Source organism: Diceros bicornis (assembly GCF_020826845.1).
Source record: "Diceros bicornis minor isolate mBicDic1 chromosome 6 unlocalized genomic scaffold, mDicBic1.mat.cur SUPER_6_unloc_1, whole genome shotgun sequence".
Classification (NCBI taxonomy): Eukaryota; Metazoa; Chordata; class Mammalia; order Perissodactyla; family Rhinocerotidae; genus Diceros; species Diceros bicornis.
The window spans coordinates 382,676-526,854 of NW_026690919.1; the positions used below are offsets into that span (position 1 = coordinate 382,676).

Sequence of the window (144,179 nt, forward strand, 5' to 3'; positions counted from 1 at the left end):
GGAGAACTGTCTATTCAAATTATTTACCCATTTCTAAAATTGGATTCTTCTCCTTTTGTTTTTTCTTTTTTGGAGTTTTGAGAGTTCGTTACATGTCTCAGCTGCATGTATCTTGTCAGTATGATTTGCGAATATCTTGTCCCATTCTGTGGAATAGGATTGTCTTTTAACCTTCTTGATGGAGTCCCTTGAAGCACAAACTTTTTTAATTTTGATGAAATCCAATTTATATATCGTTTCTTTTCTCGCTTGTGCTTCTGATGCTAAATCTAAGAACCTATTGTGTAACTCAAAGTCATGAAGATTTACTCACATGTTTTCTCCTGTCGGTTTTATAGCCTTAGTTTTACACTTAGATCTATGATCCATTTTGAGTTATTTTAGGGTGGTGTGAGGTAGGAGTCTCAATTTATTCTTTTGCATGTGGTGATTCAGTTGTCCGAGCACAATTTGTTACAAAGATGATTCTTTGCCCATTGAATTTTCTTGGCACCCTTGTTAGAAACCAATTCATCAGAAATGTGAGAATTTGTTACTGGACTCTCAGTTATATTCCATTTATCTATATGTCTGTATTTATGCTACTACTACACTATCTCGACTACTGTAGATTTTCAGTAGGTTACAAAATTGGGAAATATTAATACTCCAACTTTTTTATTTTTCAAAATTATTTTTGGCTATTTTGGATCCCTTGCATTTCCATGTGGACTTTAGCAACAGATTACAAAGTTCTGGGGGTGAAAAAAGGCATTTGAAATTTTGATCATGTTTAAATCAAATCTGTAGATCAATTTGAGGAATATTCCCATCTTAATAATGTTGTCTTCCAATACGTGAGCATAAGATGTCTTTCTATTTATGTAAATCTTCTTTAATTTTTTTCAATGACATCTTCACTTTACAAGTCTTACACTTCTTTTGTTAAATATATTCTTTGTAATGCTACTTCAAATGGAATTGTTTTCTTAATTTCATTTTCAGGTTGTTCAGTGCTAGTGTATGGAAATAGAACTGATTCTTGTAAACTGATCTTGTATTCTGTGAGCTTGTGAAACTCATTGATTAGCTCTAGCAGTTTTTTTGTGGATTCCTTAGGATTTTCTATATATAAGATCATGTCATCTGTGAATATACAGAATTGTTCTTCTTCCTTCTAACCTGGGTGCCTTTTATTTCCTTTACCTGCCTAACTGTCCTGGCTGCAAACTTGGGTACAAAGTTGAATAGAAGTGGTGAGAGCAGACATTCTCGTCTTGTTCCTGACTTTAGGGCAAAAGCCTTCTGTCTTTCACTGGTTTTTAATAATTGCTCTTTTTTGTGTTAAGGAAGTTCCCTTTTATTTCTAGTTTTCTCAGTAAGATGTTAGCTGCAAGTTTTTCCTAGAGAACCTTTATCAGGTTGAGAAATTTCTCTTCTGTTCCTAATTTGTTGAGGGTTTTTATCATGAAAGCACACTGAGTTTTATCCAATGCTTTTGCTATGTTCATTGAGGTGATCATTAGAAGTGTTTCCTTTATTCTATTAACATGGTGTGCTACACTGAGTAATTTTAATATGTTGGAAAAATCTTATAGTTCCGAGATAAATCCAACTAGGTCGTGCTTTATAATCCATTTTATATTTTGCTGGAATAAATCTGCTAGTATTTCATTGTGGATGTTGACAACTATATTTATAAATGTTATTGGCCTGTAATTTTCTTTACTCATCAAGTTCTTTCTCTTGTTTTTATATTAGGATGATGCTGGCCTCACAGCATGAATTGGAAAGTGTTCCCTCCTCTCCTACTTCTTGAAAGAGTTTGTGAGAAATTGATATCTTTTTTTTTTTTTTTAGTTTTTATTTTTTTAGAGCAGTTTTAGATTCACAGCAAAATTAAGAGGAAGGTACGGAGATTTCCCAAATACCCCTTGCCCCACATCTGTAGAGCCCTTCCCCCTTATCAATATTCCTCATGAGACGGTACATTTGTTATAATCAGTGAACCTGCATTGACACATCATAATCATCCAAAGCCCATAGTTTACATTGGGGTTCCCTCTTGGTGCTGTACATTTTATGGGTTTGGACAAATGTATAATGACATGTTTCTGTCGTTATAGTATAATACACAGTACTTTCACTGCCCTAAAAATCCTCTGTGCTCTGTTTATTCAATTCTCCACCTCTCAAGCCCTGGCAACCACTGATCTTTTTACTATCTCTGTAGTTTTCCCTTTTCCAGAATGTTATATATTTGGAACTTACAGTATATAGCCTTTTCAGATTGGCTTCTTTCACTTAGTAATATGCATTTAAGATCCATCCATGTCTTTTCATGGCTAGATGGCTCATTTCTTTTTAGTGCTGAATGATATTCCACCGTCTGGAGGGGCCAAAGTTTATTTATCCATTCACCTACTGAAGGACATCTTGGTTGTTTCCAAGTTTTGGCAATTATGAATAAAGCTGCTGTAAACCTACATGTGCAGGTTTTTTTGTGTGGACATAAGTTTTCAACTCTTTTGGGTAAATACCAAGAAATGCAATGGCTAGATCATATGGTAAGAGTATGGTTAGTTTTGTTAGAAACTGCCAAAATGTCTTCCAAAGTGGCTATGCCATTTTGAATTCCCACCACCAACAAATGAGTTCCTGTTGCTCCACATCCTCAGCAGCATTTGGTGCTGTCAGTGTTCCAGATTTTGGCCATTCTGATTGATATGTAGTGGTATCTCATTGTTGTTTTAATTTGCATTTCCCTGGTACATAGGATGTGGAATATCTGTTCATATGTTTATTTGCCATCTGTATATCTTCTTTGGTGAGATGTCTATTAAGATCTTTGGCTCATTTTTTTATTTGGTTGTCTTCTTATTGTTGAGTTTCAAGAGTTCTTTGCATACTTTGAATATCATTTCTTCATCAGATGTGTCTTTTTCAAATATTTTCTCCCAGCTTGTGGCTTGTCTTCTCATTCTCTTGACATTGTCTTTCACAGAGCAGAAGTTTTTAATTTTAGAAGTCTAGCTTATCAATTATTTATTTAATGGATCATGCCTTTGGCCACGTATCTAAAAAGTCATCACATTCCCAAAGTCATCTAGGTTGTCTCTTATGTTATCTTCTAGGATTTTTATGGTTTTGCATTTGACATTTAGATCTGTGATCCACTTTGAGTTATTTTTTGTGAAAGATATAATTTGTGTCTAGATTCGTTTTTTTTTTTTTTTTTGCATGTGGATATCCAGTTGTTCAAGCACCATTTACTGGAAAGTCTATTTACTCCATTGCATTGCCTTTGCTCCTTTGTCAGAGATCAGTTGACTATACTTATGTGGGTCTATTTTGGGGCTCTCGATTCTTTGAGAAATATAGATTCCATTGATCTATATTTGTCTATTCTTTTACTAATACCACACTGTCTTTGTTACTGTAGCTTTATGGTAAATCTTAAAGTTGGGTCTTGTCAGTTCCCTCTCTTTATTCTTCTCCTTCAGAAATGTGTTAGTTATCAGTTATTTTTTTAAATGTTCAGTAGAATCCTCTTATAGTGTAATTTGACCTAGACTTTTCTTGATTGGAAGATTTAAAATTACTAATTCAATCTCATTTCTTGTTAAGAATTTCCTCCTCTCATATTTTTTTTGTGTATTTTGTGAATGATTGATGTTAATTCTGTTTTAAACTTGTGGTAGAATTTGCCAATGAAGTCATTGTGTCTGTGATTTCCTTTGTGGGAAGTTTTTTGATTATGAATTCAGTCTCTTCAGTTGGTATTTATCTAGCTTATTATCTATCTCTTTGAGTCAGTTTCAGTATTTTTTGCTTTCTTTTAGAATTTATCAATCTCATCTAAGCTATTTAAATTTTGGTATAAATTTTTCATAGTATTCCCTTAGCATCTTTTTTTTTTTTAAATGTAAGATTAGTAGTGTTATTCCTTTCTTTATTTCCTATTTTAGTAATTTTGTACTTCTCTAATTTTTCTTGGTCAGCCTACTAAAGATTAGTTAATTTTGTTTATATTTGGAAAGAATAAACTTTTGATTTGGTTTATTTTCTGTGTTGTCTTTCTGTTTATTATTTTCTTCATTTTATTTCTATTCTTTATTAGGTCTTTCTTTCTCCTTGCTTTAAGTTTAATTTGCTCTTTTTTCCTAGAATCTCAAGGTGGAAATGTAATTTATTGATTTGAGATTAGTCTTTTTCAACATAGACATCTACAGTGCTAAATTTTCCTGTAAGCACAGTATCTGCATCCCATAAGTTTTGGTATGTTGTGTTTTCATTTTTATTCATCTCCAAGTATTTTCTAACACCTCTTGTGACTTCTTCTTTGACCCATTGATTACACATATTTGTGAATTTCTCATATTTGTTGTGTTGGGATTTCCTATCCTAATCTTCCTAATATGATTTAGGAATTCATCCTAGGATGATTTAGGAAATCATCCTAAATAGGGTGATTTCCTATATAAATTTATTTTGGTCAGAGAACAGACTTTGTGTCATTTAATCCCTTTAGATATATTGTTGTAAAGCCTAGAATATAGTTTATCTAAAGTATGTTCCATATTCACTTGAGAATAATGTGTATTCTGCTATTGTTGGTTGGAGTGTTCTGTAGATGTCTCTTAGGTCTAGTTGGTTTATAATGTTTTTCAAGTCTTCCTTCTTTCTTGATCTTCTGCCTAATTTTTCTACCCGTTATTGAAAATGAGATATTGAAGGCTCCATTATTAATGTTGAATTGTCTATTTTTCCTTTCAGTTTAGTCCGTTTCTGCTTCATGTCTTTTATTGCTATATTGTTAGGTGCATATATGTTTATAATTATTATATAGTCTCGGTGAATTGACTTTCTTCTTATAATAAAATGTCCTCTTTGTGTCTAGTAACAAGTCTTATGTTAAAGTCTAATTTTTCTGATGTTAACATAGCCACTCCAATTCTCTCTTGGTTTTCTTTTATATGGTATATTTTCCCATCATTTTAATTTCAATCTATTTGTGTCTTGATTATGAAGTGTGTCTCTTGTAGACAGCATATAGTTGGAACATTTAAAAAATTCATTTTGCCAATCTCTGCCTTTAGATAGGGTGTTTAATTTACTTACATTTAATGAATTTAAGGACTAGGTGGATTTATATTTGTCACTTTGCTATTTATTTTCTGTAAGTCTTATACTTTTTTTATTGCTCTATTCCTTTGTTCTTGTCTTCCTTTGTTTTAAACATAGATTTGCAGTGTACTATTTTAATCCCTTGTTTCTTTTACTATTTTTTGAGTTGTTTCTTAGTGGTTGCCCTGAGGATTGCAATTGAAGGAATTGATTTCAATTGCAGCTGAAGTCTGCTGTCAGTCTTGTTGAGCATCCCTTGAACATAATGTGTCATTTTTCTCTTGCTGCTTCAAGATTTTCTCTTTGTCAAGACCAATAAATTCTGGGAATCTAATGTACAGCATGGTGACTATAGTTAATACTGTATTTTATATTTGAAATTGATAACAGAGTAGATCTTAAGTATTCTCACCACTCACACATGCACACAAAAGGTAACTACATGAGGTGATGAATATGTTAATTAACTTGATTCTGGTAATGATTTCACAATCTACAGAATTTTATTATATTAAATTATCACATTGTACACTTTAAATATATAAAATTTATATTTGTTAAAAATACCTCAATAAAGCTGAAAAAATATTTTCTGTCTTCCACTTTTGTAAATGTTACTATGATGAAGTTGTGAATCTTTTTGAGTTGATTCTACTCAGGATTTGTTGAGCTCCTTCAATGTGTATGTTAATATTTTTGATCTAATTTGGGAAAATTTCAGCCATTGTCCCTTCACATGTTTTTTATGCCTCTTCATTTTCTCTTCTTATGCTAGTTCCATGATGCATATGTTGGTATACTTGATGTTGTTTTATAGGTCTCTGAGTTTCCATTAATTTTTCTTCATTCTATTTTATTTTTGCTCCTGAGACTGGATAATTTTTTATTAACTTGTCTTCAAGTTCTCTGTTTATTTCTTCAACCAACTCTAATGTATTGTTAAAACTTTTTAATGATTTTTAATTTCAGCTATTATACTTTTCAACTCACTCCATAGCTTCTATTTGGTTCTTCCTTATGGTTTCTATATATTTATTAATATTCTCTTTTTGGAGAGATATCATTGTAATGCTTTTCTTTAATTCTTTAGACATAGTTTCTCTCAGTTCCTTGGACATATTTATAACTGATTAAGGTCTTTTCCCACTTAATCTAAAATCTGGGCCCTCTCAGGAACACTTTCTGTTGGCTGCTTTTTTTCCTGTATGTGGCATACTTTCCTGTTTTTTGCATATCTCATAACTTTTTACCAAAAGTTTACCAGATCATATACTGTAATAATTCTGGTATCAGAGTTTTCTACCTGCTCTCCCACTAAGATTTGTTGCTGTTGCTGTTTTTGTTGGTGTTTATTTTTGTTTGTTGTTTTTCTTGTTACTGCTTTTTTGTTTACTGAATTTCTTCAACTACTTCTGTAGATTCTCTATTCCCTACAGCAACTGAATTCTTTGTCAGCATAGTTTTAAAGTTCCTGATTTAATTTTTAAACATTGCTTCCTAGGGGTCACACCTGGGTCAATATAATTTAGTAGTGAACCAGTGGTTGTCAGAAGTTTCCTTATATGCCATCCTGTATGTCTCGGGGCATCTATGTGAAAAAGCTGGCTTTCTGATGTCAGGTAGTTCATGAGACAGCCTTAGTTTTCAGTTCCTACTTTCACAGGGCCTCAAGGTCAGCGAGAGGTGGTGATTTCTCCTGTCTCCTTTCCAGGTCTTTCCTGGGCATGCACACAGTCTTGCAGACATGCACAGCCTTTTAGATAGCCAGGAATTTATGGGAGCATTTTAAATTTCCCTGTGTTCATCTAGTTCTCCAGAATTTCCTTCAACTTTCTCCCAAACTCTCAGTTTGCCTGAACTAAGCTCATATCCTTGGGCCACTGAGATATTGCCAGCAGTTTGCTATTGTTTTGGTAATGTCCTGGGCTTAGGTTCTCTGCCACCAGCACCCCCAGTTGATCTCTGAGTCAAATCCAATAGCCACCACACTGAAAACAAATTTCCCAGGGAGTTGAAAGTTCGTACAAAATACTGACTGTGTTCTGGGGATAGTGTTTTTAATGGAATTTCAAAATTAGTCAAATCTCTCCATTGTCTGCAAAGCTGCTGTCTTTTGGCTACCACACCAATGAGCTGGGGAGGAAGGGAAGATGGGAATAGCCCCAAGTTACAGTGTCACCAACCTTACTGTTCTACCAAAGCTCATAAAGTTCTCTTGCATACACCATTTTCAGCTCATTCCATTGCTGTAATTAATTGCCAGAATTCCAAAATGGCTTATTTTACTTGTTTTGCCAGTATTTTAATTATTTTAGAGGGAAATCAAGTTGACTGAGTCTTCACTCCGGAATTCCAGAAGCCAGTCTGTCTCAATGATATTTTGTGATTACCAATCTAGAGATTAGTAATCTAGATTACTAATCCATTAGGATTAAAAAAATTTAGTACTGTTTAAAACGTTGAGTATCATTTAAAACAATACTCAATATATTATAGGAAAACTGCTTAGAATTTAGTATTATATAAATTTTACTTTTACATTATGCTGTAATCTTCAAAGAAAAATTATTTCTTTATTTATTTGGGTGCAATATATTATTAATGAATGCATGATGAAATAGTGTGAAAGGATTCTAATATACACACATATTTTATTTCTCATACAACAGAATGTTGAATGAAATGATTAAAGCACACAATTTTATATAGCTGATTCTGATTATTCCTTTTTTTAAATGACATTTTTGAATTATTATGAAGTGAATTAGGATGGGAGCATCATGAGCAACCTCAACATTCTATGGAATTGCTCAGCCACCATGCTAAAAGCTTACACACCCAGAACTTACAGGACTTAATGAAAATCAGAGCAATTAAAACCACACTATTGATTAGGCTTAGCAGGAAAAAACTTCAAATTCTGTGGCTTGAACAGTGAAAGTCTTAGTGCACTAAATGCTTTACAGCTGGACCATCGTCCTACTCATTTTTCTCAGTGAAATGTTTGTTGTTTCCTACAAAATAAAAAACAGATGAAAAAAGTAGGTGATCTAAACTATGTGAATGATTAAGTTTGGAGCAAACCAAAAACTCACAGCCTTCTTCTGAGACATCCGTTCAACTAGCTCTATATAGATTTGAAAAGTTGTAGAAAATATCTGTGTATCTATTGACATGAAAACCTTTGAATCAAATAAGGCTGACACATTAGTGCTTTGCATATTTTTGGAATTTTTCCATCTTGGATTGAAATAGCCAACTTAGTTATGTTTTTCATACAATACCAGAATACCATAAGGGACTGTGTAGGGTAGTCCTGGGTTATAATCTGAATCCCGGAGCAGTTTCTTTGGTTTACTTAATATTCTCCTTTCTCTGAGCTGCCTTTTCAGTCTCAGTTATTTTACAGAACTTTGGTGTAAGTGATCCATTTGACGCTTAATTATGCATCGTCTTGGACTTACATTGAAAAGTTTTACTGCCATATAACTTCCCCCATGTTTCTGTACTATCTCTCCCAACTACATTGTGAGTAATTTGATGACAAAAAAATCTTACCCCTTAAAAAAATAGTTTTGGTGTAAACAATGTGTACAATGATGGATGATGATTAGTCTTTGGGTGGTGAACATGATGTTAACTACACAGAAATTGAAATATAATGAAGTACACCTGAAATTTATAAAATGTTATAAACTGATATTACCTCAATAAAAAAAATGTTCCCCACCAAAACAATAGTTTCATACTGGATAGCCTTACTTCCAATCAGTATTGCAGCATTTAGTAATTTGATTAGGTAAGACCTGTGCAAATTTCTAAGCAATATCATCCTCTTAAAAATAATAAAGTTAATCTGAGGTCCCTGAAGGCTGGGAGAAGAAGAGAATAAACTTAAAGGTAACACTAAAAAAGCTCAAAATGACTCTTTTACTTAAGAATCATGACTAAGAGCATTTTGGGGTTTTGGTAGAGGTGTGGGATCTTCTGTTTCAAAGACTTCAGCATTACTTTCCATATCACCTTTCAGTATGGAGTTGACTTTAAATAATGAAGATGTGTGTGAGTTCAAATGCTAACATTGAATTAGGAATTTTTGGTCTTCCCTAAACAGTGGCTTCATCTTTTTGTTCAGTAAAACTGATCACCTAAAATGAGTTTCTTTCAGATTATTTTGGGTTTTGTTTGGTTTTGTTTTAGGGTTTATTATTTCCCTGTAAGGAAAACTGTAGTTTACATTTCCCTCTGCTGGTTTAACAGTCATTAATGTGCAAAGCACAAGGCATGCCTCAAAACCATCAGTAACTTCACAATAAGAAGTCAGAAAGAGCAAAGGCCTTGCAGAAGAAGCACCAGGGAAAATAGGCTTAATAGCAACAAGATGGACATTTCTGGGCGAAACATATTTTAGGTCTCTCTTTTTATTTTTTTTTAATGAAAAACATAATTTGATTCATTCTCCTTTTTGTATGCATAAAATTTAGATGAATGTATAATTATGTTACTTAAGTCTCTTAGAAATTTAAGAATATGGTGAATAGAACTGGATTTTGAGTATGAGCTTCCTCAAGTCATTCTCTTGCATTGAGTCAGTTGCCTCAGGAAAATTTTAGCTCACGTGACTAAACATCATTTATTGACCTACTCTTTATGCATCTCAATAAATCCCAGCCGTAGAATGGTGAAATTTTAGAGTGGCAAGGACCTTTATCATAAATTGTTCAATTTCCACAGATAGTTTAATGGCACAGTCAGAGTAGTCTTGGCTACCACTTATCAAAGACCACTAAATGCTGGGTATTTTGCATACATTATTTCTTATACTAACCCCCAAAAGACACTCTCCCTATCTTACAAAGGAAGACATTGAGATGCAGAAAAGTTATTTGCCCAAGCAAAAACTGGTGGCAAGGATTCCATTCTAAGTTACTCTATTTCTAAATCTTTCTCATCTTCCCCAAAACCCCCACCATACCTCATTGCTTTCTCTTGAATTTAGATTCTACATTCTTACTTTCCTGCCCCAGTGTTTTTTCCCATTACACCACTGTCTCGGATAACCACAAAGTGATTTGGAAATATATTGCTTCATTGTTTATATTGTCTATTCTGAAATAATATTAATTATCTTTCCCTCCTTTAAAACAATTTTAAGCTGCTTGATTCTTTGAACTATCTTGCTTCTGTCTTTTACTACATCAATATAAAAGACTTTATCCAATATAGATAAAGACGTCATACAACTCAAGAATAAGAAGACAAACCAACATAAAAAGGGAAAATATTTAAACAAAACTTCACGTGAGAAGATATATAAATAGGAAATATGCACATGAAACAGTACTCAACATCATTATTTATCAGAAAAATTAAATATAAAAGCACAATGAGATGCCACTTTGTATCAACTATCACCATCTATAATGGATAGTATTAAAAAGACTGACAAGAGAGGGCATGGCACGGTGGCGTAGCGGTTAAGTTCACTGGCTCCACTTTGGTAGCCTGGGGTTCATAGGTTTGGATCCCGGGCACAGACCGACACACCATTTGTCAAGCCATGCTGTGGCAGCATCCAATATAAAGTAGAGGAAGATGGGCACAGATGTTAGCCCAGGACCAATGTTCCTCTGCAAAGAGGATTGGCAACGGATGTTAGCTCACAGCTAATTTTCCTCACCAAGAAAAAAGACAATAATACTAAGTGTTGGTGAGATTATAATAAGCAACTGGAATTCTCATTTATTTCTGGTAGGAATGTAAGTTACTACAACCTCTGGAAATCAGCTTGGAAGGTTCTCATAAAGTTAAAAGTACCCCTAAAATCTGATTCAGCAATTATTTTCCTAGGCCTTTATTCAATAGAAATAAAAAGTGTCCATACAAAGATTTGTATACAAATGTCTATAGAAGCTTTATTTATAAGAGCTAAAACTGGAAGCAGTGCAACGCCCACCAACAGTTGAATGGATAAACAAGTTGTGGTATATCCATACATTGGAATACTACTTAAAAAAATTTTCTTAAAGGCCTATTGATACAGGAACAACATAGATGCATTTCCAAATCATAATGATGATCAAAAGAAGTGAGACACAAAAGAGTAGACACCATATGATTCTATTTACATGAAACTCCAGGAAGGTCATTTCTAATCTATGGTGATAGACATTGCATCAATGGTTTCCTGAGGGCAAGATTGTGGAGTGGGGATTGACTGAGGAGGCACAGGGGAAATTTTTGAGGTGATGAAAATTTTGTCTATTTTCATTCTAATGGTGTTTACATAATATGCATATATTTGTCAAAATACATCAAATTCTATACATAAAATGAGTGCATTTTCCTGTATGTAAATTCTACCTCAATAAAATTGATTTTAAAATAAAAGAGAAAGATGGGATGGCAATATCTACATCACAATTATTGTGAGGATTTGAGGAGATGTCATCTGTGAAAGTACCTACCATATTGTGAACATTCAGTGACTAGTAGAAATTATTACTCTGTTCTTCATTCCTTTTCTTGTTATATTTTGAGTCCATTTCAAACTAATTAATGATTTAATCTTAACAAATCTCCAATCAATTCCAATGTATGGGGGTTTTCCCCACACCATCAAGCAATTCTCTAACACCAGCTGGAGTCCTACAATTCAACTCAGTATGACACTGTTTACCTTGATATAGTGTCAGATCCCACAGGTTAAGGGCTCAGTCCCACAAGACAACCTTTCCCTTCAGACACCAATCTCAAGCCCAGGTTGTCACCTGTACTTCTGAACAACTGGCTATAGATAGGAGGTTCCCACAAGCCCCTCCTTCCGTTTGATTAATTTTCTAGAGAAGCTCATAGATGTCAGAGAAACATTTGACTTATTAGATTACTGGTTTATTATAAAAGGATATACTCAGGAACAGGCAGATGGAAGAGATGCATAGGGCAAGGTATGGGGACATGATGTGGAGCTTCTATGCTCTATCTGGGCACAATTCTCCCCTAATCTCCACGGGTTCACCAGCCCAGAAGCTCTCTGAACCCATCCTTTTGAATTTTTATGGAGGCTTTATTACATAGCCATGATTAATTAAATCCTTGGCTATTGGTGATTGAACTCAATCTCCAGCCCCTCTCCCTGCTCTCTGGAGGTCATGGGTAGGACTGAAAGTTCCAACCCTCTAATGACATGGTTGGCTCCACCAGCAAGCAGCTCCCATCCTTTGGGGCTTTCCAAAAGTCACCTCATTAACATAACAAAAGACACTTTAATCACTCTCTTGGCAGAAAATTCCAAGGGTTTAAGAACTCTGTTCCAGGGACAGGGATGAAGACTACATATATATATATATATATATATATCTTACTATAAGTTACAATATCACAAAACTTGAGCAAGACTTTAGTTGCTTTCATGGGATATGATATAGTGTGATCCAATTCCAGTCAAATATGGAAGATTGGGCTTTTCATTCCAACCCACCACCCATTTCATAGCAAGATCTTCACCCAATTTTTGGGGGGCAAGGCATGCTAATATTGTAGGATGTTTAAAAGACTGGATAATCAGATGGAGCTCTGCAAATAATAATATCCACAAAATATATAATATACACATTGGAGGAAATAATACTTGAAGTAAATTGTTCAAGACATTGTTACTGACATGGTTGAAGCTTTAACTAATTTAAAAATAATTTGTTGGAATTAATTGTATATCCATGAAATTAGCATTCTTTTCTATGCACATGCTCTCTAACTTGATGGTTCCCTTACAGACTTTATTTGCAAAATGTTTTAAAGTTTATTAAACTTTTTGACAAATGTTATGTCTTGATATAATCATTCCTTTGCCAAATTTTGGATGACTGCCTCTCTCTCATTCTATTCATTTGTCTCTCTTAGCCTAGCTGACTGGAATTCTGTTTCTTCATAAGTCTTTTTCATGTTGTTTACTGTGACATTAACTGTAACAAAATAATATAAGCACAGACAAATTATAGCTTCAATCATGACATTGTTACCAAACCAGGTTCGTTTTGCCTGCCACACAATTATGCCAATCACTGAGATGACGAGTTTGCAAAGAGAAAGGGTTTAATCACAAGGCAGCTGAGCAAGGAGATGGGCGAACCAATCTCAAATCCACCTCCCCAAAAAATGGGGATTAGAGATACTTAAGGGATAAAGGGGTGGGGTGGCCTGAAGTAAGGGAATAGACGATTGGAGGAGAGGAGGAGTGAGGTAATTGCTGATCCGTGCAAGCACAGTCAAGCTTCTTGGCTTTTCATAGGACACATGTTCATAAAATGGCGGTGTTACCGTAATCTGAGGGTGGAGTTTTCAGTTCTTTGAAATCAAAGGGTCACCTATCTGCCATCCACACAGGCCCAGTTGATGAGTCGGGGTCTTACCCAGCCTGAATTGGATAAGAAGTCGACTTTCAGTTCCTGAAAAACTTAAGCACCACACTTGTTGCTCTGGTGACCTAAGCAGCAGAGATGTGTGTGTGTGTGTGTGTGTGTGTGTGTGTTTAAGTGTGTATATAAGGATTGGAAAACAAAATTGTAAGGTATTGTAATTAAGAATGACATACCTGTCTACATATAAAACCCAAAAGAATCTATAAACTCATAATTCATAAACCATTGGTATGCTTTTTAACAGAAAATCAGAAGAGAACAACAAGTGCAATGTTATACACCATATGCCATTAATGAAGGGTCACTAAAAGTAATGTTTTAAAAAAAATACAGAAGCAATATAGTACCTGGGAATAAATACAACAAAGATGTGCAGAACTTTTATGAAGAAAAGTATTCCAGCATAGTGTTGTTATAAGGAAAGAAACATTTACTCACGTAAAAGAATAAAATATCCAGAAACAGACTCATGGAATTATGGAAGTGTCATTCAAGACAGAATTAACTTTGCAGTCAGCAGGAGAAAGCATAGACTTCCATAAATAGTGTGGAAACAACTGGCCATCCTTGGGGAAAATAAAGTGAAATTGAATCCATCCCTTGCACCATGAACAAGAGTTAGGACAATAAAAGTGAAAGACAAAACACACTATTAGAAGATAATTTGGAATTCATATTTATGGCCTCAGGAGACAGAATGGTTTATTAAACAAGACGTAAAAACCATTGAGAAAAGATTGATATACTCAATTACAGTGAAATTAGTAACTTCTGTTCACTAAAAGACACCGGAAAAGGGGTAAATTAACGAGGCACAAAATAGGATCAAATATTTGCCACACATGTTACTGACATAGATTGGAATCCATAATTTATAAATTATTCCTACTAAAAGCAAGACAAGCCAATACAAAATGTGCATAAAATTTCAATATGAATTTAAAGAAGATGAGACAGGATTGTCCAATAAACATATGAAATTGTGTATAACTTATAGTCATGGAGAGGAAAATTAAAACCACAATGAGATACCATTTCAGATCCATCAAATTGGCAACAACTTACAATGTGTCACAATACTGAGAGTTAAAAAGGATGTGGAGCAGTAGAAATACTTGCACAGCATGGGTGGGAGTATAAATGAGAGCAACTGCTCTAGAACACAATGCAGCTTTATCTAGTAACCTTACAGACATGCACAAACTCTGATGCAGCAATTGCGCTTGAAGGTCTGGAACCCAGAGAAACTATTGCACAAAAGTGTGTGAGTGGACATGTACAATATTGTGGAAATATTGTTTGCAAAAACAAACACGTGGAAACAACAAAAATGTGCATCCAAAGAATGGGCATATAAATTGCTGTATATTAACATAACAAAATACTCCAAAGCAGTAAACATCAATGAAAGATAGCATGGAAGAATCTCAGGGATATGATGTTTAGTCAAAAGCAAGTTGCTAAAGAATGATTCCAACACAGTGATGCAGTGTGGCTCCAAGTACGTAAAATCTAAAAACATAATACACCAGATAATATATTATTTATGCTAAAAAATATATATGGTAAAAATATAAAGAAAAAGCAAGTAAGTTATAAATACAAATTTAGGCCAGTAGGCACATCTGCTGAGGGGGGGAAGAGAGGAGGTGGATGTGGAGGAGAATCATATGGTCTATTCCAAAGTTGATGTCAATGTTCTTCTTCTTCAGCTGAGTGGGGTGTACATTGGTGTTTATGGTATGTTTACTTTATGTTCTACATGTACTATATCTATATTACCTTGTGTCTATACAATACTTTTAAAATCAATTGAAATGAAAATGTAAAACTAACAGAAGAAAATATCCACAAAAACATTAATTTAGGAAGGGGTGAAACAGATAAAGCATGGCACCAAAGTTCAAAAAATAAAAGACAAGGTCAAATAAAACAAAATAAAGAGAACTTTTGTAATATGGAAAGGAAAATATCCCTTGCTAAATCAAATTAAAATTAAAAGATAAATTGAGTATAAGTATTTCAAACATATATAATAAAATCAATATTCTTAATGAATAAAATAGTTTATCAAACAATATGAATAAGATAGTCACTCCAATTTTTAAAAAGAGTGAAGGACGTGAATAGGCAATTCAAACAAAAAGAAATATACACAGTCAATAAAGTTAAGGAAAAATTACACGTTACTAGCAAGAAAGGGAAAGCAATTAAAATGTTTTTGTTGTCTATCAAGTTGCCAAGATTTTGTAAAGATTATTGTCAATGTTGATGAGTCATATACATTGCTCCATTCTTACAACTTTCCTAGAGGACAGCTGGCAATAAATATTAAACATTTTAAAATTGAATGCTCTTAGTCAATAATTCATTCTCTTGTGAATTTAACTTAAAGAAAAAAGGCAAATAGCTAAATAAATATTTGTCCTCTAGAATGTTCCAACATAGTGTGTGTGGTTACAAAAAAACTTGCTAAAATGTAAAGATTCCACAATGTTGGTGTCTTAAGTAATGCATAGAGACAGGAGAGAGATTTACAGCATTTTGAAAAGTGAATCCAAGCAAGTTACACAGCCTAAGGTAGAGTGATATTCCACTTTATAGGAAAATGTAAATATCCATGTATAGAAAGATTGAGAAGGAGAGAAATACAAGCAAAGAAAAAGAGAGAAATGGAGGGAGGGAAACAGAAACGAAGAGAGAAGGACAGAAAAGATGAAGAGAATGCTGGGAGGATTTGCAGCAGAATGTTATAGCAGGATCTCCAGGTCAAATTGACAAAATAATTGTCTCCTTTCCTTTTAAAAAATTTGTAATTTATAAATTTTTCACATTCATCTCACACGAAATTTTAACAAGGAATAGAACATAACAAAGCAACAATTAAGCCGGTGAGAACTGTTTTTGGTGGAGAGCAAAGAAACCCAACAGTTTTAGGAACAAAGCCCTCTCCGAAGGTGTGAAGTGTTCCAGCCCAGATTAGCACGGGGGGTAAGAGAGGCCTGAACTTGGCGTGAATTTTCAGCTGTTTCTCTTCCCTCTTATCCGTCTTTACAAAATAGAAGACGCAAGTGCGGAGTTCAGAGAAGTGACACAGCACGATGCGGATGCCAGCGGGGTCATTGTCCGCCTGCACAGGCTCAGGGGAAACTGCCCACACACTGAAGGCCATCTGCGAAGGATGCTGCCATTTAATACGGGTTCCAGCAACTCACCTGTCAACTTTGTGTCTCCAGCTGACCCACACAGCCGTGTGCCATGTCACACATTGGGCTGGAATGATCCCTTGGCAGCTGCGTTAAAGCCCAGGACATGAGAAAGTGGACACGCTGACAGAGACCAGGTGAGGTCCTGCTTCACCAGCACAGATGTGGGTTTCTTGTCAGCCGCAGTGGCTGGGAAAGATCCAGTCGCCCTGCTGGGCTCGAAGCCCGAGCCGGGTCCCACGGGCAGAGAACGGCCTCCCACTCAGCTGTCCGCGGTGTGCTGCAGGCTGCCCCAGCCCAGCTGGCCTCACCTGGGCACTGCCATCTGCAGACAGCGTATGTGTCCTTTGTGTCGAGGTCACTGCACACACCTGCAGAGAAGACATAGATCAGAAAGCCTGAAGCTCTCTCCTGCACTTCCCTGAGTGTTCTCATCCCTCTCTGATCTTCCAGCGTGTTCTTTAAGGTTCTTCTTTGTCTTTCTTATTTTTCCCAGTTATACCGAGTACGCTGCATCAGAGGAGAGCAGCAGAGAACGTGATTTCTACTCCTTGATCTGGCAATACTCGACTATGCCTCTGTGAAGCACTAGTTACTTTAAATCTGTAATTAACTTGTCAAATATCTTTTCTCCAAGAATCTCGCACAGGTTTTATAAGGATGGATGTGTAAGAGTTTGCAGTATAATTTAAAAGGAAGGCCACAAATCACTTTTTCTGTTTTCTCCAATTTCATTTCCTGTCTTCTCCTGTCCATCTATTTGGATATCCTTGGTTGATCCAGGGCCCTCTGGACCCCCCTCTCACCCCTCCCTCACTTGGCTAGCTGAAATGTGCTTGCTGACCTGTGATTCCTCCAGGGTCTGGAAATCTTGGCAGTTTCTGCAAAGTTAAGACAAGCTGCGTGTAAGGCAGCAGCAAACAGTCCCCAACACTGTAGGTCTTGGGTTAGAGCGGGCATGTTGGAAGCCTCAGAACTAGACAGAGCGGCTAAGGAAATGCAGGCACCCAGCTCCAGCAGGGAAGATTCAGGATCCTGGGATCTGCGTATCATGCAGAACTCCCACAGGACCCCAGGGAGAGGAGATGGGATGAAAAATTCTGCAAGTGGCACCTTCGACGTCAGTCTCTGCCCACAGTGAGTGATGGCTAGGCCCGCACTCCGTGATGCAGACACCTGGTTTTTAGGTGCCAGAATTAATACGTCAAGGAAAGAATAATGTAAACTTGGGAAATAAATATTTTTGGTCGCATACTCCTCATTATCCCCTTGTCCCTCCTAAGATGACCTTGGTTTTGTTACAGAATCTACTCCCCCCAATCCCACCCATCTCAGAGGAAGCTGGTTATTTAGGGATCCCATTCCCTTCTCAGACCTTGGTTTTGTTACAGTATCTACTCCCCCCAATCCCACCCATCTCAGAGGAAGCTGGTTATTTAGGGATCCCATTCCCTTCTCAGTGGCTGATGATGAGGAGGTGTTATGGGCTAAAGTGTGTCTCCCAAAATTCGTAGGTTGGCGTCTGAACTCCCAGTCTCTCAGAATGGGACTGTATTTGAAGATGGGGCCTTACAGAGATAACTAAGGTAAAATGAGGTCATTAGAGTGCACCCTAATCCCATAGGACTGGTGTCCCCACAAGAAGAGGAGATGAGGACACAGACGTGCACAGAGGGATGACATGTGAGGGCACAGGGAAAAGACAGCCGTCTACACAGCTGGAGAGAGGCCTCAGGAGAAGAGGAGATGAGGACACAGACAAGCACAGAGGGACGACATGTGAGGGCACAGGGAGAAGACAGCCGTCTACACACCAGGAGAGAGGCCTCAGGAGAACACCGACACCTGGATCCCGGACTCCCAGCCTCCGGACTGTGAGAGAATAAACGCTGGTTGTTCAGACTCGTGGTCTGTGGAGCTTTGTTACAGCAGCCCAGCCAACTAGTGGAGTGGCCATGGGACACGTGCTCTCTCTCCCCCTCTCGTGTGTGTAACAGACAAGGGCACAGGTGCCCCAGGTGCTGCTGGCAGCACCTCCAACAGGAGAAGAACCAGAGCGAGAACGACGCTGCCTGCTTGTCCCACGAGTTGGGAATTTCTTTCTGATTTAAGCATGTTTGGGTCATTGTTTCTGTTACCTGCAGCTGAAAACATCTTGTTAGTACTACTGCCATTAATAACACCATCACCACCACTACTACTACTATTACTACTAATACCACCACCACTACTACCATTACCATTACTACTGCTGCTGTTACCACCACCACCACTAACACTGCTGCTGCTGCTACTACTGTTACCACTACCACTACTACTACTGTTACTACTACCACCACCACTACTACCGTTATCATTACTAACTGCTACCGTTACTACCACCACCACTAACGCTGCTCCTGTTGCTACTACTACTATTACCATTGCCATTACTACTACTATTACTACTACCACCACCACTACTGCTGTTATCATTACTACTGCTGCCTTTACAACCACCACCACTAACACTGCTGCTGCTGCTACTACTACTATTACCATTGCCATTACTACTACTATTACTACTACCACTACCACCACTGCTGTTATCATTACTACTGCTGCCATTACTACCACCACCACTAACACTGCTGCTGCTGCTACTGCTTCTGTTACCACTACCACTACTACTACTGTTACTACTACCACCACCACTACTACCGTTATCATTACTAACTGCTGCCGTTACCATCACCACCACTAACACTGCTGCTGCTGCTACTACTACTATTACCATTGCCATTACTACTGCTATTACTACTACCACCACCACTACTGCTGTTATCATTACTACTGCTGCCTTTACGACCACCACCACTAACACTGCTGCTGCTGCTACTGCTTCTGTTACCACTACCACTAATACTATTACTACTACCACCTCCACTACTACCATAATTATTACTACTGCTGCCGTTACCATCACCACCACTAACACTGCTGTTGCTGCTACTACTACTGTTACCACTGCCACTACTACTACTATTACTACTACCACCACCACTACTACCGTTATCATTACTAACTGCTGCCATTACCACCACCACCACTAACACTGCTGCTGCTGCTACTGTTTCTGTTACCACTACCACTACTACTACTGTTACTACTACCACCACCACTACTACCGTTATCATTACTAACTGCTGCCGTTACTACCACCACCACTAACACTGCTGCTGCTGCTACTACTACTATTACCATTGCCATTACTACTACTATTACTACTACCACCACCACTACTACCATAATCATTACTACTGCTGCCTTTACTACCACCACCACTAACACTGCTGCTGCTGCTACTGCTTCTGTTACTACTACCACTACTACTATTACTACTACCACCACCACTACTATCATTATCATTACTACTGATGCCTTTACTACCACCACCACTAATACTGCTGCTGGTGCTACTACTACTGTTAACCACTACCACTACTACTACTATTACTCCTACCACCTCTACTACTACCATTACTGCTACTACTACCACTATAGCCACTATTATTATTACTGTTACTGCTATTACTACCACTACCACCACCACCTCTACTATTACTACTACCACCATCATCATCACTCCTACTACTATTATGGCTACTACTACTACTACTGGAGTCTCCCTATAAAGCACTTGCAGCATGGTGGGCACTATTCTAAGCACTCTATTAACTGATTTCACCCTCAAGTCGAGCGCAGGAGCTAGGCTTTATTATTCTCCCTTTTACAGAGGCCTGGAGGGGTTAAGTAACTGGCCAGGCTGATCCAGAAGAGCTGGGCTGGGCAGCCAGGAAGCTGTGGCCCTGTGTCCCTGCTGACAGCCACATCACGGGGCCACCTCCCTGGGACAGACAGTTCCTGAGAACCAGGACATCCCACTAGTTAGGGGTCAGGGAGCGAGCACAGGGGTCACTGTATGGAAGATGGGAGACAGACGGGAGCTGGACTTTGGAGGAAGGGCAAGCATAGGGAGGAGATTATGGATGCAATGCCTGCCAGGGGCATGTCCTGGGCAAAAGGGCGTGGGAAAGGAGAACTCACATCATGGGTCCTTGTCCTGCAGAGAGCAGAGGACTAGGGAGCTATAAAAGGTGATGGGGAGAGGCGGGCAGGGCCCTTGGGTGAGGACGTGCATAGCCCAGTGAATCATCGACACACAGCTGGTGGTCACACAGAAGGGAAGAAATGGGTGAGAGCACCCTGGTCGCTGAGATTTCCTGATAGATAGGTGCTGTTGTGAGCATTTTCCTGATCTTGAAAATGAACACAGTACAATTGAGTTGAGGACCGACCTGGAGCTCCTCTCTCTGAGCATAAACCATGTTTTCCCTGCTGCATAAGGAAAGGCATGATGACATTTAACTGCACTACTGAAAACACTTTAAGAGATACTTATCTTGTTTAAATAATTTAAAATCACTGGTCCGCATCAAGGAAAACAGACTCAAAACAAACTCTTTTCTCCTCCCCGCCCTGTGGGATCAGCCAGCAAACTGCCAGTGTTGTTACATTTAAGGCCAGAATGCTCCAGTGAAGTGTTGAGCTGTCTTTGTTCTTTGTTTTCATAGTATTTTCAATGTTGGAGGCTGTTAGCAAAAAGCTCCGCAACACCTCCCTGTTTGCCCTTGCCCTGGGACACCGAGGGCACTGGGTCTGGGAGCTGCCAGGCATGCAGGGACGCTGTGGTGGTTCTTTGCTGTCCCTGGAGGGCAGGATGGCTCCCGGGCCTCCAGCCACCCAAGACCAGACTAATTGCATTTAACCAGGATATTGCTGCTCTTACAAAGTGCCTTGGCCATGATTTTGTAAAATGGGCTGATGGCTCTGTCCCAGTTCCGTGTTATGCTGACACTCGGAAAGGCTGGATCTTCCATAGGTCACCCCAGAGGCTCTCTTTCGTGATGTTATTGCTTAGCACTTGAAAATTAACTTTTCTAAGGCCATTTAGTATGGTTATTTATGGGGAAGAATAAACATTGCATTTAAAAATAAATTTCAGAAAACTATAAAGTATGGCATATTTAATGGGGATGGGGCAATATGATACGATCACGCGGCTTCGTAAAACTTTAAATAAAATTAGCATGCATAACTTTTAGTACACCCACGTCAAAGTGTCTTAAAATTGCCAGGAGTAAACAAATACAACCTCAGCCCCTTTTAAAGCTGCACTAATGTTTGGATTCTTATCTCAGTTTATCAAATGCTTTTTATGAGCCTGGATTGATCTCAGGGATGATATGTCTTCAGAAAACAACATTCTTGTTTGATGTTTTCCATCTAGGGAAGCTAGAAGGTGAAATCTCTACCGTCTATTACTTCTGATGTTAATTAGCTGCTCTGTCTCCCTTATGGGCACTGTTTGCATGGCGTATCTTTTCCATCCTTTTACTTTCAATCTGTTTGTGTCTTTGAGTCTTAAGTGTTTAACAACCAGTGTTGTCCCATTTCATTCCTACACGTGCCAAGAAAAGCAGAAGGAACCCACAGCCACTTATCAGGCTCATTGGAGCAGCAGCGCGGCAGGGCCTCCCTGCCCGCGTGTCTCTGTGTGGTCCCGCTGCTCCAGGCACCTTACATCTGCTGAGCTGCCTTGCTAGAAAGTCAACCCTGTTTCTCGTGTTACTTTAATTCTATTTCTTGTATGAATATCATCGGTGGCGATGGCTGGTGTGGCAGAAAGAGGGAGAGAAAGGACAAACAAACGTTCTGTTGCCTGGGATTCAGATAATGGGCTCTTTCCATAAATCTTCACCTGGGCTTTTTGTTTGAACAGATTTTTGAGGTCTAATTATGTTACATAAAATTCACTTCTTTTAAGTGTACAATTCGAAGATTTTTATAAATGTACACAGTTGTACAACCATTACCACGATCCAATCCCCCCAAAAGATCTCTTGTACCTACTTAGAGTCAACCCCCATTTCCACCTAAAGCCCTGGGCCACCACCAGTCTACTTTATGTCTCTATAAAATTTTCCTTTTCTGGACATTTCATATAAATAGGATACGACACACTGTCTATTACATTCAGCTCCATTAACTTAGTACAAAGCTTTTAAGGTTCAACCATGTTGCAGTATGTTGTTTATTTGTTTTTATTACTGCACAGTATTCCATTGTATGGATATATCACCAATTGTTTACGCATTCACAAGTGGATGAACATGTCAGTTGTTTCCACGTTGTGGTTATTACGGATAAAGCCACTATGAGCATTTGTGTGCAAGTTTTCTGTGGACACATGTTTTTCTGTCTTTTGAGTAGTTAGCTTGGAGTTGAACCACTGGGTCAAAAGATAACTTTATATTTAACTTTTTAAGAAACTGTTTTCCAAGATGGCTAGACCATTATACATTCCAGCTGACAATGTAGAGGGATCCCATGTCTCACCAACGTTTGTTATTGTTGATCTTTTTGGTTATAGCCGTTCTAATGAATGTGAAGTGGTATCTCAATGTAGTTTTCATTAATATTTCCTTGGTGACTAATGATTTTGAACATCTTTTCATATCCTTTTTATTCTTTGATCTCTTTTGGTAAAATGTCTATTTATATCTTTGCCCATTTTTTAATGGGATAGTCAGTGTTCTCGTTGATTTGTTCTTTATATATTTTCAATACAATCCTTTGTAAAAAATAAGATTTGCAAATGTTTTTGCCTAGTCCATGGCTTTTTATTCCGTTAGTAGTGTCTTTTGAAGGACAAAAGTTTTGTTTTTTGATGAACTCCAGTTTATCGTTCTTTTTTCTTTTATCGACTGTGCATTTGGTGTTGTATCTAAGAAATATTTGCATAACCATTTCAAATTTTTCTCCTGTTTTCTTTTAAAATTTTTATGGCTTCAGCTGTTACATTGAGTTCAATGATACGTTCTGAGATAATTTTCAGGTGTGCTCTCAGTTCATCTTTTTCATGTGTTTATCCAATTGTCCCTGCACCACTTGTTGAAAAGTTTGCCATTTCAACAATTGAATTTTGTTGGCACCTTTGCTAAAAATCAATTGACTATAAACATTAGTGTTTATTTGTGGACTGCTAATTGTGTTCCATTGCTCTATATGGAGATCCTTATCCCAGTAACTCATTCTCTTGATTTACTGAAGCATTAGAGTAAGTTTTAAAAATGGGAAGTGAAATTCCTCCAAATTTCTTCCTTTTCAAAATAGTTTTGACTATTTTGGGTCTTTGCATTTTCATGTAAAGTTTAGGATCAGCTTGTGAATTGTTACAAAAATCCTGCTGGGATTTTTACAGGTATAGAATTGAATCTATGAATCAATTTGATAATAATTTTTGTCTAAGTATATTGATTTTTCCAATCTATGAACATGGAATATATCTCTATTTAATGAGATCTCTATTAATTTCAGCAATATTTTGTAGTTTCTAGTGTAAAAGTCTTCCACTTTTGGGTAAGTTTATTTCTACGTATTTTATTCTTTTTGATACTAATGTGAATAAAATTATTTTTTGAATTTCATTTTTGGCTTGTTCATCACTAGTATATAGAAATGCAATTGTTTCCTTCTCTTCCCCCTCCCCCTTCTCCTTCTTCCTCCCCTTCCCCCTCCTCCCTCTCCCTGCTCTTCCTATTCTTCCTCTCCTCCTTCCCCTCCTCCTCCTCCTCCTTCTTCTTCATGGTCTTATTGGTCAAATATATAAATAGTAAGACTGAGTATCTCTGGTAAGATCCTCGAGAGACAGCATTCAGCTTTTCACCATTAAATATGATGTTAACTGTGGGTTTTTCATAGATATGCTATATCACATTAAGAAAGTTTCCTCCTTTTCCTAGTTTGTTGAGGATTTAAACCATGAATGGGTGTTGGATTTTGTCAAGTGTTTTTTTCTGCATCTATTGAGATGATCATGTACTTTTTGACCTTTATTAATATGGCTTATTACATTAATTGAAATTTTGATGTTAAACCAAACTTGCAGTCTTAGGCTAAATTCCACTTGGTCATGGGGTACAACTCTTTTATATGTTGCTGGAGTCATTTTCCTAGTATTTTATTGAGGATTTTTGCATTTGTATTTATGAGAGATATTGGTCTGTAGTTTTCCTTTCTTGTGCTGTTTGTGTGTGGTTTTGGTATCAGGGTAATACTAGTGTCATAGAATGAGTTGGGAAATGTTCCTTCCTCCTCTACTTTCTGGAAGAGTTTTGTGAAGCGTTGGTATTATTTCTTTTTTAGATCACTAGTGAAATTCACCAGTGAAGCCATCTGTGCCCAAGCTTTTCTTTGTGGGTGAAAACATTTTTCATCATTAATTCATTTTCTTTATTCATCACAGACATATTCAGACTTCCCAGTTTTTTAATCACTTTTGGTAATTTGCCTCTTAGGAATTTGTTCATTTTATCTAAATATCTAAATATCTAAAAACCTATTGGCATAAAGTTGTTCGTAGTCAGTCCTTACCATTCTTTTGATTTCTGTTAGGTTGGTAGTGATGTTTCCTTTTTCATTCCTGATTTTGGTAATTTTTGTCTTCTCTATTTTTTTCTTGGTTAGTCTAGCTAAAGGTTTGTCAGTTTGGTGGTTGTCTTCATAGAACCCACTTTTGGCTTCATTGATTTTTCTCTGTTGTTTTTCTGTTTTCTATTTCACTGATGTATTCTCTAATTTTTATTGTTTTACACATTTTGCTTTCCTTGGGCTTACTTTACACTTCTTTTCTAGATTCTTACGGTAAAAACTTAGATGATTTAGTTGAGATCTCTTTCCAATGTACTGGTTTCAAGCTGTAGATTTCCATCCAGGCATTGCTTGAGCTGCATTTGTAAATGTTGTAATGTTGTATTTTTGTTTTCATTGAGTTCAAATTATTTTCTAATTTTCCTTGAAATTTCTTCTTTGAAGAAATGTTTAGATGTGTATTTCCTGAATTTCTTTCTGCTGCTGTTATCTAATTTGATTCCATGCAGTTGGAGAATATACTTTACATGATTTAGTTAATTTTGTTTTTATCAAGACGTGTTTTATAAGTTAATATGTGTTCTATCCTGAAGGTGAAGAGAGACAGTGTTGGAAAAAGGTCATTATGACATTGGAATATGTCATAATCCAAATATTTAATGAATATATGTATTGGATCAACAAATACACTGTGTGCTTTGCCGGGGTCCTGTCTAACCTCTGTGTTCTTCCTGTTCCTTGTCTGTTTGTCTGAGTGTGCTGGTTTGTTTTTCCATCTGCTTGTTATTCTTTTTTACCATTAAGATGATATATGTATGTGTGGATATATATTTTCTCCAAAAGTGAAACAGTTCACTGTTAACAGTTAATTGAGAAAGGCATCCTGCGAATTTGAGACTCAAAGTGAGTGCTTAGATTCACAAGTCTGGATAGTTCAATGGATGTAATACACTGTGAATGTATATACACACATCCATGAATACACATACACACACAAAAGGGAACTGCTGGAGCATTTGCTATTGGAAAAACATCAGTTAGACTGGCAGATTCTCTCTAGGAGGCCTGGTAACAGAAGAGGAAACAGTTACCAGGTAAACTCCACTCTAAACTGATCTAAGATCAGTATCCTTGAGGTCAGAATTATAGTGAGGGGCAGCCTAATATGTCGTCAGTTTCTACACTAAGTTTAACAGATGACTGTATGATGTAGCAATATTAAAGCCAATAATGCAAAATACAATATAGGGAAAAGTATGCACTATAATTCCTGAATTGAGAACGAAAATGCCCCATTAACATCAAGACTACTCCAAGCATCCTCTGAGATCTGAAAAGCATGAGTGACACAAAATGTGGTCAATAAAATATTTCAACAATATAAGCCCACGAGCAGAAATACTTGTCTGCTGTGTGAATAATAAAGTGATGGCCGGCTTCCACTTCCAGGTCTGTGGACGTTTGCTACACGGTGTTCCCGGGCGCACCAGGCACCCGGTATACCAATATATATACCAATAACACCAATAATACACCAATTAAAAAAATTTAATTGTGGCATTCAAATTGATTTTCACACCTTTTATTTTTTTTGGTCTATTTATTCTATCAGCTTGTGACAGAAATGTGTTAATATCTGCAACTATGCTTGTATATATTCCCCTTCTCCCTTTAGTGATGTCAGTTTTTTCTTATACATATTTAATGATATTATTCAGTGCACATAAGATGATGAGTTTTGTGTCTTCCTGTTTTCCTTATGAAATGTCCCCTCTTGAGTAGAGTAATATTTTTGTCATTGTCAGTCCACTCTCACATGTGGTAGGGCTATCCCAGCCACCTTTGGAAAACGTTTCCATGGTTCCTCTTTTACAGCCATATTGTTTGGTACATTTTTTTTTTGATACATACAATCCTTATCTTTTAATTGGCTCGTTCAGTTTTTCTTTTCTTTTTTTTTTTAATATTGGCAATTTTTTTTTTTTTTTTGGCGAGGAAGATCAGCCCTGAGCTAACATCCATGCCAATCCTCCTCTTTTTGCTGAGGAAGACTGGCCCTGAGCTAACATCTATTGCCAATCCTCCTCCTTTTTTTTTCTCCTTTTCTCCCCAGATCCAAACCCGGGCCGCCAGTAGTGGAGCTCGAGCACTTAACCGCTAAGCCACGGGGCCGGCCCCCAGTTTTCCATGTTTACTATTGTCACTGGTATAGTTGTATTTGTCTACCATCTTACTATTTGATTCTTTCTCGTCTGTTTTTGTTTCTTTGTTCCATCTTTCTTGTTTTATTTCAGATAAATCAATTATTTTCATCAATCAATTTTTCTCTTTTATTACTTTTTAGTTAATATTCTATTATTGTTATTTTAGCAGTTACCATAGAGATTATAACATGTATCCTTGAGCAACTAATATTTAAATTATCCCTTTTAATATTTCCCTGAAAATGCAAGAAGTTTCCAACAATTAACTCCATTTACTATACTAATGTTGTAATGTAAGATTTTACTTCTACATACCTTAGAAAACTCACGCCACATTATTATAGTTATTGGTTTAGACAGTTAATATTCTTTTACATTTACACTTTCTGTCATTCTTCATTCCTTCCTGAATATCTGTGCTAACCTCTAGGATCATTTTGGGTTTTTTTCCATGTTGAAGAACTTCCTTTACTATTTCTTTCTAAAGTAGTTCAATGGCAGAACATTTATCAGCTTTTGTTTAACTTGCAATGTCTTTATTTCACCTTATGTCCTTACAGCTTTAAGGAGGTATAATTTTGTTCAAGGTATTGCACATATTTAAAATGCTATTTGATACATGTACACACCCATGACTACATCATCCCAATCAAGATGCCATAGGTGCCATCACCCAAAGGGTTCCTCCTGTCCTAGGGCCCACTCCTCCAGCATCCCTGTTCTAGGCAATCATTGATCAGATTTCGGTTGCTGTAAAATTTTTTGCACTTTCTAGACTTTCATGTACATGGAGTATTAAAGTGTATACTCTTTCCTACTTTGGCTTCCTTTACTCCACATAACTTCACATTCATCCATCCAACGCACGTGTCAGTAGCTTGTCCCTTTACATGGCTGGGTAGGATTCCGTTTCATGAGCACAGCACAGTTTGTTTGTTCATCACCTGTTGATGAGCATTTAGAGAATTTCCAAGTTTTGGCTATTACAAATAAAAGGTGATTTGAGTATTTGTACCCCAAAATTTGTGTTCAAATATATTAATTCTAGGAGTAGAATGAGTGAGCCCTATGGTAGATGTATGTTTAATATTTTATGAATTTGCCAGACTGTTTTCCAAAATGGTTTTACATTCCCACCAGGAATGTATGAGTTCAAGTTGCTATCTATCCTTGCAACACTGGATATGTCAGCCATTTAAACATTAGGCATTCAAACAGACAAGTAGTGGTATCTCTTTGTGTTCTTAATCTGCTTTTTTTCTAATAACGAATGCTGCTGAGGATCATTCTACTTGCTCATTTGCCAGTTCTGCATCTTTTTGTTGTTACTGAAGTGTCCCTTAAAATCTTTGCCTGTATTTGCACTGGATTATTTGTTTTCTTACCTTTGCATTGTAAGTTACTTATGTATTCAGAACAAAACCCCTTTGTCAAATATTTGTTTTGCAAATATTTTCTCTTAGTCTGTGATATAATTATTAATGATGTCTTTTGAAGGGTAAAAGTTCATAATTTTGATTGTTTCATCTGTAATTTGTGTTTGTTTATGTCTGCTTTGGGAAAATTTTGCCAAACAGAAGCTCATTAATCTTTTCTCCTATGGTTTTTCTATAAACACTATTAGCCAACTTGACATTACTGATATTTATAGACGACCTCACCCAACAGCAACAAAATCCATTTTTCTCAGCTTGAAATATTCACTGAGAGAGATGATATTCTGGGCCATAAAGCTAACCCTAAAAATGGTGAAATAATAGAAAATATACAAAATATCTTCTCAGAGCTTAACAAAGTTAACTGGAAATAAAAAACAAAAACATATTTGGAAAATCCCTGAGTATATGGAAACTAAACAACACACTGCTAAATAACTCATGAGTCAAAAAAGAAGTCCCCCACTAAGTTGAGAATAATTTAGGGTAAATGAAAGCACAACATGTGAAAATTCACAGAATGTACCTAAAGCAGAGCTTAGAGAGAAACTTAAGAGTATTAAATGCTTGTGTTAGAAAATAAGAAACATCTAAAATCAGTAATATTATAAACATCTCTGTGCCCATAAATTAAACTACTTATATGAAAATTAAACATATTTCTATGTACAATGATGAACATTTAGAATTTGAATTTTAAAAGTACCACTTACAATATCACCAAAACAAATGGAATACTTAGATATAAATATAACAAAATAAGTGAAGCATCTGTATGCCAAAAACTACAAAACATTGATGAAAGAAAGAAAAAGAATCTAATTAAATGGAGAAAAATGCTATTTCATGGACTGGGAGACTCAGTACTTTAAGATGCTTATCCTCCCAATTCCCCCCAATTTGATCAGTGTAATTGCAATCAAATTCCAGCAAGTCTGTTCTTTAGATAACAAACTGAATCTAAAATTCACATAGAAAGACAGAGAAACTATAATAACCACAATAATTCTGGAAAACAAGCAAAGGAACAAAGTTGTAGGACTCCCTCGACCCAATTTCAAGACTTACTGTGTAGGTACAGTAATCAATACAGAGTGATATTGGTGCTGTGATAGGAAAATAGATCTATGGTACAAGAGAGAGTCCAGAAATAGACTCATGCATATACTGACAAGCAACTTTTGGCAGAGGTGCACAGGCACTTCAGTTGAATAAGACAGTCTTTTCAATTAATGGTGTTGGAATTCTTGGATATTCACATGCAAAAGTAAAAAGAACATCGATCCATACCTTGCCCCATATACAAACATTAATTCATAATGAATTATAAACCTAAATGTAAAGTGCAAAATTGTAAAACTTATAGAAGAAAACATCAAAGAAAATCTACGTGACCTTAATTTGGATGATGGGTTTATAGATACAATACCAAAAGTATGACCCACAAAATAAATATTTTTCTAAATTTGACTTCATTAAAGTTAAAACAAACTTTTACTTTGCAAAAGATTCTGTAAACATAATGAAAAGACAAGCAACAGACTTGGAGAAACTATTTGCAAATTACATATTTAGTAAGGGACTTGGATCCAGAACATACACACATACACACACACTCTCAACAATACATATTGCCAAAATTAATTTGTTTTTTTTTAAAGTGACAATACCAAATGTATGGATATAGTGCCACAAGAACTCTCATTCTTTGCTGTCAGGAATGCAAGAATAGTAAGACCACCTTGGATGACAATTGGGCTGTTTCTTATAATGATAAACATACACTTACCATATGGCCCAGAAATCCCTCTCTTAGATTTTTACCTAAATGAATGGAAAATGTATGTTCCTACAAAAAGCTATTTGTAAATGTTTTTATCAAATTTATTTGTAACACCTCAAATTGGCAACAGCCCAGTTGTCCTTCAACAGAGAATGGATAAACAAACCGTGGTCTCTTTACACAGTGGAACACAACTCACAGTAAAAAGAAGCGAGCAATTAACTCTCAAGGAACATGGATGAATTGAACTTGTTTTGGTTAAGTGAAAAAGCCAGACCCCAAAGGCTACATATTATATTTTTCCATTTTTATGACATCCTGAAAAAGGCAAAAATACAGGGATGGAAAAGCCATCACTGGTTTCCCAGGGTTTGGGAAGGGCTTGATTACAAACAAGCCACACAGGGAGATGCTTAGAGGGATGGAATTGGTCCGTATGGTACTGGATGATGGATCTTTGACTCTACGTATTTGTCAAATGCTATTGAAATGCCACAAGCCATAGAAAACCCAGAGTAAAATTTACTGCATTCAAAGTAAAAAAAAAAATCAATCAGGATTTGAGGGTATGCCAAATGCCAAGACAAAATGCGGATTGTGACAAATGAATCTAATTGTATCACAAACGATAACACAACTCAAAAATTTGGCTCCAGAGTCGGAAGAATCCAGTAGTAAATTCCACGAGGACAGCTTGAGGGGCAGTTAGGTCAGCCACTTGGTGGTGCCAGAGGATCTCACATGAAACGTTGCAAAAATTTTTACATGAAATTACCTATTACAGCAAAGATAGACTGGCCACTCTAATCATCAATATGGGTGAGGAAATTTTACTAAAATTGCAGAACATAATGCTGGAGCATGTCTTCTCATAAACCGTATGTTACTAGTGTAACTGAGAAAGTGGGAAATGCACCGGATCCTGAGGCTCAGGGTTCTTTCTTGGCTTTCACACAATTAAGCCATATAAGTTTCTACTATGTACTGGTCATTGTTTGATTTTCCTCAGAACTGATTGGAACTTTTACTTGTCAGAGATCTATGGCTTGGACAGTAGGAAAACATGATATATAAATAAATGTTATTAAGTTGGTTCCCAATGTAGAGAACAAATCTGTCTCCACATTGTTGCCAGCATTGTCATTAAAGAGCTCTTAATAAAACCTGTCACTTACTAGGACACCTCATCACCCTCCTTGGATAGAGATATCCAGTGGCGCTGTAGAGTTCAAACCATCCAAAATACCTGGAAATCTTAGGTTTCCTCGATGAAAACTGTTCGCACTCATGACCGTGAGTCCACACCCTCTGGCGTGAGAAACTCTCCCCAGGTGAAAGTGTCCGAGCTTTCACTGCTACGTAAGGTGCTATCTCCACAATTTTCAACTTCACCTCACTTCACACACACAGAGTAAATTACTTTGCAAGGTTCGTACATTAGCCTCAGTCTCATAGCCAGTGAGTACAAGCTGCCTTTTCTCCATATGCTCCAACGAAGCTTCTACTAGACCTAGAACCTGAAGATTTTGTCTTTTTGAAGGGATGAGAAGAAAAGAACAGGCCTTGGAACCATGTTGGAAGGGTTATTGCTTATGACCTCTAGCAGAGCAATTAAACTCCAGAGTAGAGACCTCTGGAGTTATGTCTCCCAGGCGAAAGGCCACAAGATTTTATCCTGAATCGCCTGGACCACCTTCCCATCAGGAAATTTTACAGCAAATGTTGCCGGGGATGTGCCAGAGCCGATGATTTTTGGGAGAAGACAACTTATCCCAAGAACTTCAGATGAAGAATAAAATTGTAAGAATTGGGTAGTTTCAAACCAAGACCCATTGACTATTTTCCAGATGGCCGGATCTGCATGGTTTTAGTCTCTATTTTTCTGGGAATTTTCCCTACCTTTTGCTTGTGTAAGGTTCTGTGTGTTAACAGACACTTATTCCCTCTCAACTACGATGCTTATAATGTTCCTGTCTGTAATATGCCTTTTCATCCCTAGTCCTTCTTGTTATAAGTTTAATTTCTGGTTTTAATATTCTCATAATTTACCTGATTCACACAATCAAAACAACTCTGAGATTTGTTCTTACTTCCTCTGGGTGTCATACAGACTCTCTTGGTAACAGTGCCTTCTAACACACCATTTGGTTTTCCCAGTAATTGTGCTCAATCAAGGGACATTTTAGATGTGACTTTAATGGTTGTTTCAAGAAATTCTTGTAAACCAATTCACCAAGGGAAACAATTTGCTCATCTGAGCAAAAGTCTCTCCATCAGGACAATATATTCCTAATCTGGGCAAAAAGTTCATTTGTCAGACAGCAGTGTTCATATGAAGACGCAGCCAAAACTCTTGTTTCGTTGTGCCACCTGTCCTAAATGATCAATTACCAACTACCCAATCCCAATCAATTTTCACCTTGAAAACATCACTTAAACCTGCACTTTCTTTCTGTTCTGACACAGTCAGCTAAGACTCTACCAAGTGATATTCCATCTTTTTTTCCTGCAATAAATCTAATAGACTTAACTTTGCTTGATCAACAAACTTTGGTCTTGCATGGAGTTGATAAACACTTAATCCTCGCAAAAACATTAATTCAGGCGATTTTAATGGCATGCATTGGATCTCCCTATATTTGTCTTTTTTCCGTTATTATCTTGGCTCTTCCAGGATCCCACCTTTATAGAGGATGAGCGATGCGAAGTCCTGAGTACTCTAACCATCCCTGGGGAGACATTAAGGCCTGAAGAGTCTCAAGAAGCTACAATATACATTTTTTGTTGTTTTCTTTTATTGTTAATTAGTTCTTATAGCATACATGTGTGTACATGTCTCATACATTCGTTGTGTGTTGTATGCAAAAACAGTATTTTTCTTTTTTCTGTCTTTCTGAAAAGTCTTCCCAGGAAGAAATATGTGTTGGTTGTGTGAGTGTGTGTGCATTGGCACATATGTGTGATGGGGGAGTGGTGGTGGTATTATCTTTATTTTGCTAGTGAAGGTTGTATAATTTGCTCAAGGTCACACAATAAGTTTAAGAACAAGAATTCATAGCTTTTGAAACATTTGGTAAAAATGGAAAAAACTTCAGAAAATTAACTCAAACTCATCTAAAACTCAAATGTCCATGGAAATGTATTAAATAGATTTTACTCATTAGATTTCATTCAAGAAATTCCAGTAGATCCCAAAATACTAAAATTATAAGGGCTAATCTGTTTTTTTGTCACTGAATATTTTAATGATATTATTGAGATATAACGCATACACCATACAAGTCAATACTTTTTAGTTCTTCTCAGTGTTGTGCAACCATAACCACAATATAATTTTGGAACATTTTTATTCTAAAAGAAACATTAGTAATCACTCTCTAATCCACTCCACATCCCTCCCCCCTGCCCTAGGCAGCCACTAATCTACTTTGTGTCTCTGTGGATTTGTCTGTTCTGGACATTTCACATACAGGTAATCTCACAATGTATGGTCTTTTTTTTGTATCTGGCTTCTCTCACTTATTGTAATGCTCTCAAGGTTCACCCTTGTAGTGTGTATCAGTACCTCATTTCTATTGATTGGACTGATTTTTTTTTTTTAATCTTTCAAAACTCTGCATTTTCCCTAAGCATGTCTCTAACTGAATTCATGAAACCTTTGAAATACTGTATAAGAAAAGTTTTGAGTTACTATTATCAGAAAGAGTAACACACAAGATTTGAAAAGAATCCATAAAGAAATCTCTTTGAAAAGCTCAACTGTTGGAAGTTAAAATGCCTTGCCTTAAAAGGAGAAATAAAATTAAGATGAAGAAACACTACTTTATATTACATTTCATGATGAGAAAAATAGAAGATGTTTATTAGGAAAATCAACTTCTGATCATGCATAATAGGGCATAAACTCTGGCCACAGAGCATTTTGAAGAGGTTACATGATAATATTCATTAAGTACCTATATGGGAACCAAATTTTATTTTAGGAAACAAATTAAAATATTCAAATCCATGCACGGCATGAGAATTACATCCTTATGGGGAAGGAAACAAACTTTCCAGAAAAGGACTGAGAGAAAAAGAAGAGAAAGTCAGAAGGAAGGAACTAAGTTGAGGCTGTGAGTTTTCTGGTTCTTCCTCCCGACCCTGCAATTCCAGTCTTTTCCTTGCCCTCTGAACAAATTAGAATGTATCAAATTCCCCTCCAAATGGGTTAATGCGTTTTCCACACCTCTTTCACTCAGTCTGGATATAGAAACAAAGCAGAGTGGAGAAAGTTCTGACACACACGGCAACGTGTTGGTTTAATCTTCGGATTCACTCTTGAATCTTGGACAAGTCACTGTAGTTCTCTGACCTTCCGAGTCCTCATTTATGAAATACAGCAAAAATTTAGAACTTCCCGGCTTGCGATAATGATGAATTCATATGGTAAATTCCTAGTCTGGGGCCTGGCTCGCTGTAGACCCACCATACGTGCCACTTGAAGTAGATCCCAGGGGCTCTTCTCTTTGAGACAAGGACGGTTTAAGAAGAGGAGATTTTTAAATAACTTACCTGCAATTTCTACAAGAAATTTTAAGCACATATGGTTTCCATCTCATTTAGATGAACCATAAATCGTAATTCAATCTCTCTCACTGGCATAGGGATGCTGCGGAAGCAGACTCCAGCCCTCTCCTGTAGCTTTTAATGGACTACTCTCCTTTGCCTCTTCACCTCCCTAAAACCAACTGTTTTAAGGCTTTTAAAAGCCCATAATTTAGGCAATTTCCTCACTCCCAGTTGTTGCAATGTGACGCTTTTGGGCATGTAGCTGAGAAGTCATTTTGAAAAAGAAGAATGGATGCTTTTCTTAATAAAAGCAGTGCTGTTCCTCAAAGGAGGGGCCTCCCCTGGAGCTCAGCGGACACCGCAGAGAAGGGGCCTCTCTCTTTACACCCATGTGGCTTTATGGAGAGGCTCCAGCTCTTGGGTTTGTCGGTGTTTGACAGGTAATGTCCCACTCTCAGTCTTTAGATGGAGTCCTGGTCATCATGCTGAAGGCCACAGTCCTGGATACAAATGGGTTTGAATTCACTATCCACACGTGAGTGTCCTTCCCCCGTGTCCTCACCAACACTTAGCACGGGCAGTCTTTTTAATGTGAGCTGTCTCATAGACACGTAGCAGCACCTCACTGTTGTTATAATGTACAATTCCTTAATGGCTAATGACATGGAGCATCTTTCATGTGTTTATTTTCCATCTATATATTTTCTTTGGTGACATGACTGTTAAAATCTTCTGCCTATTTTTGATTGGTAGTTAGTTTTCTTATTATCGTGTTTTGGGAGTCCTTATATATTTAAAGTATAAGACTTTTCTCAGATATGTGATTTGCAAATGTTTTCTCCCGGTTCGTGGCTTCCATGTTCAATGTCTCAATATTAGAGTCTTTTGACAGACATATATTCTTCTTCTTGATTTTGTCCAATTTATCCATTTCATTTCTTTTATGCATCAAGCTTTTGCTGTCAAATTTTAAATATCTTTGCCTAACTCAAGGTCACAAAGATTTTCTCCAATGATTTTTACTAGATTTTTATAGCTTTGTATTTCACATTGTCTATAATCTATTTTGAGTTTTCTTTTTTTTACATTGTGTGAGATATAGATTAAATTTAATTTTTGCATAGGATATCCCATTTTTCTGGCACCATTTGTTGACAGGCTATTTTTTTCCTCCCCTGAATTATCTTTGCATCTTTCTTAAAATCAATAGACCACAGATATGTGAGTCCATTTCTGGACTGCCTATTCTGTTTGTATAACCCTGTGTCAGCATCACACTGTTCTGTTTACTGTGTCTTATTGTAAGCTTTGAAATTAAGTAGTGTGAATCTTGCAATTTTGTTGTCCTTTAAAGTTGTTTGGGTAATTTATGTACTTTGTATTTCCAAATAAAGTTTAAAATAAAGTTTTCAGTTCTTACAAAAAAAAAGCCTCCTGGGATTTTGATTGAAATTTCATTGACTCCATAGATTAATTTGGGAAGAATTCAACAACATTGAGTCTTCAGCACCATGACCATAGTGTGACTTTCCATTTAATAATTCTTCTTTAATTTCTCTCAGCAATGTTTTATAATTTTAAATGTACAAGTCTTGCACATCTGTTCACAGATTTATCCCTAAGTGTTTTGCACTGATGATGCTATTATAAATTTTACCATACGTTCACTTCCAATTTCTGATTGTCAATTGCTAGCATTTGGGTTATACCTGATTTTTTATATATTTATCTTGTATCCTTCAACCTTTTTATACTCACTTACTTATTCTAATAACATTTCTGTGTTTTCATAGGATTTTCTACATAGGTAATCATCTTGTTTTCAAATAAAGTCAATTTTACTTTTTCATTTTCAGTCTGGATGACATGCATTTCTTTTCTTACCTTAATGTACTAGCTAGAACTTTCAGTGCAATGTTGAATAGAAGTGATGAGAGTGGAGGTCCTTGCCATTTTTCTGAGCCTGGGGAAAGTGTTCAGTCTTTCATCTTTAGGAATTATGTCAGCTGTATGTTTTATGTAGATGTTCTTTATCAAGTTGAGAACGTTCTCTTCTATACCTCGTTTGTTGACAGCGTTTATTAGAATGAATGTTAGATATTTTCAAATGCTTTCTCTGCATCTATTGAGATAATCATATGTATATATATATATTTTTATTACTAAGGTGATTTGCATTAATTGATGTTAAAATAACTTTGTATTCCTGGGCTAAACCTCACTTTATTATGATTACATTACTCTTTTTATGTATTTTTAAATTGTATTCAGATCTTTTGCATTATTTAGATGAAGAGTGTTGGTCTGCAAGTTCTTTTCTTGTACTGGTTTTGGTATCAGAGCAATCTTGGCCCTGTAGAATGAACTGGGGTGTATTGGCACCTCTTAAGTTTCTGGAAGAATCTGTGTAAAATTGGTATTGTTCCCTAAATGTTTGGTAGAATTCACCAGTGAAACCATCTGGGCCTGAAATTTTCTTTGTAGGAAGAATTTTAGTACAAATTTATTTTCTTTACTAGGTTATCTATTTCTTCCTGAGTGAGCTTTGGTAGTAGGACTCTTTCAGGGGTTTATTTTTTTAATTTCATTGAATTGCTGAGTGTATTGGCATAAAATTGGCTATAATAGTCTCTCATTATATATTTAATATCTGTGGGATCTGTAGTGCTTGCTCCTCTGTCACTCCCAATATTGGTAGGTTGTCTTCTCTCTCTTTTTTTTTCCTGATCAGCCTAGGAGGAGGCTTATCAATTTTATTGAACTTCTCAATGCATCAGCTTTTTGTTTCACTCATCTTTCTCTCTTTTTTCTGTTTTTCAGAATTTCACTGATTTCCACTCCGATCAATGGCATTTGCCTTGCTTCAGCTTACTTTCGTTTCATTTGCTCTTTGGTTTCTAGATTCCTAACCTGGAAGCTGAGGTCATTGATGGAGAGCTTTCTTTTATTCTAGTGTGGGCACTTACTGCTGTAACTGCCCCATCTGTCCATCACTGCATCTGGCTGGTTTGGACATGTCCTGCTGTCATTCTGTTACAAGCATCCCTTATTTCTTGCTTGATTCATTCTTTGACACATGGGTTATTTAGAAATATTAACTCCTTTTCAAATATTTGGGAATTTTTAACATACCTTTCTACTATGAATTTTCTGCTATTAATAACTCAGTTAATATATATTTTTTTCCCTCAGAGAGCAAATTTGTATGATTTGAATATTCTCAAACATATTGAGACTTATCTTTTGCCCAGAACATGGTCTATCTTGGTAAATGTTCCTTGTGCAAGTGGAAAGATGCCGCATTGTGCTGTTTTAGTGTGGAGTGTTTTCATTAGGCTAAGTGGGTTGATAATGTTGAGCAGGTCTTCTCTATCAGTGTTGATTTTCTGTCTATTGTTGTATCAATTAGAGATTGGTACATACATACTTCTATGTACTTCTTCACACACTGAAATCTCTGAGTCCACATGGATACTTATCATCATAATCCAGCACCCAGGGTTCATTCTTGCTTCCTCCTTTTCCATATTTCCATATTTGTAACTTCTCCTATGTGTAAATTTGTAATTTTTCTGATGTCTGCACTCCCTGATGTGTTCAGTCCCACTGTCACTTAACCTCGACCGCCGGGTGGACACCCTCCTCACCCCCTGGAGCCCCACATCCCCTGAGGGACCACTGCCCCACTCTCCCTTGCCACACTGGTCCAGGCAACAGCTTGGTGTGGAGGCCCATCTCCTACTGTGTGGTGGCACACACACCAGGCACCCAGTTCCTTGTATGTCCTCACCCACCTCAGGTCGGACCCTCCCATGGACCACCCCCATGCACTATGCTGTGGCTGGGACTTCAGAGTCCATGTGTTTCTTAGAAAGCCATATCTGTGAGAGAAAGGAGGAGGAAGAAGGAATGTGTAGTGGGAGAGGTTGCCATGTAGGCCTGGTAGAACCTCAGTGCACGCACAGAGAGCTCTGGAGCAGATATTTACCTGACAACCTTATCTCGGGTGAACCACTGTGCCTGCTCTCTACACCCTGGGGTGGCCAAGTCACTGGCCGTGGCTGCCTCAGGAAGAGTATTCCCTCACATCAGGCTGGCTCTGGAGCCAGAGAAGAGGTGGAGGGAGCTGCAGCCGAAGGCCTTGGCTCGCCTCCTTCCCTGCAGTTGGGCAGCAAGCCTTTCCTCAGGGGAGTCAGGTGGTGGTCTCCACAGCCCTGCATAGGCTGTCTCCTTGCCATCCTCAGCCTGCCTGTTCCCCAGCACTCTGTGCCAGGCCACCCCAGCTGGCCTGGACACCCTCCTCACACACTTGCCCTCTTTCACCCCAAACTAGCTGGCCCCTCCTGGGACCACTGTCCTCACCCCACTGTGATTCTGACACAGCATTGAGCCATCCCCACATGTGGACATATGGATGCCCTCCTCACCCTGCTGGGGTTCTATCCATCCAAGCCAAGCCCCTTCCATGGGGATGTTCACTCTCTGCACTTTGCTGCCCCCTCCCTACAGATACCCCCTCACCTGGCCTGGGCCCTGGCACCCCATGCTGGGCTGCCCCTTCCACTTGGCACCCCCTTCTTCGCACAGCAGGCTTACACTCCTCCCTAAGCCTCCATAGCTCCTTGCTCATAGCTGAAGATGCAGGGCCACCAGTGGCTCAGGCACTTCATGCTCCCAGGTCTACTCCCAATCTGGATGTCATTCAGAGAGCCCGGCGGCCCACTGGTCTCTTCCACCAAAAAGCAGATGGTGTACATTACCCAGAACAGCTGAACTGAGGACCAGCTCCAACACCGAGTGGCCGGCGACCACAGTGACAGAATCAGCTTCACACTCCATGGCCCCGGCGTGTCCGGGAGGTAATCACCTCCGCAGCCCAGAGGATGGCTTTGTTGTGAATTCTGAGATGTCCTGGGTAGCCTCAAGCTTAAGGACTAACGGCTGTCTTTATTTTGTAGTAGACTTGTTAGAATTTTTGTCAGCTGATAGAATTAAGGGCTGAGAAGCACTCTGCTCTGGGGAGAGGTCCAACCAGTGCCATCTGAGTTCGTCCCCGGGGGAGGGTCCTTGCTGGAACCAGGAGCAGAGGTGAGCACTGTCAGAGGGATCTTCTCTGAGGAAACTCATCTGGTCCGTGTTTCCTCACCATGTGTTGGACTTCTATAACTGGCCCTGGAGCTGGGAGGGGACAGGGAGCAGGGATGACCTGGGTGGTGGAGGAGAGGAGAAGAGAAGGTCTGGAAGTCCAGCCTCCCGAGGATGCCACCTGATGAAAGGGAAAGTGCAGAGAGGACCGAGTGCCATTTTCTGATTCCGTGTGTGTTGGTGATTAGCTAGACCTAAGCCTGCTCTCTGGTAACTGACATTCCCAGCCAGAGGGATGCGCACAGTGTGGCTGAAGGGTCACACATGTAGAGCACACAGCACTGCACCTGTGCATCAAGTTACTCTGAAGTATCCCAGTTGCCTATGTGAGCTTGTCACACTATGGGAAACGGGGTGCTGCCAGCTTGGCCTAGAGCCACCTAATACTAAGCAGTCTACTTTTTTTTTTTTTTGTGAGGAAGATCAGCCCTGAGCTAACATCCATGCTAATCCTCCTCCTTTTTTGCTGAGGAAGACCGGCTCTGAGCTAACATCTATTGCCAGTCCTCCTCCCTTTTCTCGCCAAAGCCCCAGTAGATAGCCGTATGTCCCAGTTGCACATCCTTCCAGTTGCTGCATGTGGGACGCGGCCTCAGCATGGCCGGAGAAGCGGCGTGTCGGTGCGCGCCCGGGATCCGAACCCGGGCCGCCAGTAGCGGAGCGCACGCACTCAACCGCCAAGCCACGGGGCCGGCCCCCAAGCACTCTACTTCTGATTGTGAAGGGCAATCCTGCAAAATTCCTAATCAGTTTACAGCTGATGTCTGATTTTAGAGAGCCTTTGGAGGATTCTATCTGTTTTTAACAGTCGTTTGAGCTGTCTCTGAGTTTCCACACCAATTTGGTCTGCTGCTCTTTACTTCTCAGAATTCCATCAACAAGAACACAGAGTAACTGTCTATAGAAATCTACGTTGATGGATATTGGGGAAGTGGATTAAAATTACCCAGACACAGAGGCGTGAAGGGCCCAGGACAGGTTATGGATGGAGATTTCAGTGGTCTGTACCGTTGAGGGGCCTGCATCTCTAACCCCGAGTCTGAACTGTATTGTGGATTCACTCTCTCTAAGTTCCTTTTAGGATTAATACGCCTTACTTCACTCTGATATGCCTTAGAAATTCCACTCAAGCCATCACACTCTTCTCCTTGGATTCCACTGGGGCCTGCTCGGCTTCAGCAGACATAGAACATGAAGGTCCTGTTTCCGTCGCCGTACACCAATGGTCACTCGATTCCCATTACATGCTCCTCGGTAACCCCCTAGTGACACCTCTCTAGAGACATGCAGTCTGACACAACTCTGTTTTGGTTAGAATCCAATCTCAGCTCTTCTTCCTACTCACTCCTGCCATCCCTTGACCTTCTTCAACAGCCCTCATGGCAACAGACCCCTTCTTGGTCCAGCTCCTGAGCACTATCTCCCATATGCTTTCTTTTGGGGAGCTCCTCACCGTGCTCTCACTATGAAAGGGAGCAGGGCCCCTCTTGGGAAAAGTCCGAGATTCCACCCAGGTAGTGAGGCAAGTGAAGATCTCTCAAATGAACACATTAGAAGACAGGGGTCAGGAGAAAACCTTGGGCATTATTGTGCATTAGAGAGAAGGTTGCTCCATGGTCTAATGGAATCTATGGTAGAAGAAAATATTTCATAAAAGAGTTTTTACTGTATTTGGAAAAGTTCATGCTTTAGCCAAATGAATCAGAAATGGCTTTTTTAAAATTTTTTGCCAAAAGTGTCCATATGTTTTCAGATGCATTAGCAAAGCAAAAGCACAGAAATATTAATTTGCTAAAAGTAGGGCAAAACCACATTCTTTCCCTGGAAAAACTCAAGAGTTGGGGAAAAGAATTGGACTTGTCATTTTGGATCACAGTGAGAAAAAATTGCCATCTGGACAAAAACTGGCTCGAGAATGGAACACGACCATCTCCTTTCTTCCAGCAGAGTTTACCTCTCAACAGGCTTTGCCCTCGCTGTGGAATGCTCTCTTCAGTCCTGTTGGTGGTGCCTTTATGATGACATGGGAAAATGCATAATAAACACGAGTTTGACACAAATAAAGCATGTTTTCAAATAGTTAGCTCAAGGCTGCAGTGTTTTTTAAGAGTTGGACGACTTTGTACTTTTAGAGTATATTTGAGTGGATCATTTCAAATGATCACATTATGATGCAAAGCTCTTTGTTAAGAGCCAAGAGCAAGCTTCTCACTGCAGAAACCAGAGCCTGAAGGGTCACTTGTGGCAGTAGGGGGACACCCTGCACACTACCTTCTTTAGGAAGGACTCCGAGAGAATACACACAATTTGATCCAGCCAAATGCTTGAGCTGGTTGATAGTGCTCTCCCGCTCCCCAAGTCAAGATTCTTTGGAAAAGTGCATTTGTAAATGTGTTTCTAAATTTAGCCACTCTTCTATATCCAGGCCAAGTTTTCATGGTGGAATCCAAAGCAAACCAGCAGTTGATGGAAAATCTGTATTGTATAAGTCCCCCAAACTGTTCAAATGGTCACGAGAAAGTACAAGGTGCTTATGCCTTGTGAAGATGCTGCATTCAGTAAGTGTTCAACATACACAAATGGCACATTTTATAAACCTTTACCACTTAGTCAGATCAAGGATAAGGATGGGCTCGCCTGGACCATTCTCCTTGCTGGGGTAACACCTTATATTCATAGAGTAAACACGTGCCAAGTGAAAAGCACAGGATCACTCATTCCACTCATGTGACTTGAATTCCTCCTATGCACCAGCTGCTGTCCCCAAAGCTGCAGGGCACACCGTGAAACAACAGAATGCCTTCTCTCAAGTAGCTCACATTCCACCGTTCCCCTAGGGGAATAACTGAAACAATTCTTGCAGAAGTACTTTATACTCAAAACGTTTTATCTGGGGACTTGAGGGATTCTGATACGGCCGACTTTGCTCATTGAAGATGAAGAGACTGAGACCCAGAGAGGTGAGCTCAACTCAAGCAAATTCCTCGAAGCCAGTGAAACAGTTATTGTCATTACAGTGCTTTATGGTTATAACTTTGAAATAGTTGCAGAGGATCTAGACAAAGCAGGCTCTCACACCACTTCTGATGGTGCAGTTGATGCAATTACACAGCACAGCACCTTGTGCTACCTAACAGAACTGAGCATCTGCGTTACTATTTGGTGATGCCATAGATCCCACTCTAAAGGATGTACTCTCCAATTGCAGCTTTCAACCTTTTTTTATTATGAGGCACAGTTAGAAATACATTTAATATCATAATCCAGGACACAGAGCTCCAATATAAAAGTTTCACAAAATGCTTTTGGCTCTTACTTTGTGCAATGCAATCTGATATTTTTCTTTTTTCTTCCCTTTATTGAATTTCATTTTTTTTAAAAGAATATTTTCATCATTGAGCACATTGATCTAATGATTTACTAACGGGTCAAACTTCAGTTTGAAAAGCACTACCTTTGGAGAATTCTCGTCCTTGTACCCAGGAGGCACTGCAAGAACGCGCGAAGCACCAGCGTCCATAAGAGCAGAAGTGGGAAAACCCCAAATGCCCGTCAACAGGTGAGCTAGTAAGAAAGGATAGTTCTAAAATGGAATATTGAATGTCAGTGAAAGTTTCTAAACTGCAGATTTACCTGTCATCGTAAATGATTCTCAAAAGCCAAATGTGTGAAAAACAGTTCTGGACAGAAATAGACAGCACAGCTCCATTTATTTGTTGGTCAAAACTAGGAAAGCTGAGGAGCAAATTCTTATGCAACAACATATGTACATATGCAACATCATTAAAAAAGAGGGAATGACGAATATAAAATTTAGGGTAACTTCTCCCCGGGTGGAGGAGTGTGGAGGAAAGTGGATGTATTTGGAAAGATGAACATTGAGAGTCCCATATGTATAGAAAATATTCTGTGTCTTAAGCTGTGTAGTGGGTATATGGATATTCTTATTTTTAAATAAATATATTTTAAACAGTATTTATAAATTTTATTATTTTAAATAAAATTCTAAATAATATTTTTTATTTTTACAATTGTACATATATGCATTTTTCATATGCAATATAATATAAAATAAAAATATCAAAATTATAAGTAATAAATGTCAGAGAGATAGTCAATATTTTAAATATAATGATTATTATATTAAATAATAGGGTTAGAATTAGGTACAGTGACAAACTATCCAAGAGAGAAGAATATAATCAAATTATCATATATCCACATAAGAGTCTTATAAATTGTGTTTTGAGTGAACATTAAGTGGTAAATTAAGTAAATTAAGTGGTAAATAAATTAAGTGGTAATGACATACTTTGCATAAAAAGTACATATACGGGGCCGACTTGGTGGCATTAAGTTCAAGCACTCCACATTGGCGGCCCGAGGTTCTCGGGTTTGGACCCCGGGTTCAAACCTAAATACCGCTCATCAAACCATGCTGTGGTGGCATCCCACATACAAAATAGAGGAAGACGGGCACCGATGTTAGCTCAGGGACAATCTTCCTCAAGCAAAAAGAGGAAGATTAGCAACAGACATTAGCTCAGGGCCAATCTTCCTCACCAAAAAAAAAAAAGTACATGTAGCTATATATGCAGTGTGATGTAATTCTGTGTGTATAATTTTATATTTATATAAAATATTTTTGGGAATTATACCAAATCTCAATTTATATTGTCCAAAATATTGTTGGTAATTATACCAATGTCATGACATGATGGTGATTTTTATTTTTTTCTATGGGTTTTCAAATTCTAAAATGAGCATAAGTTACTTTGTAAGTCAGAAATGGTCAATAAGTCATTTTAAATGAATCAAATTTAGAAGAATGGTCTTGCTCTCTGTGTTAGCTCAGGCTGCTACAGCAGACACCATAGACAGGGCAGCTTAAACAGCAGACGTGCATTGCTCACACTGCTGGAGGCTGGAATCTAAGGTCAAGGCACCTGCAGATTTGGTGTCTGGTGAGAGCTGCTTCCTAGTTTGCAGACGGCCATGTTTTTGCTATGTCCTCACATTCTCTTCTTATAAGGGCATTAATCCCCTCATGAGGCTCCACCCTCATGACTTTATCTAACCCTAATCACCTCCCAAAGGCCCCACCTCCAAATGTCATCATGTTGGGGATTACGACTTTAGCATATGAAATTGAGGGGAACACAAACATTCGGTTCAGAGCACTCTCTCTTCCCTAATCCCTCCACACAGTATTAATGAAATGTTAGAGAAACTTCTACTGTGCAGGATAATCTAGCAGGGTCTTTAATGAAGACACCCCATTAAATGAAGACAGGAAAGAACCTTGGTCAGTAGTAGTTCAGCCTCCATACTTGGTTATGTCAACTCCCTGGGATGAAAATAAAATAAAAATTCACCAAGTGGGAAAGTGGGAATACAGTTTTTGATCCCAGTGCAAAAAAGGGACAAAATGGAAAACTGTAGCACAGGCTAAGAGATCCACTGGACGTGTACTTGCCCACTCAGCTCTCATTTCTGAGAAGATGAAGATAACGAGCGGGGCAGGTGTAGACTTTCCTCAGGGAAGATCTGCCAAGTGAAACTGTAAAAATGAAGGTGGTCACACCGTGGAGGAACTTGTTACCGATGAGCTCCGTGAAGTGACTTCAGAGATGCTGAGTTCTCTGCATTGCTAATCAATCACTCCAGCTCTCACAGCACCAATCTCCAGATACCCACATTCTGTCTAACATTCATGTCACTCTTGAGAAAAAGACACAGAAAAATTATTAATGGAGATTTAAAGTGCAAAAATATTAAAAGATGTTATGACCAAAGTAAGTTATTTTCTAGGAATGGTCTCATGACTACGAGTCTTGCTTATTTTAATCCATCTGACCATCTCCATCTTTTAATTTGAATGTTTGGCCAATTCATTTGTATTATAATTATTAATTTAGCTTGGTGTAAGTCTACCTTCTTGGTATTGCTTTTCCATTAACCTCAGATCTTTTTTGTGTGTGTGAGGAGGATCATCCCTGAGCTAACATCCATGCCAATCCTCCTCTTTTTTTTGCTGAGAAAGACCAGTCCTGAGCTAATTGCCAATCCTCCTCCTTTATTTCCCTTTTTCTCCCCAAAGCCCCAGTAGATAGTTGTACGTCATAGTTACACATCCTTCTAGTTGCTGTATGTGGGACGCAGCCTCAGCATGGCCCGACAAGCAGTGCGTGGGTGCGCGCCTGGGTCTGAACCTGGGCCGCCAGTATCGGAGCACGCACTTAACCTCTAAGCCACGGGCCATCCCCAAGCTCAGATCTTTTTTATTTGATCTTCATTTCCTGCTTTCTTTTGGTTTAATTGAGTATTTATAAACATCCCATTTTATTTCCTCTACTGTATTTTTAACTAATTCTGCTTGAATTACTTCCTAGGCGTTGCTCTAGAACTACAGTGAGTATCTTAATTTGTCGCAGCCAATCTTGAGTTAATATTTCAAAATGTAGGTACAACATAAGATGTTTACCAGGGTTTCCATATATTTCAATAGCACATATGAAATAAACCCCACAATACAATGTTGCAGTTTTTTATCATAAAGTTAATTTACTTTTTAAAAATTAAAAAAAATATAAAAAATAATGTTTTCTACGTATGTCCACATTTACCAGTCCTGGAATTCTTTCTAAAGATCCAGGTTGCTACCTATGACAATTGCTCTTCAGCCTGAAGAACTATTTTTACCATTTTTTACAGTGCAAGTCTGCTGGCAACAAATGATCTCAGCTTACATTATTTGAGAATGTTTCATGTCTCTTTATTCTTGAGGATTAATTTCTTTGGTAATAGATTCTGTTAATCGGCTTTTTCTTCCCTTTCATTTTTGAAGACTGATTTCTCTAGTAGTGGATTCTAAGGTAACTGACTTTCTGCCTTTTCTTTCAACACATTCAAGAAGTCCTTACATCGTCACTCGTACTATTGGTGCTTTGTATGTAGGTGTTTTCTCCTCTGGCTGTTTTTAGGATATCTTTTTTATCTTTTATCTTTCACAGCTGGTGTTATGCACAGGTGTGGGGTTCTTTGTATATATCCCACTGGGTTTGCTGAGTGTCTTGCATGTATAGCTTGTTTTTCATCACATTTGTGAAAATTTTTCCCTTTTTCTTGGAATGACTTTCTGCTCCTTTCTCTCTCCCTCTCCTGATGCTCTGAGTTCTTGGATGTTAGACCTCTCAATATTGCCACAGGGGTCTTCTGAGCTTCACTTTAGATAGTTTCCATCTAGATCTCTTTTCAAATTTGCTCATCTTTCTTCAGCATTCTTCATTCTGTGGTTGAGCCCGCCCAATGTATATTTTTAATTCAAATATTGTAATTTTGTGATTTAGAATTTCCGTTTGGTTCCTTTTTCTAATATGCCTTTCTCTGCTCTCTTTCCTTATCTGTTCACTCACTCTTTCCTATAAAGCCTCAAATATATTTATAACGGTTGTTTTCAAAGTCTTGTTTGTTAGCTCCAGTTCTGGAACCAGCAAAGCATTGCATCAATTTCTCTCTCTTGCTTGTAAGCCTCTCATTACTTTGTATGCGTCATGATTTTTGATGGTATAGGAGATGCTGTATGGAAAGGCACTGGAATATGGAATAGTATCATGTTTTAATAGGGCTTGTTTGTTTGTTTCCAGAGAATGTGAGCTTCTTCCTGTGTCTGCTGGATAAATTGAGGAAGTGATCATATTTCATCCAAAGTCATGATGAACTAGGACCACTGCCTTGCTTTGACAGGAGTGAGCTCGCCTCCACTGGTCCACAGCGGAGGGACCCGTCTGCCTTGATTGTGTACATGTTTGGTTCAGAAGGAGGCTGGATTTGACTGTATCAGGGCCTCCAATCCTTGGCTCCACGAGAAGAAGCAAAACTGTGCAGATTCTGTTTTTCAGCCTCTCTTCACTGCTTTTTTCTTTTCTTTCCCAGAATGTTGGGGTTGGACCAGGGATACTTTTCAGAAGAAGCAAATTATTGTTTCATTTGGATCTCTTCCAGACTCCAATCCACTCCAACAACTCCACCATTGCTAATAGCTTGACCGAATTCACCTCGACCTTGAAGAGTCTGATGTTCTTTGAGCGGCTTCTTCCTCCTGCTGCCATGACTGCAAGACCTGGGCTCTGTCCCCAGGAGGCTTCCACTGCCCTCAGACCACCCACGAAGGGTCCCTTTATTCTAAATCAGTTCACCAATTTCTTCTAGTATCCACCACTCAAGAATATTCTCATAGATAAAGAGATCTTTTTGTACTTATTTTTCTTTGATGTTCTTTGTTACTTCCATTATCAAGTATTATAAGCATACATCATATTAAAATATCAATAAAGAATATGAGTAAGAATATATACTAACATTAAATATTTTATATAATAAATTTGACCTTTTATGAATATAGTCAATGCTTTTAACCATCTGCTTTATATTTAATATTCTGGATACTGATCAAGATGGAATGCATTTGAGTCTCCTGGTCTGTACAATGTTACTAACCCTAGACACTGTGAGTTTGGTGGATGATAACATAGACTGTGTGGTTGCTATTAAAATAGACTCTAAATAATCATAGATGACTATGAGTGTGTCAGTATTTACCAAAACAGCTGTGGCTGGCTAACTCAATTTGTTGTCACCATGGTGATAAGGTCAGGGTTACGGTTCCATCACGTGTGGACAATTAGCTTTACTCTGTTCTGAGATCAGAGATGACATTCCCCTCCCTCCCACAATCTTGGCTGACTTCTCTACAAAGACTTATTGGGTGACAGAATGTAGATGAAGCAGAGCAAATCTATCTGTGAATCATGCCTTCCTATATCCGTGTCTTTAGACAAAGGGATATTTTTGTCTGTCGAGTTCTAACTCATCCTTCAAGACTCCAGTTCTACATTAAACAGCATGCAGAACGTGATGGTTGGTGAAGAACCAACCATCAGTGGTTGGTGACACAAAAGACAGCACTTTTGTCCAAAGCAATATTCCCATTGTATAGCTAAATTGCGTTTGTGTTAAAGAATGCTTGGGGCTTTGTTCACAGCAGACTTTCATCATGTATTGGTTGAATTGATGTTGTTTCTCTTGGTATGTATACCTATGATGAATTCATCATTTCTCTTTGAAAAAATATTTTAAATGATTGCTGAGCTTGTACTTGACTAGAATAAACATCAGAATATTAGTGCTAAAACGAGGAAAGTTATTATAACCTACAAGATAGTATAACTAATGTGCTACCAAACGTTTCAGAAAGTGCAGTACACATATTCCAACTGAATCTTGCTTTAAAGAATTATCATAGAAGTTTAGTATTTCTACTATGCTTAGAAAAAAGTGAATGTGAAGATACATTTTCTATCTCATCTTTGACACTTTTGAAGACGTTAAGTGATAGACAGAAAGATTTTGATAGAAGATCCCAAACTCTGGTATATTTTCAAAAACTTCTTAGTGGAATGTTCTCTCTCTCTCTGTCTCTTCTGTAAACACACACACACACACACACACACACACACACACACACACCTCTAAATAAAATGGAAAAAGTCCTTTTCTAGTTAGTTTACTAGGATTATGAAAAGAAAAAAATTACACAGACATACTCAAAAATATTCCCAAACTTCAACCCTGAATAATGACTCTGTGCTTTAGATATGAAATATTTGCAAAAGTTCATTGAAAATTGATGACCCTTAGAATAGACTATTAAAAAAAAAAAAGGCTCTGCACATGACTCCAGTTCCAAAGAGATGGATCAAACCCACCTCCCAGAAGTTTCATCCAAAAATGAGACTGGAATCTATAATGAGAATCAAAAATGAGACTCTTATCTACAATTCGATATTTTTCCACTGAGCTCTGTTTTTCTTTCTGGGCCCCTCTGGCTTTCTCCTCTTAGATTTTTGTTTTGTGTTGTTTTTGATGTCATTTAACTTGATTTTGTTTTATTTTTGTAAAATGTCCGTATGATATATGACCATGTTCTAGTCCCACATCAAGGGTCTCATGTCTGAAGTGGCTTTGCCACTGTATTCACCTGTTTTACCATATCCCTTCCACCTGAATCTTGGGAAGAGATGCTATGTGATGTGTTAGCTCTATCTGTAATCTTCCTTAGACAATTTAGTGAATCTCATTATCCTGAGAAATTAAATAATAAAATATATTTTCCTATGTCCTGGAAAAGACAAGGGAGTGATTTACGAATATATTCAAAGGAAAATAACTGATTTTTTAAAGAATTATTCCAGGATTATTGCCTTTGGGTAAAACCATGAAGCTTTCAAAGTATTTTCTGGAGCTATATCAAATAAAGTGGTGGCTAAAATGCTCTGCATAAGGGAAAATAGAATTTTAAAGATTGGGGAGAAGTATGTTGGAGGAGGCTAAAAGGCAAAGAATCCCAGTATGTGGTTCAAAGACACATTCCAAGTAGAAGGGAGAGTTAGAAAAAATTTACTTCTAAGAGCAAAGATGTCTGCTATTCTATACTAAATTATCCAGTTTTAAAGATCTGCTTAGCTGGATGCAATACATGCCTCTATCTTTGAGTCTGTAATGAACAGGTGTTATAAGGGGATAGAGAGTGATAAGAATTTAGCAAGGCTTAGAAAGAGGTGAGAGGTATATTACAGATAGAGGAGAGAGAGGGAGTAAAGATACATTTGAGAATAAGTACCAAGCATCAAATGTTAAAGACCCGTGAGCAGATTGGATCGAGGAGTCTTAAGTGTGGCAATGAGATGTGATGGAGTTGAGGGTCAAGGGTTTGGGAAGGACCAGGTCATGAAGGGCCTTTCATGCCATGTCATGAGCTGTTACTTTATCTTGAAGACTGTGGGAAATTGCCAAAAAGTATGAAGGAGAATATGTGGGTCAGACTTGTAGTTTTGACAGATTATGACACTGTGTCTACAGAAATACAATTTGAGAGAGATGAGATTCGGTTGGGGAGACACAGAAGGCTGTTGGGTAGTCCAGAACATTACAATGAATCCCACGTATTAGTGGGAATAAAGATATAGAGATGAATTCAAGAAGTACATGGAATACAACATTACCAAAACTTGGTCCTTTATTGGCTATGGAGAGCAGGCAATTAGTCAATGATAACTCATAAGTGTGAAGTCTGGGTCATACTATGGATGAGAATATGATCAACTGAGATGCATAATTCATTAGGTATGCAACCACTGGAGGATAATGATGAATTTAACTTGGGATACATTGAGAGCAAGGTGCCTCTGGAGCATCCAAATTGTGAGCTGTTGTTATTAACTATGTGCTAGGTGCTTTTCCCAGTAATTTATATATAGTAACTCATTTAATCTTCACAAGAACTCTCAGAGATGAATAATATTATTAACCAATTTTATGTTAGAGGATACTGGAGCCTAGTGGTGCATTCTGACATTCTGGGAGAGGATTATAATAGAGATATAGACTTGGGAGAACGAGATATAGGTCATAACTGAGACCATTGGAGTGGATAATATTAAGTAGGGTGGGGAGTGTGGAGTGAGAAAGACAATGTGTTGAGTTTGGTATCCTGGGATGTAACAATACTAAATGTAAACTTCCTGTAGACCTCTAGTGGTAACATGTAGGCATGGGCAGTGAGAGGGCTAGGATTAGGATAAACACAAAAATAGCTGCTATTAGAGGCTCCACCACTATCAAACATGTGTGACATGAACCAGAAAACAGAAATTTTTAAAAAGGACAAAGTTAGGAGCACAATGACATCACTTTGAGACTTGCCAATGATTTGTATTTATTGAGAAAACAATTCCATTCATCTTACTTTCATTCAAAACATACCAAGTAAATTATATCAGATATTGTATATCACACACATTTCTTGATTCAATTCAATAGATATAGTACTAATTTCCATTTTCCTAAAATTAGAAGGGGGTGTGAAATTTCATTTTGTTATGCTTAGACATCTCTGACAGAGGTGGGGCATCTTCCCATTCTTTCCACCGCTCTTCTTTTTACTCCACCCTCTGACTTCCACCGTTTGGTTCTTGCAGCAAATGTTACAGAGTGTCTGTTTCATGCCTGATTTTTGTCCTACAAACAAAACAGATAATGAGTGTCGCCCATGTGGATCTTGTACTTAGCAATTGTCTTTGCCTAACCATGGGCAGTGAGGCTGCTCAGAGAGGTCGAGGGCTGAGACGGGTTTGACCGTGGTCCATGGTGGTCTCGCTCATGCTCAGGTCCTCTTCCTGTAAACAGAACACCTATTAGGAGATTTTCAGGCATGTCTCTTACTCCAGGGACTCAGTTCACCTCAAGAAGAATTTAAACACTTTCCTACACATTCAGAATGGTCAAAATTCCTGTAAATGCTTAACTAGACTGAGTCCTGAAGAGATCCTTGAGTGTTCTACAACACATGACAAAATTAAGGAGGCTTTGGCTTTCTTACAGTGGCAGAAAACACTACAGTACTCCTCTTCCTGGTTCTTGAATCTTCAGTTAGACCTGAGATTACTCTGGATTTTTGCATCTGAGTTCACTAGCACATTTAGTACACACACACACACACACACACACACACATATACACACATATATATATATTCTCCACATCTTTAAGAAATCCTCACTTTGTTAGTAAAGTGAGAAATTCATGTTTTGCTATTAATGGCCAAATCCATTTTTAAAAAAACTTGATCATTGAAGGATTTTTTGGAGTACAAATGGTCATAGATCACATTGAAATTTTTCTCTAAATTTGCAATAAACTAATTAAAAGACAATGCTTTCCTCAACTATGAGGCAAATAAGAATTTATAAGTCAAGAAGTTTGAGCATTAAGTAATATAAAGCATAGAAAGAAGCCAGCACAGTAACCAGACTAGAGGAAGCACATACAGTGTATTATTATTACATTACTATTAATATTGGTAGTATTGATAAACTCAAAATTGCCTTTCACTTTTATACTATATGCTTCCATATTTTACATTATGTAGAATCCATTTGTCCAAAACCAATTCTGACCTGAGTTGTTTTCTGTGTGAATAAGAAGCAGTTTCATCCCCTTAAACATATATTGTATCTTCCATTAGATATGAATACCTCATAAGACTAAGTGAAGTCAATTGACCATTTGAATTATATTTCAACCTTTTGAGGAAATTCATGCTCAAATATCTCACCACTTTTACTCACAATTTAGTATAAATTTATCTATTTCAATAAAATGATTTTCATAAAACTGAAAAAAAGCTTACAAAACAACAAGAAAGGAATTTGACCTGATTTGGCAATGGACTAATAGTTTTTTATGATGACAGGCCACTGGACAGAGCTCCAACATACTGAATGGGCGATTTCAGAATTTTGAAAAGTGATACTTTTCCTTTAAAACAAAAAAGATAAAATGCCATTTCAAATATGTAAAGAACCTGGAAGTTGTCACTCCCATCCTTACAAGAAAAACACTGAACAAGCTGAAAATCAATGACTTTTCTTGTACTAACAGAGAATTAAAGTCACAGAGCACAGTGCCATCTGAGTCTGTGAAGACAGGTGAACACAGAGACTCACAGCTGAGATCAACTTATCTGCAGCAGAAGTAGCAGGGCCATCAACAGTAGCAACATTTAACTGAAATTTTGATGAACTGTTTGAGGCTGAATACGGACCAGCATGAAAGAGAGCATCCAGGTGACTGCAGGCTTAGGGAGTCCCCAGAGCTTTCCTGGGCTTACTTCCAGGAAGCAAACCAGCTTCTCATGGTGAAGATTTAGAAAAGAGCTCCTCAAGAAAGACCCCTCTTGGCTCTGTCAGGGGGATGGGAAAAGTAACAACAGTGAGAAGCATTCAGATCCTCTACATAACAAAGCCTACTCTCTGGGGTAAGGACTTTGCCAGAGTCTTTTCAGAGCTGGAGAAGGACAATTGCCCAACTCCAGCCCATTCTAGCTTTCCTGTCTCACCTAAGGAAGAGGGGAGACAAATAAATACTTGAGAACATCACAGACCAGGAATAGAAGTCTTCTAAAACTTGTAAGATAATACCACACTTCCCCTCTCCCATAGCTTACTGCCACACTCGCAGGGCTCCAGCATAATAACAGTGAATTATAGTTGAAAGAGCTGCAAATCTCAGACTCCCAATGAGGAGGAGTAGTTAGGGAAGCCTACAGTATACAATGAAGACAAAACATAAAAACTAGAAGAAATGGAAAGATCTACACCTACAACTGTAGAAAACATTAAACACAGCCCAACTCCTAGCCAGATTAACATAAAATCTCACATTAAAGTCCTATTTACCTTAGTTTCTATTATCAGTCATGTTGAAGTCATGTTCAACATTGAAGAACAAAAACAAACAAAAACAAACAATTATAAGGCATGTGAAAAGGCAAAAAAAAAATAACCTAAAGAGAAAAATTAAGCATTGTAACCACATTCAAATGTAACACAGATTTTAGAATTATCTGACAGCAAATTTAAAATAAGTATGACTAATATGCTAAGGGCTCTAATGAAAATGTGACAACAAGCAGGAAGTGATAGATATTGTAAGCAGCGAAGTGGAGACTCTAAGAAAGATTCAAAGAGAAATTCTTTTCTTTTTTTTTAAAGAGTTTATTTATTTATTTATTTTTCCCCCAAAGCCCCAGTAGATAGTTGTATGTCGTAGTTGCACATCCTCCTACTTGCTGTATGTGGGACGTGGCCTCAGCATAGCCAGAGAAGCAGTGCATCGGTGCACACCTGGGATCCGAACCCGGGCCACCAGTAGCGGAGCATGCGCAGTTAACTGCTAAGCCACGGGGCCGGCCCAAAGAGAAATTCTATAAATCAAAAACAGTATAACAGAAATGCATAATGCCTTTGATGGACTCATCAGTATAATGGACAAAGCTGAGAAAAGAATCAGTGAACTTGAGGATATGTCAACAGAAACTTCCAAAAGAAGACGTAACTATCCATTACATGCATGCACCTAATAAACGAGAATCAAAATATGTGAGGCAAAAACTGATCAAACTGCAAGGAGAAATGGACAAATCCATTGTTGTCTTAGAGATTTAAATGTTCCACTTTCAGTCATTCATAGATCAAGCAGGCAGACTATTAGCAGAGATGTAGTTGACTTAACCAGCACCATCATTCAACTTGATCTAATTGACATTTATTAAATACTTCATCCAACAACAGCAGAATATGCATTCTTCTCAAGCTCATGTGGAAAAGTTACCAAAAGAGACCACATTCTGAGACATAAAACAGTTTAACAAATTTGAAAGAATAGAAATCATACAAAGTATGTGCTCAGACTACATGAAACAAAACTAGAAATCACTAACAGAAAAATAGCTGGGAAATCCCAAAATATTTAGAGATTAAACAACATACTACTAAAAACACATATGTTAAACAAAAAGTCTCAAGACAAAGTAAGGCAAATTTTGAACAATGAGGATGAAAATACACCTTATAAAATTTTGGGGGATTCAGCAAATGCAGTGCTCTAAGGAAAATTTATAGTATTGACTGTATGTTTTAGAAAAAAAGAAAGGCCTAACATCAATAATATAAATAAATAAATCAATAATCTAAAAAAATCAATAATCCAAATCTTTCACCTTAGAAAACCAGAGAAAGATGAGCAATTGAAACATAAAGCAAAAAGAGGAAACAAAATTTTAAAAATCAAAGCAGAAATCAGCAAAATGGTAAACATAAAAACAATAGAAAAAAACAACGAAACCAAAAGCTGATTCTGTGAAATGATTGGTAAAATGGACACAATGCCAGCCAGGCTAACCAAGATAAAAAGAGCAGTGACACAAATGACCAGCATCAGATATCAAAGAGCAGTCATCACAGCTGATCTGACGGACATTAAAAGGATGGTACAGGAATACTATGAGCAATTCTACACACGCTGAATCTATAACTTTGAGGAAATGCACCAATACCTTGAAAGACACAAACTATCAAAACTCACCCAAGGAAAAATGATCTGAATATGCCTACATCCATTTAAAAAATGGAATCAATAATTAATAACTTTCCAGCAAAAAAAGTATCAAATCCAAATGGTTTTACAGGTGAATTCTACCAATCCTTTAAGAAAGAAACATTAGGAAATCTCTATACTCTCTTCCAGAAAAATAAGAGCAGAAGGATCACTTTTTAACTTAATCTATGTGGTTAGCATTACACTAATACCAAAACCAGATTAAGACATTACAAGAAAAGGAAACTATAGACCAATACCGCTCAGCCCCTATTGATAGGGATACCTTAAACAGATACAGGAGACAACTGAAAGAGCCTCCACTGGTTAAAGCTAAAGCAATTTGAGCAAAAAAATAAAGTACTAATGGATTATAATCAAAAGCATAACATACATATATTCATGATTGCATACTGATGTAAATAAATGATTGAATAAGAAAATAAATGTGAGACAACAGCTAAATCTCCCTGCAGAAGAATTCCAAATGAGGTGGAAATAATTCCTCTCTCCTTAAGGAGGGACTACACATGGTTATTTCCTTCCAAACAGTACATTATGGTAAGTCATAAAAATTAGCAGCGTTACAGCAGAAAAATCTGACAAACAGGACCTCAGCCAGGTGATCAAAGTCAACATCAATACTAAAAAGTCATGCTGAGAGTATGTAATTCTGATATAATGCAATGGAAATAGCGTTTTACCTCTGAGATCTTCCTCTCAAAAAACAGTAATCTGTGTCCAACCATGAGAAAAACACCAAGGCAGATTCCAATAGAAGGTCATTCTACAAAACATCTGCTCAGTATGTCTCAAAACTGTCAAAGTCATCAAAACCAAGGAGTGCCTGGGAAATTCCGAGCCGAGAGGGGATCTGACAACTAGACATCATGTGGTGTCCTGGATGGGATCTGGAAACAGAAAAAGATATTAGAGGAAAACTAAGGAAATTTGAATAAAAGATGGACTTTAGGGGCTGGCCCAGTGTTTTCGTGGTTAAGTTTGTACACTCCGCCTCGGTGGCCCGGGGTTTGCAGGTTCGGATTCTGGGCGTGGGTGTACGTGCTGCTTATCAAGCCATGCTGTAGCAGCGTCCTGCATACAAAATAGAGGAAGATGGGCACGGATGTTAACCCAAGGACCATCTTCCTCAGCAAGAAGAGGGAGATTGACAACAGATGTTCGCTAAGGGCCAATCTTCCTCAAGAACAACAACAAAAAGGTGAACTTTAGTCCATGAAAATGTATCAATATTGGTTCATTAATTGTTACAAATGTAGTATACTAATATAAGAGGTAGAAGAAACAGAAATAACTAACACACAACGACCTTTGACAGCCTCTGTGCTGCATACATTTTATGTTACAAATTTTACAAAAAATAAGATTATTAATATCTTTATTCTTTATATCAGAGAAAATTAGGCTCAGAAAGAGTCATCGATGTGCTTAAAGTGAGTAAGATTTGCGGTTAGGACTTAGTTCTAGTTAACACCAGGGTCTACACCTTTAATTTCTCCTATTATCTAAACCCCAAATTTCCTTTGAAAAAATTCAAGTTTCACCTGGCCAGAGCATAATGATTGCTAATATTTACCACAAGGCTTTACTGTGTGCAAGCACTGTTCTAAGTATGTGCTCATTTAATCCTTAAAAATCACTAGGAAGTGGTATGATGATTTGTTCCACACTTCAAGCCATTAAACACAGGGAGATTAACTTAATGGTTGCAAGTAACACAGAGATCATAAAGTGCTGGGATTCAAACCCAGTCTGTCTGGCTCCAAAGTCAGGTTCTTAATCAACCTTCCAGTAGTGTAATGTTTCTAGGATGAGAAATGGCACATTTAGGAAGTTCTGGGGAGAGTATGCACTCCCTTCACCATCTTCCATTTATTTTGTCATCAGAGCCCTCGTATACTGTGGCTGCATTTATGTATGTATTGTGCATGGGTACACGTGTGCATTTTAGAGATGGGCTGCTTTTGTGTGAATTCCTAGTAACCAACACACTCATTAAGGACATATGAGAACTTATTTGGGGATGATTATACTAAGACAACTTTATTTCAAAATTTTATTGTGCTGCAAGAGCCAGCTGTATTCCTCAGCTCTCTATTCTATTCCATTGATTTGTCTGTTCTTCTGCTAGTATCATAAATTTAACTTTTAATTATTGTGCTTTTGTAATCTTTTAAATTACACCATTCTTCAGTTGGTGGAGATAAGTTGTGTTATGTAAACACAGCACTAAACTTGAGTTAGAAGGCCTGGTGTTGGCGGTTACATGGCTCTGGTTAAGTTACCTAAACTATGAGTTTTAATATTCTTATCTTTAAAATACAGAAAATAATTTCATAGGATGATTTGAAAATTAAATAAATTGGTGAATTTGAATGTGGCAAAATGAATAAAATGGTATATTTTACATTAGTGTTACAATTTATTACTATAAATGGATTTTACATAACTGTAATTTACATCAATTGTCAATATTATTTCTATGATGAAGATCTCTGACGTGTCTGAGTCAATAGAGAAAGACCACAATCCGGGGTCTTGGTGTTTGGACGATGAGTCTGGCTCTCTGGAGCCCTGGGGGTACCAGCATAAATAAATGTTCCCAGAGGCTGCAGGAAGCTTGTCAGTTAAACCGTTTAATTTGAGGGTGGCCCTGAGATGGGATGCCAAGCTTATTCATGGATTCTGACGTTCAGTGTTATAAACAGACTCATGGAGGTGATGGTTGTTCTCAGTCAATCCTAACAGAAGTACTCAGTCATAATTTCATTACTGGATTCACTGTAACATGGGCAGCTCGGCCAATTCAAAGGAGATGGTGAGACAAATCGCACCACCTGGATCGCGAAAGTGGCCTCTTGACTCAGGGTTGGTGACATCCAGTGGGACAGCCCTGTTTCCAAATTCAAGAGTCTGTCAGAGAGTCAGAGAAAGTGTTTCCTTTTGGACAAATGCAATTCCTAGGTCACAAGCTGTGAATCCAGATCTAGAGCTCAAAGAAAAATTTGGCTTCAGAATTGGCATGGCTGAATGCAAGGGGTAATCTTAGGAAGTCAACAGTCCCAGGAACAGTCTCAGAGCCTCGTAATAGAGTCTGAACACACTCACCGGAATGCTGTAATCATTCCCTGGCTTCTGAGAGAGAGGGAGAGACTTGGGATACAAAACTAAAAATTATACTTATTTGCTAATTTTTGCAAATGGGTTGTAGGGGAGAAAATCACTAAGTTTTGAGCCAAATCAAGCCTCCCTCTAGCAGCATGTCAGTAGCAATAGTCCCTTCTCTTCATCAGCATGTTTTTCATCTTATCCTTTCATTAACACAGTTGTGTACAAGCGGATCTTTCCATGAGCTGAGCTCATGCTCAACACACCCTGAACGCCCTGCCTTCCTCCTCCTGTGGTCACGCGTTCACTCTCCTTCTTTCTCTGCTCTCTCCTCCTCAAATTCCATGCAATGGTGTTAAAATGTTTGTGAAAATAGTGATGATCCTTCCCTTCCTGCATCCGTGTGTTAGGGTATCTACTGAATGCCCTAGCTATCTTCTCTTCTCAAATCCATCCTTAGTCCTTCAGAGACACTTCTTGTTTTGAATTACTGGGTTCTGTAGCAGTGCTCTGCTTCTCACTCTCCCTTTTCCTACACAGACAGCCAATGCATGTGCCCTTCCCAACATAAGCTTGCGTGCTGTCTATAGTTTTAAGATTAATTTCCCATATTTCTAAGACAGCCTAGGTACCTCTCCAGATACAATTGACATAATAAGCAACAAAAATATAGACCAATGAACGAAAATAATGTTTTTGATGGGCAGAGATTGGGGCTCAAATTTGGACTCCGCACACTCTGTGAGGTTTGAGTACAAACAGCTACTTATTTGGGTAAATGAAAATCATCCTGTATTCACAGGCCCACGCAATTGCCTCCCGAGTCAAAGGTTTGATAATCTGAAATACAAATACCTGGTGTTCCGGTTGCCATGATGATTTAGTCTCCAATCCCTAGGTCCCTATACAGAATAGTATTGGGAGTAACACTCTTAGAAGAATTCCTTCTAGAATTTCTACATGTTGCATAAAATTGCCCAACACTTCTATCCTCTTTCTATAAATCCTTCCGAATATAAGTGGCATCTACTTTTACCGCTATTCCATCTATGTCTCCCCTCCACTCTTCACTACATTCATTGCTGAAGTTTCAACCCTGGTTCACTTTCTCCAGCATGTTCTCCAGCATGTTCTCCAGCTCCTCTTTCTCCAGCATGTTCTCCCAAAAAGAACTCATCTGTCCTCATGTCTCAACCAGTCCTGTACACTCCTCCCCCGACTGTATAGTTGATGTGTCATAGGACCATAAACCTTTAGAGCTAGAATAAATCTGATCTGAGAGTCACCGTGGCTAAATCATCATCATCATCAGCTATAAAAATAATTTTAAAAACAAACAGATGATCTGCTTATAGCCATTGAGCTCACTAGGTTGCTTTTTTCTCACATAAATTTAGAAATTCTAAAACCAAGCCCACCATTTTCCATGATATTCTCAAAATCGATTATATCTTCCCAAAGTCTTCAGCCAATGGAAAGATCGTTCTCAAAATCACAAAAGCTCTATAATTCAGCTTTATTTTACCCCACTCCTTCATTATCCACACCTAGATGGTAGAAATATATCAGTTCTTCCCTCAAAATGTCTCTCACTCACTTCCTTTCTCTCAATTCAGACTGTTGTTCTCCACATTGATAATCTTGCCTTGTTCACACCATCAGTTCTGACGTTGACCTCCCAGATTTGAGTCTTTCTCCCTAAAAACCATCCCATATCCATCATAAACTCTCTTGTCCTAAACCTTTGGTGGCTTGCTAGCCCAGACTACATGAAGGCAATGAAAAATCTTTAAATATACACATTTGTTGTTATTCTGATAACTCCCAGCTACAGGAGTGATGATGCTGATAATGGAGAGTAGGAACCAGACAGATGCCCATTAAGGGCTGAGATCATTTTTCTGACTGCTGAAAAGGAGACTTAACTCTTCAGCCCTTGAAGTTTTTGGTCTGTTACATTTTTAATGTTTTGCTTAAGTTTTTAATACAACATAATTTGCATGAGGCAACTGTAAGGCTTTTATGTGATCCATTTCATTGCCTGAATCTTTCATCTGGGTGGGGACTGCATTAAGCTCATCCTAAATAATAGCTTCTATTATTTAAATCCGTTATTTAAATTCAATTTTGCCAAGAAGCTATCACTCCTACTCTATCTACAAATATGGAAACTTAAATGTAGACTTTCCTCCTGAAATTTTCCATAGGGGAAAAAAAATGTCATCCATTTAAATGCATCCTTTGAGTACTGCAAATTCTGTGAGCAAACAACTTTAAACAACCTATTTCTTTTTCATATCAAAATTAGGATTTTAAAAAATTTTGCTGATTATAAAAGTAATTTGTGTTTACTGTAAAAGAAAAAATGAAACACTGAAGAATCTAAAGTAGAAAGCAGTGTCTACTCAAAATGGCTATGCCCAATGGAAACATTGTGTTATCTCTATATTTTTTCCTAGATTTTTAAACATAAACATTTACTTAGGTAAATATTAATGTTACCTAAGTTGCATCATATGATACCACGCAGACTGCATTTTCCAAAGACAGCCACAACAATATTCCCATCCTGCACGCTCTTCTGCAAGTGTCCTTGGCATTCTCTCAACAAGAATTGTTATTTCTCCACCTCCTGGAATCTGAGCAGGCCGTTGGATAGCTTCAATAGATAGGATATGGCTGCCATAATGTGGCATAAAACTAATTCTGTGCATAGCCCTTAACTGGCCTGGCAACTTCCACTCTCTACTTCTTGGAAGCTGACCACCATGTAAGAAGTAGGACTATTCTGAGAGCACCATGCTGTGAGGAAGCCCAAGAAGGCCTGGAAGATGAAATTCCATGTTGAGAGGTGAAGAAATTATTAAGTTCCCCAAAGCACCAGACATGTGAATGAAGAAGCCATCTTGGAAGTGGATTCTTCCATCTCATCTGATCCAGGTGATTTACACGTGGGTCAAAGACAAACCACCCAGCTGAGCCCTTCCTGATTCCTGATCTACAAAATCAGCAACAGAGTAAAATAGTTGTGTTTTAAAAATTATTACCAATAATTTTTAATGAAATGGGAAAATACTAATTAGGGAATATTAAGTGAAAAAACTTAAGTACGAAACTATAAATACAACATGATGTTAGATGTGCCTTAGCTTGTCTCACCTGCTCACTGCAGCAGCCACCAAAACGGGCTCCCTCGCCCAGACCTAACCCCCTTCAATGCATTCTCTACACTGAAGCCAGAGACATCTTCCTAAATTAAAATAGTTGTTTCAAACTCCAAAGTTCTGGGGTTATTTGTGATATAGCAACAGAAAACCAAAACATATTCCTTGAATATTTTTTATCGTAAAACAAATTAAATCCACCTCATCTCTTTTAGTGGTTCTCATATTATATGCATTTACCATATGCTAATTAACTCATCCCTTATAGATGTACTTTTAGACTGTTTTCTTTTATTATTGTAAATAATGCTGCAGTGAACATTTCTTTGCATATGCACCTATCTGATTGTTTTCAAGGGTGAATTCTTGTAAGTCATATTACTGAGCCAAAAGATAATTCAAAAATTACATTTTGATATCTTCAGTGTGACTATATTTCAGGAATGTACAAATTTATTCTCACACCAGGAGTCTGTGAGAATGTCACTTCCATCATACTGGGCCTTATCAACTTTTATAGCCAATGTGGTAAAATATACATAATTTCATTTTTATTGGCCATTTCTTGTATTTTGTAAATTGCTTGTGCATAAAGTATAAACCATTTCAAAGCCATTTTAAAGCTTAGTTTCTTTATATAAATAAATAATTTCATAAATCTATATACAGTAGACATTATTGCTGCTCACCAATATTTCCATTCCTCCTCCCTTTCCAGAGGAGCACAGGAGGAATAAATTTCCCTAATTCCATGAACTTATGTACGGCTATGTGCCTTGAGTGGGGAAAAAAAAGAGGAACATGACATGCATCAAATTGCTAGTGCACCAATCACCCACGTTCTTTCTTCCCCTGCTGCAGCAATCATGAAAACACAGGTTGATAGGAAGATTCCATGAGATCTAAATGGCCTGGAAGGCTAAGCCAACCTGTTGAGATAATTGCTCTGGAGAGTCTCCCAGACCCTCCCTCACCCTTTGTGTGAGAAAGAAGTAAACGTTTTGTTCATATTAATACATTGGGATGTCAAACTGTTTACCACTGAAGAATAACCTAACCTATCCTGACTAGTAAAATACACATCTGGGGGCCGGCCAGGTGGCACAGTGGTTAAGTGTGCATGCTCTGCTTCGGCGGCCCAGGGTTCACAGGTTCGGATCCCGGGCACGCACCGACACACCGCTTGTCAAGCCATGCTGTGGCGGCGTCCCACATAAAGTAGAGGAAGATGGGCACGGATGTTAGCCCAGGGCTAGTCTTCCTTACACACACACACACAAAAATACACATCTGGTCATATATATGCTTTCCAAATTCAGACCTTGTCATTGGGTTTGTTGGTTGCTTGGCTTTATCCCTGCCTACACATATATCAACACGCACAACATGGGTCACCTTGGTAGAAAGATTTAACAATCTGTTATGTATTCTTCCATATTTTTCATTCATGCTCGTAACATTATACAGATATATCCATATGCATATACATGGAAATGTATGTATGTATGTAAAGTGGGATTTTAGCCTTTGTTTTCCAAAAAAAGAAAGTAGATAATTATACTCCCTTTTCTGCCTCTTGCATTTCTTACTCAACAATAACTGGTGGAATGTAGTCACCTTCTATAGCTCTAATTCCCTCATTTTACCGATTGCTCAATAGAACGTAGTCTGCACGCAGTAGAATTCATTCAACCAGTCTCCTCTTGACCGGCATCCACTTTGATCTAGTTTTGTGCCATTAGAAACAATGCTGCAGTAAACACTTGAGTGCCCAAGTCCATTAATACGTCTGCTTTTATTTCTATTGGCATTCTTGGGAGAAGCCCAGTGAGGTTAAATGATATATGTGTTTTTATTTTTAATAAATGCTGTTAGATTACTTCTGCCAAAAACTATAACACTGCACATTTCCACCAGGAATATGAGATATTATTTCCTTTAATTCCCCGGGAGTATTAAGTGTGTAGCTCTTTCTAATCAATGTAAACTGCTATCTCATCACTTCTTAAATTTGCATCCTCCTGGCTACCAGTGCATTTAAGCATCTTTTCATATATCTGTGACCATTTACATTTGCTCTTCTATGACTTTTCCTTAGTCAATTACTCAACAGTGTTTTTCTCTTGTCAGTTTGGAGAAGTACTTTGAATAACATGGACAACTTACCCCTTGTCTGCCATTTGCATTACACTATTTTGTCCTCATGTATTTTGTCCGTTGATTTTAATTGTTTCTATAGCCACACAAAGGTTATTATCATTTCTTTTATAGCATTTAAGTTTCTGATCTTAGTTAAGACGTTATCTCTGACCCCTAAGTTGTAAGATTTTCTTGCAAGAGTATTGATTGTGGGGTTTTTTCTTACACTTGAGTATTTAAGTCATGAGGAACCTACTGTTTTTTGATTTTTTAAAAGCTAAGGTATTATTTCTATTTAAAAAATGCGCTTAAGTGTACAATTTGAGAAATTGTGGTAATTATATATGATAAAGTAATGACAGTCAAGATACAGAACCGTTCCATCACCATAAAGTGTTTTCTTACACTCCCTCACACCCCCAGTGCCAGTCCCCGGCAAACACTGATCTGCGCTCTGTTACTCTAGTTTTGAATTTTTCTATACTGTTGTATAAATAGAATCATCCAGTATAGACTTTCGTGCTTGACTTCTTTCAGTTAGCGTAATGTTTTTGAGATTCATCCATGATGTTGAATGTATTAATCATTTGTTACTTCTTATTGTAGTGTAGAATTCCATAATATAGATAAACCACAATTTCTTTATCCATTCACCAGTTTTTGCCTATTGTAGATTGTCCTGCTATAAATATTTGCATACATGTCTCTGTGGATATGTTTTTCTTTCACTTGAGTGAATATCTAGGAGTGGAACTTCTGGGTCACATGGTAAGTGTATGTCATACAGTTAGAGATACTACCCGACTGTTTTCCAAAGTGACTGTACCATTTTGCATTTCAGCCAGCAACGAACAAGACTTACAATTGTTCTATATCCTCACCAATGCTTGTACTCAGTATTTTTCAATTCAGCCACTCTGGTAGGCATGTCATTGTGGTTTTTAATTGGCATTTCTCTGATGATCAGCGATGTTGAAAATATGTTCATATGCTTATTGGCTACTCATATATCTTCATTTGTAAAATATATAGTCATAAATTTGGTCCTTGTTTTAGAAAGACCTTCATTTTTGGGGGGATGTTTGACTTAGTCTTGAGCTATAAGAGTTCTTTATCTATTCTAGATACAAGTCCTTTGCCTGATGTATGCTTTGCAAAAAAATTTCCAGTCTAGGGTTTGCATTTTTATTTTCTTAACTTTGTCTCTTAAAACTCAGAAGCTTATAATCTGAATGAAGTCCATTTTATCATTTTTTATTTATATTTTATGCTTTTTGTATCTTGTTTAAGAAATCCTAGTGTAACCAAAAGTCACAAAGATTTTCTTCAATGTTTTCTTCCAGAAATTTTATAATTTTAGTTTTTACATTTAGACCTGTGATCCACTTGGAATTAACTTTTTTGCATAGTGTTAGGTAAGGGTATAAGTTCATTTTTTTGCATATATCGGAATATATAAGTATTCCAGCACCCTTTGTTAAAAAGACTGTCCTTTCTCCATTGGCTTGCCTTGGCACTCAATTGCCCATATAAGTGTGGGTCTATTTATGGACTCTAATCTGTTCCGTTGGTCTATGTGACTATCCTTAAGCCAATCTTTTTTTTTTTTTATAATTTTTATTTATTTATTTATTTTTTACCCCAAAGCCCCAGTAGATAGTTGTATGTCATAGCTGCACATCCTTCTAGTTGCTGTATGTGGGACACAGCCTCAGCATGGCCAGAGAAGCAGTGCGTCGGTACACGCCCAGGATCCGAACCCGGGCCACCAGCAGCGGAGCGTGCGCACTTAACCGCTAAGCCATGGGGCCGGCCCAAGCCAATCTTGATTGTTATAGATTTATACTAAGTTTTGCAATCAAGTAGTGTAAGTCTTCCAAATTGACTCCTCTTTTCCAAAAACGTTTTAGGTATTCTAAGTCCATTGCCTTTTCATATAAACTTTTAAATCTGCTTGTCAATTTCTTCAAAAAGCCTTTTGTTTGTCACCTTCTCAGACCCTGGAGCATCCCGGATGCAGAACCCAGAACTGGGGGGATGTGACTACTGAGGGGGCCCAGAGTATGCAGTAACAGGGAACAGATTAGCCTTCCTGCCTGAAACAACAACAAATTGGAAAATACATTAAAGAAAGTTTCTCAAGACATTGGACATCGAGTAATGAAGGACAGTGACCCCTGAGAGATGAGAAACAAATGAAGCGAACCCTAAACTGCCCCGGCTATGACCTGCAGAGAGTTTCCAGGCAGCAGCACAGGGAGGGGAACCCGGGGGAGCACAGCATTCTCCCTAAATTGAGGAGAAGGAGCTGGGATCCAGGGGGCTAAGGCAGCTAGAATCAGCAGGGCAGAGCATTGAAGAGGAGAGCACTGCAAGGAGAGAGAATTGCAGAGATCTACGAGAGTATTCTTCAGCACGTGCATGTGAGAAAACTATCAAAAGGATTAGAGGGGAAAGTCTTCCAGGATAATGGGGGGCCAGAGCAGTGCCTGCTCACACCATCTGGAGTGGAAAATCCTCATAATTATAAGGACTGGTAGAATACTGAAAAGTTTTTCCTCAGTAGTGGAGAAAATTTTACCCTAGACTAGGCGTTACTCTGTTCCCTCCTAGCACAACTCAAAAGCATCAAATTGTTTCCAAGTAACTTAAATGCATCCCAAAACGAAGCTTAAGTATATTTATAGGAATGTTATAACATACAGCACCCAAAAAGGAAAAAAACCACAAAGCCTGGTATTTTTCTCTTCGAGTGTTTTAGCAGATAATGTCCTTGCCTAGGCTTAAACTTCAAACTCGTCTCTTAAGCAGTGGCCCTAGTCATAGTTCAGATCTTTTTGTCTTCAACTGAGCCGCTTTGAGTCCTCCGCATATGTGTAGTTTGTGAGTCAGAGATATGGGTACACCCATCCCTCCGCCCCCCGCCACTCTCTTCAGTGGTCACAGCATTCCAGCTTCAATCTTCTGGTCCCCACGTGCACCCCCACAGCTGCTGTGTGCACTGCCATGTGGAGGCAGAGACAACACTTGTAGAGCTTCTGATCTCCCCTCCTTCCTTCTATTCCTCAGACTGAATAATCTCAGTTGGCCTATGTTCGATGTCACTGACTCTTTCTTCTGCCTGCTTACATTTGCATTACATCTTATATTGAGCCCATCTAGTGAATTTGTCATTTCAGTTATTATACTTCTAACTCCAGCTTTTCCATTTGGTTGCTTTTTATAATTTCTATCTTCTTATTGATATTCTCTATTTGGTGACACATTGTTCTCCTGATTCCTTTTGTTCTTTGGACTTGGTTTTCTGTAGCTCTTTAAACATATTTAGAATAGCTGACTTAAAGTCTTAGTCTAGTAAGTCCAAGGTCTAGGCTTCCTGAGGGACAATTTCCATTGGATTCCTGTGTATGGACCATGTCTTCTTTTGTATTGTCTCATAATATTTTTTTCTTGAAAACTAGACATTTCAAATAATATGTATGACAACTCTGAAAATCAGATTCTCTCCACTACCCAGGGTTTGCTCTTGCTGCTTGTTATAGTTTTTATTGTCTGTTTAGTGACTTTTCTGAAATAATTCTTTAAGTCTGTATCTTTGTCATGTGTGGACACTGAAGTCACTACTTATTTAGCTTAGCAATCAGCTAATGATTAGACAGAAATTGGCTTAAATGTCTAGAACCCTTAAGTCTATGGGTATTTGCCCAGCAGCTCTGTGTGCATGTTGGGGCGTGTCCTTGACACTCAGCCAGGTGATTTACAACTCTGCCTCCGCTGCAGTTGCTGCTTGCACAGAGCCTCGAAGTCAATCAGGGGTGAGGACTTGGGACTTGCCTCAAGTCCCAGGTGTCTCCTGAACACGTGTATAGCCCTATGCATGTGTGTGACATTTTAGCCCCTGTGGACATCTCATTTGTTCCTTTAATAGTCTTGTCTTCCTTCTTTAAAAGTTAAGACATTTAAAGCTTTAGATTTTGAAGAGTTCAGCTGTTCTGGGTCATTTTATTTTGTTTGGGATTTCTTTTATATTTCTCCTATAATTCAAGGGTTTTCTAAAAATATGTTTCTTGATTTCCAAGTGATTAAGATTTTTAATCACTCTTTTATTATTTAGTTCCAATTTTTTTGGATTATAATCAGAGAATATGGTCAGAAAAATTTAATGTTTTCTTCATGGCTAAGTCCATTTTTTAAATATGTACATGAGCATAGAAAAATCCAGTTTTGCATTTGAAGTATGTAAATTTCTACAAACAGTTATAAAATCAAATTTGAGTATGATCAAATTCCACTATATCATTTCTTCAAAAAAATTTTTTTTCTCAAAGGGAGACTGAAGCCAACCGAAAGAGTGGCCAAAGCTGGAACAATTTGAGCAACAAAATAAATAAAATAGTATGGGGTTGAAACCTAAAATATAAAATAAATATCTGTAAGTACATACTGATATAAATAAATGATTGAATACATAAATAATTAGGGAGAGAATAGACAAATTTGTCATGCAGAATTCCAAATAATTTATGAAGCAACTCTACACTCACGGACATGGAGACTAACTCTCACTTCTTAAGTGTGGGCTGTGCATAGTGACTTCCTTCCAGAGCACAGCATGGAAAGAGGAGGGGAAAATTAACCTTACGGTGGAAAAACACAAACACTACTTCATGCAGGTTAGCACCTATGCGATAAACCACTCTGATAGTACGTTCCCTTGATATGATGTAATGGGAAGGGCACTTTACCTCTGTGGTATTTCTGCCAAAAATCATAACTTCAGTCTAATCATGAGAAAAAAATCAGGCAAATCACACTTGAGGGACACTCTACAAAATATCTGACTAGCATGCAAAACTGTCAAGGTTGAGGTGTCAACAAAAATGTCAGAATAAGACCTGTCAAAGTTCTCCCTCCATAGAAGCAATGGGAAACTGGCAAAAACGTTCACAATAAACTTTATTAAAGCTCTATAAATTAATTTAGCATTTGTAGCAACTTTGAGACTATTCCGTGAAAAAAACCTTAAAACAAACAAACAAAAAATCCCACTGAATCTCAGCAAAAACAGCAAGGTTTGTGGCATTTTAACTTACCATTTTCCACTCCTCAGCTTTGCAGGCTTTGAACAATAGCAGCCTGCATTCCCAATGTAAGAGGGGGCAGACTGGGGCTGGAGCTCTCGCTCAAAGACTCGCCACCAAGATTGTTACTGGACCAATCTTATGGCTCCCTGGCAGACCTCATGCAAAAACCTGTCTTTATTTGACCTGATTCAAATTATCCCCGTGCTAAAGCTTCACCTTGGAAAGCATTTGTCCAATGTTTTAAAATCTTGGCTTCCTGAGGCAATAACAGTTGGGGCAAACAATAGACTAACCAAAAAGCTTGAAAGGAAAAGCTGAGGGATGAGATGGCCACAGGGGCTAAAATGTCACACACACGCATAGGGCTATACACGTGTTCAGGAGACACCTGGGACTTGAGGAAAGTCCCAAGTCCTCACCCCTGATTGACTTCGAGGCTCTGTGCAAGCAGCAAGTGCAGATGGAGGCAGAGTTGTAAATCACCTGGCTGAGTGTCAAGGACACGCCCCAACATGCACACAGAGCTGCTGGGCAAATACCCACAGACTTAAGGGTTCTAGACATTTAAGCCAATTTCTGTCTAATCATTAGCTGATCGCTAAGCTAAATAAGTAGTGACTTCAGTGTCCACACACGACAAAGATACAGACTTAAAGAATTATTTCAGAAAAGTCACTAAACAGACAATAAAAACTATAACAAGCAGCAAGAGCAAACCCTGGGTAGTGGAGAGAATCTGATTTTCAGAGTTGTCATACATATTATTTGAAATGTCTAGTTTTCAAGAAAAAAATATTATGAGACAATACAAAAGAAGACATGGTTCATACACAGGAATCCAATGGAAATTGTTCCTCAGGAAGCCTAGACCTTGGACTTACTAGACTAAGACTTTAAGTCAGCTATTTTAAATAGTTTCAGCGGCCCGGGCTACGCAGGTTCAGATCCTGGGCGCACACTGATGCACCACTTGTCAAGCCATGCTGTGGCGGCATCCCATATAAAGTAGAGGAAGATGGGCACTGATGTTAGCCCAGGGCCAATCTTCCTCAGCAAAAAAGAGGAGGATTGGCAAAGCATGTTAGCTCAGGCTAATCTTCCTCACAAAAAGAAAAAAAAGAAGAACGATCTCAAATCAACAACCTAAATTTCCACCGTAAGAAACTAGAAGAAGGGGCCAGCCCCATGGCTTAGCAGTTAAGTGCGCGCACTGTGCTACCGGAGGCCCGGGTTTGGATCCCGGGCACACACCGATGCACCGCTTGTCCGGCCATGCTGAGGCAGCGTCCCAGCAACTAGAAGGATGTGCAACTATGACATACAACTATCTACTGGGGCTTTGGGGAGAAAAAGGGGGGGGGAATAGGAGGAGGATTGGCAATAGACGTTAGGTCAGGGCCGGTCTTCCTCAGCAAAAAGAGGAGGATTAGCATGGATGTTAGCTCAGGGCTGATCTTCTTCACACAAAAATAAATAAATAAATAAGTAAAATAAGAAACTAGAAAAAAAAAGACCAAACTAAACCCAAAGCAAGCAGAAAGAAGGAAATAATAAAGTTTAGAGGGAAAATAAATGAAAGAATAGAAAAATAGAGAAAATCAATGAACTTCAAAAAACATCAACAAAATTGAAAACTTTTAGCTAGACTGACCAAGAAAAAGAGAAGACTCAAATTACTAAAATCAGGAATGAAAGAAAGGACATTACTACTGCCCATACAGAAACAAAAAAAATGACAAGGGAATACTATGAACAACTGTAAACCAACAAATTATATAATTTAGGTGAAGCAGACACATCTAGAAAGAGACAAACTACCAAAACTGACTCAAGATGAAATACAAAATCTGAATAGATGTACAATAAGTAAAGTGTTTGAGTTAGTAATCAAAATACTTCCCACAAAGAAAAGCCCAGAACCAGATGACTTCACTGGTGAATTCTACTAAACATTTAAAGGAGATTTAACACCAATCCTCTACAGTCTCTCTCAAAAAATAGAACAGAAAAAGAAGATTCATTAGTTTGATACCAATGCCAGACAAAGACACCACACACACACAAAAAAACTACATGAAAATCCTCATACATTTGCAAAAATCCTCAACAAAGTACTAGCAAACAGAATCCAGCAGCATATAAAAAGGATTATACATCACATCCAAGATAACTCCATAACCAAGTAGAATTTATCCCAGGAATCCAAGGTGTCTCAACATCTGAAAATTAATCAATACAATACACCATATCAATAGAATAATTTTTTAAAAAATGATCATCTCACTAGATGCAGAAAAACATTTGACAAAATTCAACACTTTTTCTTGATAAATTAGGAATAGAAAGGACCTTCCTCAACCTTAAGGGACATAAGGGACAAATGTCCCAACCCATAAGGGACATTTATGAAAAACACACAGCTAACATAATGTTCAATGGCGAAAGACTGAATGCTTTCCCAAAGATCAGGAACAAGACATGGATGTCTGCTCTACCACGTATATTCAACACTGTGCCAGAGGTTCCAGCTACGGCAACTGGTCCAAAAAATAAAATAAAAGGCATCCAGATTGGAAAGGAAGAAGTAAAACTATTTCTATACACAGATGACATGACCTTATAGAAAATTCTAAACAATCCATGCACACTAAAAACTAGTAGGGCTAACAAATGAGTTTATTATGGTTGCAGAATATAAGATTAATGTGCAAAAACAGTGGTATTTCTATATACTTTCAATGAACAATTTGCAAATGAAATTAAGAAAACAATTCTATTTACAATAGCATAAAAGAGAATAAAGTGCTTAGGAATAAATTAAAGAAATGCAAGACTTGTACGCAGAAAATTGTAAAATGTTGTTGAAAGAAATTAGCAGTAGTATTTATAATAGTCAAAAAAATAGAAACCACCCAAATGTTCATCAACTGATGAATGGATGAAGAAAATGTGGGATATCCATACAACGGAATGTTATTCAGGCATAAAAATGAATGAAGTACTGACACATGCTACATCATGAATGAATCTTGAAAATAATATGCTAAGTGATAAAAGCCAGTCACAAAAAGCCACATATTATATGATTCCATCCTTATGAAATGTCCAGATTAGACAAATCTATAGAGACAGGAAGTAGACTAGCAGTTGCCTAGGGCTGAGGAGACGAGGACTCTGTGGGGTGATAAATAAGAGGAACTGGGTTTATTTTAAGGGTGATTTAAATGCTTTAAAATTCATTGTGGTGATGGTTTCACAACTCTGAGGATACACTAAAAAATATTGAATTGTACACTCCAAATGGGTGAATTGTGTGGGATGTGAATTATATCTCAGTAAAGCTTCTACCTCCCAAAATATAAACAACTGTCCAAGTCATCCAAAAGAAGAAAAGTCTGAGAAACTGTCACATTTAAGAGGAGCCCGAGGACACAGCTGAATAAATATAATGTGGTATCCTAGATGGGATTCTGGAATAGAAAAAGGACATTAGGTTAAAAACTAAGAAAATATGAATAAATTATGTACGGTAGTCCCCCCTTATCCACAGGGGATACGTGCCTGAAACCACGGATAGTACCGAACCCTATATATACCATGTATTTTTTCTATACATAGGTAGCCACGATAAAGTTTAATTTATAAAGAGACTAACAACAATATTATTAACATTATAAACTACATTCTATTATAAATTATTATTATATTATATTGTAAATTAACAAAAACAGTGACATTAACAATAATTAATAATAAAATAGAACAATTATAACAATAAATTGTAATAAAAATTACTGTAGATCTCAGCAACCTCAGCATACAATTTTTTTTCTTTATTAAAAGTTGAGCACTTTCACATTTTCACTTAAAGGAAGCACTTGACAGCTTCTCTTTGGCACACCCGAATCGCCAGTGTCACTACCCTTGTGCTCTGGGGCCGTTTCTGAGTAAAATAAGAGTTAGTGGAAATACAAGCACTGCAGATACGACGACAGTTCCTCTGATAACCCAGACTACCGACTAACGGCTGGGTAGCGTTTACGGTGTGGATACTCTGGACAAAGGGACGATTCACATCCCCGGCGAGATGCAGCGGGATGGCATGAGATTTCATCACACTACTCAGAACGGTGCGCATTTTAAAATTTATAAATTGTTTGTTTCTGGAATTTTTCATTTAATATTTTCAGACCACTGTTGACTGCAAGTAACTGAAACCCTGGAAAGCAAAACTGTGGATAAAGGGGAACTATTGTATTTGATTAATAATAACACGTCAATATTGGCGAATTAATTGTGACAAATGTACCATACTATTGTATGTTAATAATAGGAGAAACTGCATATGGGGTATATATAAACTCTCTGTACTGTCTTCACAATTTTTCTTTTATCTAAAACTATTCTAAAATTATAGCATATTTTAAAAACCATCTTCACAATTCTGAGAGAGTTGATTAAGGCGCCCACTTTAATTAAATTTTTATCAATTCTCCCTTACTTTATGTATTTAATCACTATTGCTTTTGGTGCACGCATATTTGGTTTGTCATCACACAATTCCTTTTTATCTTGGTAGGCGCTTTTGCCCTTGAATCCCACTGTAATTTTAACAGGGCCATGTTCGCGGGCGCGTGGCGCACACGGTTTCCACGTGACCAGGTCCGGTGGGGTCTGTGACGGACCTTCACTCACCACCTTCACTCCCTGTGCACAGTCTATTCCATCGTCAACACCACTCTGTGGCTTCCAGAACTAGTTTCACCTGCGTCTCGCCTCCCAGCTCGTAAATTTGCTGAGTATTTACTAGAATCCCCCTACCATACCCTCTCTGTTTGAAGAATTTTTGCCTTTGTTGTCTCATTTCACAATGTCAATCTATCCATTTCCATTTATAGATATTCTGTTGTTCACCTCGTTTTCCTGGTTTTCCCCAACTTCAGTTCTCTACTCTTTTTTTGTGGTCAGTTATTTCCTTAGTATTTTCTTAAAATAAAGCATGTGAGTGATATACTCCAACTTGAATAAAAAGAAATATTTTTAGATCCATTTTTAAGGCGTTCACCACTTCAGAAGTCACAGGGATTCTGAGGTTCATCAACAATATAAGAATCATCAAGGAAGTGAGAATGATTCAAACTGTCTCTCTATCCTTGATTTCTTCAGAAGGATAGGAAGACCTATTTCCTGTGTGGGAGAGGTAGAGGTTTTCTCTTCCGTGAAAGACTCTTAGAAATCATCAGGGGTGAGGGCAGAAATAGGAGGTTGCTGGAATTTACCTGCCAAGCAGCTAGAAAGTGTTTGGTGCAAATGTGAGTGCAGTCAGCATGACTGAAAGGGCAGCCTGGCCTGTTGGAAAGGGAGTACTTAAGACAAGTAAAGCCGAGTCCCACACACTGGCTGAGGGAAGGAGCCAGCCGGCTAGCCCCGGTGCTCTCATTTCAGAGACCTCGCCAAGCAAGATTTGGTTTTTCAAATAGCCTCCCTCGTAGAAAGAAGTTATGCCTCAATAAAAATGAATTCTTCTTCCACTCGCACTCAGATTTATTTTAATGCGTTGTTCCAAGGGTCTGATTCCACAATAAAGGAAGGGGAAAGGAGAGGAGCGAAGAAAAGGAGCCAGGGAGAAGTTTCCATGTCTGTCTCCGTGTGAATTCACTAGGCCTTGTAGGAACCACCTGACCTGAGGTTACGTGGGAGAACGCACCACTTGTAGTTTTCCAGAAAGAATGTCCAGAACCTACAGATTTAATAGAGCCAGAGAAAGACACACAGATAAACTTTAGGACCCCTGACAAGCTTAACTGAAGATTTTACCCCCAGACAAGGGGGTGAGTTACTTCAATATTTCCTTCCTACATACTGATGTGCATTGTCCCAGCCCTTTAATGCAACATTCGGGGACCACTGGACTGGGCCCCAAGGACTCACTGTAATTATTAGTACAATCACATTTTTTCCGATTTCAAGGAAGAGCCTAGGGTATATTTTTGATTATAAGGTAGACTCAGCATTTGGCCCTATGTATTATGAAACATCTCGGCCAAAGTCAAACAGGTGAGTCCCAGGACCAGGAGGCAGTATTCATATGTTCTTATAGTAAGCAATTCAGCTCCTCTTATCCTCAAATCTGCCCTCACTGCGTCCATTGAACACACATCTGCGCCATTGTTCTCACTTGCACGCTCTGATGGGAAGCCGTGTGACTTGATCTCTCACACATTATAGGTGTCTCATTAGGATTATCATTTAAAATGTGGGGAAAAAGGCACACTCCAGGGTGCCACATATTAACATTTTATCTTTTCTCTTTAAAACAATCAGAGCTAAATGTTTTTACAGATAATCCCAGATCTCATTACAGAGGAGTAAATGCATACTCTAATGAACCACTTTTCAGATTCCTCAATAACCTAGCTTATTAACATTTTCCTCTTCTCTTTTCCCATTTTCACATTTCACCTAGTTTCCTCACCTTTAGAAATGCAGCTGGAGCATCTCTGTCTTGTGTACCCTTGGCTGTGTTCCCCTGACTTCGCTTCCAGAGATGATTTCTCTGCTATTTACTTAATGCCACCCACACAGTCACACTCATAACACAGAGTTTGCCTGGGGTGGGCTGTCAGCAGTTAAGGTCTTTATAATTTTCATGCTTTGCACTGTGTTTTGGAGAGGGAAGAAATCAATGAAGCTAGTCACTGCTGCCCTTGCCTCCCCGTCAGGTATTATTATTATTATTATTGAGAAAGATTTGAGTCTGCAGTTGGACAGACTCTCCTGCTTTGGAGGGCAAAGATGCCGCATGAGTGAAGGAGTCCATAGATTTTCTTGTCCATCCCCCTGCCTCTGGGAGAGATGGGATTGGTTCTAGAGTTCCAGAGTGTTAGTTTTCCCTCCCTCCATGAGAGAGTTCAACTGTATGCTCAGCCTCATGCTTCAAGAGGAAGTTTTCTTAGTGTAGCAGAAACTCTTGGGTCCTCCGCCAGCCCCCAGCCTGAGCCAATCATCATCCTTCCTCAGGAATATAGATTGGGACTGCATAGCAAGATCCCCAGCATGTAAACCCAGGTATTGCTGGTGGCCGTGCCTTCTACCAGGTGAACTGGAGAACAGAGGAAGCAAGGACATGGAGTGAGGAAGATGTGCAGAGAGGAGTTGAAATGAAGGCAAAGAGGGGATCCTCTTTGGTGACATCCATGTCTTTGGTTCCATTCTTTTCTGAAACCCAGCTGCATGACGAATCCATGAGCTACTCTTATCCTTATAATGAACCCTCCTCACTTATTTTTCCCTTAAACAGCTCTAGTAGGCTTCTGATGCAAACAATAGGGTCTTTATTAATAAACATATCTAAGTTTTAAAGGATTATTATTATTCTCCTCTCCTTTCACCTTTTCCCACTTAATTGCTTGGCTTTTGCCTTCATGGTTTTTGCTGAGCATGCTCACATGCACTTGTGTGCTGTAAGTAGATAGGTTAGTCCATATGGGAAAAAGATCCATTTATCCTCTTCATAGACTAGTGTGGGGAATAGCACTTCAGAACCTCCCTTGGTGAGTCACCTGCACCCCCTTCTCAGGGCAGTCGCTCTTCAGCACTGGTCTATGTGGAAATGCAAGGCTGGTGTCGCAGGATGTTTCATTTTTTTCCAAAAGAAATCAGAAATCTGAATTTTTATGAGAAATCTCTTGATTTTGAAATATTGACTCAATTTGCATTTAAAAATGTAATAGACCAACCAAAAAAAAGAAAAAAAAACCCCACAAAACAGTCTGTGGGCTGCTGGAGATCTCTATGGTAGATCCTTGCCATTCATAGTATGGTCTGAAAACCAGAAGCGTTGGCATCACTCAGGAACTTACTAAAAGTGCAGAATCTCAGGCCCACCCCAGACCTGGTGTATCAGAATCTGCCTGTTAACAAGGTCTCCAGGCCATCTGTCTGTACGTTAAAGACTGAGAAGTCCTGGCTTCATTCACTTGTTCACAAACTGGGCAGCACAGTGAAATTACCTGAGCAGCTTAAAAAAGTACCGATGTCTGGGTCCCACTCCCAGAGATTCTGTGTTAATTAGTGAATGCAGCCTAAAGCTCCGTAAGTGATTTTAACGTGCAGCAAATGTCAATATCCACCTTGGCCTGTGAGCTGGTGACCCCCCATCTGGAGTCTCAAGACCCTCACAGAAGTTGTAAATCAAAGGTCCACAGATATTTTCAGAAGATTTATTATTTTTGGCGCAGAACAGTGTTTCAAAAAAATTTTTAATTTTATTGTCCTAAATTAGAAGATAGGACTTTCTTAAATGCTGCAAAGAAACATTAAGTATGAACATCTTAGAAAAATAAACTATTAGAGTCCAAAATACTCAATTACACAGTACAAAGACCCCAAACACACAGCACTAGCCAAAGCCTGCATCCTAAACGATCTCAGACATCTGAAAATTCCTGTCCTTTGAAAATGTAGCCAAAGGAGGAGAGAGGGCGACAATAGCAAAACCACCACAGTTGAACCCTGAGACAATGGACCCCCAAAGTCAGAGTACAGGAAACCATCTTCTTTTAAATGTCAACATCTAATCTCGCACTCTGATCATTATTCCTATATTCCAGCAGCTAAAACAATCTTTTCTGTTTGTGTCTGTGTGTATGTATAAAATTCTTCCAGTGTGACAAACTGCAAACAAAAAACAAACCCACAATTCTTTACCCTCCCCGTATCTGTGCTGTTTGCAATGTGACTTTGTGGCTCCTCCCCTCAAGAGGTAGAGTCTATTACCCACCCTTTGAATCTGGTCCGGCTGAGTGAGGTCCAGGGCAGTTCTAGAATGGGCAGAAGTGATGTGCCAGTTCTGAGCCTAAGCGTCAAGAGATCTTGCTCACTGCTTCTCTCTCTTTTGGACCCCTGCTACTGCAATGTGAGCAAGCTGGATTAGTGGAACTTAGAGAAGACCCAAGGCCTTGCTAGACCAGCTGCCAGCCAGCTGACCCCCAATATTTGAGAAAACCCAGCCGGCATCAGTAGAGTCACCTACCTGGCCCACAGCTGACCAAAGATGCATGAGCAAGCCCAGTCAAGACCAAGGAATCACCCAACCAGCCCACAGAATCATGAGATACATAAATGCTTGATTTGTTTTGGAGTGATTTGTTACACAGCAATAACTAACTGACATACTCAGCCTAGAGAATTTCACCTTAGATATTGAAGTTCTAAAGAAATAGAGTCTAAAAAAAAATAACTAGAAAACAGTTAAGCTGAACTAGAAAAGACTAAGGAAAGAATGACAAGGCCCTCTTCTCCACTTTGCTCCTGCCATCGGGCCGTCTTGGGAATGCTGTGTTACTTTGCTAGGCCAAGGAGCTGAGCAGAAATGAAGCCAGCGGGCTGGAGGTGGTGCATATTCAGAGGATGTCCCTAATGACCAGCATCTGACAGTGATTTCCCATCTACTTCCTAATTCTGCCACCACTATTGCTCCTTTTATATTTCCCTCTCAATGTTATTGAGCATCTTAATCTGAAGACCAAATTTAAATGTGAACAATGGATCATGTTCTGAATAACACCAAGTATATGGATTCAGACTTAAATAATTCTTATGACTTAGTAAGAATTACCATCTGAACCACACCTGTTGGTGGTATTGATCTACACACCATTGTTCTCAGGTATGTCCATCTTGTAAAGTTAGTATGATTTCCAAAAGATAGTAGCATTACATGTCCTAAAGTTTTCTGCAACCTTGCTAAGAAAACTGAACTGTTTCAGAAAAACTGCTTTCAATATTCTTGCTAGTTCTGAAAATCAGTTTAAAATTTAGCTCAAATGGCAAAAGAAAACAGAAAAAGAAAGTCAGCATTTAAAAATACCACATGTACCGCAAACTTGGTCCTCTCCCTCCTCTAACAAATTAGGAGTGGTGTTCAGTCACTTTACAGTAGGTAGCTTTGTGAAAAAGAAAATTATTTGCGTAGCTCCCTGTCACAGAGATTTCGGCAAATTCCTCCCAGCCTTCGTAGCTGACTTGAGTTTGCCAAGAAGGGAACAATAGGCTATCCATGCTTTTGAGGAAGGTTAGTGGCTGCATATGGTAAGCAGCGGCCCAAAGATTAAGAAGATCCATGTTGAGAAGCCAGATCTATAGCAGTCTCACCTCCAGGTAAATAGAAGACTAAGGAAATTGCTTTTTACTCCTAATAGTGAGGCCAGCAAACTAAGTATGTGACATACATATGGATCTTTGTCGTAGACATTATGAAGGATAGAGAAACCATTTCCGACGTAGTCCTGCTGTCAAGGAGCTACCAGTCTGACTACGGAGACAAGATGGACATACGTGAGAACAATGGTGCGCCAATCGACGCTGCCAGGAGGTGTGGTTCAGATAGAGAATGGTGCCAGAGTCACCAGATTAGAAGCAAAAGGGTCACCATGAGCTGGCCAGTAGGGGAAGGCTGTGGGAGAAATCCAGCAGCCCTCTGGAGAGATCGACTGTTTGTTTATTTTTGACAGCATTATTGAGACATAATCGACAAATAAAAATTGTATATATTTAAGATGTACAATTTGATGTTTTGATATACTGTGAACATTGTGAAATGATTGCCACACTCAATCTAACATATCCATCACCCTGCATAGTTACCATTTTTTTCCCTTTTTTTGTGCTGAGAACTCTTAAGATCTATCCTCTTAGCAACTTTAAAGTGTACAATACAGTATTGTTAACTATAGTCACCATGCTGTACATCAGATCCCCAGAAGTTATTCACCTTGCATAACTGAAACTCTGTACCCCTTGAACAATAGCTCCACCGTTTCCTCCTCCCCCAACCACCATTCTACTCTCAGCTTCTATGAGTTTGACTATTTTAGATTCCACATATAGGTGGAATCATGCAGATTGTGTCTTTTTGTGTCTGGTTTATTTCACTTAGCATAATGTCCTCCTGGTTCATCCATGTTGTCGAAGATGGCAGGATTTCCTTCTTTTTTAAAGCTGAATAATATTGCTGTGTGTGTGTAGGGGGGGTGTATACATATATATATCACATTTTCTTTATCCATTTATCTATTGACAGATATTTAGGTTGTTTCCATATCTTGGCTATTGTGAATAACGCTGCAATGAACATGGGAGGGCAGATATCTCTTTGAGATACTGATTTCATTTCCTTTGCATATATACCCAGAAGTGAGATTGCTGGATCACATGTTTTAATTCATTTGCAGAACCTCATGCTGTTTTCCGTGATGGCTGTACCAATTTACATTCCCACCAATAATGTACAAGAGTTCCCTTTTCTCCACATCCTCACCAACACTTGTTATCTCTTGCCTTTTGGATAATAGGCTTCTTAACAGGTGTGAGGTGATATCTCATTGTGGTTTTGATTTGCATTTCCCTGATGATTAGCAATGTTGAGCATCTTTTCATGTATCTGTTGGCCATTTGTGTGGAAGATCCTGTTTATTAAATACTCCTTTAGAAGTATGTCCTGGGTATCTGTCTCTCTCTCTCTCTCTCACACACACACACACACACACACACACATATGCTGTATTTGTCTCATCAAATTATCCCTGTCTCCTGAGAGTCTCAGGAGAGATAGCTGTGTAGTAGGTCACTGTTGTCATATCTTCACATTATCTTGAGCTAGACACCACCCAGGACAGGTGAGCTCCCAAAGAAATGGTTGCCAGTGTTATCAATGAGACAAGAGCAGCCCAGACACATGAACCAGGAACACACACAAAAGCACCTTTTGATAAGTTCCTGTGAACAGCAATTCTTAGAAAGCTTCTATGGGATGCCATCTGGAAGCCCAACTATCACCATGATAAAATCGCACTTGCTTCCACCCTAGCCATGCACATACCTTATAATTATCTATACTCCCAAGTTATCTGAGCCTTTATTTTTAAAAATTAAGGGAAACTTCATCTTTCCACATTTGGTTTTCAATACAGTTGTAGCGCATTTTCCAAAATGCCAAGTAATCTAAAAGTAATTTACATCTGAGCTAGGAATACGTTGGATTTTTAGGATATTTTCCTTCTTACTTCCCAAATTGTGCTCTGACTAATCTAGCAGTAAAATTAGTTAAATATTCAACTAGGCACAAACTGCATGATTAGAAAGGATAGCTGTGAAGTCTGGAAGGAAACCAGACTGATTTAAAATTTATCAAGAGATCATTTAATTCCATGCAATGAGCATTTCCTGCACTACCAGGGAACCGATCATCATTCAGACACAGCCCATGTGGAGCTAGATTAAGGGGTGATCATTCAGAGGCCTCACTAATTTTTACATCCAAATCCAACCCCATAGTCGTAACAGCACAGACCAGCCTGCAGACAGCAATTTCACCTCTCAGGTTATTAACATGAGCCTCTCCTTCGAGCTTCATCCAGCAGACAACTGCCTAGCCTTATTACAATCAACCTGAAACGTGCTGCATGCTGCATCTCGCGGCCTTAACTAAAGTACACCAATCATCCAATTACACCGCATGATTTCTCAAACCTCTCTTGAAGCAAGCCCCTAGAAAACCAGGAGGAAAAATCAAATTGAAGAAGGAAGCCCCAGGATCTCAACAGGCTCTAACCGCAAGGGCTTCAATTTGCTCCTGGGTGTATAAGGGGTAGAAAGGAAACAAGATTCTTTACCTCCTGCGTGGTCTTCATCAGGCAGGGGACTCGGCTCAGCCAAAGAAGGTTAGTGTGAAGCTGCTCACCCACGCCTCATTGTGCGGTCACACCTGGCCTCTCATTGTCTCTCTCCCTCTGGGCTGACCAAGCCGGGTGCCCTCACCCCGGCTAATAAAACACAAATCTTTGAGAGGAAACAGCTCACTTCGCTGACTACGTCATTCACTAGCTAGACCATCCTTTACGTTTGATAAAGGGACCTGCAAAAGAGATCTTCTGCAGAAGATGTACGTCCAAATGTCTCTTTACCAATGAGAACCAGGTGTCCATGGCGAGACTCCTGGAGAAACGTAACCAGGGCTTTCTGAATCCCTGCGCCGTGGCTGACACAATACAAAGCACTCAGTGCACGTGACCACATCTCATCTTAACCGCTCTACGTGGGGACCTGGAAGTTCAGATTGGGTCAGTAATTTGCTTACAGACAGGCAGGAGGTAAGGTGCAGAATCAGAAAATGCTGTTGGACAATTTGAGAAAACAAGTTCAGGTTCCAGTTCTTCTCAGAGGCCGGTGAGACACGGTTGGGAGTAGCGCCCCGGAAGCAGACCAACGTGGGTTTGAATTCTGATTTTACCACTTTATAGCTCTATGACCTTGACAAAGCTATTGACCCCCCCGAGCCTTGGTTTCTTCATCACTAAAATGGAGATACTCCCCTCTGCCTTATAAAGTTGCAATGAGGATTAGATGAAGTAATAATTCATGCAAAGTACTTAGCACATTATCTGGCACTCAAAGTATTCAGTCGGTGCTGGCTATTATTATTTATTACACTATTTTTCTTGGTTTAACCTTCTTTCAATCCTTACTGGGGTAGCTTGAGAGCTTTAGCTAAAGCAACTTCCAACAGATGGATGTAAGAAGCAACCGGAGATCATTTGCGACGATGGCGATACAGCAGTAGTTAAATCAGAATTACCACCCAAACTCAACCAGGCAGGAGGGATCGGGTAGGAAATCTGGTCTATTGTTTTCTCCTTATCGGAGGAAGAGCTGTGCTCCTGGTGATGCTGGAGCAGGAGGCAGAGGAATGGAGAGCTGAGAGGAAGGGGGGCCCTCCTCACCGTGGCTTTCACTTTGTTTAAGACTCGGTTCTTTGCCCTGCACCCTTGAACAAGACGAACCTTGCACACAAGTGCATGCGGCAAGAGACCCCACTTTCATCGGCTGGCTCCCTGGGCCAGCCGTCTGCCACATCTGATTGGGGAGCAGAGTTGAAATTAAATAGCTGTGGCATCACTTCCCCACTGCCCAAGAAACCCAGTGAAGGGTGAGGCTGCTGGCTGTGGCCGTTTCCGGGGCAGACCATTCTGCGCTAACGCAGCAGAAACAAGCGGGACGGCGAAACTGGGAGACGCATTTTCTGTTTCTTCGTGGAGGGACCTCAAGGAAAGACAACATCCCATAACAAAGGGAGTAAAAGAAATCAGAATCATGTTCATTTGATGACGTCTCTGTCAGCTCAAAGTTTCCCAGAGAGAGGAGCATGGAAAACTCTGAAAAGAGTTAGGAGAAGAGCAGCTGGAAATAAGGAAAAGGGCTTATGCTGAGACCAACACCAAAATGCAACAGCAGCAGAATTCACCCACAGCATCGAGATGCAATGGTCAGCTGGACCCAACAGCCTCCCTGGGACAGAAGGCATAGCTGGACCAGGAGCAAAGGAATCTTAGTTCTAGTCCTGCCCAGAACCAGAAGGGGGCAGGGGTAGAGATGGAGCATGCTCTACAAAGGTGGGGATTTTCAGCAGTTTCTTCCATATTCTGTGTTGATGTAGATGAAGAGACATGAGAGGGCGTCAGTGTGAAGGCAAGACCACAGGAGGCACAGAGAAAGCAGTCCAAAGGCGGGAAGGGCCCCCTCAGCTCTCCCCCACAGTGGGGCCTGTAAGGTAGCTGGGCAAGGTCTCAGAGAACACGAGCTGGGGTTCAAATTTCACCACCATTTGGCCTCAAGCATAGAAATAAGAGTTTCCAATATGCAAGGTGCCCCTCTAGCTACTGCTAAGATGTCAGAAGGGGCAAGGAGGGGAATAATGCTGCTGTGTTGGGACCAGATCTGACGGAGTGTCACTTTCGTGTACACTACCTCACAGCAAGCCATTGAGCTCAGTAGGGCTTTCCTTGTCTTACAGAGGAGCCTCAAACAGTGGTGGAGAAGGAGTCGGTGTAATGTGTTTCTCATTCTCTTCCTACACCTCTCCTGAATTTAGCTGGAAATGGGTCAATACGCAGAGAAACTCAGGCGTTTCTTGAAGCTGATGTTTCAACAAATCTAAAGACTGTAACATGGAAAAAGGAAATAAACATACTCTGGTGTCTGCACACATCGCCATAGCCCAGGGGTGGACGTTGTCTTGACAGCTCCTTTGCTCTGCTTCTGGACCAAAGGGGTTGCATGACTCTGCCACTAGCAGAGAGCTGGTCAGTTGCAGAGTACAGATTTGGGACTTTTCCCGAAACACAGTTTAAGAAGTCTGGACTCTATTCTGTAAGCAGTGGGGAGTCAAAAAAAAACCTTCTGAGCAGAAGAGGAACTGGATTGGATTCCCTGCATGTAGGGGAGGTGGGCAGGAAGGACAAAACTCAGGTTTGAAAAGCTGGTGGGAAGAGGTACCTGGAGCAGTCAAGATGAGAGGTGATGAACAGGTGATGAAAGCGGAAAGGGACAATGGATAGAAATTTCCTTACAGCCCAGCCTTCAAACAGCCCACGTGATTAACCCGTGTAGATGTGCTTGCATGATATGGTCCCGTTAGTCGGAGCATGCATTTAGCAGGATTCTCCTAGAGATAATGGCTTCCAGCCAAAGGGCTACTCGAGGTGGACTATGTCCCCCAGGGGCAGCTGGGTGAGGAAATCTCTCTGGGAAGGGAGGTGCTGGAGGCTCCCCAGCCCTGGTAAAGTGTCTCTGGCTTTCCTTAGCTGGGTGAGGCCCATCACCAGAGAGCACCTTTTCCACCCACGTCAACCAAAGTCTCCTGGGAAATGGAGAGAGGGACGTTCCTGCTGTTCCAGCGTCTGAGTCCTAGTCTTTCCCCTGGTGCCCGCCTTCCGATCCAGCGGCAGTGTTTAGCCAGCAAAGCCTTCCTTGCTGGGTCTCTGAAAAACAGGCAGAATCATGTCCTGCTTCTGAGGGACTATTATAAAAGCACTTTGATGATTAAGTTTTTTAATGTGCAGAATAGATTTTAAAATTGTCAGTCCTATCACCCAGCCCCATCCCTGGGCTTCACTCAGAGCTAACCCTGTGCCCTCCTTTCTCCATCTATCACAGACATAAAAGCTGGTCAAAGATCCACTCGCTCCTCCCGCCCCCATAATTATCGCCATAGTTCTAGCTGTCAAGAGATCTTGCTACAGAAAAAAAGGCTATAATTCAGTATTAGCTTACTGGAAAACACTAGTGGGAGTTGAAATCACAAGTAGGCAGAGAATAAAGTAGAACCAAAATTCATCATGAAGTCATTTTCGCCTCCCACATTCCACTATGATCCAGACAATAACCTCTATTTGTGAAGAACATAAAGATTTGCTCCTGCACATCATAGGAAAAACATTGTGATGGTTGGTTGCTGCTATTTTTTGTGTATGTGTGTGAGGAGGACTAGCCCTGAGCTAATATCCAATGCCAATCCTCCTCTTTTTGCTGAGGAAGACTGGCCCTGGGCTAACATCCATACCCGTCTTCCTCCACTTTATATGGGACGCCGCCACAGTGTGGCTTAACAAGCGGTGCATCGGTGTGTGCCCGGGATCCGAACCGGCGAACCCTGGGCCACGGCAGCGGAGCGCGCGCACTTAACCACTTGCGCCACCAGGCTGGCCCGCTGCTACTTTTTTGAGTGTCAAGATTGTCATTCCTCCCCTGAAAAAGAGCAGTATATTTTCGAAACGCTCTGATCTCTTATCAGAAATGCTCTGATCTCTTATAGCTCACTTTGAAGAAATGATGTTTGGACTGGATTCCAAAAGCAGGCAACATGGATAAGTGGCAATTCTCTGCCTCTAAGAACCGTGGCAAATGCTGCAGAAGAGCTTTGGCCGGGACTTCAACAAGAGGTTCCCCGGAAGCTGGTAGGTGCCTACCCGTCCCCTGACAGGGAGGCGTGGAGGGAAGCAGCTCCTGGAGGTGGCTGGCTGGCTTCGGGCACACAGAAATTCGGAGACAGCAGTTTTAAAAGTAGAAAGCTAAGTCTGCAAATGTGGCCAAGTCATCTTAATTAAGGCCTGAGCCTCTTCATTGAAAAGAAACAGCACCGGAGTTTGGAAATCCAATAGAAGTTGCCACAACGAGCTGGAAAGAACGGAGGGCACTGGCTGGATATGCCGCTAAAGGCACATTTGATTTTTGGTTGCCTTTTCCTAAAGGTAGTCTCAGACTCAGGCCAAGTGGCTGATGCCAAGGGAGGCAGTTTAGCGAGAGCCAGTGACTGGTGCACAAACCCCATTGGCCTTAGCCTTACCAGGGGCTGTCCCTCTTTGTTACCAACCCCGCAATGAGTCCCCCAAATTCTTCTTCCTCACTCCAAGCTTTCATATCACCCCTTGCTCAAAACCCTCCAATGGCTTCCTGCTGCACTTAGACCAGCAGCCAACCCACCCCCCTTGCCAAGGCCTGCAGAGTCCCCACCCTCCAAACTCGCACCTACCCATTCCCCTGTGTTCCTTCCATTCCAGCAACTCTGGACTTTCTGTTCTATGAACACAGCAAACTTGCTCCTGCCTCACGGCCTTTGCACTTGCAGTTTCCTCCTCCTGGATTGCTCTTCTCTCAAATCATATTGCTGGTTCCTTCCCACCATTCAGTTCAAACATTAGCTGCTCGTAGAAGCCTTTCTGACGTTCCCTATATAAAATATCCCTTCCTCCCTCCATAACTCTCTAATCACTATCTTGTTTTTGTTTCTTTTTCTCATCAATATCTGACATTGCTATATTTCTTTACTTGTTTATTTTTCTGTCTCTCCACAGTAGAATATCAGCTCCTTGAGAACAGAGACCTCACCTCTCTGGTTTACCACTCAATCCCTATCCCCTACAACAGTGCTTAATCAATACTTTTGAATGAATGAATGAATTTGTTAGGAGACTCACAATTATTAAAAATCTAAAAATAAATCTTTAAAAACCTCAGCAGTCAGGCGAGTACATGTGTACATACGCCAACCTGGCAGTGCTCTACAGAGAATTCTGCACACATCTCCATCAGAGCCGTCACTGCACCTCTAGCCCCGCTGTGCTCCCGGCTGGCACCGGACAGAAGACAGAGATAACTTGTAGGATGTTGCTTTACAGCAAAACCAGAGGTTCTAGTTTCCACTCCCCAGAGCCCCTGACATTCATTCGCGGGCATTTTTACCCAGAGATGCATCCTGCAGTCAGCCCCATTAATATCTTACATAAACAAGCCACAAGGGGCATCCCTTGGAGAGTCTTTAAAAAAACATCTCAAGTAGTCTGTGCACAGCAGTAATCTCAAAGTCAGAGTGAGGCCACTGCTGGGGAGAGAGGAGTCCATGAGAAAAAGGAGAGGTTGGAACTGGGCTCTCATTCAGAAGTCCCCTTACCTCACTATCATTCTTACACATCCAATTAGACGTTGTCCTAGGCTGCCACACACCCCAGCAAACACAAATGAGGTGGCTTTTCTAGTTATGACGCAGATTGTGAGCACGCTCCCTGGAGCGTATTCTGCTCCATCCTGTGTCAGTGATCCAGAAAGAAAGGTGGGAAGAGATGGAACCAAATGGGGCCAAACTTATGGATTGGGTGTGGCTCCCTTTAGAGTAATTCTAAAACAAATAAAAGTGGATGCTTTGTAGAAAGAAGGGCATGTGTTCTGTCTGTTCCTGTGGCTCCCTCCAAGACTAACTGATTTCTGTTGGTGACAGAATTTCCTCAGTGGTGATACAGATGTATGTGGTACCTCTGTGGAGCCGTACCAAACAACAAAGAAACTATTCAGGAGATGTAAAATGATAATGATAATGACAGTAATAATAACTCAGCTGTTTTCCCTAGGAACTGTTGGTAAGAACTCCAGGAGACAGCTGTGCACAGACCTCACCATGAGCACCGAGACCCTTGACATCATTCGGCTATCTCTGCAGGCACAGAGCGGCCTGGCGCTGCAAGAGGCAGGCTTTCAGAGGGGAAACTAGAGAATTCCAGGGTCTGATGGTCGTGGAACCTCTAAATTCAGGGTCACTGCTTCCCCTTGCAGTGTGACAGAGGTCAAGCGGCATTTATATAGAAAGCATTAAAATTATCGGGGTGGAATGGATCAAAGTCAACATTTCTTCCCCAAATGTAAGAAAAAACAAAACATTTAGAAGGCCAGACCCACTCAGAAGGGCAGCCCTGCCCTTTACTTGCCCCCTTCACCACCAGTCAGCCAGCACTTAAGCACACGTCATGTGCAAGGCACCCTGTTGTGTGCTAGGTACTCAATGATAGACACGACTGACAAGTTTCTGCCTCATCTACAGCTCTCATTCCAGTGTAAGCCTGTCGTTTTTTAAAGACAACTTTATTGAGACATAATCCACATACCATACAATTCACCCATTTCGGGTGTACAATTCAATGGCTTTTCATATATTCATGGAATTGTTCAACCATCACCACAATCGATTTTAGAACATTTTCATTACCCTAACAAGTAGTGTAAAGCCTTAAGGAGCAAATCACTCAGTCGATTATTGAGTTACAATCGTGAGCATTGCTTCTACCTCTCTGAAAGAATGAAGCACATAACAAGAGGACCTCTCTGGTCTTGCGGCTCCAAGAAGGCTCCGTGCAAAGTGACATTTGAATTGTGAGCTGATGGATGAGGAGGAGAGAGTCAGGCAGAAGGAGTGGAGCGAGGAGGAGGCAGACAAAGCAAGAGCAAAGGCTCTGTGGTGAATCTGAGGAACTGAAGGAAGAATTTTGAATTTTGTCTTAGAACAATTGGTTTTCTATTTTTCAAGACATTTAAGTCTCCCTGCTCTCTCTTCATCCACTCCTCACACTCATGCTCCGATTTTCATTTTGAAAGTGTATCTCCTGCTGATGGCTGGAGAATGGCTCGGAGGGAGGCGGGAGCGAAAGCAGGAAGACAGGAGCCCATCACAGGAGTCCAGCTAAGAGGTGATGGTGGCCTAAGTCGGGGAGTTGGCAGTAGAAGCGAGAGCAGAGAGCTGATTCCAGATTTGTTAGGACCTGAACTGAAAGACCTTCGTGATTGATTGACCGTGGGAGGGATAAATCCCAAACAGGATGCCTCTGCAGCTGGGTATACGGGCTATGGAAGGAAAACTGGAAGAAAATTAGGGTTTTAGGAGTTGAGAGATCATTACAGATTCAACACTGGATAACGACAGTGAAGCGTCTACAGACTGGGCTGTAGGTGTGAGTAGGTGTGAGTCTGGCGTCAGAGGTGAGATCTGGGGTGGAGACACAAACGCTGGGGTCATTGTTGCACAGCAGGCTGTTGACCACTGGTGTCCCGCAAGCAGGTGACACCCAGGGAGAGACAACAAAGTACAGAAGGGGCCTCAGGCGAAGCCAAGGGGAGGTCCAACATCGTAATGGTGGGTAGAAGAGGAGGAGCTGGTGAAAGAGGCTGAGAAGAGCTGCCAGCGAGGAGGTAAACCAGCAGTGTGGTGACCTGGAAACCAAGGGAAGATGGTGCTTTAAGGTGGGAGAGGCTCTTTGTTTAAACACTGCTGAGACACGAGGCCTAAAATAACGTCCTTTGGACTTGGTGACTTGAAAATTATTGGTGACCTTAGCAAGAGTCCTTTCAGTGACAGACAGGGAGGTCAAAAAATTGAACGTGTGTGAATCGTTTTGAGAAATTTGGCTGGGAATGGGAGGAGACAGACGGTGTGATGAAGGGCCAGGGGGGTGAGGGAGGAACGTCTGTTTTAACATGGGGGAGATGTAAGCAAATGTTAATGCTAACAGGAAGGGTTCAGTGAGGAGTAGAAAAGAGAGGAATGACTGATGGGTAAGGCACCTGAGAAGACGGGAGTGGGTGGGATCCCAGCCTAGCTGCAGCGTGGGCCTCAGCAGGAAGGGAAACCTGCTTCTGCCCTGAGGAGCCTGAAGCAAACCCTGGTCTCAGTTATAGCCAGGAATGAACCCGAGCCACACTGGGAGCCGGGGCGTGTTCTCCAAAAGCCTCACTGGGCGTCGTGTGCTCTTTACTGTGCACTGGGTGTGGGATGAGCGTTCTTGTTCTGGCCTGCTGCCCCCGCCAAACACAAACACATGCACACACACACATGCACACGCACTCATTAAACATGTTCTGGAAACAGGAGCCTCATAGAAGGAACCCTACCTCCCCTTCCTCTCTGAAGCCCTTCTCCTTGCACAGCTGAGACCTCTGTTTATACTTCACACATCAGAACACCCTTTCTCCATCCCTCCTGCTCTCAGCGTTCATCCTTCACCTCCTCAGGACGATAATAAATGGCCAAGTCAATTGAGACATAATTAACAGCAAAAGGGAGGTCAGAAGTATAACATCACTCCAGGGATGGAGTCACCGCAAGACATTCTTTTCCCAGAGGCAACAAGACAGGCACGAAGAGGAACGGTGGTGACAGAGCAGAGCAGCAGCTGCCTGACGCCCTGCAGCTTCTGACCTAGAGAATTCATGGAGCCTCAGGCCTGACCTGTGAGGGAGGTGGCTGTCCCCATCTCTCGTCACAGAGTTCAGATGGAGGGGCCTTGGGCGCAGTTCCAGAGTGGTCAGCAGGGGTAAGCACTGGGCCAGCATTGGGCCACCGCTCTAGGTGGAGGGGACCGCCCCAGAGCAGGGCCTCAAATGTGGTGAGGATAAAACGGGATGATGCTGGGAAAGGTGCTTGAACAGGTAACTAATATCGTCATGACTCACTAATGTTGGAGGATCTGGTGAAGATTCACGTAGACCTCTGGCCTGTAAGGGAGCTTTGGACCAAAGGCCCATGCAGTCACTGTTGTCACACCAGCATGGACATATTTAAGTCAGGCTCCCATATGTACAACGATACAAGGCCTGTATATAGTTAAAACTTCATTTTTATACATCACGTGACGGAATAACTACCACGCAGGCCTGTCATTTTACACCAGGCCACCCTCAATAATGATATACTGTATAGTGAACTGTTACACTTTTCAGTGACCTTTCTCACTTATTGCCCCAGTTTTTCTCCACAATGACCCTCTGAGATGTGGTGGGTAACTATGGGTTCCCCTCATGCATCTGATGAGGAGAGGGGAGCCGGGAGACCTCTGGATGAGCACGTGTTTCCTCCAGTTACTAGTAACGCAGGGTGACTAAAGGCAACTGTTCGCTCCAGCCAACACTGCGCACTGCTGCCTTGGGCCTCTCCTTAGTTAAAGGATCTAAGGAAAATCTCACTGGCATAATGTATTTTAACCAAACAGTTGCCAACTAAGCTCCTGTCAAGGATTTGGGGCACTGGGCCAAAAGTAGAAGGAACTGTGTTGGGCTCATCCTCCACCTCCACAACAGAGAAGATTCACGGCTCTGCCCTTGACACGTTGTGAGAACCACTTAACTAACTGTATTTGGCAGTGGGATAGATCTAGGGACAGAAAGTGACTCTCTCATCCCCTGCCAGTGGGGGAACTCAGGCAGAACAAGAGAACCCAAAAGGATGTCTGGAGTGTGAAAGGGAGGGGGAAGAAACATACTGATTCAGAGCAGTATCACTGTGGAAGCAGTCCCACAGTATGATTACGATGTCCTTCAAGGATTCTTGACTCCCCAGGATAGCATCGTTTCTCTCCTAAGGCGGCAAGAAATATCTTGATAACCCCATCGAGGTCATATTCTTTTTAATGGGGGCCCACGGCTGGTGGGAGGTGTACCATGGACTGTAATGTGAATGTAAAATGTGCCCTCCCTCACGGAAGAGGTGCACTTCCAGGCAGTCCTGAGCTGTTAGAACCATTCTGCATGAGTACAACCCACCCTGTTTCAAAAAACACCACTCCAGCCAGCTTCTCCTCTAATCTTGGGAGGTGGGCTAGAGACTCGGAGAAGCTCCCCCCCGGGATCCTTCCAGGGCCTGGCTACAGTCTCTGCTTCCTCCTTCCCCTGACCCCTCCACAGTGTCCATCAGGAGTTACAGCTCCACGTGGGGCCTCACCAGGACCAGGGCAGGGGCACAGGTAGGAAAGCTTCTGTCTCATCACTTCCTGCTCATGGCATACAAACACCATGGTTTAAACCAAATCGAGGGTTTTGTTTTGAAACCATGGATATTAAAATATGTTAAGTCTCAGATGGGAGAGATGTTTACAAGCCCTGCTGTTCCTGTCAATCAAATGAAAATGAAAACACAACACACGAAAATCTATGGGTTGCAGCAAAAGTGGTACTAAGAGGGAAGTATATAGCAATACAGGCCTACCTCAAGAAAGAAGAAAAATTTCAAAGCGACAAACTATTGCTAAACTAAAAAGAACAAGAAAAAGAACAAATGAAGCCCAAAGTCAGTAGAAGAAAGGAAGTAATAAAAATGAGAGCATAAATAAATAAAAATAGAAACTAAAAAGGCAACAGAGAGGATTAGTGAAGCTAAGAGCTATCTCTTTGAGAGATAAACAAAATTGACAAATCCTTAGCCAGACTCACTAAGGAAAAAAGAAGGCTCAAATAAATAAAATCAGAAATGAAAGAGGAGAAATTACAACAGATACCTCAGAAATACAAAAGATTTTAAGAGAATACTGTGAAAAGCTATATGTCAACAAATTGGATAATTTTGAAGAAATGGATAAATTCTTAGAATCATACAACTTCCCAAAAATGAATCAAGAAGAAATAGAGAATCTGAACAGACAAATCACTAGTGAAGAGACTAAAACAGTAATCAAAAAACTCCCAAGAAACAAAAGTCCAGGACTAGATGGCTTCTCTGGTGAATTCTAGCAAACATTCAAAGAAGATTTAATACCTATACTTCTCAAACTCTTTCAAAAAATTGAAGAGGAAGCGATGTTTCCTAATTCATTTTACAAGGCCAACATTACCCTGATACCAAAACCAGACAAGGACAACCCCAAAAAGGAACATTCCAGGCCAATATCATTGATGAACACAGATCCAAAACTCCTCAACAAAATATTAGGAAAACAAATACAACAATACATTAAAAGGATCATACACCATGATCAAGTGGGATTTATTCCAGGGAAGCAGGGATGGTTCAACATCTGCAAATCAATCAACATGATGTACCACATTAACAAATGAAGAATGAAAATCACATGATCATCTCAATAGATAAAAATAAAGCATCTGACAAGATGCACCATCCACTTATGATAAAAATTCTCAATAAAATGGGTATAGAAAGAAAGAACTTCAATATAATTAAGGCCATGTACAACAAACCCACAGCCAACACGATACTCAATGGTGAAAAAATGAAAGGTATCCCTCTAAGAACAGGAACAAACAAAGATGTGCACTCTCATCACTCTTATTTAACATAGTATTAGAAGTCCTAGCCAGAGAAATTAGGCAAGAAAAAGAAATAAAAAGGATCCAAATCGGAAAGGAAGAAGTAAAACTGTCACTATTTGTGGATGACATGATTTTATATATAGAAAACCCTAAAGAATCCACCAAAAAACTATTAGAAATAATTAACAAATATAGTAAAGTTGCAGGGTACAAAATCAACATACAAAAATCAGTTGTATTTCTATACACTAACAATTAACTAACAGAAACAGAAATCAAGAATACAATCCCATTTACAATCACAACAAAAAGAATAAAATAGTAGGAATAAATTTAACCAAGGAGGTGAAAGACCTAAACACTAAAAACTATAAGACATATTGGAAGAAATCAAAGACGACATAAAGAAATAGAAAGATATTCCATGTGCATGAATTGTAGGAATAAATGTAGTTAAAATGTCCATACTACCTAAAGCAATCTAGAGATTCAATGCAATCCCAATCAGAATCCCAATGACATTCTTCAGAGAAATAGAACAAATAATCCTAAAATTTATACGGAACAAAAGACCCTGAATAGCCAAGCACTGAGAAAAAAAGAACAAAGTTGGAGGTGTCACACTCCCTGACTTCAAAATGTACTACAAAGCTATAGTAATCAAAACAGCATGGTACTGGCAGGAAAACAGACACACAGATCTATGAAACAGAACTGAGAGCCCAGAAATACCACACATCTATTGACAGCTAATCTTTGACCAAGGAGCCAAGAACACACAATGGAGAGAGGAAAGTCTGTTCAATAAATGGTGCTGGGAAAACTGGACAGCCACATGCAAAAGAATGAAAGTAGACCATTATCTTACACCATGCACAAAAATTAATTCAAAATGGACGAAATTTAAGACCTGAATGTAAGACCTTGAATCTAAGACCTGAAACCATAAAACTCCTAGAAGAAAACACAGGCAGTATGCCCTTTGACATGGGTCTTAGGAGTATCTTTTTGAATACCATGTCTCCTCAGGCAAAAGAAACAAAAGGAAAAATAAACAAATGGAAATACATGAAACTAAAAAGCTTCTGCGCGGCAAAGGAAACCATCAACAAAATGAAAAGACAACCCACCAATTTGGAGAAGATATTTACAAATCATATATCCAATAAGGAGTTGATATCCAAAATGTATAAAGAATTCATACAGCCCAACAACAGAAAAACAAACCACCTGATCAAAAAATGGGCAGAGGATCCAAACATACATGTTTCCAAAGAAGACATACAGATGGCCAGTAGGTACATGAAAAGATTTCAATATCAGTAATTACTAAGGAAATGCAAATCAAAACCACAATGAGACATCACTCCATGCCCATCAGAATGGCTATTATTAGAAAGACAAGAGGGGCTGTCCCGGTGGTGCAGTGGTTAAGTGCGCGCGCTCTGCTGTGGCGGCCCGGGGTTCGCCGGTTCAGATCCCGGGCACACACCGACACACAGCTTGCTAAGCCATGCTGTGGTGGCATCCCATATAAAGCAGAGGAGGATGGGCATGGATGTTAGCCCAGGGCCAGTCTTCCTCAAGAAAAAAGGAGAGGATTGGCATTGGATGTTAGCTCAGGGCTAGTTCTCCTCACAAAAAAAAAAAAAAGACAAGAAACAACAAGTATTGGAGAGGATATGGAGAAAAGGGAACTCATACACTGCTGGTGGGAAAGTAAATTGGTGCAGCTACTGTGGAAAACAGTATGGAGATTCTTCAAAAAATTAAAAATAGAACTACCATATGATCCAGCTATTCCACTTCTGGGTATTCGTCCAAAGAACATGAAAACACTAATTCAAAAAGATATATGCACCCCTATGTTCATTGCAGCATTACTCACAATTACCAAGACTTGGAAAAACATAAGGGCCCATGAACGAATGAATGGATAAAGTAGATGTGGTATATATACACGACAGAATACTACTCACTCATACAAATGATGAAATCTTGCCATTTGTGACAACATGGTTGGACCTTGAGGATATTATGCTAAGTGAAATAAGTCATACAGAGAAAGCCAAGTACCTTACGATTTCACTCATATGTGGAAGATAAACACACAGATACAGAGAACAGATTGGTGGTTACCAGAGGGGAAAGGGGTGGGGGGAGGGTGAAAGGGGTAAAAGGGCACACTTGTATGGTGATGGATGGCATCTAGACTTTTGGTGGTGAACACAATGTAGTCTATACAGAAGTTGAAATATAAGGATGTACACCTGCAATTTATATGATGTTATAAACCAATATTACCTCAATAAAAAAAAATTTTTCTTAATCAAGTAATATATTCCCAAATCTTGGCTAAGGCCTGTAACAATATGTTTAGATCGAGTATGTCTTAGGGAAGGACAGTTTTTAGAAAGTGATTATCGGGGCCGGCCCCATGGCTTAGTGATGAAGTGCGCACGCTCCGCTGCTGGTGGCCCGGGTTTGGATCCCGGGCGCTCACCGACGCACCACTTCTCCAGCCATGCTGAGGCCGCGTCCCACATACAGCAACTAGAAGGATGTGCAACTATGACATACAACTATCTACTGGGGCTTTGGGGGAAAAAATAAATAAAATTATAAAAAAAAAAAGAAAGTGATTATCATTTTTATGATTTTTATATAAGTGTAAACTTAAACTGTTTTATCTTATAATCCCTTGCCTCATTCTCATTAGCTAATGAACACTATAGAATATAAAATATTTCACTGAGAAACAGAAAAGCATTGTGTAAGTAGAGACTTTTTAATGAAAAGCAATTTAGTCACATCGACAGTTTTAAAATGCTACAGTGCTGCAGTAAACATCAAATCTTAATCAGCTCTTGTTAGGATACACTTCTAGAATAGAAATTATTACATTAAAAAGTGTATGGTAAAAGAAACCTTGATATAGCCTAATGAAGAAACATTATATAGACATTTAAAATAATATTTTATGGAAATAATATGAAGAATAACTATGATAGTATAAATAAATGTTAGTGAACGCAAAACTGAATATCCAATAATGGCTGTAACCACATAATAAGAAAGCCTATGCACAGTAATAGCCAAAATGTTGAAAACGTAATGTTTTCCTCCAGACTTTTCAGGATTTTTCACATTCTCTTTGACGAGAAATTAATATTATTTATAAAATGAGTTATTTGGAATAAAATAAAAATAGCAATATTTATTTAGCTCTTATAATGTGTCAGACATTTTGTTAAGAGCTCTACACACATTATCATTTAATCATATATGACTACCATGAGTTAGGAATTATTATCCCTACATAATAGACGAAAAAAGTGAGGTGTAAAGAGATTAATTAAATTGTCCAAGGTCACACAGTTAAGAAATAGAAGAGACTGGTTTTATAGCTAGGCCTATATGATGGAAAGCTACTTTCGTGTATCACCTTCTTAAAAATAAAAATTTATTATATATATATGTGGTATTCTTTAATCTTCAGGAAAATAATTTGTGGAAAATTTCATGGACCTGTATTTTCACAAAACAAAGTACGAAATCTCCTTTTCTCCATTAATTTGAAAAATGAGAGACCAACAAGTATATATGTTTTTAGCCCAGATCTCTATAAATCTGTACATGATTTAGTAAATAAGTACTGACATTCATCATAAATTTAGAACCTTTGCAGCTTGGAAAATAAGCTCTTATGATTAAAAAGAATTCCTTTCTTTTTGGCCTTTTCTCCAAAGACTGTCAAAGTAGATCAATCCATTTTAATTGACATATGAAATGTGCTAGTCTACTTCTCAGATTTAAAGTTTGGGTTCACTGAAAACAACAAATGTGAAACAATTCTTTCAAGGATGCTTCAACACACATGATCTGATCTATCACGATAATTATGCCATAAATGTAAAATACTGCTTCAAGTAGCTGACCAAAATTACTCATATTGTGTTCACCAGTATGATGGCAAAAATACATGGAACTCTCCAAGAACCTTATGAGAGAACGTCACACCTCAGGGAAGGAGGGGCTCCCAAGGCCCAGTCCTCTGGTTTAGAAGAGGGCAGCTCTTTACAATATGGCTCATTAAATAAGAGGGGGTTAGAATAGGACTAAATAGGATAGGTTTTTCATCAAAGTTCAACAGACCTTTAAAAACTGTTAATAGATTCAAAATAAGAACAAAAAGGGGGAAGGAAATAGGGAAGTCCCAGGTAAGTTTCTAGATTTATTTATATTTATGAATAAATATGATTTTTTTTCTCAGAGTAAAATGCCAGGAGTATAGGCAGGCTCAGTGGCTTGGACCAGAGCAGGGGCACAAATTGAGACCTGTAGTAGATTCGGTAAAACAATACTAGATCATAATATTCCTTGTACATCTTTATTCTGGACCACAAACCTTGCTTTCTTATTTGAATCTGTTGTTCCTCTTTTACATTTCAGCCATAACTATAAGAAGTCTTCATCTTGTATGTGAAATATTTCATTATATCTCATGCCTATTATTAGAACTTCTAATTTTAATAAGTTCAGTGGGTTAATTAGAAGGATGCTATTAAATGTCTTTAAGCTCATTTTTTTTTACTTCCAATTTAACTTTTCTCAGTTCTGGATATTTCTGAGCAAGGCATTTAATCTTCATTGGCTCTGGTATAAATACTAGTTGACAGGAGACTTTCATTTCCCTTAAAGACTGCAGACAGTATTACCTGAAAAGAACCTCTGTGTAGCTGTCGCATGTGCAGCCTAGGCTTTCAGAAGCAGTTCTGATGCCTTAACTATTTTATTCTGTTTTATTATGATAATCATAAGAATGTCTGTTCAGTACTCAAATTCACTCTCATGCCTATAGATAAATTTGGCTTTCTGGTTCCTCAAAAACACTTTCTTTCTTTGCCAAACTAATGAAGTAGATGTTTTCTTTTAACTCTTTAAGTAGAAATTATGTCTCAAATGGGTTAAACTATTTGAGAGCATTAGAACAAAGTGAACCAAATAAAACTGAGCCACGTGCAAAATTTACTTAAATCGTCAAAGATTAATAAACCTTTAAGAACTGTGAATAGATTTGAAACAAGAATAAAAGAGGGACATCGGTATAGGCTCATGTTGCAGGATTGCTATATAACAAATCTACTAAATTAGGAGAGGCTTATACCCTTTCTTGGATTGCAGCAATCTCACTTCCTGAACAGATGGTTTTCCACCATTTAATCGCTCTTTAACTCCCTACAATCTGCCTTCTGGGCACACTATCCACTAAAATCACTCAAAGGTCACCAATAACCTGGATCATGGAAGCCAGCAACAGAAGTGCTAGAAAGAGATTTACGAATCAAACCCAGCCAAATAATTTTATGGATTAGAGAACTACACTCCAGATACATTAGGAGACCTTCCCCAGATTACACTGCGGGTGAATCGTGCGAGGTCTGAAGACCAGCACCTGAATTTCTGCCAGTGCTGTGCTGTTCCTCCCGGCCAACAAGGTAGTCAAAAGCCTTCTTGAACCACCAACTCAAAGTCAAAATTCTCCACACTTTCACATCCACTGACACTGTTTTACCTTCTCACTAGACTCCTTTGTCCTGCCCTCCTTGAACATCCCTTTACTCCATTATCTGCATTACCCACACCCTGGCAAAGAACTAAGCCTCAACCCTGGCCTCCCAAGAACTTTCTGCTCATCGTTTCAAATTCTACCATAAGCCATGTTCAATAGCAACACAACCTTGTACCTTTTCTTTTCATTAACTACTGGGCACCTCGATTAACTACCACGTCTGCATTGGAACTATCAAAATGCAAATATTAATAATAGCTAACATTTGTTGAGTGCTTAACTACAAACTAGGAGCTGTTTTAAGCTCTTTACCTGTATTAACTCATTTAATCCTCACAACTCTTGAGTATTATTCTGATTTTACATGCGAGGAAACTAAGGCATAGCAGAGGTTAACCAACTTGCCCAAACTTGGATTCAAACCCCTATACTGTGCCTCCAGAGGCTGTGCTCTACACTGTTTTGCTAGGCAGAAGGTCTAGCAATATGAAATCTCTCCTATTTATATTCTTGAATATTAACACAGCATTTTCATATCATAGTGTTTTTTTTCTGTGACTCGTCCTTTGATGTTAGAATGGCTTATTTATGTAAAAATTCTGTTGCATTCAACATCAATTTCAAGAAACAACATCAAATTTTCTCAAGTTGGTTTAAAAATGAAGAAAAGAAACCCAATTCCTGGCTGGTCTTATGCTACTGCCTGTTAAATATGTTAGTTTCAGACAGAATCCTGCAAACATTTAAAAAGGTATGAAGTGTGTTTTCCTATTTAACCACTAATCCTCTGTATTTTGATTAGTATAATACACATTTCAAAAGAAAGTCCATTTGCTCTACAACTCCAGAAACCTACCCCTGGTTGCTATAAATGGATGTCCTCTGTAAGGTCACCTTATCCCCAGTGGACAACTGCAATGTAGAATACAAAGAATCAGTGAAATGTACATGGTCTGCTGCTTACACTTTCTGCACCAGTCAAATCTCTTCCAGATATGAATGAGCAGCAAAGGCTGGAAACAAACACAGCCTTCAAGAAACCATTATCTGATGTTAACATGGCAGAGTCACTGCAGTGCGAACAACGAAAGTCTCATCGACAGATAATCAGTAGGTAGTCAGCACCAGAATTACTGAGGCAACAGAAAACGATGAACATCTACCGACAACAAGTTAGGGTGAGAGGAGAGGGAGAGTAAACACTCAAAGAAGCTTGCTAGCCTCCTGAAAGTGTTTTCCTTTGGACAAGGAAGAAGAAAATCCCTAATAAAATTACTAATTATTAGACTGTGGACTTGGTCTCATCCTAGTGCTAACAGGGAAGAAGAAAGAAGCTAACAGTTAGACCCTTTTAACATGATCAACCCCATGAGGTGACATCTCTGCATCTAATTCTTCAGATCATTTCCACAGCCCTCTCAGTGTGCTAAGGCACAGGTGCAACTATTTTTCTGTGATGTAATATTGAGCCAGCCTGTTCAGTTAATAAGCTATTTCCTTTGTTAATTCCTTCACACCATTACAAAAATCATTGCTTCCAAATGCTTGACATCCCCTCCCCCTTTCCTTCTTCAGGTAACACCTTCATATTGGTTATGCCACTTGACAACTGTGTGACCTTGGAAAAATTACTTAACCCTTCTGAGACTCACATTAGCTATTTGAAAAATGGGTATAATAATATATATTTCAGAAAAGTGTTAAAATCAGATATAATACATACAATACATATAAAATACCCATACCGTAGGAGCACAATCAATAGTGGCTATTCTTATTTCTCTCATTTCCTTTCTCTTGCCCTGACAAATACCAGACTAGGCTGATAGAACACAAAGAAGAACAAGACACATTCTCTACCGTGAGGAGCCTTGCCAGGCCACAACTACGACAGTGTGACAAGTGTTGTAACATGGAGTGCGTAAAGAGCTATAGGAAAGCAGGCTTAGTGGCACAGCTGCCAAACCCACATGACTTGTTTCCAGGGAGTTGTTTATAGGATGATTGGATAATATGGTCTTTTGTATAATTTATCTTCTCTAAATCAAATGTGACATAGGAAAGTGGGAGCAAGAAGAGCAGGCATTGTGACCCTATTTATAAGAATAAAGGACAGACTAATTAACAGGTTGGGGTTAATTATTTTCTTTCAAATATTTCTTTATCAGATAATATGAATAATTTTGGCATTTAATTTACTTGGTTTGCATCTACTTGGGGTCATCACAACTGTTTAATGAACATTTACTCTGCTTAAATCCCAGTGTTAGGTTTATCAGCCCAGATCTGTGGAGCATAGAGGGTAGCTGGAGAGCAAAACACTCACAGAAACAATGAGATAAGACTCAAGCAAAGGAGGTAAGGCTTAGGTTTCTAGTTCCAGAGAGCAAAGTGAGCACATGCACTCAATTCTCATTCCTCCTCAGACCCCACAGAAATGACCATAAAGATGTTAATAATAAATTAAAAAAACTAAAGCCACAGCAATGAAGAGAAAACATCAAATAAGATATTTCAGCACATTTCTAGTATAAGAGACGGCAAATGGAAGTGCACTAATGCATAAAGCAGAGCAGAGGAAGCCCATATATCCCAAACTATACCACTTAGAATATCACCAAAATGCTGCCACAGGTGTGGGAGTTGATCCACCAAATAGAGGGACCCCAGAGGGGCACCTGGTTTGCAGGCACAATGAAGGGCAGATGGGAGAGGTGGGGTGTGACACAGAACTGATGAAAGGCCACAGTGGCCAGCCTCATGCCCCACACAGAGAACTACAGTCAGCAATAAAACCAAGTTTTTCTCTTAATATACTGAACAAACTGACTGGCGCAAGTTAATGCTTCCAGTGTAGGCAAGAGCCTCCTCAAAGTTTCCCCTTCACATTCTGGCATTTGGCAAGAATGATGAGGGTCTGATCCCTGAGAGACAAAACTCCTAATCACATCTCCCTCACCTCTTGTTGAGGTGGTGTGGGGGCAGACCACTTAAGACACTGAGACACTTAAGTGAGACCACGTAAGATACAATCAGATCATCCATCACATTAATATGACTGGATAAATGAAGATCATCAGGTAGGTGACAAAATAACCAGCAGGAAGAAAGAGAAACATCACATTAATGAAACACAAAAATTACCTTGGATATTACATTTAGTGAAATAAGCTAGACACAGAAAGGTGAATATTGTATAATTTCACTTATATGAGGTACCTAAAATGGGCAAATTCATAGAGACAGAAGACAGAATAGAGGTTATCAAGAGCTGGAGGGTGGGGAGAAGGGGGAGTCATTGTTTAAGGGGTAGAGAGTTTTTTTTGGGAATGACGAAAAGGTTTTGGGTATAGACAGTGGTGATGGTTACACAACATTGTAAATGCATTTAATGCCAACGAACTGTACACTTATGAATGGTTAAAATGGTAAATATTATGTTATGTATATTTTGCCACAATAAAAAAAAAGAAAAAAAATTACTCTAGAGATTTAACAAATGGCACTTTGACAACTGGATATTCACATGCAAAGAACCAAGTTGGGTCCCTACCTCACACCATATACATAAATTAACTCAAAATGGATCAGAGACCTAAACATAAGAGCTAAACCTATAAAATTCTTAGAAGAAAATATCAGCATAAATCTTCATCACCCTGGATTAGGCAATGGTTTCTTAGATATGACAGAAAAACACAAGCAACCAAAGAAAAAATAGATAAATTAGACTTCATCAAAATGGAAAACTTCTGTGCTTCAAATGACACCATCAAGAAAGTGAAATGACAGTCTACCAAATGGCATAAAAAATTTGCAGATCATATAAGGAACTCATATTCAGAATACATAAAGAACTCTTACAATACAATAATAAAAAGACAAATAACCCAATTAAAAAATGACACTGTATCTTAACAGACATTTCTCCAAAGAATATAAATACAAATTGCCAATAAACACATGAAAAGATGCTCAACAACATTACTAACCAGGGAAGGCAAAAAAAAAAAAAAACCCCACAATGATATACCACTTCTCACCCATTAGAATGGCTATAATCAAAAAGACAGATAATCACAAGTATGGACAAGAATGTAGAGAAATCGGAACCCTCGTACTTTGCTGGTAGGAATGCAAAATAATGCAGTCACTTTGGAAAACAGACTGGCAGTTCCTCAAAATGTTAAACATAGAGTTAGCATATGACTCAGCAATTCCATAATGTCCAAAAACTTGTACACAAAATTTCATAGCAGCAATATTCATAATGGCCAAAAGTGGAAACCACCCAAATGTCCATCACCTGATGAATGGATAAATAAAATATGATGTACACATACAATGGAATGTTACTTTGCCCTAAAAAGGAATGAAGTACTGATACATGCTACAACACTGATGAATTTTGAAAACATTATGGGAGTAAAAAAAGCCAGTCACAAAATATCACATATATGAAACCATTTATATGCTATGTCCAGAATAGGAAAACCCACACAGACACAAAGTAGATTAGTAGTTGCCTCGGGCTAGGGTAGGGAGAGAGAGAAAGGTTGAGGAAAGTGGAGAGTGACTGTTAAAGGGTACAGGGTTTCTTTTGGGGGTGATGAAAATGTTCTAAAATTGATTGTGATGAATATACTAAAAATTATTGAATTGTACACCTTAAATTAGTGACTTGTATAGGATGTAAATTATATTTCAATAAAGCTTTTATTAAAAAAAGTTCAATAAATGATAGCTGTTATTGTTTCATACAATTACTCTGGAGAAAAAAGATGCTTCAAGAACAGAAGAAATCTTAACTCCAAATTTTACTTACAGAAAGACTTACAGAGATAAAGTATCTATTGAAAAAAGGGAAACGGGAACAAGATGCATAGACTCAGTTTTCCCTCCTGCTCTAATTACAATTTTTTACCCTGGAAATAATCAATGGATAACAATTAAAGGACTCTGAAAGCTGGAAAGAAGAAGGTAGACTGGACTGGCTAAGAACCTCAGGACTTGAAGAATGGCAATACAGTGCGATTCCTGAGATCCCACATATGCTGGGCCGAGCACCAGTGAAGCCTGCAGCCTGACACAACCAACAGGCATAGACAAAAAAATAAACAAACACAAAAACAATAAAAGTCTGTTCTCTCTGGCGAAAGGACTGGGAAACAGGAAGCACAACAGAGACCAAGTGGGGACCCCAACCCTAGTTCCTCAACTGAGGTACTTGTTGGCCAATTTGCCTTTAGCAGCAACCGCAAAGCCCTAATGGGCCCACCCAACCTCTGCTTCACAACCAGGGCACTGGTGGGCCAATACAACTGTAGCATCAGCAAAGAAGCCCCAGTGAGCTGTCCAGATCCCTGTTTGGCAAACCAGGCTTCAGTAGGCAGTCCAATTCACCTGCAGGAGCAGCAGTAAAGTTCCAAGAGCCAGCTCAACCCCTACTTCAGAACCAGGGCACCAGCAGGCAGTCTGATCCGCCAGCAGCAGCAGCTCCACAGCAGTGACAAGCCTACCCAGCCCCAGTGCCATACCTGGGAACCAGTGAGTGGGCCGATCCACCCACACCAGCTCAGGCTGGTGTCAGGCCAGAGAGAAATGGCGTATTACCTATAGAAGAACACAAATTTGAATCGACAAGGGGTTTTTCATCTGAAACTACAGAGGCCAGAGGAAGTGGTACAATAATTCTTAGCGCTGAAAGAAAACAACTGCCAATCAGGAGTCCTGTATATAACAAAAGTATCCTTCAGGAATGAAGGGGAAATAAAGACACTATCAGACAATGGAAAACTAATAAGTTTGTTAGCAGACCTACTTATAAATAATATCCAGAGAAAGCTATCTAAACAGAAAGAAAATGATAAAATGTGGTATATACATACAATGGAATGTTATTTGGCTGTAAAAAGGAATGAAGTACTAATATATGCTACCAGATTGATGAATTTTGAAAACATTATGCAAGTGAAAAAAGCCAGTCACAAAATACCACATATTATATGAAACTATTTTTCCAGAAAGCTGAGACATTCAGAAAGGAAAGAATAATGGAATGGTAAAAGTTGAGATAAGCAGAACAGACTCTCCTTTACCTCATGAGTTTCTTTAATCAAATTTTATGGTTGAAGCAAAAATTTTCACACAACCTGATGTGCTGCTCAATTAATGCAGAGGAAATACTTAAGAAAATTATGCTTAAAAAGTGAAAAAGGGAAAGAAAACTAAATGGAAGTAAAGTTTCTACACTTCACTTAAAGTGGTAAAATGTTGATACAGTAGAGTTTTGATAATCTAAGTATGTATATGGTAATTCCTAGAGCAACTACTAAGAAAATTTAAGAAAGCAATACACTAAAAAACATTATAAATAAATCATAATGGAATTCTAAGAAATGTCAAATAAGCCACAAGATATCCTTCAGTGGGTGAACGGTGAAACGATGGTATAGTCATACCATGAAATACTACTAAGCAATAAAAAGGAACAAACTTCATAACACGCAACAATTTGTATCAGTCTCATGGGAATTATGCTGAGTGAAAAATACCAATTCCAAAAGGTTATATATCATATAGTTCCATTTATATAACATTCCTGACATGACAAAATTATAAAATGGAGAACAGATTAGTGGTTGTCTGGGGTTAAAACTGGGGGTGAGGGAGTGGGTGTGGTTAAAAAGGGGTAACACAAGGAAGCCTTATTATGATATGGTGATAGTACAATTAAGTATCTTGACTATGATGGAGGTTACAGAAAGCTACACATGTGATTAAAATGGTCAGAGCTCTACACACACACACATACACACACACACACACACACACACACACGAGTGTATGTATAACTGGTTAAATCTGAATACGCTTTATAGACTGTACCACTGTCAATTTTCTGGTTTTCTGTTGTACTATGTAATATAAGGCATTAACATTGTGGAGGCTGAGTGAAGGATTCACAGGTCCTCCCTGAACATTTCTTTGCAATTTCTTGTGGATCTGTATTTATTTCAAAATAAAAACTTAAAAAAAGTTTTTATTCAATTAATACCTCAAAAATTTTTGACTCTCCAAATTTGTAGTAATTGTGACAATAATTTTAAATAAAAATTAGAAAGCTATGAAAATGAGAACAAGAATGAGCTATTAGATATTAAAATGTGACTTTGAAAAAAAATTCAACAGAAGAGCTGGAACAAAAAGTTAAGGAAGATTCCCTGAATGTAGAGCAAAAAAAACACAAAGAAATAGAAACCATATGAAAAAAAAGAAGAGATTCAGAGGATCACTCCTTTAGGTCTAAGATCTCACTAATAAGAGCACTAATAGAAAGAATAGAGAAAATAAAGAAAAGGAAATTATCAAAGATATAATTTAAGAAAATTTCCCACAACTGAAGAAAGTCACAAAATGAAAGGGGCAACCAAATGCCAAGCAAAATAAATGAAAATAAGATTCGTACAAAAACAGGTTCCCATGAAATTTTAGGACATCAAAATTAAGGACAAGTTCCCAAAAGGAGATGACCCCAAAAATGTAGTTTTATTACATCGTTTAAAGTTATAAAGGTGATAAATAAAAGAACTAAAAATAACTACTAAATATTGGGAGATTAAGATGGAAGGGAGGTTGGGGTATACAAGTGATCTTTCCAAAACAAAGAAACAACAGATACTGTGTAAAGGTAAAACATCAAGCACAGGAGTTACGTCTACATTATTCAGAAATTTGGAGACAGAGGTGAAAACAGATATAGATTTAAAAAAGGCTTTTCTAGAGATGGAGAAATGGTGGAATGGTTAATACTCCCAATGGATTGTAATGCAATTGCACTGTAATCTCATCTGTATTATTTCACGTTTTACAATATGCATTTATGTAACTTTTTTTTTTGGTGAGGAAGATTGGCCCTGAGCTAACACCTCTTGCCAATCTTCCTCTTATTGCTTGAGGAAGCATGGCCCTGAGCTAACATCTGTGCCCATCTTCCTCTATTTTGTATGTGGGTCACTGCCACAGCATGGCTTGATGTGTGGTGTAGGTCTGTGCCCAGGAGCTGAACCTGTGAACCCAGGCCACCAAAGCGGAGCGTGCAAACTTAACTACTATGCCACCAGGCCGGCCCCTGCATTTATATAACTTTTATATGTAGTCAAAGAAAAAGGCACTGCATGGGGCTTGGATTTTTAGGAGTCTGACTCAAAAAGAGGCCAGGGTTTCAGGATGAAGGTTGCACTAAGTGTGGAGGTCTGGGAGTGGTTGAGGGCAGGGTGTGATATTAGATCAACAATTCTGCTGAGACTCTAGCGAAGGAAGAGCAGGGAGAAATTTGGAGAAATTGCAGGACATAGGTGAAAAACAAGGAACTGAGGTGACCGTGTGGGGCCTCGAATGTCGGGATATGGAGTTTAGAATCTATCCTGTAGGCAGCAGAGAGTCAGGGAAGGTTTTAAGCAGAAAATAACATGAATGCACCCACGCTTTATAAGATCATGTGTTCTCAAGCACAGATGATAAACGGGAGGAGAGACTGGAGACAAAGAGATTATAGTAATCATCCCATTGAGCAGTAATAAAGTCTGAGTGGTACATGGCAGTGCGGATGAGTATGAAGAGACAAATGTGGATGTTACAGCGAAGGCAAAGCCAATATGACAATCAACTGAATACAGAAGCTACTGGTGTGAGAAGAGACTACTGCAGTCCTTTCTTATCCAAGATAGGGACTGTGGAAAGAGGGGCAGGTTTGAAAAGAGAAGACAACAAATTTGGCATTAGAAATGTTGGGTTTTACTTCTTTTTAAATTTTTTAAACCACTGTATTGAGAAATATGCACATACAAAAAGCTGTGCATATTTAATGTATACAACTTGATGGGTTAGAAATAAGTATACAACCAGAAACATCGGGTTTTAAATACTAGATCTGTGGAGAGATGATCACCAGGTAGTTGGAAATTCAAGTTTAAATATTAGGAAAGAATCACAATTAGAGAACAGATTTAGAGATATTTGCATGAGAAGTCCACTATTTCCCATGACAGACCTTCCCCCCACACATCCCTTCAAGCATCCCTTCAAGCATCCTCAAGCCTTCAAGTTAAACACTGAGTACCTCCTACATAACAGGTGTTGTGGTACTAGGACAGGTCCTGAAGCTACAAAAATGAATAAAACGTAGTTTCTTATCTCTAGGAGTTTACATTCGAAGACCTCCAAAAGGTTTTTTTTTTTTTTGGTCAGAATCTCATAATACGTTCAAGTATATCTGCTATTGCTTACAATGCTTTGCTTTCTACTTCTCTAAACTTTACTTACAAAATGGGATTTGTTTTGTTCTCTAACTAACATCAAGAGGAAACAGCAATTTCTGACTAAAGAGTGAGTAGTGAGAAGGGTTACCCTAGATGATACCACACTTCTCCAACCTCAGTCTTACCCCCAGGTACAAAAGTATTCCCTTTTCCTGAAATGAATTTGCTACGGGTATTGTTAAGAAAATCAACAGTTCTCAATTTAGTCCTCAATGTTTTGGGTTTGCAATGTGCCAATAGCCCTATGCAAACTTGAAGGAATGGACCTTTCTACAGTTCTAGCACACTCCCTGCTTTCTGGATTCTGGAAACTTCCTTCTGCCATAACCCTTCTGTGAAGGAATGAGTTGATTCGGCAGGTCTGGGTTGTTCAAGCCCTGAACATTCCCAAGAAAGGCATGTTTTCAGGATGGGCCCTTGGCCGGCTTCTTGGAATGTTCTGTCAGATAAGAGTGTTTTGCATGCCTGAGGCCTTGGGCCACAGCGTACTAGTTTGTCCAGAGGGTTTCCCCTAACATTGTGGTTTATGGGGAACATCTGCTTTTTCTCTAAGGGGCTAGAGCTTGAATGACCGAGGTCAGTCATGCGGGTGCTGTACGCCCACAGGACTGACCCCCAGTGAAAAGCCTGGACACTCCAGCTTGAGAAAGCTTCCCTGCTTGGAAACGCTCTGCACGCTGTCACACGTGGCTGCTGCGTAACTGCGTCTCGCACGGCTCCACTGGGAGAGCACACTGGGCGGCTTGTGCCTGGTGTCCCCAGACTTGCCCCACGTGCCTCTGCTGATTTTACCCTGTACCCTTTCACTGTAATACACTCCAAGTGTAAGTACAACAGCTTCCGAGTCCCGTGAGTCCTTCTAGTGAATCTCTGAGGCTAAGGGTGGTCATGGGGACCCCGATACATCTTCCTTCAAAGTCTGGGATTTCTCTCGTTTTCAGGAATTGTCTGAAATTTACTCCTCTCTATTTACTTTTTCCAACACTTGGCAGACTTTAAAGCACCTGGTCAACCCCCACACATCAGCTAATTGCAAAGTCTGACCTGGTCAATCATGACCAAGAGGCCACTGACACCATTTCAAGCAGATGACTACATCTGACCTCTATGTTTCGCCAGTCCATGTCACCCAAGCCAGCAATGGACATGGGCATGCCAGTCTTGGCTACCACTTAAATGGCTGAGAAAGTGACAAGGGCACCTCACCATTTTATATCCTACCACAACAAAGCTGCCAGTAGGGTGGGGCATGACAGCTCCCAGCAATTTTCTGCTGCCAATCCTCCGCATCATCTCCCTCTCAGAAACCATACACAACTCTGCACAGACGTAATCTACCACATGGCTGCAGGAGACGAGCCTTTGTCCTTACCCTAGAGCAAGTCTCTTAGCTGCGATGTGGCTCCACCAGGGAGGCATGCCACAGACAATTTAATAGCAACATCAGAAAATGATTTCAACGTTAAAAAATACACATAAAGCAAATTCTCTATAAAAGTCACTCTCACTCACTCTGATGTGCTTTCTTGAGTGAGAGAGAAAGAGCTGCAAGCATATTGGATGTCAAAAAATAAAAATAACCCACAACCTTCCTTATAAGTAACAAGCATAAAAATTGTTTATATTGTTGATTTTGCTAGCCATGTGCTTTGATGTTCTCCGGTTCCTGCCCCCACACCTCAAATCTGTGACCTATTACTTTATTTTCTAAGAAAAGGATTTGAGATTTCATTGCCCTAGAGAAGTGGGTCACACATGTGAAATGCTATGTAAATGATAAACACTAGTCTTAAAATGGCTCCGAGTCACAGCACTGGGTAATATGAAGTTAAATGTATTCCCTATTTTATCATTTCTTCAATGATAAACTGCATGTCTCAAATCTGTACAGAATGTACACTTGTACTGCACTGACCCCAGTGGTAACTAAGATAAAGGCTAAATCCCCACCTTGTGTAGGAGCTAACAGGCCCGTGAAAAATTTCTATCACATATTAACATAGGGATTTTATGTTCTTGAGAAAATCTTAACATTTATTTACAAGTCTCCCAAATAGCTTCCCATCTATAAACCACAAGGAGTACTTAACATGTTTTGTTGAAGACCAGCAAAAGACTCAGAAATAGCGTGATAGAATGTAATGGAGCTGGTTGGCTCTCCTTTCTCTCATTAAAACAAACATTTATTTCTGTGTGTGTGTGTGTTTGTATATGTATGTTTTTTAAAATAAAAGGAGCATTTCAATTTTGTAGACATGTCTTCTATAAGTTCTGATGCTGTTCTTATTAAATAAATGTTAACTGCTTGGAATCCCAAGCACAGACTCAAGTTCATTCCTTTTCTCCTCAGGCAGTTTCCATAATCCACAGCATTTTCATTTTAACAGTCCTCATTACTGGTATCATTTAATACTTGAGAGTTTGTTCAAGTCTACATCAATCTTGCTGATCCTGCAAACACTTATGTTGTTGACACAACACAATCTGAATCCATAGCTACTAAATGTAAAAAACTGAGAACTATTCCTTCACCCGACACATCACCAAGTACTAAGAACAACTCTGTCAGTCACTTGTCCCGTCACGGAGACACAGCGCTGGAGAGACGTCAAGCACAGGGCCTTTCACCAGACCCCATTCCCTTCAATATGGTGCCGTCTCATCTATCTCCCTGCCTCCCATAGGTACTGCATCTTCTCAAAGACATTTGACACCTTAAGCTTACCCACTTTGAAGAGGAAAATGTTTACCTGGAAAACATCTTGTTAGACATATCTGGCTCATACTCCCTCACTAAAAAAGAGCCCTTTACCACAAGTAAATCTCAACTAACCAGAGACGGAGAATCTTCGCCCTCGGAAAAAGCAATAAAAACCCCTTCAGAATAAAATTTCTTCTTCAATTAAGCTTTAAATGTCTTTGAATGAGTCTAAATCAAGAAATAAAATCTCTCTTTACCTGATTGGAAAACCTCACGCTCACGTTACGTTGATTCTGTAGTGGGATATAGCACTGAACAGGATCAATGTCTTTAGGACTGATTAATTCATCAGCTGAAAAAAAAAGAAGGGAAATGACATTATCAAAAACGCATCTGTACAACACCATAAACCAACCAGACCTAATATATATCTATAGAACATTCCATTCAATAAGAGCAGAATATATATCCTTCTCAATGCAAATGGAACGTCTTCCATATGCTAGGCCATAGAACAAGTTTCAATAAATTTAAAAGGACTAAAATCATACAAAGTATGTTCTCTGACCACAATAGAATGAAATTAGAAATCAATAACAGGAAGAAGTTTTAGAAATTCACAAATACGTAGAAATTAAACAACGTAATCCTAAATAACCAATGGGTCAAAGAAGAACCAAAAGGGAAATTAGAAAATACTTTCTAATGTACTTTCTGATGAGATGATTAAAATAATGAAGACATAACATAACTTATGGGATATAGGTAAAGCAATGCTCAGAGGGAAATTTGTATCTGTAAATGCTTATATTAAAACAGAAGAAAAGCCTCAAACCAATAACCTATTCTTCCACGTTAAGAAAGCAGATGAAAAAGAGCAAACTAAGTCAAAATCAAGCAGAAGCAAGGAAATAATAAAGATTAGAGTGCAAATTAATGAAATAGAGTATAGAAAAACAATAAAGAATATAAATTAAACCAAAAGAAGATTCTTGAAAAGCTCAAAAGTTGACAAACCCTTAGCTAGACTGACCAAGAAAAAAAGAAAGAAGACAAATTACTAAATCAGGAATGAAAGAAGGAACATTACTACCATCTTTAAGGATTATAAGAGAATACTATGAACAGATGTACACCCAGAATTTAGATAACCCAGACGATATAGACAAATTCCTAGAAATACACATATTACCAAAACTGACTCAAGAAAAAACAGAAAATCTGAACAGATTTGTAACAAGTGACTGAAACTTCCCACCAAAAAAAGGCTCAGAACATATGGCTTCACTGCTGAAGTCTACCAAACAGTTAAAGAAGAACTAAAAGCAACCTTTCACCAACTTTTCCAAAAAATAGTAGGGAGAACACTTTCCAACTCATTCTAAGAGGCTGGTATTACCCAAATACCAAAACCAAAGACACCACAAGAAAAGAAAATTACAAACCCAAATCTCTTCTGAATATAGACACAAAAATCCTCAATGAAAATACTAGCAAACCAAAGCCAGTAACATTTTAGGATTACACACCATGACCAAGTGAGATTTATCCCACAAATGCAAGGATAGCTTAACATCCCAAATCAATACTTGCAATACACCATTTCAATAGAATAAAGGACAAAAAACTACATGATCATCTCAGTAGACACAGAAAACACATTTGACAAAATTCAACATCCTTTCTTAATAAAAAGCATTCAACAAACTAGGGATAGAAGGGAACTTCCTCAACCTGATAAAGGGCATCTATGAAAAACTGATGGCTAATATCATACTCATGATCAAAGAGTGAATGTCCCAAAGATTAGGAACAAGACAATGATGTTCGCTCTTGTCACTTCTATTCAACATTGTAATGGAGGTTCTAGCCAGAGAAATTAGGCAAGAAAAAGTAATAAAAGGCATCCAGATTGAAAAGAAGTTGTTACAGTAATTAAGACAATGTGGTACTGGCATGAAGATAAGACACACAGATCAACAGAATAGAATCGAGAGTCTAGAAATAAACCCTTACATTTACAGTCAATTGATTTTTGACAAGGGTGCCAAAACAATTCAAGAGGGAAAAGAATAAGTTTTTTTCCCCCACAAATTTTGCTGGGACAACTGGACATCCAAATGCAAAAGAATGAAGTTGGACCTTCATTCCTCACACCATCTACAAAAATAAACGGAAAATAGATCAAAAAGTTCAACCTAAGAGCTAAAATTATAAAACTGTTAGAAGAAAATATGCATAAATCTTTGTGACTTTGAATTAGACAAAACTACGACATCAAACCATAAATGACAGAAAAAATGAGATAAATTGGATTTTGTCCAAATTATAACCTTTTGTGCCTCAAAGGACACCATCAAGAAAGCAGAGTGTTAGCCCACAGAATGGAAGAGAGTATTCGCAAATCATATATCTTGTAAGGAACTTGTACCTTGAATATGTAAAGAACTCTTAAAACTCAATAATAAAAATACAACCTAATTTAAAAATGGCCACAGTACCTGAATAGACATATCTGAATAGACATTTCTCCAAAGATTTACAAATTACCAATAAGCACATGAAAAGATGCTCAACATTAGTCATTTGCGAAATGCTTATCAAAACCACAATGAAATACCACTTCACATGCATTAGGATGGCTATAATCAAAACAGACAAGAAGAAGGGTTGGAGAGAATGTAGAGAAATTGGAACCCTCATACATTGCTGGTTGGAATGCAAAATCGTTTAGCCACTTTGGAAAACAGTCTGGAATTGCTCAAAATGTTAAACACAGAGTTACAATATGACTCACCCCTAGGTATAGACCATACATTTCACCTATTTAAAGTTTACAATTCAGTGGTTTTCCACCCCTAGGTATATCCAAGAAAGCTAAAAACATGTCATTTTATGAAGGAAACAATGTCAAACAATAATTTGTACATGAAAGTTCATAGCAGTATTACTCATAACAGCAAAAACGTGGAAACAACCCAAATGTCTATCTCCTGAGGAATGGATAAACAAATCAGATGTGGTATATACATACAATGGAATGTTATTCCACCACAAAAAGTAATGAGGTGTTGATTGATACATGGATGAACCTTGCAAACAGTGAAAAAAGTGAAAATAGACAGTCACAAAAGGCCCCACATTATGAGTCAAGGTACATGAAATGTCCAGAAAAGGAAAATCTATAGAAAATAGAAAGTAGATTAATGACTGTCTAGTGCTGGGGTGGGGAGTCAGCCTTGGTGGTCTAGTGGTTAAGATCAGGTGCTCTTCCACGGTCGCCCAGGTTCGTTTCCTGATCAGGAACCACACGACCCATGTCACAGTTGTGACACTGTGGCGGCTGGGTGTTGCTGTGATGCTGAAAGTTATGCCATTGGTATTTCAAATATCAGCAGGGTCGCCCACGGTGAAGAGGTTTCAGCAGAGCTTCCAGGCTAAGACAGACTAGGAAGGAGAACCCGGCCACCCACTTCCAAAAAATCTGGCCACGAAAACACCATGAATAGCAGCAGAACATTGTCTGATATAGCCAGGATGCTGGGGGGAACGGGGGAAGGGTGAAGTGATTGGGGGGAAGTGGGGGGTGACTGCTAAAGGGTATGAGGTTTTTTGGGGGATGATGAAAATTAAATTAATTAACTGTTTGTAGTGACAGTTGCACAATTCTCTGTGAATATACTAAAAACCACTGAATTGTAAACTTTAAATAAGTGAAATGTATGGTGTGTAAATTATACCTCAATAAAGCTGTTCTAAAAATAATGCATTTGCATTCTCAAGGAAGGAAATCATTTCACTAAGGGGAGTCAAAGTGTCTGCTGATGCTAAATTCTACAATAGTCTTCTGAGATGGGGCGTTTTTTCTGGGGCACTGACCAGCATGACGGTAATGTCTCCAACCGCTGCTATACTGTAAACACGGAAGCTCTTTTCATGTGGTAGTCCCTTGTGGCAACTTTTGATAAAATCCAAGGATACAACAAGGAACGCCACTTAGATTTTTGGGAGGGGAGGTTGAGAAGAAGGTACTAAGTCAGTGGTTCTTTGCTGTCTTCTGCTCTAACACACCTGAGAGGCCCATCAGCACCTGAGACTCACTGAGGCAGGGATTCTCCCTGGGCCTGGAAGAAACTAAGCTGGGGAGGAGAGAGTCGGTGGTGGGAAACCACAACTCAAATATAATTCTGCATAATCTCGTCAGAGGACAAGTTGGCAGTATTACCCAAATTTAGAGCAAGCATACTCTGACCCAGCATTTGCACATCTATCAAGTTATCTTGTTATGCTCAGACATGTGAAACATCATTAAATAATAACATCGAAAAAGGAATGCAACTATTCTAAAGTGAGTCAGCACACTTTTTTATTTTTACCGCACTTAAGTTATGAAAATGTGCTCATTTCACTCTTGATCTTCAATTCTATATTGATCACATAAAAACGACACCATGCTGAGTTTTGTATAAATTCACCCACGTATAATATTTACTAAAAAAAAGAAAAAAATTACACCTCATTTTCCATAGCTTTTTAGGTACTGCTTTTAGACAGTGAATAATTCTAAAAAACAGAACAGGGAGTTAACCACAAAAATGCTTATAAATTTCTTTGCAGTTTTGGGAATGTTTCTCATTATATTTCTATTTGAGGGTAACCTCAGGGCACATGTGCAATGTTATCCAACAGGCAAAATCACCAAAGGTGTTTATAGTAACACTTGGAAGATGTTTTTAATAATAATAAAAGTGATATTAAAAATAGAATAACAAAAAAAGGAGGAGCAGCCACAGAAGCCACTGCTGCCTCTGCAACAGCAGCCCTAGCAACACTCACACAGAACTGACTACATCCCTGGCAGTATGTCACATGTATTAATTCATTAATCGTCACAACAACTTTATCATTTTACAGATGATGAAATGGAGGTACTGAGTGGTTAAGCAACTTCCACACGGCTGGTAAATGACAGAGCTTAGATTCCAACACAGGCAGTCTCTCTCTGGAGTCGGGGTTCTAAACCACATACAATTCTGTCCTTTGAGAACACTGACATTCTATACAATACAGATGGAAGAGACACCAGGAGGAAGAAACAATAAACAAACAATTTAGACCTTGATATGTTATACTTTCCTACCCAAATCAGGGAGTATATTACAGAACATTCTTCTCTCTGAAAAAAAATATACTTTTGCAAAATTTAAAACAAACCAATACAGGCTTAATTATGGCAAATATCAACATATAATTCCAATTTATTATCATTTTAGCTCATGATGCAAGGTTGACCATGATAGTCTAAATAGCAGCAAATTATTTCCCTATTTCATTTGTCTGATCATTGAGATGTGGAAAAATTTCCACTACCAACAAGCATTTTACATAATTGATGTTTCACTGTCATTCTATAGAAATGAAATTCTATCTTTATTATTTTGTTATTTATAAATGATGACAGATAAATTAAGAAATCTTTATATCCTTGGAAAGCATAAATGCTAACGTATAAAAATTGATATGAATCAAATAGTTAACCAAGTCTTTTGAAAGTTTATTTCTTTGTACTTCCTTCTTATTTCTCTCTTTGTACTGCACCTGCGTATCTAGCTTGATGTTCCCCCACTTATACCACGTGCTTGTCTATGTCTCCACGGGCTGTATGCTTCTCACTCATAGCTGTACCCCACTACCTAGCACAGCATCTGGCATACAGTAGGTACTCAAGAGACTTATTAACCAAAATAATAAATTGGTGAGTTAACAAATTTGGAAACATTAATTGCCATAATCATTACTTTAATTTCCATAGAGGTAAAAGCGACAGGTATTTTAAAAGGTCAAGTTAACAGACATACATTTTTTTCACTGCACTGATTTTTATCACTCAGGAGGCAAAAATGGAGCTCCTCATTGTGCGAATTCCATGACACCAGCTTTCTGGTGAAGTGTGAGAAGCCTGAAAGAACTTACACCCAACCAACTACAGAACTGTTAAAGGGAAAATGAGACAACAGGAGAAAAGAGCAATTGGCTTCCTACATTTCACAATACAGTACCAAAGCTCACAGAAAATCAAGCATTTCTGTAAATAGGAATAGCTGTCTTTAAATCCTTAGAAGACAGATTAGGTTCATTAATATTTGCACTTTTTTATGCATAGAAAGGCTTATAAAACATACCCTGGGTTCACCTCTAACAATAATTATTGAGGGTAAAAAGAAAATATTAAGGAGAATTTTTGTTTCTTTAATGAAATGACAATTTAAAGGAAATTTAACAGAGTAATTTTTTATCATGACACCAAAATTACATAGGACACACTAAAACAGGCTCAGCAGCTAATTTATGGGGTAAAATTCTGTGCTGCAAAACCTGGTTGATTCTCAGGGGCAGGGACACATATTAGTAACACATGTATTAAGAAATGAGCTATGAAGAAAAAGAAAATGTAGATCTTCAACCAAATACATTATACCAAAAAATTTCAAATGTATAATATATGTTTTTAACTCAATTGATTAACAGTGATGAACTTTCAAAGATTAAATGTTAAATTCTATGGCAAAAAGTTAAATAGAAAAACAATGAAACACCTGAATATATAAAGACTTTAAATTTCATTCATCAAAAAACAGAACAAGCAAAGTTTAGAGGCAAACTAGGAAAACGTCAGAGAGGTTTAGTATACCTAACATATGAAACATTTATGTAGACTGATAAGAAAAATCGTAAAACCAAGGTTAAATGCGCAAAGCAGATATCCAGACAATTCACAGAGGATACAGAAATGACTAAGAAATATGTTTTTAACAATCAGCATGTAAATGAAAACAGAATACAAATTAATTCTTATTAGGTTACCAAAGTTTTTATTTTTAATAAGCATATTTACTGCCACAAAGGTTACAGGTGACGCAAGCACCTCGAAGACTCCTGAATAAATCAATGAAGTCTCTGTCAGTCCCGGGCTGGGTGACCTCGGGTGAGGTGCTGAGCTCTTCGGAGTTTCAGTTATGACACAGAGTACCCATCTCATAGAGGAGTTAGGAGGATTACTTAGGACATTATTTGTAAAGGGTAGAGTACAGAATCTGACACATTTTAAGGCAGGTATTATTATTAGCATTTCTGGGAAATAGTTTGACAATATGTATGCAGTCTTCTCGAACTCTAGGCATCACTGCTTTCATATTCAATGTCACTAAGATATTTGAGGGTGGGATGATAAATTTTTTATACAAGTTTTCTAGACCTAGTAGCAATTCAACTAAAAATTTCAGTTTCAAGAAAGCTAGTCATTTATACAATAAGCTAAAAGAAGAAAATCTTCCTACGTGAAGCTTTTCAAGTAATACTGTATTACATGTGCTCTCAAGATGTTTATAATGCCCACTGCACAGAAATTCCATTATAGGTCACTATCAATCACAAGGATACCATGAAAAGGATAACAAAAGTGCTCAGAAATTGATGTCTTTCTGCTTGAAGTTTCCTGAAATGTAACAGATGGGAAATCTTTCAGCAACCACAATTTATAAATATATCTGTACTCTTATCTATTCATTTTACCTTTACTGATCAGTAACAAAACACGTGCTATACTGAGCAATAAAATTAAGTCAACTGCATTTGAAGTCAACGGACCAATGAAAATCAAGACCTCAGTTTCGTATGACCTCATGCACACTAGGGGTGTGATCACTGATTTACTTTAACTTTTAAAAGCATTAAATTTCCAGGCTTAATAAGTGGCTTTTATATTTGAGGTCAATTGGGCAAGAAATATCATGAATGAAATCAAATGCAAATGGACTTATCTTAGTTACAAACACTGGAATTAGGAAGCAGTATATCAGAATAACTAGGCTGCCCTCAGAGGACAGAAATATTTCCTAGATTGTCACATTCCTTTCTTGCTGTAGAGCTACTGGATATCACAGTGACTAGCACAGAGCAGGCCTCTACAAATAGGAGCTGAATCATCAAGCAGATGAATGGTTATGGAGCAACTAGGCAAGCATTCTCTTCCTGTGATGTTTTGTGGCAATGAGAGTACTAGCAAGGAGGGCCCAGGAGCATCCTGCGTTGCCTGGTTAACAAGAACTATGCAACATATTTTCACAAAACTATATCCTAAATAGTGGCTGAGAGAGGGAGGGAGGGTAGAAGGGCAGGAAGTAGAAGAACCATTTAAGTATGTAGTTGTCCCACAGTCAATGCTTTATATATATTTCCTCATCAGTTAATCTTTCTGACATAAAAATAAAGAAACTGATGATCACAGAAGGTAAGAAAATTCTTCAAGTCATATAAATAGTAAGTAGTAGAACTTATATTCAAACCGTGAACTGCCTAGTTCCTAAGTTTAGGACCCCAAAACTCTTGATCTTTCCACTACAGTCAAAGAAAAACATGAAGAAAAGGAAAAAAAGAAGAGAAACTAGGGGAGAAGGAAGTGGAGGAAAAAGACGATAATGTCAGAGAAATAATCTATATCACATGGCTACAAGTTTGCTAGGTATTAATACTCATTTAAAATATAGTCTAGTGGAAAATAAATTGAGTTTGAAACAATGACTTACCAAAGAACTTTAGGTACCCAAGAAATTAAGTTGGGAACTTTATATGTACATAACACTTTGGATATTTTAAAGTACTTTTATATCCATTTTATCACTTTAAAAGTCTCTGAATAAAACTCCCAGGAAATTAAATAACATTCATGCCAAAAAGACAAAAAGTCTTCACAAAACTCAAGAAAAATTTCATTCACCTGAATATTTTGGGAGTTTGTGTATATTGGAGAGAAAGGTGTACTTATTAAAATTACTCAATAATTCAAGCTTAATCAAAGAACATGACTGACTTTAACTCCTGATGTTTACTAATAATGTTTTCAAAGTATCCATTCTAAAAAAATCCTTCTATTCGCCTGTCTTAAGTTATACAGTATATAAAGCTCTAATCTTTAACGATTTGGGATCTTACAGTAGGACCTACATGAAGGTCATCACTGTCAATGTCCTACGTACAGAGAAAGGAAAGTCAGTTGCATGTATATTGAAAAGACAAGATAAAATCTAGAAGTCAGATATTTTTTAAAGCTAAACAACTGATATGTTAGTTTCTCTTTTTAGAAAATACTAAGAAAACATATTAAAGTTAAGTAATGGCTTTGGGAAAGTTTTAGAGTAAAGTTATCATTAACCTTATGTTATCTTATATTTCCCTACTTTTCTTAACCTCAAAAAAGAAATGCAATCCAAAGAACTTTTATGTGATAAATACTTTTACAGTTATTTTTGCAAAGAACTCAAAAAGTACACTGCTTTCTACAGACTGATCATCTCTTACATGGATAGTTTCTAAACTTCCAAATTTAAATAACAATTGTAGGTATAACAAATGATCACTTTATTCTAAGACAAGACAAATGTATCTTAAAATATGTCTCTGGTTTAAAATAAACATGTTTACAATTTATTTACCCATTTTATAGCAAACACTGATGTTCTAAAAGTCTAAATTTTCTAAAGAAAAAAAAGAAATACTGTAATAATTAACTATTTTCTAAGAACACAGTGGGTAGGTCAAGCCTTTGGCCAGGAAACACCATATTGAGTCTTTTTGCTCTAACAGTGGAATACAAGTCACATAGTTTTGTTGTATAATTATTCACTAAGGCATACACAGAACAAAATATTCTTAGTGGATTTCACTGGATACAAACTGGCCTGAATTAGTAAAAGTCATATATTCCAGAATATTTTTAAAGATTTACTGTTCTATTATTTTTACATAACTCCAATCAATTAACTGTCCATAAAATGTTGCCAAGCAGATATCCAACTGAGGCTTCTTTAATGAATAAATAAGCCTTTGTTGGTAAATGTGGCGTCTAGAATGCTGATTAACGTCCACAGAAGTGTGTTGGTTCTTGGAGCAAGTATACAATAGCTAAGAGTGAGTTGTCAACCAGAAGACACACAGCTAGGTAAGAGTGCTAAAGAATATGCAGCATCTCTTTCTCAGGGAAGACAAGCATGTTGTTTCCTAGTTTGCAACACACCTTCTGCATGTTCTCTACCGCCTTTGTAGAAGCTCAGCAGGGAAGAAGAGAAACTGACTCTTTCTTTGAAGGCTCTTTCTTCTTTTTGATCGTGAAACAGATCAAGGCATGACCTACACTATTTCTGTTCACTCTGGTCTTAAGATAAGAAAATGGTATCTACACTCAAAATCTGTCTACACTGAATACATTAATTTTGGAGTAAAGAAGGTCCAATGCTTTTTTACTGATTGATATTGTTTTCAATTTTTTTCTTTTTTTTTAAAGCTCAATTTGCTTATGTAGAGTATAGTCAATTCTGCAATCCCAATTCACTAGGCTTCTCAATTTTATCCACAGGCTTTGCTCAAATAGCACTTTTTCTCACTGTATCAACCTCAGGCTGAATATACAGCAAGAAGCAGAATGAAGAAGGTTTAGATCTCAAATCCCATATCCCAGGCACCAGTTTTCAGCCTCTGAATCACAGGAAAACTTCGTTATGCTCGTTTGTAATTTCCAAGTATAGTACTTAGGATTCTGATGTTAAAATTCTTGTCCTTAGGTAGGTTAGCTACTCCTCTACTATAATATGTTTTATTTAGCTGTGAGTATCAACAAGGCTTCTTCATATTCATGTTAGTGAGAAGGAAATAACATTCTACCCAGAGATAACCTTACCAACTAGGCTTGATTCTAAGAACACTACTTCATCTATATATATTTGTCTGTTGGAAAATCTAAATGCAAAACCTGTATAAATAATATCAACTCCTTATTAAAAAGCTGTCCTTTTAAAGGAAGAAAATTTTTCTACAGGTTTTAAAATTAGGATTAAGTTTATATGGAGACCCAGAAAATACAGTTAGGAAAAGAACAAACTGGAAACAGCATTAAGTTAATTTTCTCTTCTTTGGTTAGCTTCTATTTGCCCTTATATATCATCTGTGTAAAGCTTGAATTGGAAATCTGGACTTTGAAACATTCTTCCCTAATGGAATGGAAAAAAAAGAAACCAAAGACAATAACTCCTACAGCACAAATTTAGCATTTATGCAGTAGTACTGGGGACAACAAAGACAACAACAGTATTTCACATAGCAAGCAGTTCTTTTAGTGCAGGTACAGTATTCACAATCAGCCTGTTTCATAATCTTTTTGCCATAAAGGAATTCTGCCTCTAATAAGATAGGCTTTTTGATGGAAATGCTAATAATATTTTAAATTTTAGCAAGGAATCGCACAGGAAGAGGCATAATAGTTCTTTGTGTTCGTTAAATTAGCCTTCATTTCAATGTGTCCAAAGAGTACTTTTATTCAGCTGAAGTTTTAGGAAAAGCTAAAGAATATTTCTTCAAAGAATTATGAATAATGTTCCCGTTAAGCCTCTAGCAAACTGAGTAAATTGCTAATGTGTATTTACCGGAAAGAAGAAAACTCTGGGATAACCAATTCCTTTTGGCAAGTGGTTTACTAAAGCTATGACCAAACATGATTGCTATATTAAATCAGAATTTTATTACCTTATATAAAAGTAACTCAAAGTTCCCATAGGCTTCTGTTAGAAACCTATCCACTAAGCTGAATGCAGCCCTCTAAATGATAATGGTACCCATACTATCTGACTTTCTTCCCAGAAACCGTCCATCATCATTCAGTGAAACAAACATATTAATATACCTTTACATACTAAGAAACTCCCCCAAAACCTCTTAGCAGCATGAAACGCCAGGCAAACACAAGAAAAATGTCTGCAAAGACCTACTTCTTCTTTTTTTTTTTTTTGGTGAGGAAGATTAGCCCTGAGCTAACATCTGTTGCCAATCCTCCTCGTTTTGCTGAGGAAGATTGGCCCTGGGCTAACATCCGTGCCCATCTTCCTCTACTTTATATGTGGGATGCCTGTCACAGCATGGCTTGATGAGCAGTGAGTAGGTCCACACCTGGGATCCAAACCTGCAAACCCCAGGCCACCGAAGAGGAGTGTGTGAACTTAACCACTAATACACTGGGCCAGCCCCTGACATACTTATTTCTAACGACTTGATAACAAGAGATAAAATTGTTCCCAACCTTCTCCACTTACCCAGGAGTTTTGCAATGATATAAAGGCCTTGTCCCCAAAGAAACAGTTTTCCATCACGGCCACAGTTGCTAGGAAATCGCTTCTGACTACCAGGGTTTCTTTTTTCAGATTCTACAAAATCAGCTGGCACATAGTAGTGCTTTGGTACAACAGGATCACCTATGGAGTTTAAAAATAAATATTTAAAATATAACAAATCAGTGTCCTTCCTAAATTTTCTCTTCAAGAAATTGCAATAACTAGAAGGGAGAGAGAAAGGTTGTAGAGGAGGTGACAGATTTGATAGACTACAGAAAATTGGATATTTTGGCTCCTTTCAGAAATTGCAAGTGCACAATGCGGAAAAAGCTTCTTGACTTTAAAACACTAATTTGACAGCATATGTTATGCTTTAGCCAACAATGTTAACATATCTCCTTTAACAACATTTAATTTTAACACCTTTAAATGAATCAACAAATATACAGTACGCAAATATTTAGAGCCATTGAAGAAGCTATTTTTAATAGCATTAGTCTATGGAAGTTTTACAAATGAGACACTGTATAATCTTAAATGAAGAATTATAACCCTGAGCCATTGCTTAGAGGGAAGAAATCCTCATTTTAATCATTAAACCCATTATCTACCATTCAATATCACTGAAGAGAAAAAATCCATCTTACCCTGTGAGCAAACTGTTTAAAAATATTCCTTGGTAGAAACTAAAAATTCTTATTTAAAGACTAGAATCTCCGTGGATGATGTAAAGGGGGAAAAAAACCCAATTCCAGTAGAGTGCTACAGAAGACTTTTTGCAATATCAGCCCATAGTAAACTTAATTTCCCTAAAATTTGCTTCCTTCTTCATGCATCAATCAATCACGATATTTGTGTCTAAAACTAGTAAAAAGGTCTATGATTCACAGGGAGTAGTTTGAACACCACTCTCTGAATATGATGAAGCCTAAAGTGTGGTACACTAAACCACCATCTCAAGGCATCAATGATTTACCACTGAGTACTAAAAGATCTCATTCAAGGGATTTTAAATATCATATGCATTACCACACGCATTACATTATTTCTCACATTGCACAAGTAATTATTTGGAACATAAAGACATAAATAAATTAATTAATTTTTATTTCAAATTCAATGTTTATCCATAAACATTTCACTACTTTAACATTACAAGTATTTTAAAGGGTGAGCACATACTGTGAAGTATTTAGGGTACTTGTGGAAAACCCTAAAGAATATCACAAACTTCATGTGAGATAGGAACAGGGCTCAGTGCTGTAACCGCCAGTTCATGCATTGTGCCCATAAACCATCCATTTTTTACCAACAAATCATATATATATATTTTTTTGTGTGAGGAAGATCGGCCCTGAGCTAACATCTGCCAATTCTCCTCTTTTTTTTGCTGAGGAAGACTGGCCCTGGGCTACCATCCGTGCCCATCTTCCTCCACTTTATATGGGACACTGCCACAGCATGGCTTGAGAAGCAGTGTGTCGGTGCACGCCTGGGATCCGAACCGGTGAGCCTCCGGCCGCTGCAGTGGAGCGCGCACACTTAACTGCTTGCGCCGCTGGGCCAGCCCCAACAAATCATAATTTTTAACTTCCAGATAAATATGTTTTCAAAGCTGTTCACTTATGAGAACATATTCTCATTTTATTAATACTTCCAAACCCCAAAGATATTTGGAACTTCTCCTTTGGAATTCCTTTGATAACTAGTTTTCTAGTCATACAGAAAAATCAGTTATGTTCTTTTATGGGCCCTGACAGTGTTTAACTGCAACCAACATACTACTCATAAGATGGGGCCTTTTGACCATTTCTAAAATATTAAACCCATCCTCAAAGGATGACATTTTAGCATCACAGCAGACATTCAAAATAACATGCTAAAAGCCCTAGAAGCAACTCCAAAGAGGAGGCCAGAATGTTCTTGACAATGGTAGTACCTTTAGGCTAGGACAGAGCCTCTAGCTGGCCCTCTGGAGGGGGCAGCAGTCACCTGAACATACCATTTCTGGTGACCTGAATACAAATCAGTCATTTTATATTATTGCCGCACTACACAGAGTGGAGTTACACAGTAGATAACAGATGAAGAACCTGGGCCTAGCCAATGAACTATTTTCCAATTACTACAGCCATGACGACCTAAATTCGTCTCCATCCTTGTATTGCCTAATGAACTCCTTTTATAAAAACAAATTTATTATAGCAAATTAATAAATTATTCTTTCTAATTCATTCAAGATCTCATTCATTTTTTTCAATTTAAATAAACTGTTCTGTTTAAAAAGCAATCATTTAGGTATTTCAAAAGAATGTGAAGGAAATATCAGTAGGAAGAATTTCTTGAAAAACAAGCCAACTATACCGTCTGTGGTCTGACGAAGTACTGGAGTCAGAAGGTCCTGATATTCCTTTACTTGGCTGGGATTTTGCCTCTAAAAACTCCTAAAATGTAAAATATAAAATCCAGCAGTATCTGAGCTCAATAAGCACCACAGAAATTTTACCTTAGGAAAATCTATTAGCCCAGTTATAATTATTTTGGTAATTTTCTACATAAATGATAAAAATAAAATTGAAAAAGGTAATGCAAACGTGTGTGATATTTTTTTCAGGAAATTGATTTTAGAAGGTCATGTTAGCATTTAGAATCGAAAACAGAATTTTAATTGAAATATCTCTATTTATATGTGTAAATATTATAGATATTCACAATGTTACGAATTATGGTATTCGTGCTTTCTATTCATAAAAAAACTTCTTTGCAAATATGAAAATATGTTTGCATCATTTTTTAAATAGAGTATTTCTTTAATTCTTTAAATTCTTTTACAGAAAATGATTTAATATTCACTCAGAAAGCAGAAGAGTAGCATACAAAAATGCAGAGCAGTTAACATCACTGGGTGCGGTCTATTTTCCTAGCTGAAAGGAGTCATATTTCATTTTTCTCTTCTTTAAACCACTTATATCCTATAGCTTAAATTTCAGGAGGAAAGCTCACTTACCATCAATCATCATGTAAAGGAAAAATATGGGAAATTCACATTCAATGCCATCAAATAGCTAAAACAGAAAATAAAATATTAAAAATTTCACTAAATTAACTAGAAAATTATATTAATTAGAATAATTATAGTTAGGATGTACATAAAAGATTCATTTATAGTAATAACAAAATTGGACTGATTTATAAGTAGTTTCATTGTTCTTTTTTAAAAATTTTTCTCAGAACTCTTATTATTCAAACACTCATTCATTTAATCCATCACACACAGTAGTCATTCATTCAATAAGCGTTTGTGAAGTACTCAGCAATGCCTGGCACCAACTAGACAGAGGGCTGTGAAGACAAAAAGACAGAGAAGCTGCCCTCAAGAGCTCACAGCCTAGGGGACAGGCAGGCATGTAAACGAACAACTGTAGCACCCGATGAAATCTATATACGTGATATACCAGAAACACAGGGAATGAAAGACCCAAGTCTGCCTAGGGGGTCAGGGAAGGGTGTATAGGAAAAGAGATGCTTCAGCTAATGCTTGATGGATTTCTCCAGGGAGATGAGCTAAGGGAACTCCACACAGAGAAACAAAAGTGTAAACTACAGATGCATGGAAGCACAAAGTTTCTTAAAGAAACTACCAGCAATTCAGTATTTCTGGAAGAAGCAGGGAAGAAAGAGGGAAAGCTGAAGCCCAACACGGGGGCCAGGCCAGCCAGACCAAGAAGAGCCTGGCGGGTCACGCTAAGAGACTAAGACTTTGATCTGGAAGCGACACAGAACCACTGTTGAATACTGAGCAGGATCAGATTTATTCATTAGATTTACTTGCTAGATGGACAGCAGGCAGTGTTGAAGAGAGTTTTAGGGCAAGAAATGAGACCAATTGGAAGGCTGCTGGGAATAATCCAAAGAGAAAAGATGATAGCCTAAACCAAGGTTTTTCCACTTCAGCATTTATTGACATTTTGGGCAAAATAATTCTTGGTTGTAGGGGCTATCCTGTGCATTGCAGGATGTTGGTAGAATCCCTGGCCTCTACCTCCAGATGCCAGTAGCACCCACCAAGTGGTGACAATGAAAAAATGTCTGCAGATATTGTCAAAGGCCCCCGGGAGAGCAAAACTGTTCTTTGTTATGAACCACTAGCCTAAACCAAGGAGTTAATAGAGAGGAAGGTTAAATCTGTCAGCCTTGGTGAGTGACAACAAGGGGTGAGTGAGAATGAAGTGCCTAGGATGACTCTCAGGTTTGCGACCTGGGCAGAAGAGGGGGAGACGCACATAAGCAGACTGCAGGGCATCCAAGGGAGGACGTCCAGAAGGCAGGTGGATACATGGTAGGGCACTCCTGGGGAGAAGTATGAGTTAGGGATAGAGACACTAAAGTTAACAGTGATAGCTATGATTGCATGAATAGCAGAAGAGTAAGGATGGAACCCAGGAGAAGAGTAATATTTAAGAGGTGGAAGAAGAGGAACCTGCAGAGGAAACTAACAAAGACAGTGAGAGAAGTAAGCAGAGTCAGGAAGAGAATGGGGTCACAGAAAACGTTCCAAGTAAGAGAACTCAGTTAAGACACCCAAATGCCAAGGAAATAAGTGAAATAAGGCCAGAAAAGCATCCACTATGACCCAGTGACCTAAACTGACTGAAGCCAGCACAGCTCCCGGAAGTACTGGGAAGAGGAGCAGGGTTATAAGGTGAAGGAGTGAGTAGAGGCAAACGAGGTACTACACCTAGAATGGACCATGCTTTTCAGAAGTGTAGCCACAAAGAGAGAGGCGATGGGAGGCAGACAGGGGTGAGTGGTGAGGGAGAGTTTTCTGTTTGTTTTTTTAATTATGAACTTCATTGTGTTTATGTGAAGAAAAAGAAGCTGATTTGAGTTGGGGAAGCAAAACAGCGGGAAGGAAGAAGTAGGGAAGATGAGGAGACAAAAAGAAAGAGATAAAAACAGACACCTATCTATCAGGGAAGAAGACAAATGATACACCAAGAATCCTAGGAACTAAAAGAGAACAGGATGAGGTGTACATATGGAGGGTTAGCCTTAGAATGAAGAACAGACAGCAACTTCTGGGAGACAAGAGAGATGGAGGTAAGTATGGATGAAGGATAGATGCAGTGGAGGAGGCCAAACAGAAATGTAAGGCTAACAAGTAGAAAGTGAGAAGTCAAGTCTGGGAACTTGAGTACAAATGGAAAAAATTTTGAAAAGCTTATAAGAGGAGTCCCTGGCAGGGTCACATAGCAGAACTAACAAGCAGTGAAAGCAATGATGAGAACTGAAGCAAGATGGATGTCCTAAATCCGGGGTGGCATCTATCCACACTGCTGTGGCCTTTCTCAGTGGTGCTCAGCAATAGGTGGGAAATAGAGAGAGCCTGCTGGACTGATCCAAACTTGAAAGTATGCAGGGTGGTAGTTACAGGGGGTCCAGTTCAAATGTAAGTGCTGTAAATCAGCACAGGAAAGGTATTAAATAGAAAAGAAACATCTCAAGGTGTTTAAGAGATAAACGGATCTTTTGGCTTAATCTAACAGACTGCTGTAAGGTTTCAAAGATGTACACAATACAATGGCTCCTAATGCTCCCAAATGATAGTCAGTTGTGAAATTAAATAAAATGATAAATAGTGTGTCTCGCTGTTCTGCAAAACTAAATGTATACTAAATTTTAAAAGAGTATTTAATTGTCAAACAAATTACAAGGTACCATGCTGCCTGGACATTTTTTATATACAGATTCATGGGATTTTCCCTATCTTCAGTGAATGAATCAAAATTATGACAATTCTTACAAAAGTAATTTTCAATCTACCCCACTAATTGTATTCAGCAATGTGGAGGCACGCTTACCTTTTTGGGGGGTGTTATAGTTTTCTGGACAGCTTAAAAACACCTAGTATAAATCTAGATATAGTGGTACATATGTATATTTGAAATAGAAAATATTTTAAAACTAATTATTTAGAGGACTATATTTCAAAGGGAAGTGTCTAAGTGAAACAAAAAAAAAGAGCATTTGCTTAACAGATTGAAAATTGGATCACAAATAGATATTTTCTATTACATGAGACAAATGGTATGAAACAGGCAGGCAGAGTTCTGAAAGTGTGAAAGAAGAATTATTCACCCGATGAATCAATATGGCTCCATATGAGCAAATGGGCTTCACTGGTGGTAAGAGCTAACACTTATCAAGTGCTTACGATGTGCGAAGCACCAATCTAAGCATTTTTATATATACTAACTCATTTAATCCTCACAAGAACCTCAATAATAGGACCAATAATAGTAGGTACTATTATATTACCAATGAAGAATATTAACACAGAGAGGTTAATTAACATGCCCAAGGCCAGACAGCTAGTAAGTAGCAGACCCAGAAGTCAAACCCAAGAAGTCTGACTCCTCAATCGGTGCTTTTGACCACTCTGTTATGCCCTGATATGGAATAGTTTTTGATACCTTCATTTCAGCTGGTTTGTAGCAGCGTCTGTTGGGATCTTCCAGTGTTGTTCTATATCCATCTCTCAAGAAACGTTTAAATCCATATTTTCCTTTTAATTTTCTAACCACTTTATCAAGTGTCTGGCTATACAGAACTTCATCATCCAGGGCAAATGCAGGATAAGTGATGCAGGGGAGCAGGGCAGCATCTGTGTTCTGGCAGCAATAAAAAAAAAGAAGGGACTGTTAAGTGCCTGCAGTGATATGATCAACACAGCCCGAGGAGAATCATGGAGATGAAAAGCCGATAAAAATAAGTCAATAAATAAGGAATAGATAATAAAAGGTAAACAAATAAGAAATAAGTCAATAAATAAGTCAATAAAAGTCTTTAACTGACAGTGAGATTGCTGTGCTGCAAGGGACACACAGACGCTTATATGGTATGGTTTAGTGAAGCTTACAGAGGAGATAAAACTTTATTCACCAATAAAGAGTATTTTCAAGGTTCAACACTGGACTCAAACTTTAAGATATTAATTAAGGCAGTGTGTAAAAATTTAACACCAATAACTAATCATTAAAACTTAGTTTCTCATAACAATTTTTTGGTATCAGTGAAAAACACAAAACAATCTAAATGTCCAACAATTAGATAAGTAAATTAGCAGCCATTAAAGTTTATATTGTAGAAACATTTATTGATCTGGAAACATGTCCATTCATAGAACCAGATTATCAAATATTATGAACAATATTCTCCCAGTATTATAAAATGAAAAGTATATATGTATATAAAAATATATAAAAACATATAAACACAAATGTTGTCACCCTAAGATTATAACTGAGTGGTGGAATAACGAGTGGATATTATATTATTATTATTTGCTTATTTGTGGGTTTTGTTTTTCTTTTATCATAATCCTGCATTACTTCTATAAAACAGTTATTTTTAAATAATTAAATTATTCCATTTTGAGTGTTTTCTAAGAATAGAGCCATAAATAACCCCTATAAAAATCCGCAATTGCATACTATAGGCATATAAAAGTTTATCAGACAAAAAAAATTGTGACTCGAATGAGAGAAAAGACGCATGAAAAATAATTTTATTCAAAAGGAATATAAATTATGAAAAATATTTTTCTAATATTCTGTGACAAAAAAATTCATTTTGGTATAATGTTGCTACTCCCTCCTGAAAAAATAAAAGGTCTACTTTTCTCCTGTTCTACAAAAGACTCGAAAGACAAAGCAGCTGTGTCCACAGCTCTGCTCACTTCCTGAACAAGACCTCCACAGACCAGGCAAGTGAGAGGCAACATCTATTCTCTCTTCTCTTCTCTGCTGGCAACCTCTAACATTCTGGAACACATTCTTAGAAAAGTAAACAAAATTACATAACAATCATAAACGATAGCTCATATTAATTTATTATAAAAATATCTCACATGAGATCTTGATTCTCTGGGTAAGAGTGAGCACAAAGTTTGCCTATTGCGATTGTGAGCATCGAGATCCACAAATATAACCGACCAAGAACAGCCCTGGAACGAGAAAGAGAAAAACATTTCCTAAATTAAGAAAAAACGACTTGTAGAACATTGGGCATTTTGACTGTAAGAAATTTCACAAAAACACTAACATTGGTTGCATTGAGAGTGGCATTACAGAAGATTTTAATTTTCTTTTTTTATACTTTCAGCATTTCCCAAATTTCTTGCAATAAACATTCATTTTATAATCATAAAAAATGTTATTTTTACATTTCCCTATTTATCCTCAGTCTTCTTATAAATCAAAATGTATTGATTATAAGATACCTAATCAATTAAGGATATTTATGTTAATAAAAATACAAATAGTTTACTCACATTTTTGACAAGGAATAAAAGAAGAACCAATTTGAGTTCACAAAATCTGAATTGTACAGTCCTAATAAAGAATGTTGATTATATGATCAAACCAAGCAAATTTAGATACAATCTAGAATTATAGATATAAAAACTACTTGATTAAAATATAGAGACAGGAGAATCTCAAATAATAAAAATGCAAATAAAAGCTAATATTCACTGTGTGTCAGGCACTGTGCTTTATGCTTCACATGGGTTATCTCATTTAATCCCCATATATAGAGGATTATTATCCCCATTTTACTGAAAAAGATGCTAAATCTTAGTTTAACAGAGCACGGGTTCAAAATCAAGTCTCTAACACAGAAGCCCACACCTTAACCACTAAGTTATACAATTTCCCACAATAAAAAATATCTTTCAAGTAAGAGCCAAAAAACTTGAACAAAAAGACAGGTGTAACAAAAAATGTCAATTGGTCTGCTAACCAAGTTAAAAAAAATTTAATATTTAGCCATTAGTGCTTTCCATATTTACGAGCATAGCCATAAGTAAACATAGCTTTGTTCTTTTACTGGGGAGCTAAACATTTTGAAAACACAGAGAATGAAACTGGAATACAAATACAGCTTCCATTATAAGAGAATACTCAGAAAAACACATGGGGAAGGGAAGAAGAGAACTATCATTCTAATTCTCACCAACTTCAAAGACGCATTCACTCTGAAACTAAAATACCTCAAATCAATCACCTAGACTGAAACTCAATGTCTAGTGGTACTAGGCCCTACCTCCAAATATCAGACTCACTATATGTACATTTTTCCTGTTAACCCATGTACATACATGAGTATTAGCTCATAAAATAGAATGATTTCTCAGGCCGGCCTGGTGGTGCAAGTGGTTAAGCGCGCACGCTCCGCTGCGGCAGCATGGGGTTCGTCGGTTCGGATCCTGGGCGCGCACCAACACACCGCTTGGCAAGCCATGTTGTGGCGGCGTCCCATATAAAGTGGAGGAAGACGGGCACAGATGTTAACCCAGGGCCAGTCTTCCTCAGCAAAAAAAGAGGAGGATTGGCAGATGTTAGCACAGGGCTGATCTTCCTCACCAAAAAAAAAAAAATAGAATGATTTCTCATTCATAATATCATTTCTTAAATCTGTTTTAACTCCGACGAGTAAATTAATAAATGAAGAAGAAATGAGTGAGGCTGTCATTCTACAACCAGATTAACGCTAAACTGTCCTTTCTATTATTTGAAATTCCCTAGTTTTCATATCCACTGACAAAATTGAATTCAACAAAGCTTCATGCGGTATCTGCCACTGTCAGAGTGATGTGTTCTCTGCTTTGAGGAAAACAAGACAGAACTTGACCTCTGCTCTCAAGGAGCTGACCCAGGTGATATTCAGTCCTAACCAGATGAATATTAAACAAAACAAAAAGACTGCACATGGAAGGCAATACATGACGATGTACCAAGATATGGGCCTATGTACCAAGTGAGTGGCTTAGATGAGAGAATAATAATGATAATAAATCTCTAAAGGTAACATAAAAAAAACAAAATAGGGAACCTGGGATACTTCATGGAGAAGGCAAGGACCAAAGCTAGGATCTGAATTTTTGTGGGAAGGGGAGCAGGCAGGGTAGTTAGAACAAACAGCAGAGAAATGAATAGGTATGAGATGTTGGGAGCCTGTGAATACACAAAATAACAGGACTTATAATTTATCCTTAGGCTCATAATTAATAAAGTTAATTTCATGCCAAATCAGTCTGCCTTGAACTGAATTTTTAAAAGATAAAATCTAACTAGTGTAATTTATAAATAATGAAGTGAAATAGCAAATTTGGCAATTCTTGCCATTATCTGATTAATATAAACAAGCCAATTTCTATTTTCTGGCCACGAATAAATGGTTTATTTATCTAAATTCATCAAAGTATTTGTTCAGGTTTCTTCCTCTGCCAGCCTCTAAGAAATATGCACAAAGGGAAAAATAATTTCATAATATTACTGGATTTTAACAGTGAGAGCAAATGCTAGTTAACTATATTGTGTGGCTGTCCTCTTAAAAAATATACCATGCTTAGGCATAGGGCCAAGATTCACAGGAAGATAAAATTCACCATAAAATTCACCTAAGACCATGGGCACCTATTCCTGTTCAGAAGCAAATTTTTAAGAAAGTCATCAAGGAGACCCTACTTATGGAATCAATTATCACCAACTTTAAATCATCAGACACATTAATTTTATGCCTGCAAATTTCAAAGGAAGTTTGATATGTCTGCATTGCTTTGAATGCTCTGCATAACATGAGCAATTTCTCTAGTCATTACCTTTTAGATTCTGGCCTCAGCTCATTTGTCAGTATTGTGATTTCTCCAATCAAAACCAGGAATATGAAAGGATGTTTTATATGTATATGTCACTCCAAAGTATCTGATTAACACTGTATATTTTATTTTCATCTTCCATTTCCTGAAATTATCACAACTCTACCATCATATCCTGACTCCATCTACAGAACATATTTTAAGACTGATAGCTCAAACTGTATTCCCAAACTGAGTTTCCATGACTACTTTCTAGTAAATACACTAGAAGATGATTCAACCTAACCACTGTCATGGGGACTTGAGTTCCAATGGTGGGGAAGAGCTGCACTGAACCATCTACCCCAGACTCCATGACTGCAACAAACACTTTTGAGATGGTACCTAAAGCCAAGGGTGACATCTATGACCATAAGACACTGCTGATCTCTTTAGTCTCAATTCAAAGGGAAATGATTTGAAGGATTGTCTGGGCCTTTCTTTACCCCATCAATCACTTCTCTGAACCTGAGCTAATAGGCTTGCTGCCACATAGCATCAAAGCATAAAACAAGATGAACCCACTCAGTGTATCTACTACACATGATTTCTGTTCTTCTGAACGCAAAATCATACCACAGAACTACCATCAGGAGACTTTCTTCCCTAGTTCAGCATTAAGCTGTTCTTGAGCTCCGTGGCAGAGCCTGGAGAGCAGGATTCTTACAGAAAGGATATTTACTGATGGGAATTACCCCTCTGCATCATGGCTGTGGTGGCAATGGGCATGTAAATAGTCAACTTTTACTTACTGGCCCAACAGTAGCTTCCAGCAGCCCCTCTCACAAGCCATGCTTCTCTTTTCTACAGAAGATTCTACTCACATGCGTTAAAAGAACTTTCCAACTACAGAGCGAGGTGAACCTGAGTAGTAATTCTTAGGGTTTCAGAAAGGGGAGAGCTGAGACTCAGACCCAGGAACCACAAAACTGTTGCTTAGCATGTCTATGACATTTGCTGAGTGTGAATTATAATTTATTTAAAAATTATTATTTAAATATTGTCAAATATCACTTAAATATTATATGTCACTATATTTATAGAGAACATATTTGAAAGTATGATGAAATATGTGATTCTCATATTGATGAGTATGTTTCTAAATGCTCCAAATTAGCCTTTATTATAAACTTATCACTAAAGACATTAGGCCATTTTATCACATTTTCTTCTTAGATATTTTCTGCCAAAGAAAAATAACTTGCTTTCAAAGGGAAGATTTAAATGATAAGGTTTTTTCCTTGAATAATAAGACAAGTCTGACATTTTAAAAAAAAGAAGAAAGGAAGTGTAAGAACACATAATAACCATTATCAAAGCTAAAAGCTTATTCCACCCAACAATTTTCCATAAAAATAAAAATTAACATTTGTCTTATCTCATACACTGAAGCACAAAAAGGGCAAAAGGCAAGCCTTTCACGCTGTTTGCCAAGTGGATGTCTCATTCAGAAGTTCAACAATTAAGAAGAAAATAATGTGGTCAAAAGGTAAAAACTTCCAGTTATAAAATAAATAAGTCATGGGGACGTGATATACAGCATGGTGACTACAGTTAACAATACTGTACCGCATATTTGAAAGTTGCTAGGAGAGTCGATCTTAAAAGTTCTCACCACAAGAAAAATAAATTTGTAACTACGTGTGGGTTTGGATGTTAACTAGACTTATTATGGTGATCATTTCATAATATATACAAATACTGAATCACTATGTTGTACACCTGAAACTAATATGTCGATTACACCTCAATAAAAAAATTAAATTTTTTAAAAAAGAAGAAAATGGCTTAAAAGTTTTCAAAAGCAAATGCACAGTTCTCACCTCTAAAGGTAGAAAGCATTCAAGATTTAAGATTTCCTGTACTAATAGTTGATATTCCAGATTCATTCCCAAGTGGCTTTGGTTTAATTCCTGTTCTGCCTCTTTGTTGCATGACCAGTGAAAAGCCACCTCAACTCTGTGACCACTCATTTTGAGAGAAGGGCCCTTCCAGCTCCAAAGATCTAAGATTGTCTGAGTTGCGATCAATAGGTGTACTTTTTCAAAGCTCTAAATTAATTTAGTTAAAGACACATGATCAGGTCTTCTAAAACACTACATCAACAGTTTTTGGAAATAGCTGAGAATATTCATCTGATCTGAAATCCCTCAAATCTTGAGGAGGTTTCTATAGGTTTTCATTTGAATAAAAACATTTCTTTGTTACATTTCTTTGTTACATCAGTTCTTTACCAGCCACTGACTTCTAATTAGACCACAGCCCATTGAAGTACATGGAGCAATATGATAAAATGATTAAACACTGAAAAGATCATATGCACTCTTAAATGTGCTACTATTTAGCAGGTATATTTTTAACTTTGCTGTAGAGGTGGGAATTTTAACATTAACAAAGTCAGGTTTCTGTAATTCTCCACATCAGAAACAAAAATGAAAGGGAATTGGTAAAACTAGGATACTGTTTGATATTATCCAAAAAAAAGGAACATGGAGAGCTCCACTTGCAACATGTGACATCTATGTGGCTAAAGGAATAAGACATTATTTGTCTATATTTCCATCCAAAATACTCAACGAATAGTCAACTCGGCAAACATTTGGCACACAGCTCCGCTGGGAATGGACATGAGCTAACCAAGGTCAATATTAACTCTGCTTAGAGCAGTCGTTCTCATCCTTGGCTGAACATTACAATTCCTGGGCAGTTGGAAACATCTCAAGGCCAAGGTCTCCCCCTAGACCAATTAAATCAGAATCTCCAGGGGTAGAGCCCAGCAATCAGTATTGCAAATAATTCCACTGTGCAGCCAAGACTGAGACATTATGGCTGAGGAACAATTCTAGCAGTATATTTATAACTCAGAATCAGAAAGTATAGTAGAGCAATTCAGTGCTTTTAGAGTTATGGCTAAGAGATCTATGAAAGCTTCCTGGGAAAAGTAGGCTGAAGACAGAGCCCTGAAAGATGGGTAGTTAGGAAAGGTAGCATGTATACGTGTGGGCTTCTATGTAGGTGGAGGCATATATGTAGTATATATACCAGACACATAAGCAACATACACTAAGACTCAGGGACATCAAAGGAGATGGCACGATTGCAAAAAAGAGCTGACCAATACCTTATAATGTAGACACAAAATAGACACAAAACTCCATTCAGCACACTACTTGGTATGCCATGGAAGGCAGAAGAGCAAGACCTGTATCTTTCCAGACTGCTGCTGTAACACTATTGATTTAGTCCATGACTCCTCTAAGTCTCCTTGAGATACTCTCTAGAGGCTTTTCAGTCCAATCTCTTCATTTCCGTTCTTTAACATTACCAGTACTTCATTAACAATAACAAGAGATAATATTTATTGAGGGTTTGATCTTTGCCAAGCACTATACTAAGCTTTTTATTTGCATGAAAACCTTCTGAGTTAGGTCCTAGTATCATTATCCCTATTTTTTTAGATGAGGAAGCCGAGACAGGCAAACAACTAGCCAATGTCACAGAACTCACTGGTGGGAGTACAGAGCGTACAGTGAGTCTCCTGACTCCAAATACAATGCCATTCTTTTTTTTTAATTGAGGTATAATTGACGTATAACATTATATTAGATTCAGGTGTACAACATAATGACTCAATATTTGTATATACTGCAATATGATCACCACAATAAGTCTAGTTAACATCCATCACCGTACATAGTTACAAAAATTTTCTCTCTTGTGAAGAGAACTTTTAAGATCTACTCTTAGCAATTTTCGAATATGCAATACAGTATTATTAACTATAGTCACCATGATACACATTACATCCCCATGACTTATGTTATAACTGGAAGTTTGTGCCTTTTGACCCCCTTCTCCTATTTCACCCACCCTCCACCCCCGACCTCTGGCATCCACCAATCTGTTCTCTGTATATATGTGCTTGGTGTTTTGTTGTTTTAGATTCCACATATAAGTGAGATCATATGCTATTTGTCTTTCTCTGTCTGACTTAGTTCACTTAGCATAACGCCCTCAAGGTTCATCTATGTTGTCACAAATGTCAAGATTTCATTCTTTTTCATAGCTAAATAATGTTCCATTGTATAGTCATGCATCACTTGATGATGGGGATATGTTCTGAGAAATGTGCTGTTAGGCACACTGTATGCTGTTCATCATTGTGTGACTATCACAGAGTGTACTTACACAAACCTAGATTGTATAGCCTACTACACACCTATGCTACATGGTACTAATCTTATGGGACCACCATCATATATGCAGTCCATTGTTGACCAAAACATCGCAATGCGACGCATGATTGTATATATATTTACCACATTTTTTTTATCCATTCATCCATCGATGGACACTTAGGTTGTTTCCATATCTTGGCCATCGTAAATAATGCTACAATGCCATACCTTTATGCCATGTTTATGCCTTTATACCTTTATGCCATACTCCTTCCTTCCTTCCCACCTACCTATCTATCTAATATACCTATATACATACACAAACACAAACACAGACATACACACACACATATACACACACAAATTCATACATACACACGTACACACTAATTTAAATGAATGTACTGAGAGTGAGGCAAGGGTGAAAAGGAAATGAGAAGTACTGAAGGATACATGTGGGACTTCCATGAGTATGTTGACTCTTCCAGTGAGAAAGAAATGTTGACATAAGCCAAGAGATCAGTGCCAGAGGCACCAAGAATCTCCAGGAGAGGCATAATATTAATAATCATGATTTCGATAGGCTCACACCCCTCAAACCCCCATGAGCTCTGATCTCTCCATTTCTCCAGCCAGAGGTCTTGAGAGAGGAGGAAGAGTGTGGGAAGTGGGCGATTTAGTCTTGGGCACCCAAAATAAGGTGCTGCTCCCCTCTTCCCAATCCGTTCATGTCTATGTTCATTCTTCATTCTTCATGTCCTGGATGTAAGCAGAGTCCATCCTCCAAGAGGAAGTTAGAGTGAGAACAGAAGTGAGTTTGTGGATGTAGGGAGTGAAAGAGAGGCAGTTGTACTATAACACTCCAACTTAAAACTTTCTTAAATTCAAGACTTCGGGTACATAGTATTACAATTGCCATAACAAAAACCATGTTACCTTTTGCATATCTGCATAACTTTCTAAAATGTATTTTTACTGACTCGGCATTTTAATTGGTTGTTGTTTTTAGTGCCATCAAGTCCGTTCCGACCCCTAGTGACCCTGTGTACCGAAGAGCAGAACCCCGCCTGGTCTTTTTGCTCCATCCTCTCACCTTCTGGTGGTGTATCAGATAATGCTCCAATGCTATTCATAGGGTTTTCACGGCCAATTTTTTCAGAAATGTGTGGTCATGTCCTTCTTCCTAGTCTGCCTTGGTCTGGAAGCTTCCCTGAAACCTGTCCACCACGGGTGACCCTGCTGGTATTTGACATACCAGTGGCATAGCTTTCAGCATCACAGCAACACATGGCTGCCACAGTATAACAACCAACAGATGGGTGGTGAGGTTCCCTGACCAGGAAACGAACTCAGGCCACAGCAACGAGAGTGCTGAATCTTAACCACTAGACCACCAAGCATTTTAATAGCTTAGGGTTAATTATAATATCAGCTGGAAACTGCCTTTGCCCTCCCATCTTAAGAATCTTTACAAAAATTGCTAAAGACAATTAGCCTACTTCTTGATCCAGAGTAATAACCTGTATTCCTACATTTTATTCCCTTTCATTGACAACTCAATCCACGGTCACTTGATTGGGTGCAGAAACTTGTTAAAGATCTTGTTTTAAGAAAATTTAAGGCAACCCTTAGGATTTCTCTTTTATCCCGAAGAAAATGAGATTTAGACATATAATTACAGCCAGTTGAGGGTTAAACTAGGATTAAAATTTCCAATTCTTTGGCTGCACATATTACACAAATTCCCCTCTACATATGATTTACATTAAGTTGAAACCAACATGAGAACTAATATGGAAAATATATGATATATAAGGCTAGGAATATCTAAAACTGTGAAAGCTCAACAAGAGACCTGAGGAAAAAGCTAGCGAACAAAGACAATGAGAATTCTTTATGAGATTTTTTTCTTTCTAATTAAGCAATGTTTTTTAGTTAGAAAACTAAAATTTAACCGGCAAATCATATTCAAAGGAAAGTCTGTTCAACCATGGTCTGCCACATAAATTTCAGACATTCTCTGATCATAAGGAACAACTTGGTTAATGAATGGCCAAATTAATTAAAAACATAATTCAAAAAAAAACAATCACAGTTTACTGTTACTATTGCTGTTTTTTTTACCTGGTTGCCAAAGAGGTTGAATCCATTAATTGCTTCTAGAGCTGCTTTTGCTAAGCCAACAGAGCTAAAAGAGAAAAGGAAATACTTTATAACTCTAATATATCTGGCTACAAAATAAGAACCATTATCTGATGAATATTCACAAGTAAGTTTCTTTATTAAAACTTAGAACAACTTCTGTAGGAAGAATAATGTCTAAGAGATCGCAGTCTGACATTTCACTATTTTAATTTCTCTTTTTTATAGTTAGTGATCTTCTGGGAAAAATATTTCTAAGTTCACCTTGATCTAGGCAAATGGTCATACTATTGATGGCAGTAGTTTTAATTCCAGTATCATTTATATTCACTAACTCAAGAAAAAAAAAGATGAACTTTAGAGGAAGGTATATTATAATGATATGTGCACAGTAATAACAAGGTTGCGCATCATTAGCTCAGATCAATGTAAAAGAGCTTTTCTGATATCAACTCTGAGCCTTAAAAAAAGTTCTTGCACATCATACACTTACCACAGAGTGGGGTTTAATATACCCATTCAAATACTCTTTGCTTAGAGTCCAATAAAATAGGCATTACTTTATGCTCACAAAACAACTGATCATCATACCTCTCATTTTTTGCTATATTGTTCTGTTTATAATAAAATACGTACTCCTTTGCCCTCTCAAATGCCACATACAATAGTGCTGGAAAATGGGAAGACCCAAATTTCATTAAAAATATGACTGTCATCTTATAAATAACATTTAAATATTTTAGATCTAATATCCAGTTTATTTTACTTATTGCATTTTTTCTGTTTTTATTAAAAGCAAATGCATATGCTATTAATATCATTTAAAATTAATGATCTGTCATCATTTCAGCATTTCTCTAAAGGAGTGATTATCAAAGTGTGGTCCCCAGAGCAGTAGCATTATCTGGGAACTTGTTAGAAATGCCAATTCTCACTCCTCTCCAGGAGTGGGGCCCAACAATCAGTGTTAAAAAGCCCCCCAGGGGGTTAAATGCACTTTAAATTTGAGAACCACTGTTCTAAGCTATTCGAATCATCATTATCTACATTTTCAATGGGTTGTTTACATGAAATGTTCTCAAGTATACATTACTTTTAATACAGGATAGTAAATAGGTGGGAAACCTTTTAAAATACATGGATGGGGAAGTGGAGTAGACATAAGTTTCCCTATTTCTCTCACTAAGTACAACGAAAAACCCTGGACATCACATAACAAAAATAAAAAGCCTCAGAAAGATGGAAATGCAGACTGGCTAGGAGCCTTAGGATTCTAGGAACAACACTTGGTAAGTTCCCTGAGTTTCCTTTTTGCCTCCAATATACCAGACTTAGAGCTAAAGAAGCCAAAAACCAGGAAATGCCTGTAGGTGCATTAAAAAAAGCCCCAACAAAAGCCTGCTCTCTCTAGCCAAAGGACCAGGAAAAGGATAGCCTAGCAAAACACAATAGACAACAACCACTCAAAATTTAGACAGTTTAAAATTTAGAGAAGAACCACTCAAGAAAAGAAAACTGTGGCCCTACCCCCACTCACTCCTGTAAAGGCTAGTGGGGAACCTAGACTTCTACATTGAGTCTATAATAAGGAACTGCACCCAGCCTGCAACCCTCTCAGCTGCCATGTGGTGTCAGAGAAGTCCAAGAAGGAAGCCAAGACTTTCATTACCAATGAGTGTTAAGAAGTCTCCCCCCTCACACTTCAGCGTCAGTGGAGAACACACGGAAAGCCTAGACTTCCACACCTGCTTGCCAGTAATGAGGTGAACCTACCCTTCCTGCTGGGATGGCATCAGAGGAGGTCCAATGGAGAGTCAGTACTTTCACTAATGCCCAGCTGCAAAGAGGCCATATCCTCTCCCTGTTCCATAAGTAGAGGCCAACTGGGAATGAGTAATGAGGCACTCCTATCCTTCCTAGCCAAGGAGGTATCAGTGGAGGCCTACTGGGGAACTAGGCATCCCAACTAGACCCAGCAACAATGAAGAGTCTCCATCTTGGATATCAAAGAAAAACCTAGACTTACATTCCTACCCAGTAGTAACGAGGTGATGACCCTGCCCCCTTCCCCTGGCAGAGTGGTGCCAAAAAAATATAGCTAAAATAGAAAGTTAAAATAAGATTCAGGGTGTTACAACATAATACTCAAAATGTCCACATTTCAATCAAAAATCACTGATCACGTCTAGAACCAGACCCAGCCAAACTGAATGAAAAAGGACAATCAATAGATGCTAACACTGAGACGAAAGCAATGTTAAAATTATCTAACAAAGATTTTAAAACAACCATAATAAAAATTCTTCAATGAGCAATTATAAATATGATTGAAACAAGTGAAAAGATAGAAAGCCTCAGCTAAGAAACAGAAAAGTGTAAACAAAGTTTTTACAAGTGAAAAATTACAATAATAAAAATTAAAAGCTCAGTGGACAGGATCAATGGCAGAATGGGGGAGAAAGAGGAAACAATAACCAAATTGGAAGATAAAACAATAGAAATTATCCAATCAGAACAAAAGAGAAAAAAATTGACTAGAAAAAAAAAAACAAAGAGAGCTTCAGGGACCTTTGGGGCTATAACAAAAGATCTAACATTCATGTCATTGGACTCCCTCAAGGAGAGAAGAAAAAGGGCAGAGCTAAAAAAAAAAGTACTTGAAATAATGGCAGACAACTTCCCAATTTGCAAGAAACAAAAAGCTACAGATTCAAGCAGCCGAGTGAAACTCAATCAGAATAAAATAAATATATCCATGCTAGGCACATCAAAACTTTTGAAAACTAAAGACAAAGAAAAAATCTTTAAAGTAGCCACGGACAACATTTTACCTATAGGGGAAAAACAATGGAATGACAATGAATTGCTTACCAAAAACCACGAAGGCTAAAAGGATGTGGTGCAAGTGTTTTCAAGCATTGAAACAGAAGAACTGTCAACCCAGAATCTTATACCAGTAAATATATCCTATTTGTTTATTTATTTACACAAGACACTCCCAGATGAAAGAAAAATAAGAAATCTGTCACCAGTAGATCTACCCTAAAAGTATGACTAAAGTAAGTTCTCAAAACAAAATGATTGCAAGCAACCAACCAACCAATCAACCTTGGAACAATCAAAAAGGAAGAAAAAATATAGTAAGCAAAAATATGGGTACACATGGTAGGCTTTTCTTCTCCTCTTGAGTTTTATAAATTATGTTTGACAATTACAGCAACAGTTGTAACACTGTGGGTTCTAAATGCATGTGGGAAAAATATTTATGATAACTATAATATAAATGGGGGAGGGTAACAAGACATAAATGGAGGTAAGACTTCTACATTTGCCTCCAGTGGGTGAAATAATGACCGCGGTACGCTCAGTTTATATATATAAT

General features: G+C 38.4%; 3 long non-coding RNA genes across 3 annotated transcripts in view; all 3 read right to left on the minus strand.

Annotated features, from left to right (window-relative positions):
* Window positions 1-51,940: 51,940 nt before the first annotated feature.
* Window positions 51,941-112,163, minus strand: LOC131402306 (uncharacterized). Its single transcript, XR_009218514.1, has 3 exons — window positions 111,881-112,163; window positions 57,024-57,230; window positions 51,941-52,401 (listed from the first exon to the last, which is right to left on the minus strand). It is a non-coding gene; the product is annotated as an uncharacterized LOC131402306 (long non-coding RNA).
* Window positions 112,164-126,205: 14,042 nt separating this feature from the next.
* On the minus strand, window positions 126,206-130,270 carry LOC131402301 (uncharacterized). The gene is made up of 3 exons (XR_009218508.1): window positions 130,252-130,270; window positions 126,786-126,843; window positions 126,206-126,222 (listed from the first exon to the last, which is right to left on the minus strand). It is a non-coding gene; the product is annotated as an uncharacterized LOC131402301 (long non-coding RNA).
* Window positions 130,271-130,290: 20 nt separating this feature from the next.
* The window catches only part of LOC131402300 (uncharacterized), a 19,878-nt gene continuing 5,989 nt past the window's right edge, over window positions 130,291-144,179 (minus strand). The window contains exons 2-4 of the long non-coding RNA XR_009218507.1: window positions 140,780-140,843; window positions 131,688-131,783; window positions 130,291-130,449 (exon numbers count right to left, since the gene is read on the minus strand). This is a non-coding gene — a long non-coding RNA (uncharacterized LOC131402300). The remainder of the gene's footprint in view (window positions 130,450-131,687; window positions 131,784-140,779; window positions 140,844-144,179) is intronic.